Source organism: Melospiza georgiana, chromosome 21, assembly GCF_028018845.1.
Source record: "Melospiza georgiana isolate bMelGeo1 chromosome 21, bMelGeo1.pri, whole genome shotgun sequence".
NCBI lineage: Eukaryota > Metazoa > Chordata > Aves > Passeriformes > Passerellidae > Melospiza > Melospiza georgiana.
In genome coordinates, this window is record NC_080450.1 from 1,853,807 (window position 1) to 1,997,985 (window position 144,179).

Genomic DNA, 144,179 nt, shown 5'->3' on the forward strand with positions numbered 1-144,179 from the left:
CAGACTCTGCTATTTCATAAAAAATTGGTGGAAACATCCAAGTCCAATCCTTAAAGTTGGGCAGAAATCCGGAGCAAGGAGGGCACTTTTGGATGGACTGGTCCATGCTGGAGACAATTCCCTCCATCCAGCCCTGAAGGTGGCACCACTTTAAAGAATCCCACAGGGATAAATCACCAGACAAATCCATAAATCACTTTATCACCCTTAGAACATCTTTTATTCTTCTCCAGGAATGATTTCAAATTTCTGCCTGAGCAACCCTTGGGCATCTTATAAGAGATTTGGGAATATTCTGAATATTCAGGCTTCTTTCTTTTTTTTTTTTTTTTTAGCTGTTCTGCTACAAAGCCGATGGGATTTATATTTAGTCTGTGTTCCTGTCCCTATTTTATAAACAGAGGAATTCTGAGACAAAATAATAATAGTGTGAAAATGGACCAACCGCAGTGACGGCAGAGGCAGGGATGGACTCGGGAGTTTATAGTTACCCAGCAAATGTTTGGCTCCAACAGTGGGTCCCTCATGTAAGATTCACTTTTAATTACCCACTACACTCATATCTGAGTCAAAAAAAATAAACAGAGATAGGGAGAAGGATACGAAAGGCAGTGGGCATGAAATCATGGAGTGGAAACCCGAAATGATGTATTTGCTTAATTTAACCCAGGCAGCTCAGCCGTGGCTCTGCAGTGCCAGTGTGGGCAGCTGGGGATTTGTGCTTTTATCTGCCCAGAGAAGATTTCATGCCCTTGGTTTATTTGTGCAACTCTGCTCCATTTCTAACTGCAGCAGCACATGCTATTTACCCTTTTGAAAAAGGCTGTCAAAATTTGTAGATATCACACGAGTGCCTAAACGTAAGAAATAAAAAATATTTTCTTTTCCGTGTCCAGTAAATAATAAATATTTTAGATTTCATCCTTTAGCTGGTCATTTGACTTTTCCAGTTAGAAACATTGCTGCTGTACAAGTCAGGAGTCACTCTAGGAAAAGAGTGGATGTTAAATTACATTTTCAGCTATCTTGACAAGCAGTACTTGGCACAGTTTTCTCAGGGAACAAGCTGGTCTATAGATTTCTGAGAAATTAAAACCATATGGCAACACCTTGGAGGAAAAAAAGCAGCCCTTCTCTGGAAGCATCCTTGGAGTTTTCAAAATGTATGCGAATAAAATATAGTCCTGTTTATTTAGAAAGAATCTGCTCGGATTAGAGCTGGACTCTCATTCCCGCTCCAAGAATTAAATTGCCAATAAAGCCACAATGGGAGAGAGCCTCATGACTGCATTTCTGTTAATAAACTCAAGCTGAATTTTGGGTTCATTTTGGCTAAACTCTGCTTTTCTGCAGACATTTAAATTAGGGCATCAACTGGAGGATGAGGGGTTTCCTCTGATAATTGTGAAAATGTTGGCACTGGGAGCATATTCCACTCATCGCTGGCACTGCCAAGACTACAGAAGATGGCAGGCAAAGTTCAAAACTCCTGTCAGAGATAAACTGGAGCTCTGCAGAGCAGCACTGACCTGGCTCTGAGGACAGCTGGGGACAGGAGGGCTCACAGAGCTCCGGGGCACAAAGATCCTTCCAAAAACCCATTTGGGACGCAGGGCTGGGGAGATGGAGCCCAAGAATGCTGCTGGACACAAAACCATGTTCTTTAGCAAGTTAACCTGAAATGGTTTCTTATTAAAATGTAGAGTCCCATTTATTAAAATGTAGAGTCTCATTTATTAAAATGTAGAGTCTCATTTCTGCAGGGCAGTGAGGAGAAGCTGCCTCATGGCGCCTCCTCCTCCTCTTCCTCCTCCTCCTCCTCACGTGCTGCAGCTGGAAAAAGGTGCTGGAAAAAAAAGTCCCTTTCCTGCTGAATTATCTGGTGACATTACAAGCTTTGACAAGAAGAGAAATCTCCTCCAACTCCTCCCCAGACCAATATGTGGTCAAATATATGACTTCAGCGGAAAGCATTTGATTAGATGGATGTAGGGGATATAAAACCCTTCAATTGGGGACAGATCTTTTCATATAGGAAACATATTTTCAATGTTGGATTTTACGGCGGCGAGGAAGTGCGTAAAAAACTTTTCAGCAACATAATACCCCAAAAAAAAAAAAAAAAAAAAAAAAAAGCTGAAAGCCCTCAATTTTCCCCTGCCTCTGCTGCTGTAGACTTCTTGTATATTTGCACATTTGGATATGATGACAATTAGTTCTGTGCTGCGGGACTGGATTGATTTCGCTGCCTGGGCCCCGTCCAGCTCAAACCTCGCAGGTTCAAATACAGAAGCTTTTGGTTAATGAACTCCAGAAAGTGTAAAATCCTGAGGCCCTGCCGTTACACGATCGCCCTTCCCAACAGCAGCACTAATATCTAACAAGGCCAGCTACTGTTCTACCCCTTTAGAAGAAGCTCATAAAAAGGAGGTTTAATTTGTCTGGGAAAAATAGACTTTAAAATAAAATTAAAAGAAAAAAAAAAGAAAAAACACTGTGAGTTCCCTGGTGGAAAAACATGCCTTGTATTATGGAGCCTTCCCCATGAAATGTCTTGGAAATTAGGCAAAGTTAACATGTCCAGTTGGAGCCGAGCCAGGAAATGAACAGTGGATGTTCTCTTGTAAAAATCCTGAAAGCAGCGAGGAACCCATAAACAGTTTGCAGAGTGAGGCGAAATGGAGCACTTTATGTTCCCTAATGGAAATTCAGCTTATTTGTACGTGGATTCAAAGGGACAACGTGATGTCATCAAATGATTGAAGGTCAGCAGCACGGCAAGAGTCAATATTCAGTGGTGGATGGAAACATCCCATTCTTCCTGAGGTATTTTGGAGGAGCCACCAACAGTGGGGTTTGTCTTGGCCCTCTGGAGCTGGTACAGGAAAACCTCAGCAGCTCTATTCCTGGAATTGCAAGGTGGGAAGTTTACTGTTACCATCAGTCTAAGGAGGGCCTGCAGGAATATTGGGAAAAATTTGTGTTGGGTTCAGCAAACAGAGACATTTCCTAGAGAAAACCTCACCTTTGGTGATGTCTCAGGTTTGGACTTTTCTATTTTTCAGGTTCTATTCTGCTTTGGTGTGCAAGTCTAGGCTTCACATGAGGGGATGGTGAGCTCTGTGCACAGAGCAGGGAGACAAAACAATTCCTGCTCCAGCTGGGCACCAAGGACAAATGATCCAAATCTCAGCCCAGGAGCACAAACACTGTGGGCTGGAGAGAGAAAAACAAGCAGGGTGGGACTGGATGGGCTAAAGCTGGGATGGGACAATGAACTGCAAGGTGCAAATGGAGCAGAGCAGATCCAAGGGAGAGACCCCGTGCCCGGCCGTGCATTTTGGGGCCATTTTGGTTCATCTTGGGTTAATTTTGGGGCCATTTTGGTTCATCTTGGGTGCAGCCCTGGCTGGGCTCTTGTGCTGCCCAAGGTGGATCCATGGAGGAGATGCTTTGAATAAATCCCTGCTTTATTCTGTTACTCTGCCCAGCCTCTGCTCCAGCTCAGCCTTCTGAATGACTTTTGAGTAATTTCTGTTCCTTATCTGAGCAGTTTTGTTCATCACTTTCATTTTTATTGTATGAAAACATCCACATCATTTTGATAAGGGCTGTCTTGCACTGCACTCAGTTCTAAGCATTACCATCCATTTAGAAATTGAATAAAATCTGGTCTAACTCAATTTTTTAACTCAATTCAGAATTAATCTCTAATCAAGGATGAGTTTGCAAATCTTAACTGGTAATAGAATTCCACATCCTGGACTCAGTAGGAATATTAAAAACCTCATCAGGAATGGTCAGGCTGACAAGAGGGAATAAAGGAATAATAGAAATAATGAACATAAAATATTCAAATAACAGAACTGAAGATGCACAGAGCTCACCCAGGAATATCTCCAGGCTGTGGTGCTCTGTACAGACACAGCTGGATTTCCTTTACAGATGTTTTCCTGCAGGGTTTTTTGGAAGGGATCAGGAGGATCCTGATTTTTACAGAAATCCACAGGCACGGCAACAGGACATGAGACTCCTGAGGTCAGCTGGAGGCAAAGAGCAGAATACAGGAGATTTTTATTCCTTGACTTCTATCTCCTAAGCAATTTCTTATTCCATGGATTATGATCCATTCACTCTAAGATAATTTCTAGAATAAGGTGAGGGCTTGTGCCCTGAAAAAGATGGGAAATCCTCAACCACTGACTAAGAAATCAATGCTAATTTCTTAAAAATGAAAGCTCTTCTTTTCAGTTTCTTCCTTTTGAAGGAAAATTCTCAATCATTTGATTTTTGCCAGCACTCATTTGTCTCCCACCTTGGCAGGAGGTGAGTGCAGATTCAGTGGAACAAATCCCCATTTACATCCCCTTGCTGTATTTCATGGCAGCTGCCAATTTGGAGGTGGGAGAGATGGGCCAAAAACCAGGTGGTGGGCTCCAGGAGCAGATAATTTAGGAGTGACATTTATTTGTATAAAAAATAGTGCCTTCCCTTCCCTACCTGTAAGGCAGGGCCCTTTTCACGACTCTTGCCCACAGTTGTAAGAAAAGCAAATTGGAATCAAAGGAGATGCCAAGAACAGCACTTGCTGCTTGGGAACATTACTGGTTTATTATAGGAAAATACCTGTATCACACTCGTAAAGAAACTGTTAAAAATGTAGGTAGGCTCCCCTTTCTACCTCCTTCCACCTCCCCACACCTCCACACAAACCCTGCCTTTCTTCCCAGCCCTGATTCCAGCCAATTTCTTTCCCTGAGCATCAAGGAAATCCCAGACAAAGCACTGTTGGAGCAGGAGGAATCTCTCTACCCACTCTGATTTCAGAAGATTTCAATCCCAAACGTGCAGTTTGGGGTGCAGCAGGGATTTTACTCCCAAATTCTGCTTGGGAGTTGCAATACCAGGTTGGCGTCCCTTGTACTTATCCTGCCACAAGCTGATGGGATTCTGGAAGGTTGAGTTGGAGGCACCCCCAGATGTTGCTGGGAAGAGGAATTGAGGAGGAAAATGCCCAAATCTTTCCTCCTCAGCCTTCTGGGGGTGTTGTATTTGCAGTGATCCCTGTGGCAGGGAGGAATGATGAATCTGACTCCATGTTCCAAAGGCTAATTTATTATTTTATGAACTATATGATATTAAAGAATGCTATACTAAACTATACTAAAGAATACAGAAAGGATACTTACAGAAGGTTAAAAAGATAATGAAAACTAGTGACTCTCTCCTGAATTCTGACACAGCTTGACCTTGATTAGCCATTGAGTCAAAACGATTCACATGAAACTAATGGAACAATCACATGTGGGTAAACAATCTCCAAGCACATTCCAAAGCAGCAAAACACAGGAGAAGCAAATGAGATAAGAATTGTTTTCATTTTTCTCTGAGGCTTCTCAGCTTCCCAGAAGAAGAATCCTGGGTGAAGGGATTTTTCAGAGAATGTGAATGCCACACTGGGGAGCAGCCTGGGGCTGGAGCTGAGCAGAACCCCCTGGAAAAAGCAGAGAGTTTAAACGTTGTTTGCTGGCAAGTCGACTGAAACCAAGCCCTGATAACAGGGCCGAGTCCTTGTGGGAGCTGAGCCAAGCCTTGCACGCATTCCCTCAGGTAGGAAACTGCTGAGCAGCATTTCAAAGGCCAGTCCCTCCCAGCTTTTCCTAAAAGAGCTCTTTGGTGGCTCGCTGGGCTGTGGTTTCTGAGGCTCCTGGGCTGGTTCCCCACAGGACACGGGCATGGAGCCTCTCAGGGAGGGGTTTCCCTGCTGGACAGATCCATACCCCCACCCTGTGGCATGACCTGCAGCCCACAGAGCTCCAGCGTTCCTGCTGGGACACCCTCCTGCCTCCAAGCTTGGAAAAAAGAGGAGCAGGATGGATCAGAGGGGTGACAGAGAGAACGTGACTCCAAACTGCTGGAGGACAGCAAAACGCAGAGCTCAGATCTTCTCCAGGCACAGCAAAGAGCTGAAATCAAATTCACTGTATCAAGAAAGACCCTCTGGCTTCTCCTTCCACAGGGACAGCGGAATTTAACACCTGGAATGCAGCCAAAGGCTGAAAGATCTCATAACTGTAATGTCTGCACCACACTGTTTCATTGCTCTGCAACGTTTTCATTCCCAATCAGAACATCCACCCTCAAACCTTCTGTACAAAACTCTCCTCCAGCAGCCCCCACAGGGGGAGCACAGCAGTTTTTTTGGGGAATTATTATGGCTTCAGACAACCAGAGGTTCTCCACACCCAGAGCCCCAATTTCTGTTATGCCACTGTAAATCTACAAAACTCCAGTTTTTATTCCACTGGACTTGGGCTCTGGGGAAGCCAAAATAAACACAAAGGCTTGTAAAAGGAGTTATATCACATTGGCAGCCGTGGAAGTGAAAGCATAATTTGCACTATTTTTTAATAATATGGTGTCTTAGATCATTAGGAATGAGGTCCTGCATGCCCAGCCATGAGGAGCTTTCTTCATGGGAGCAGCTCCTGTGCTGGACATTCGTGTGAGGAGAGGGAACGTGCCAGATGTTGGGATTTGAGCACAATCCATCCTGACTGGCAGCAGCTGGAGCTCTGGTTTGCTGTGCTCAGACAGAAAAATATCTGCTGGATCAGGCCCTGCTGATAACAGCACCCTGGGAGGATAAAAATGATAGCTGGGGGACCTTGCAATAGGTTTCTGGTGGATTCTGTTGAGAAAATCTGGACACTTCGGGGTGGTAGGGCTTGTAAAAGCTGTAAAAATCAGCTTGGCTTTGTGTGACACTTTCAGAGGCAGGTGAGGGGTGGAACTTTTGGCTCTTCTGAATTATATGGCTTTAAAATCATGTGGAAGATGGGAAGGAAGTGACGATTCAGGAAGAAATTCCTCATGTTTGATCTCATCCCTCAGTGCTCCCTGTGAACCAGCAAATAAAGACAATTTATTGTCTCCTCCATGGATCCACCTTGGGCAGCACAGGAGCCCAGCCAGGGCTGCACCCAAGATGAACCAAAATGGTCCCAAATTCCTGTCACAGGCATGGCTTGAGCAGAGCCCAAATCCTCCCCAGCCATCCTGCAGGACCCCCCTTGAGATTTCATTTTGAAAGCTCCTTTCTTCAGCTTTTTTGAGGCACATTTTGCCTTGCTTAGAGTTTTAAATTAAAAACAAAAAGAACAAAGGACCAAAAATCAATTACCCACGGGTTTTTACGGAGTGGGGAGGAAGGTAACTCACCCTATTTGTCATAAATGGATTTCTGGAGGCACAAGGACCGGTAAATCCCAGTCCTTTGCCACAGTGCCCTGGTTGGAGCTCCCTGCAGGTCCCACGATGTGGGGCAGCCCCTGGGGTGCACAATTTGCAACAGAGGCTCCTCGCTGCAGAGCTGCCCTGCCACAGGGAGCAGAGATGTTTTCCTTGGCCAGAGGAACTGCAGGAAATAAATTATTCTGCAGCCAGAGCTGGGCATGGGGTACAGAGAGCTGGACACCTTCCCAGTGGCCTCTTGCCTGGAATTGGCTCTGAATCCACGGGGCTGAGCGGGATCTGCAGGAGGCAGATGTGGATTGATTCCCAATTCTGTGGATTAATTCCCAATTTGGGTTTATCTCGTCACGTCACGAAAGGACAAAGTGGTGCCTCAGCAGATCTCCCTCAGCAGGACCCAGTGTGGCGTCTCCTACCAGAGTTGAGAAATTCAAATTCAGCCCCACCTTGGCACATTGGGTGCTCAAACCTTGTTTTTTATCAGCTCTTTTACAGCTGGACAGAATGACTCTCAGGTAAACTCATTTCTGGCGTAACTCCATCAAAACCATGTGTGAAGCTCTCCTAAAATTGTGTGTTACTGTGAACCCCATGGCAATGGCAGTTGTTTAAAAAAGGGGGGAAAAACAATCAGAAAATGTTTTGCCATCAAATGTTTTGCCATCAAATCCGTTTCCATTTGAAGTAAAGAAAAAAATCCTCTCAGCTTTTGTTTTTAGTCATTAAAGGTCAGATTAAAACCAGCATTTTTGAGAATCACCTATGGAAAAAGGTGATGAAAAAATGAAATGAAAAAAAAATCCAATGGAAAAAACCCTGCAAGATGAATTTAAATGTGTTTTTCTTTCAAAAATAAGGTTGTGTGTGATCAGGTAAATAAATATCATGTTCTGTTATGGCTTATCTGGCTTGAGTCAAGTGCTTGTCCTCCTCTCCTTAGGATTTCACACCCTTTTACCTGTGTGTTTCCAAAATCCATATTTAATGCACATATTTAATATTTTCAAGCAAGGAAGACAAGGCAGGGCTTTAAAATCCTCTCAGTCCTCCCGAAGTGCTGGTGGGGTTTTGTCACAGACACATTTTATGAAAAATCCTTTCCTTAGGATCTTTTCTCCTGAGAAGCTGGGCAGCTTCAACTTCCCCATGTTCTGCTCCTTTGGAATGTGATTTGGAGAATTGTTTACCCAGCATGTGAAATTGTTTTTACTTGATGACCAATGACAGCAATCTGTGTCGAGGCTGTGAGCAGCCACAAGATTTTATTATCATTCCTTTCCTTTTCCTTTCCTTTCCTTTCCTTTCCTTTCCTTTCCTTTCCTTTCCTTTCCTTTCCTTTCCTTTCCTTTCCTTTCCTTTCCTTTCCTTTCCTTTCCTTTCCTTTCCTTTCCTTTCCTTTCCTTTCCTTTCCTTTCCTTTCCTTTCCTTTCCTTTCCTTTCCTTTCCTTTCCTTTCCTTTCCTTTCCTTTCCTTTCCTTTCCTTTCCTTTCCTTTCCTTTCCTTTCCTTTCCTTATGAAATCTTTTCTTCTATTCTTTTAGTATAGTTCCAATATATCATTTTCTTTTAATATAATATATATAATAAAATAATAAATCAGCATTCTGAAACATGGAGTCAGATTCTCATTTCTCTCCTCGTCCTGGGATTCCTGCAAACACCACCACAGGATTTCATGGAAGCTGCAGCAGCAGCTGCTGCTCGTGTTGAGGAGGCAGCCTGGGATCTCTCCTCAGAGCTGTTCTGCACATTTACTGGAAAAGGAACGAGGAAAGTGCTCTCAGATGGGAAAAATCACTTCCAGAAGCTGTTTCTGCAGCAGGTCACACAGTAGCTGCTGGGAAGGACCAACCCAAATCAGGGCAATGCAGGGTGGCAGCTCCAGGCTGACATTTGGCTCCATTGCCCGCTGAGATTTCCCTCCTGCCAATGTTTTACAACAACCCAATCCCACATTTTACCTGACAAAGTGGGGAATTTACTCCTTGCCAGCTTTATTTCCCCCATCTGAGAACTCCTGCAGCAGAAATCCATCCCATGTGATAAGGTAAATCCTGCATTATTAAAAGTGAGGGGAAGGGAATTCTTTTGCAGCGCTGGTGAATATTTGAGTGAGGTTTTTTTTTCAGGATGTCTGGCTGTTATTTCATCTCGCTCATCCACACAAAATAATTGGGAAGTCAAAGCACAGCAAATATCTCCTGGTGCTCGTTGGCCAGGACTGGGACATTATTGGGAGTTAAGTGGATAATGGTGTGAAATAAGCCTGTAAAAACCAACACACTTCACAGTTAATATTTTTGCAGGGTGCAGTTAAGTTACTGTGACACATCTGTCATAACTCTTCTGGGGAGCTTCAGGATGTGTCTGATCTTTCCCCCTCGGAGCTGAAATGGATCTCCTGAGCTTCAGGAAACCCAAACCCCCCAGGTCACTGGCAATAAGCTCTGCAGTGTCAATACAGGCTGTGCTTACAGTGGCAGCCTGCAAGAATCCAAGGCCTCGTCCTGGCCTGAGGAATCTTCATTTCCACCTGTGCACCCCCTCTGCCACTCATTTTCCAGAGTCTGGCTGGGATATTCTGGCCCCCATATCCTGGGGAAAGTTCCTGCACCAACCCTTCTACAATCTCTGAAAACTTCTGGATGAGGAGAATCACAGAATCCAGTGGTTGCTTTCCTGGTCTGGGATGGACACTGAGGCAAAAAAAAAAAAAACCCAAAATTAAAATTCTCCCTGATTCATCTGTTATGTTTGGGTTTTAATAATTCATTAAGAAAAGCATTTGGCACTAAGAATTTCTGTCTAGCTGAAAATTAATTTGGATGATTAAATTTTGTTATAAACTAATGGAAGCTCTAAAAAAAGTTGAGTAAAAAGTTCCACACATCAAATATAAATGTCATTGTAAGGCAAATATTCTGGGATGTTTGGAAAGCTGGAGCTCCTGGGCTGGGTTTATCTGAGCACTGATGATAAATTCCTCTTGAGGAATCACCTCCTCTTTATCACCCAGCAGTGACTCTTTCTAGAGTTTGTCTAAGCTAAAACCAACCTCATGCACTTTGGGAAGAGGCAATTTTCTGTCCCCAGGTGCTGTTTGTGCTCCCAAACCGAGCAGCAGAGAGGCAGAACCAGAGATTGCAGTGACCAGCTCCGCTCTGGGCCCCACACACCCAAAACTTTGGGATTTCTGTCCAATCCAACTTGGAAATCTCAGTTCTCACTCTGGGTCTGGGCTTTGCTGTTCCAGTCCATGTTAAAGGAGGAGAATGAAAAGGAACTGAAGTTATTAATGTATAAAAATGAAAATTTGTTGGATTCTTACACCCTTCAAGGACCATTTTGGGTACCTGGGATTAAATCCTGCCCTTTTAGGCCAAGCTCTCACAGACCCCATCCTCTGCTTTGTGTTAAGCTCTGATTTCCAGGATTTTGGCTGAGCTCAGCCAGGAGAGGGGATTCATTTCCAGAGGAACAGAGCAAGCTCTGGGTTCTGCTTTCAAAGAAACCTGAGGGTGTCTGGACTCAGAAAACATCTTCAAACCCAAACCATCCTCCCTGGCTTGGCCCAAACCCAAAACCCAACTGCAGCTTGCTCTGTTTGCAGGACAGAGGGGAAGGAACCGAGTGGAATCTCAGTTTCCAGCTGTGAAATATCTGCAGACATTGCCTTTTAGCAGGGATATTTAATGCCATCCCATGATTTGAGGGGGTATTAAATGAGGAGCAGATATTTAATCCTATGGCTATGGGGCAGTTTTGCAGCTCTGATATTGGACTCCTATCTCAGCACTAAAACAAGGAGCTCCAGGATTGGTGTATAAATGTTCTACAGAGCCCCAAGTTTATATATAAGGGGGTTAAGGGCTTAAAATAGAACAAAAATTGAGTGAAATAATATAAAATCTTCTATTCTGTGCTGATGCAGTGGTGCCAATGATTTGAGGGCAGATATTTAATCTAGGGCTGTGGGGCAATTTCGAAGCTCTGATATTGAGCTCCTCTCTCAGCACTAAAACAGGGAGCTCCAAGGAGATGGTTGGGGTGTAAAATGTTCTACAGACCCCAAGTTTAGATGTTAAGGGCTTAAAATGGAACAAAAATTGGGGAAATCAAATAGAATCCTCTATTCTGTGCTGATGCAGTGGTGCTAAAAGGTTAACTTCCCAAATGGGCCCCGCTCTGGAGCCGATCCTGTGGTGGCTCTGTGGTTTCCGCCTATATAAATTTGATAATATTTTACAAATGCAGTATATGAAATATATTCTTAACATGTGTTTAATACATTTACAATCTATTAAAATGAAAAACAGAATACGCTTCAAATACTGCTGGGGTATTTGCTTAATGCAGTATGTCTGGAACATGTTAAACATTATTTTAGAGGTAATTGAAACATTTCACACACATTCACCCCGCGTGCTGCGTGTGAGCACTGCGTGCACTGGGGGCACACAGGATGGGTAACCAGCCTGAGCATGGAGAGGTTCTGGCAGCACAAATTTCCCTGGAAGCACAAATCCCCCTGCACCTTCACCCCCAGAGCTGGTGTGGCTTCACTTGAAGCAAATAAATGAGATCCAAATTTACCCCGGGCAGGCAGTTCCCAAGTTGCAGGGTATTATTGCAGCTCGTTTCAGCACACAGCCTGTCAAAGCAGCCATTAAACCCTTCTCAGATGGATATTTCTGTAAATACACACGGGCAGGGAATATTCCTGGGTAAGTATTTGCTTAGTTTCACAACATGTTCCTCTCACTCATGCAATGTTCCCGAAAAGTGAACAAGGTGTGGGGAGTAATGATGGAGTGGAGTCCTCGTTCCTGCCCAAATAAATGGCCACAAAGGCTTGATTATAGTCTTTTTCTGTTAATTGCAGGCTTTTCCTCATTATCTCCATTTCAGGTTCCTGGACAAGGCAGGGTGATTAATAAATTAAATATCCCTCGTTAAGGTGATAGAGTGGCTATCAGTGCTCCTGGTTCGGTGGAGAGCAGTGAAAAACGGGGTTTATTTCCACGTGTCCCACACTTCTGCCTCCTCCCTGACATTTCCTCCTCCACTTTTGGGATGAGGAGCCCACACTTCACTTCCCACTGAGCTTCATTTTCCCCTTTTCCCAACTTAAAGCAGCAAATTGTGCCATAAATCCCGAGGGAGATGGGAGCTGCACTGCAGGCTCGCTGTCAGGAGAGCTGCACCTCATGCTGAGAGATCTGCAGCTTGGACAGAAGCCATTTGTGTCCCATTTATGCTCCAAAAAATCTGGTTTTTCTTTGCTCACACGGCGATGTTTTGTATTTGGGATCCAATCTCTTTGAGAGATAGGAAAGCAAATTTATTCAGGGAAAAAAAAACAACACGAGGGATGAAAAGGAAGAACGCAGTGCTCATGAAAATGAGATAAGAACGGAGCTTAGAGGGTTTCTGTCTGAGTTTGGGACAATGAGGACCTTGATGTCTCAACTCCTCGTTCCCAGTGGAGCCTTTCCTCCATCCACGGCCTCCTCCCAACTTTTTTAATCCTTCTGAAATCCTCTCCCTCTGCCAAGTAATGTGGGCAGCCATAAATTTGCCCTGGTGGTGGTGGACTGCAAACAATTCATCATTTCAGCCTTGCCTCGGACGCTCATTCAAGCTGGGAGCCATTAGAAGCAAAAATGCAATTAATCAAAGCTTTAAACAGACAGAATTAAGTCTCATTAGAGGGGTTTGGGCATGTTCAGTAATTTCTGTGTCATCCTTTCTCTGTAGTTCCTTCAGGAGTTGTCTTAGCACACAGGTAAAATGGAATTATTTGGAAATTATTTGATGTGAGGGAGCAGCTAATCATTTTCCAAGGGCAACTCCAGCAAAAAAACTTCATTTTTTATGTATCCTTTTACTATCCCTCTCTACATTTCATGGGTATCTCAGGCAAACAGAGACTGTACTTTATATTCCACTTATTTCAAGAGAAATAACTTTTTTTACCAATGGAAGCTTAGGCTGTGTGATTATTTTTAAAAATGAAAATGATTCTCCATTGTCTATTTATAATAATTATAAATCTAAAAATATATAATAATAAATATTGTATACAATATATAATAAATGTAATATACATAATATCTATAATATACATAATATATATATTAAATAATGGATTTATAAATTGCAAAAACCTTCTCTTTTTCCACTTGTATTAATGTTCTCCGTTCCTACAGATGCTTTAAGACATCTTGCAGACAAATAGGACAAACTTTGAAAGGGTTTTGCTAAAAATAAAGTGTTAATTTTAGCCAGAAATGTTCTGTGTTCCTCACCAAGGGCATCTCTGAATGATCCCTCAAAGCTCATTTTTAAAGATCTCTTTAAAGGTCATGGAGAGCTTAAATGTAAATACAAATTTAAATTTAAATATGTAAATTTAAATGTAAATGTGAATTTGCAGTGATTGTCTCTGCATTTTGTGCTGGTTTGAGCTGAGCTCTGAAATGCCCATCAGCTCCTTTCCAGAAAGTTCAGGAACCATTTCCAACCCCCTGGATAATTCCCATTATTTCCTCTGTCTGCCCGATTTTGTAATCCTTAATTCCGCAGAAAGTTTTCCTGAGGGGCAAAGACGCCCCAAAATCTCTCCAATTTCATTTGGTTCTCACTTTAAACCCTGGATTTTCCCACTCTGGGAAATGGAGGCACCACCAGCCCAGGAGTTTGGTTTCTGTGTGAACATTTTTGGCAAGGCAGGTTTGATTCCTCACCTCCTCCCTTTCCTTTCATCTCCTCCTCCTCCTCCATCCCACCCCATCCAAACCCCAGGTGCCCTTTCCAGCCCAGGAGCCCAAAGGAAACTTTGGAGATTACAAATTGGAATAAACTTCATTTCAACAGTAAACAAGCACAGAAACGACCACACTGGTGTCAGGTTCTTGATAAATATTGGGCCTGACGTAGGTTGGGGTTTTTCCTTGGATTTCTGCTGCCTCTTGGCATTCCAGGAATCTTTTTTTTTTTTTTTTTTTTTTTTTTTTTTTTTTATTTCATACTACATCTTTTTCTTTTTTTCTTTATTATTTTTTTTAATGAGCTGAAATCGTTTTCCAGCCCCTGACCATGGAGTTCATTGTGTTAATAATTTAGTGACATGGTCACAAGCAGAAAACTGTCTGAAATCATGTCTTGAACAGACAAATTTAGCTCCAGATATTTATTTTTCATGATATAAGAAGAGGTGTTAACCAAGGGCTGTGTTTGGTGGGTCATAGTGGCAGCTAATTTTACAGAGGAGAATCTACATGCTCATTAATTCAATTTAACTTAATCTAATTTCATTTGATTCTATTTAATTTTACTTTTTTCAACACTTGTCCTGTGGAGTCCTCAAACCCTAAACTTTGTACCTGAATAAAAACCCCACAGGCACCGACTTTGCAAAGCAATGAGGAAATTTCCACATGAAAAGTCCTGAAAGCTGCCAGGGCAGGAATTCTGTGGCTCAAGCAGAACTTATTAACCACAAGACATTGCTGAAATATCAACCAGATGCTTTGCCCCATCCTAGGCTGAGATTTAACTCTGTGTATGAATCAGCTCAGGCAATTTTTTAATCAAGGACTGGCAGAAAAGTGAAATCAGCGTGTGATAAAAACGGGAAAAAATTGATTTTCTATAAAATAAGAGACTCTGAGGAAATGAGAACTCTTCAAAAATGGGTGAGATGATGACAAATTGAACTTTCCAGGTCTAAGAAGCCTCGAGGTTTTTTTTTTTTCAGAGCAGTGTTTCAAATATAGGAGTGGCTGAACCGCAGAGAAATCCGACTGCCCACATTTTCCAGTGAGTGTCCCTTGGAAAACAGGTGACTTTGCTGGTGTGGAATGAGAGGTTTGAAAAATCTCTGCAGTGGATGAATCTAAAATAAAGTTTAATCAGGACATGGCAGCACTGAGTGCCTCCCTCTGCTCAAAGATTCGGAAATCTTTACACAATATATCGAATTTCAGCAGACCCTGAATAAAACCGTGATGGCAGAATCCAAATGAATTAGGATTTATGAGGGTGACTCTCCACATTCCAGTATTTGCTTGGGTCCCATCCACTGGAGAGATTCTGCCTCATGGGTCTTCCAGAGCTCACCCTAAAGTAGAAAATATTTTTAACTTGATGGGCAGAGGATCCATGTGGAGAAGGATTAAAGCCCTGAAAGGAGTAAAAGAAGAGCTGGGAATTCTCAGTTCTGTTGGAGCAGCAGTGTGGAATTTGGGGGATTTGGCAACACAATTCTGAGGAGAAGAACCACCCCTTCCACCCTGATACTCTACTGTGTTCTTTAAAAAATCCTGGGCAATTCCTGCTAGAGATGTGGATTTTCTGTTGGATTTTAGGGATCAAACAGTGATGAAGCTGATGGTGGATGTTCTGACAATCTTCAGGAGCTGCATTCATGGTGGTTCCCAGATTCCTGCTCTGATCAATTCCAGCATGTTGGATGAGCACTGCAGTCACACTGTCAGGCAAAAAACTCATTCCTTCCATCCCTGGCCAGCAAAACCAAGCTATTCTGAGTGTTAAACATCCTTAATTAACTCATCAAAAATAATGTGGACTTAATTAATCTGAAATATCTGCCTGCTGCTTCCATTTCCCCGTCCCTTCCCTGCATTATCTCTCAGGGCCCTGCAGCTGCCCCACCTCAGCCTGTGGCCTGGGCTGGGTTTGTTTATTTGTACTCAGGCTGGAAACCTCCAAAAATAAATGAAGGATCAGGTGTGGAGCAGCAATGCAGGGTGACTCAGAGGTGGCACCAGGCCCAGGAGTCACCACTGCACCCATGGCCTGGGTGAGGACACCACAGCTTCTGCCCAGGCCTCAACCAGGGCCTCAACCTTCCAGGTGGTAATTTTTAATCTAGAATCTTGTTTCCTCCACTTCTCTTTCTTTTCTCTTTTGTTCCACTTGTGAAAATGGAACAAAAACATCTGAGTTGCCTTTCACTGTGAGTTATTCAAAGCTTTGTCAGAGAGCCCAAGAACGTGGCAGTGCTGGGGTGCCTCCTGACCTACTTCCAGGAGACTTAAATCTTGGAATTTTCAGCCTGGATTGGCTTTTCCCTGATGAATAGCAGCAGGAATGGGCTCTGCTGAGTTTCCCTCACAGCATCCCAGCCTTTGCTGGTGGAAGGAACAGGAATCAGGGGTGGCGTCTGGCCCAGGAGTCACCACTGCACCCATAGCCTGGGTGAGGACACCGCAGCTTCTGCCTGGGTCTCAACCAGGGCCTCAACCTTGCAGATGGTAATTTTTAATCTAGAACCTTGTTTTCTCCACTTCTCTTTGTTTTTTCTTCTGTTCCACTTATGAAAATGGTGCAAAAAATACCTGAGTTGCCTTTCACTCAGTGTGAAGGTTACTCAAAGCTTTGTCAGAGAGCCCAAGAACGTGGCAGTGCTGGGGTGTCTCCTGGCCATCACCTACTTCCAGGCAGCCTTAAATCTTGGAATTTTCAGCCTGGATTGGCTTTTCCCTGATGAATAGCAGCAGGAATGGGCTCTGCTGAGTTTCCCTCCCAGCATCCCAGCCTTTGCTGGTGGAAGGAACAGGAGTCAGGGATGTTCTGCAGCTCCCAGGATGAGTCACGGCTCCTCCCGGGGTGTTTTTCCTACAAATATTGCTCAAACCAAACAAACAAAACAATTGGTGGCTGGAGCCTCCCTCGGGTGCCTCAGGGATGGAAGTGTCCTCTGGGTGGGTGGCCAGGGAGTGGCTGCAGCTGAGGCTGGGACAGGGACACTGACAGGGACACCGCAGGCTCTGTGTGGGGTCAGGTTTGGTACATCCAAACCCCAAAGGAATGTGGGGTGCAGAACGAGACAGCAGCTTCAGCTCTGGTGCTCCCACCCTTGGGTTTTAAATTTTTCTTTTCTGTTTTGATGCGCAGCTTTTAGCTTTATACTGAGTGTTACTGAGATCTTTTCACAGGGTGGGGAAGACAAATTTGAGCTGGATTCCAGCTGGAGACTCAAGGTCAATCTCTTCAAACTTCAGGCCCAAAAGCACAAACAATGTGGAAAGAGGAGGGTGGGCAAGCAACCAAGGGGGGATGAAACGTCATCATTTGAAGCTATTCATTGGGCAGTTGGCTCCTGTATGCAAATGGACTAAAACTTATAAAAATGTGACATCTCCTAACCAAGCCCTCTTTTGCTTCCATCTTGCAGCCATCTGCCAGGGTGTGGCCTTTGAAGGCTCTTCAATAAATCTCCACTTTATTCCTTTTAACTCTATCTAGCCTCTGTTTCAGCTCCTCAAGGCATCGGCCTCTCCAGGTGTTTGGTGACAGTCATGGGCTGTCCCTGCTGTCCCCAACCCCTCCCACAGGGACAGATCCTCCCTGAACCCACAGGTGTAGCTTTGCCGTGACAGAATTCCCACCCCCTGTGCTCATGGATCCAACTCAGTTGGTTGGTCCCTCATCCTTTCCAAGTTTCATGGCGAGTTAGCCCCATATTCCTCCCCAAAATTCTCTTATCTTTCCACTTTTAGAAAATATCCACTGCTCCTAAAGTTTCCAGCCTTTTTCCAAATGACTTACTCTTTTTTTTTTCCCTTATTTTTTTCTTTATTTCTTTTTTTCCCTCTGTAAGAAAGTGAAATCTGTGTGCTTGCTTATTAAGCCACTTTATTCTTGGCAGGCTTTGAAAAAAAGCCCTACTTCAGCAATTTAAGCTTTTCTTCCTGGAGGCACAATACTCAGACACGAGGAAAAGTAAGTCGAGAAGACAAAATAAACATATTTTTTTTTCAGGAAGACTCGAAGCCAAGTGGAACTTTCAATGAATGATTTGAGAGAGTTGCTGCTTTTGATATGCACAAATACATCCCAGCACTGCAGGCACACACCACATCCCTGGATTCTATGGAGCTGGACAAGGAGATGGGGGAAAACCAGAATAGATTTTGCAGTTTGTGCCTCACAATGGCTTTGAAATGCAAGCACAGCTCAGGAAAGGTTGTGTGAGTTCATAAATGATGAATTTGTGTTGCCCACACTAAAGGGAGGAAGGGAAAGATCCTCCATTTTTCACTCATCCCTAATATATTCCAGAATATTTAGGCATCTAGAATACAATATCCTAAAGCTTGTATTTTCTTTTTACTCTACATTTATTTGCTTAAATTAGAGGAGGTTATGATGACTGGATTTATATTTTGGTCTTACTCACACCAAATTTATTAAAAATTATGGCAGATTCATTGTTGGGATGAATTTCCATTCTCCCAGGAGGTTAAGGGTGCTGGCTGGACACCAACCAGATCCATAATATCCTGTACAATAATTAGGATTTTATCTGTAACTTTTAATTAGTATTTTCAGGATATTTAGTAGTGTATTTTACCCTCCTACCTTCCTTAAATGGAAGCATTTTTATCCAGCAAAAAGAGCCCAAGTGGGAAGACTGGGTGAACAAAAAAATGGTGGGAAATCAGTGGTGAAGTGATTCCCACAGATAAATACAGAAAATAATAGAATAAATAATTTCAGAGAGTTCTGGCCATGCAAGAAATTGCTGTCACAAAATGTCCTTGAGCTGAGGACACCCAGATCTGTCACATATCCTGGAGCTGGTTTGTAAAGGATTCAGGAATTTTCTCATGGAGCTTCTTGCTCCTCATTCCTTCTTTTATTGAGGACAAAGAGACAAAACCTCCCACACAGGAAGGAAAAAATGGATTTCACCTCAGCTCTGCCTGACTGCACGAGGTTTGTGCGTCTGCCACAACTTCAGGGCTTCACCTTCGAGGTGACCAGGGAGGACACTCTGGAAAATGGGGATTCTGGATCCTCTCCAGGCAACTTCAGCCTGGTTTTGTTCACAGTGATGAGGAAAAGCAGGGGATTAAATGAATTCCAAAGTCCTGCAACCTTAGGACCAACTCAATGCCAACAGTTCTTATCACCCCAGTTTGAGTCACAACAGAACCACAGTGGGCAAGAGCTGTGACAAGGTGGAATGGAACCTGTGCCATTGCAAACATCCCCTCAAATCTCACCTTTTGTGTGTTTAATGTCCTTGAAACTGATTCCACCATCAAGGGTTTAACATGGGACAGAGAATCCCAGTTCAAGCCCAGCTCCACAGAGCCCATGGCACCTTTTTCATTCCGATGGCCTCAGAAATGAACAGAGAAAAGCAAATGAGCAGAGAAAAAACACAAAGCTCTGCATCGCTCCAACTGAAATTGAATTTGAAATTTGGGTTATGCAACAACATGGCATTGTCTCCTTTTATTAAGGCCACCAGCTCCTGGAGGTCCTGGGCGTGTTATTGTTCTCAATTAACACACTTCTCCCCTTTCTTCTGGAATCCTTCCTGCTGGTTTGCATTGTAACAATACCTCCAACTCATGGGCTCCAAGCTGGATTTCAATTTGTGAGGCCACTTTCACTTCATAACCCACCACAGAACGTTCAGTCTCCATTCAAACACGTTGCATTAATTAAATTCCCAGAAACAAACAAATAAACAACAATTTCTTTGCTTTTTTTCTTATTAAGCTGCCTTGGTGTGAAGAATAAATCTTTACATTAAGAAAAAAAACCCTCAGCAAACGAAGCCAGACAGTAGCTGTGTCTTTTGGCAATGAGAATAATCTAATAAAACATCACCTTTCAAAGACAAAAAAGTTCCTCTGGACACTCAGTAACGTCACCTCGGCACGAAATATATTCCACTCTTGGTTTGTGTTTTTTGGACCAACGCAGCTTAGGATGGTTGTTATCCCAAGCCCATGCCACCAGAGTTGGAATTAATAATATAAACGGCGAGCCCAAGCCCTGATTGACAGCTCTGATTCTCTTAATACCTCCTAGTTGGGCTTCCACCACGGTCAGAAGTTAAAATTTATTTTGACAAGCTTTCTGCTGGTTATGGAGGCTGGGAGCTTTATACCGGGGTATCCAGTGATTAAATATCTGGCATAGATTATCAAAAAGCAGAGGGGGAAGGCAGGGAAGGCCTCTTGATGACAAACTGGATCCCGCGGCGCGGCCAACTTGGTTTTAATTAAGTTATTACCGCCCTTAATGGGAAGGGGCTGTTCCTTTGTTCTGTGGCAGGGCAGCAGACAGGGACGGAGTGGGGAATGTCAGCAACTCAATTAAGGCAGGGCTGCCTGGAGGATGCTCCCAGGGACACCGAGGTGGCCCCGGCAAGGAGCTGCCCGGGATTCCTGGGAGAGCAGGGATGGAGTCTCAAACCCCAGCAGGGTCAGCAGGAGCAAGTCAGGATTAAGGGGAGAGCTCCTGGCCTTAATCAGTGGGTTCAGGGTAATTAAAGGCAGAATTGCTGGGAGCCAGCCCCTTTGTTTCCCAGGGTTGGGGCAGGGTTGTCCCCGTGGTTCGTTTTCCAAAGTGCCTCAGTGCACTGGGTATTTCAAAGATGGTTTGTAAACCCGTTATTTATTATCTGATGGTTTGTAAACCCGTTATTTATTATCTTCTTGATCACCTGCACCAAACCCCTTCAATATCAATAACAGAATTCAAGAGAAGCCTGTTTTATTTTATTTCAAAACCCACAGCCTTATTTTTATTTTATTTAAAAACTCCAGCTCAGAACATCATGACTGGCTCCAATTCAGGTTTCACTGACAGCAATGTCAGCTCAGAGAAGTTTGGTAACACCGGCATGAAGAGGAAAAGCAGGCACAATAATTTTGTAAATTTAAAAAGTTGTAAAGCCTTAATTTTATAAAAATCATGGTTGTTGACCAAGGAAATATCTGAGGTGCTGCAAGTCAGGAGAGGACTGTGCATCATGCAGAGAAATTATCTAAAAATAACCCTTAAAAATGTTTTTTTTGCTCTTCTGCAGCACATAACCTGAGAATTAAGCATTCTTTGTGGAGTCATCCAGCGTCACCTCATAGAGCAACATGACTTGGTGTGGGGTAAGATGATAAAACCCACAGAATACCCTAAAAAAACTCCTGTGCAGAGCAATCCTTGTGGAAAAGCAAGCAGCAGCAACAAACACCCCATATCCCAGCCCACACCCCGCTGGGCAGCGTTTGTGCGGAGTGCAGTCAAGCAAGGATGCTCCATATGGTCACGAGAATCCCTGGGATAGAGGGAGTAGCCACCCAAAACCAGCTCAGACTATACACTTTACAAAGAGGCAATCCCCGTGAAGGGTTTAGGAGGGGAAAAAAAGAAACAGAGGTGAAAAAAAAGAGAAAAAACGGCATTTTCAAAGTCTAAACTTTGCTGCTCAGGGGTACGTGTGGAGCTGTGGGTTTTTCTTGCTGTGTGGGTGTGAAAGTACAACTGTTGCAGTGTTTAAATTGAGGATATTTATTGGTTTTAGTGGTAAAATTCATGTGGATGGCAAAGGGACAGGGAAGAATTGCACATTTCTGCCTGTGCACACACAGCTGAGGAAGGGCTGGCATCTCCCTGCAGATAAGAATTGATCCAGGGGGTCCAGAGGGGATCCCAGACAGAACTGGGAAAATTCCTAGAAGGTTAAGAGGAGGAAAAAATACACATTTTAATTGTTGAGAGGCAATGGGGATAACGAATACATTAAACCCATAATTTAAATAAAATGTTATCATGGCTATAATAACAATAATTATCATTGTTATTGTAGTTATTAAATTCCATTTTAGCAGCGCTAATCACTGTAAGAGCTGATATAGGCAAGATGAACAAAGTGCAAATATTTTCCTGTGCACAAACTGCTGAGAAGAAAGACATTCTGAAATCAGTGGATTTTAATCAGCGTCTGAAGGTTGAGGGTTTTTTTTTCAATGAAATTGTCAGAATTTTGGGCACCTGAACTGTTCAGTCCGAAATATTTTCACTCCGAAAGAAAATAAATATTTAGGAGCAGCAAGAGGCTCACCTGGAGGAGAAGTAAGAGAAAATCAGATCAGAGGGAGAGGATTTTGGGGAAGTGTCTGCAGGGCTGGGATCCCCATGGAATGTTTTAGTCAATAAAAGAGAAAGTTGGACAGTTGGCTCCTGTATGCAAATGGACTAAAACTTATAAAAATGGGAGATCTCCTGACCAAGCCCTCTTTTGCTTCCATCTTGGAGCCATCCGGGTACTGCCAGGGTGTGGCCTTTGAAGGCTCTTCAAAACATAAAATAAATTAAATTAATAAAATAAAGTAAATTCTTCCAAGCCATAAATGGAGAAGATAAGAGATATGGGAGATGTGATTGCATAAAAGATTGTCTGCACCTAAATCAGGGATGCTCTGGGACCGGACATGTGTCCAGCAGGAGCTTCCCAGAAGAATCTTCTTGCAGGCTCAAATTCCCCAGATCAGAGTTTTTCTGCTCAGTTTACTCTCCTCAGTGCTCTAGTTTCTCCCCAGATCCCACAAATCTTTTGGCTTTTACAGACAACATCCATGGAGAGAAACCTTTCATTGCTCACAGGTACAGAACCCTAGTGCAGGTAACATGAAGGGAAATTATTCTTTTTTACCTCTTTTTCAGACACTGCGCTTGATGTTTCACATGGAGCTGGTTGAGATCCATGTACAGAACTCAGTGCAGGTAACATGAAGTGAAATTTTTCTTTTTCCCTCTTTTTCAGGCACTGCACTTGATGTTTCACTTGATGGTTCAGATCCAGGTACAGAACTCCTAGTGCAAGTAACACGAAGTAAAATTATTCTTTTTTCCCCAGTTTCAGACACTGCACTTGATGTTTCACATGGAGCTGGTTCAGATCCATAACACAAAGTAAAATTATTCTTTTTTCCCCCTTTTTCAGACACTGCATCTGATGTTTCACTTGATGGTTCAGATCCAGATACAGAAGTCTCAGTGCAGATAACATGAAGTGAAAATATTCCTTTTTAGCCTACTTTCAGGCACTGTACCTGATGTTTCACATGGAGCAGGTACAGAACTCCTAGTGCAGGTAACATGAAGGGAAATTATTCTTTTCTACCTCTTTTTCAGGCACTGCACTTGATGTTTCACTTGGAGCTGGTTCAGACCCAGGCATCCTTTAGACAATTATGGAGCTTTTGTATAGGAAATGAACACCTAATCCCCAGATCCCACGAGACTCTGCACCCTTCTAGGGGGAATATGCTTTTTTAAGAAAATCCTTTGCCCTTTGCTTGAAGAAAATCCTCTGCCCTAAATCTCATAAAACAAAGCAGCTTAGGGATCCTTGCAATAGCAGAGCTGAACTAAACACGCTTTAACAAAGTTTCCCTTTGTCAACAGCATCTCGGTGAGCTCCCTCCTGCGGGATGAGTGTCAGGCTTCAGGCTAATCTCGGTAATTCTTTAACCAGAGATTTGCACGTTATTAAGTGGTCGTTTCTCGGTGGGTGGAAAGCGAGCAGGCAGGGGAAGGTTCCTCCCGACGCGGATTTCAAACGCTCCTTTCTTCCCTGAAAAGCCCAGCGAGGTGTGTCCGGCCTGAGGGACGTTCAGCGGTGAATAAAATCAGGATAAAACGCCTCTCGAGGGTTGTTCAGCAGCTCTGCCCACGGACAGGGGGTTCTGGGCGGCCCCAAGGTCTTTGCTAAGCCTGGCTTAGTCTCTGCAGGTAATTGCAGGTCCCAAAGCTCAGGGACGTCACCAGGGACCCTCCAGGTGACCCAGGGAGGACCTGGCCAAGCTCAGAGCCTCCAGCATCCTCAGCAAAGCCTCTCTTTTGCTGTCATTTCAGCTGAATCCTGATCCTCCTCTGCTGGGAGACATCACTTAACCTTTAAAATCCAGTAAATATAAAAATACAGTAAAGCTGGTTACACCAGAGATTTCTGAGGGTTTGGCAATACTGCCCTGTTAAAGAGAGTGAGAAAAAGAAATTTGATTTTTGCTGGGGGTACCAAACACTTCCAGGAGCAATCTCAGAGCCTCAGGTGTGACACAATCACTGCCTACAGCAAACCAGGGCTGGGCATGTCCAGCACTGCCCAGGACACTCGGGGCTGGGTCATCTCCACAGGTCCCTTCCAACCCTACAAATTCCTTGGTTCCACGATTCTGTGACGAGTGACAAACACAGGGAGTGGCTCGTGAAGCTGTGTGAGAATTTCCAAGGTGGGAGATCAGGAGGAAATTGGAAAACGGAATTCTCCATGGCGGGGGATCAGGAGGAAATTGGAAAACTGAATTCTCCATGGCTTGGTGGGGTTATTTTGGTGAATAACCCAAGGGACTCCTCAGGAACAATCCACCCCATTGCCATTTCTTTCCACATCCACCTTCACTTAACAAACACAGCCCCAAACTCCCCCAAGGGCTTTGCTGGGACCCTGTGCGGGCAAACCCCAGTTGGCACCGGAGGCTGATCCTCTCCTGAGCTTCACCTCGAAGCCATTTGCTGTGCGACATTTGCATGCTGGTGTCTGTGCCGCCCTAATGGTTCGATTTCAAAGCACATCTCCTTCCCTTTTATCTGCAGCTGAATGAGATGTCTCAATAAGCGCCAGATAAAGACGGAAGTCTTTTGTCTGGGAGCGGCCAGGCAGGGCCAGCTGTGAGCAGAGCTGGCTGAGGTTTCACAGGCTGCCTCCAAAAGTGGAGCTCCAGCTCCTTTCAGGCTGCAGGAGCAGGGCAGGGGGACAGGCCTGGCTTGCACACATGGCTGAGTGTCTTCCAGTGTTTATTTTTCCTTTCCCCGAGTTATTTTTGATAAAGGAGTGGCGGGGAGAGAAAGAGAAGAGATCAAGAGAGAAGAAAGAAAGGAAGAGAAAGAGGGTGGACGTAGTTAAAGGTCTGATTTGCATCCAGTGGGTTTTTGGATGGTGGATTAACTTTATATCAGCGTAGACCTTGGCATCTGAGCCTCTGGGCCAGACATTGTTCCGTGGTTGAACAGTGGGAGACTCCTGAGAAAGTGTTTGGCTCTGGTTTTAAAGGGACTTGCTTTTGTGCTCTTGGGTTCGGTGACCTGCTGAATAAAAACCAGCCTGGCACTGAGAAATAAAGGCTGTTTTCTCAGACAGTTCATAGTGAGCAAAATTGTGTCTATCTTAAAAAACCTGCCAGCCTTACAAAACTGCCAGCCTTAAAAAACTGCCAATCTTAAAAGTTTGTCAGTCTTAAAAGCCCTCAGTCTTTAAAATTTGTCAGTCTTAAAAAATTGCCAGTGTTAAAATATTGTCAGCCTTAATATTGTCTTAATATCTGTCTTAGAACTGTCTGCCTTAAAAAATTATCCTACTTAAAAAACTGCCAGCAGGCCTACAAGATGTAGTAATTAAGGAAGGATTATGACAAAATCAAGGAGTAATCAGCAAGTAGATAATTTTGAATAATGTCTTTCAGGGCTGTAAGAGCTCCACCAAGGATTAAACCTCCAGCACAGTGTTCCACACTGGTCACACCCTAAGTAGATTTGCACCTGAAATGCCCCCCAAAAAATCAAGCTGGGTTTGTTCCCCAACTGCTTTGTTCTGCAGGTAAAATGAGTTCAGAGATTTTCATGGAATTATTGGGATAAACGTTGAGTTTAAGCTTGAGATTTTCATGGAATTATTGGAATAAACATTGAATTTACACTTGAGAGGTCTCAGAGAAGAGTTTAAAGCCAGCAAGGCCATGATGTTGTCAGGATTAAAAACGATGCAGCTGAAGAGCAGCTGCTGATTTTGGTCCCAAACCAGCCCCGAGTGAGGTTTGTGCAGCACTTGGCTCTCCATAAAACGAAGACAGAGAACCACCAGCACATCCTCGACCACATTTCCCACCGAGACTTGGGTGTCACCTGCCCTCCACCACCACCCCATGGGGCTTCCAGAGACGAGGACAAGGACCTGGAGCCTCCCTGCAGGAGTTCCAAGGGGTTAAACTCCCAGGGAGAAAGTGGAGGCAGATGGGGGAGTCTCAACCAAGCCGCCCATCTGGGAAATGTCAAGTGCTCTCACAATGTTTTTCAGGGTTTGTAATGTGGCTGCTCGCTCGCATGCATGAAAACAGCATGGGAATGCAATATTTCCTCCTCCATGTGTGGTGGAGGCCTCCAGTCCAGCTGTATTTTGCTTGTCATGTTCCTGAATTCTGACACCACCTCGAACATGCCAGTTCCTACCAGAGAAAATGCATTTTCATTCTGTTCCCTGGGTGAAAAGCACGTTAAAGGCAGAAGAGAAAACCCAGCAGATCCTGGAGCTATCAAGCGTGGCCTCCTTTATTTATTTAATTTTAAAGAACATCTCATTTCATCAGAAGGGGGGGGAGCTTGAGTGGGTGGGGGTAAGACTGAGCTTGAAACCATCCCAAAAATGAGAACGTGGAAGCCTGGGCTTGATGCCACAGAGGAAGAGAGCAAACGATGACAACATTACTGTCACTATATTACCACAGGCTGTAAATTAAAGCAGTGGTAAGCAGTTTAAGCACTATTCCTGTCTGATTCATTACAAAAATACAGTAGCTCTGTGGGCACAACAGCCTGCTTCTCCGAGGGGCTGATATATGATTGGAAAGTCGCGTTTGGGCTGCCTGGGCCGTGTGTTTGCAGCGTCCCAAGTGGGGCAGCAGCTGTGTGGCCGTGCTGCCCCGTGGCCAGGCCCCCCGTGCCTGATGTGCTGGCTCTGTCTGAGCAGAATTGTTGTTGAAATATGGGAGCCAGATCCTGCCGAGGTGTAAACTGGCAAATCCCTATTAAAGTTAATGATTTACTGGTTTAGCCCAGCTGAGGTCTGGCGCTGGGCGGGCGAGTGTCAAGAAGAGGAACTATTTATTCCTCGGTGAACCATTAACTCTGGGTCCTTCTCTGTTCATCCCTGCAGTTAAAATTCCTCCTGTGCTCCTTCCAAAGGAAAAGGGGTGATCCATACATGACTCACATGTGCACACCCCATCAGCACAGGCTGTAATTAGCGCTGCTCAGCAGAGCCATAAGTAACTGGATTTTCCCTTCCCTGCCAAGCCAAGCACAGACCTTCAGCATGGGCTCATTACCGAAATATTTGGATGCAAATTGATACAGAAAAAGGTCCTTTTTGGGCATAACACAATGCTCAGCATCATCGTGTGTTGTAAGGAGAATTCCGAGAAGCTTTGGGAAGCACAGGTCACATCAAAGCGTTCAACTGTCAAATATCAAACCTAAGTTTTCTGAGCAAGCCAATGATTAATTAATCAAAGTCTAGGTGAGTATAATCAAGAAAAATCTCTAAACTTCACGTTTTTCAGCAAAATTACTTTGACCAGACCATTTTCACCCAGCTCCACTCCTTCCTGTGGAGGTTCTAGAAGCATTGTCTGCAGTGTTGGTGCTCCCGTGTCTGTCCCCTGCTCCATCCATCTATTCAGGGCTGCATTTGCAGACAGCCTGAAGGAAATCCAGCTCTGCTCACGACCACAAGGGCTCCCTTTGTGGGGCAGGGTGGGTTATCCACCCCACAGGTGGAGGGATGGGTGCTCTGCTCTCCCTGCAGACAACAGGACCCTGTCTGAGCCCCTGCCATTGCGTTTTCCTGCTGTTTTCCTAAACCTGGACCTGGCCTGTGTCTGTGTGAGTGCAGCCCAGAGGAGGAATGGAGCTGTTGAAAGGCAAAGAGCAACAGAGCTGAGAGCTGCTGGCTCAGCCCTGCTGCTGCTGCTGCTGCTCCTGGAATTTACGGTGCTGCTTCGCTTTTACCACGTGTGGAGCTCAGATAAAGAACTGGAAAGGAAAGCAAACCGTGGAAAACGTTGTGATTTTACTTGTTGGTTGATAAGAAACCCCCTCTGTTTGGTGGCAGCTTGGAGCTGTTTAATATTTCTTGTTCTGCTCAGAGGAGAAATCTCAGGTTGGGAAGTTTGGCTTTACCCTCCAAGGGAGAAGAAGCAGCAAAAATGGCCCAAAATGCAGGAAAATCCCTCCTTTTTGTGATGGATTGTGAGCCCCAGTGAGATGATAAAGAGCAGGTTTGTACTGGAGCAGATAATGAGCCCAGAATTTGTTTGAGGCTGAGATGGGCAATTAAAATTCACTCTCACACAATTCATTCCCTGCCAGCCTCACCCCCAACCTCTGCTCTGGGCTCAGACAGAACAAATCCAGCCTAAAGCGCCACCTCTTACTAATCCCACCACGGATTTGTGCAATCAGACACTTCCAAGAAACGGGACCATGTTTTCCTCAAGCGTCTCGGAGTTATCGCAGAGATTTTCCAGCTCTGGCTGGGAGATTGTTCCTGGTGGCTTCCAGTTCTTGGTGAGTCACCCTGAATGATCACGTCAGAACAATGGGGTTGGAACAGAGCTCAGTGGGACAACGTTTCTGGGGTTTTTTATGGTTTTTAATTGAATCTGAGAAGGTTTCTGTATGGAGAGAAGGCTCTGTGCTGATTCCAGTGGCAGAGAAGAAAATTAAAGTCTTTGCTCTTACCCTTATCAGTCCTAATGACTCAATAATGTGTGATTGCCTGAGCCAATATTATTGCCTAGAACTTTTGTCCAAAATGTCTCATTTTAGGTCAGCCTTGGATCCAGTCAGGGAGATAAAACATAATCAAAACCCATTTTTCTTGTCCCAATGCTTAAAAATGAAATAAACTTGAAAATGTTAGGAAAAACAGAGATTATTTTTCACCCTGGATAGTGGAGTCCCTCCTGTTTCAGTTTGGTGCATTTACTGCCTTGGTGCTCAGGAGCAGAACAGACTGAGCTGTAAAACAACCTCTGCACAAACTGGGAAACCTCCCCTCGCTTCACGCCCATTTCAACATTTCCAAACGTCAGAGACGTTCCAACCACCCCAAAACAAAAGGGAGATGGGAATTATGAAAAAGATTGCTCTTTATTTCTGGAGAGCTGCTGACTCTTTCCTATCCTGGGGATTAATTTTGTCCAGAGAAAACAAAGGCATTGTCACAAGATCACAAGATCTGATCTTTTCTCCTTTTAATGGGTGAGGACAATGATCCACACATGTCACAAACCCAACCCAGTGGCACAGCACTGAGCAGAACATTCTGGTGAAGCTAAAATTAGAAAATGATTATTCAAGCTCCAGCTTTTAAACCTGATTCTCCCCAGAACTGCTCCGTTACGAGCGCTCGGCCAGGATTAATAAATCAGCTATTTTTTCCCAGGATTTGCTTCCACCCAAAGCGCCACTTGCCAGGCTCCCGTGGAATGTTTAACATGACATTGCTCTTATCTGCCTGCCCAGCGTGGGGCTGCTCCCTGCAACGCTGGGATCCGTTTATTAAACCCCACAGAAGGTGGGGCCGGGGGGGCTGCAAGGCGAGGTCAGCCCTAATAACGTCTGTATTTAGATGGATGGGCTGCTCGGGGCTGCCCCACCTGCTGAAGGCTCTAACGAGCCAGCTGAGAGTTCCTGTCAGAGCAAACATGCCCTGCTCCCTCCAACCTGAGCAGGGCTGAGCTCCGGGAGCGGCGGGAGCCGGCGCTGGATGGCGATGAAAGAAATAAAAACAGGCCCGGGGGAGAACATTGAGGGGAAAAAGGAATCTGCCTGGCTATGGAGAAAGATGTAACAGCCCCGATTTATTTAGGCCTGGCTTAAAGCAGATTGGTGCTGAGTGAGAGGGGTTGTTGCTCCAGGAATGGGTGCTGAGAGTGAAACAGCCCCAGGTGCAGACACAGCCTTCCACATCATCCTCCTCCTCCTCCCAGCATGGGCAGCATATCCACTCCCTCCTGAGAGATGGGTACAGGCCTCAGGGAGGGAGAAACACCTTTCTGAAACACCTTTTGCAATTCTGAAGCATCTACTTCCATTCTGGAATACCTTCTGGTGTTCTGAAACACCTTTACCCACTCTGAAACACCTTCTGCCATTCTGTAACATATTTTCTCATTCTGAAACATCTTTTCCTATTCTGAACCACCTTCTCCCACCATATCCAAATCTCTGATTCCACCCCCCATGCTGCACCAACCTTTTCCTTTATATTATCCAGCCTTATCCTCCTCCTTGGCATGAAAGACTCACAAAGCTGAGAAGAACCTAAATTTCAGTGGTGATGGGACAGTTATTGAATAGAAATTCCTACTTTTACCTATAATACAGAAAAGGTGATCCCTGAATTAGCCTCATCTGTCTCACTGTCCTGTAAACATCCCTGGTCTCCATGTTTTTGGTCAATCCAAGAAGGCACAGCCGTTTTTTGCTGTATCTCCACAGTTCATTCAACTCTTCCTGAGGAGAGTAGCTCAAATTCATGGAGTTGTGGAATGGTTTGGGTTGGAAGGGACCTTAGAGATCATCTCATTCCAAAAGCCCTGTGGTGTTTTCAGCACAGAACACACGGGATGCACAGAATTCCCCATGGAATCTGGGAAGTGCCAGTCCAGCTGTTCCAGAGAAGCTGTCTGCCCTTAACGGGGTGAGACTGGGGCAGGAAATTCGGGATCCGTCCCTGTTACCCATGATGAGGACACGGCTGCTGCCAGAGGAGCTGTGTCACCACCACCAATAACAAAATTTCCATGTCCCTCAGGGAATGACAATGACAACCTCCCGATGGTGAAATACAGGCACAGCCTTTTCTAAAAGCAGAAAATCAGTGTCTGAGCTGTTTTGGGACAGGGCAATGCCCAGCAGCGTGGATACCCCCCTTACCCTCTCCCCTTCCTTACAGACGCCACTCCAGGCCGCCCGGAGCCTGCTTCGCTCCCTTCTTCCCTCAAATCGATGAAAATCGTTCCAAATTGAGCGAAAACTTGGTCATTTATGCAGAAAAAAGGTGAGCGGTTCCATGGTGCCACCTGCCGGGCACGGCTGGGAACTCAGCGGGGATGGGAAATGGGAAATGGGAAATGGGAAATGGGAAATGGGAAATGGGAAATGGGAAATGGGAAAGGAAAGGAAAGGAAAGGAAAGGAAAGGAAAGGAAAGGAAAGGAAAGGAAAGGAAAGGAAAGGAAAGGAAAGGAAAGGAAAGGAAAGGAAAGGAAAGGAAAGGAAAGGAAAGGAAAGGAAAGGAAAGGAAAGGAAAGGAAAGGAAAGGAAAGGAAAGGAAAGAGAAAAGGAAAGATGTTGGAACAGGGGCTGGAGGGACACTTGATGCCTTGAGAGCCACCCTGGCTGTGGTAAAGCAGCCCCTGCTTGCAGCTGTGTCCCTCAAAGTGCCCAATCGCCGTGGCTAGATGCAGATAGAACACAGAATTTATCTTAATTCTGCATTGTAGATTAAAATATTTCAGTGGGAAGGGAGCTAAAACAGCAATCTGGTCCAGCTGCAGGGCCTTGAGGTGCAGCAAGGCAGGCCAGAGTTAAACCCCAGAGCAATGACAATCAAAGGGTGACATTATTTGGGTGTGTGTGGCTTGTCCATCCCTCTGTGCCTCATCAGTCTGACCCCAGCAGTGGAAAAAGGCAAAAACTGGGGGAAAAATGAGCAAAATTCAGGGGAAGAAACAGAAATCATTCAAACAGCCCAGCTAAGGGAGAGTCTAGCTACAGACACAGCTTTTGGGTGTAGCATTTTTGCTCTTACCCAGGGTGAACGGTCCAGCCCCTTCCCTTTTCTGCTGTGCTGGGGACACCTGGATTGTCCTTTCCCACAGTCAGTGACATCCCTGCTCTGAGGGCAGGGACAGGATGGGTCAAAAGTACCTTAAAAAAATCAGTAAAATTCTGTGAATTTGAACTTTCTACCCAAACCAAGATTAGAGAAACGAGTCACCTATGAGCTGCTCTCTCCTCAGCATGCAGTCATCCCCAATCATCCCAACTTACACAAATAAAGCCAGGTATGATGTTTTGTCTTAGTGACAAGGCAGCTTTCCACTTCAGGCTCCTGAAAACCTCATAAAAAGAGCTGAATTCAGAAACCAAGCAGCATGAAGTCACCCTAAAGCAGACCTGCTTTATTTATTCCACCGGAGTGGCAACAAACACAAACTCCCCATGTGCTGGAGGTGGGTCAGGCCTAGCACAAAAGCCCAATTTTAGGCAAAGCCCTGCGAGTTTGGTGCCTTGGCTTTGCTGTTGTAAACCATCTGCTCAGCTTCACTCCCAAGCACCGGCGCTGGGAATCAATCACGGGGTTCCTTTCGGTTGATCCTTGTTTTGCTCCACTTCTCAGCTTTTAAGACTCCACGGCCGCGGGCTCAGAAGTGCGTGCCAAGAACTGCATCACATCGATAGCAGCGAAACCCTGGCAAAACCGGAGCTGGCCCTCGAAATCCATTAGTGCCCTCGGAAATCGGGGGGCCGGGAGCGTGGCGGTGGAAAAGGTAGGGCTTTGGTTTACATCTGTTGACATGAGGATCTCAGTTGCGCCCGTTCTGAGGGGAACCGCGCGCGGCGATGAGTGAGGGGGTGCTCCGAGGGGGAATGGAAAAATCAGAGCTGGACCCCGCGTGGGAGCAATGCGCCGAGGTGCTGACAGCTTAATGAATAACTTGACTGTTATGACAGTAGGACACCTTGCAGTTCCAAGAGCAAATATTTGAAATCGTATGCAATGCAGGAAATGTAGAAATGTATGGGGAGAATACGCGGCTCGCCCCTATCGCCAACAGATGGGCCGTGTTTTCACTTCAGAGCTTTTCTTCTCTGCAGTCCTGACTTACTGGGGGTGAGAGTGAATCCACGGCCTGCAACTGATGACATAAAATGGAGCAGTGTATTAAAATCCCCTTTTTATGGTGGCCATATGGCTCAGGGGTTTTGGTAACAGTTAATTAAGAGATTTGCCTCTAGGCCCCCCCCCCTAAAGCTCCCTCTCCTCCTACTGCTGCTCCAAGAGCTCTTGCCAGCCTATGTGGGAAAAATGGGGTTAAAGGACGGATCTTTATGGATTTAGCTGCACAAAAAAGAATTAAAATAGATATTCTGCTCTTCTACACACTCATCTGCATCTCCTGAAGCTTCAGTGGATTATGGAGGCAAAACCTTCTGTCTGAGTGTTTTGCCTAAAATAAATGTTAGGAATGACGTTAAAATGGGGAATTTGGGAGGATCTGGAAATTCCAGTTCATGCCATGTGTCAGTTTTGGGGACCTGGAGACTCCCTGTTCCAGTTTACTTATCCTGACCCCATAATTCCCCATCATCCCCTATCACAGGTAAAACCAGCAGCCCCTTCCTAAAGAAATTGACTTGATCCCATCCAGAGTAACTTTTATTCCCTCTTGAGAATGATTGGGAATTCTGAAAATCCACGGAGTTTGTGATTTTCCTGAATGGTCAGTGGGTGATTATTAACTTTTGCAGACAGCTCAGACTTTGAACACCATTTTCTCCTTTAAAAGCAACTTCTTGATATGCAAGGAACCTGTTGGGATGTTTTCATTATGGAATCAATCCCCTCTCCAGCATCCTGCCCGAGGAAATTCTGTTTATTTTTATTTTAGCCATTTGTAGGCTGCATAAGGAACATGATATTTGCTCTGTTTCCAGTAAACAGCTCCTCAGGAGAGCTTTGTTAATGTTATCTATTAAAAAAAAAACCAACCCCAACCAACCAAACCACGGAGTCTGGGAGCTGGAGGCAGCTGATTATTTAAAGCAGCTGAAAGAAAAGTCTGATTGACAGGAGGAAAGTGAAATGATGGAACTCCTCTGAAAGTTAGGGAATTAATGGGAAGAAACAAGAGCTGGTGATTGTAAACAAGTGCCGAAGGAATTTTGTGCTGATACAACTGAAGGGAATAATTTTGGGGAATGGATTTTCGTTATTGAGTGGAATTCTGAAAAAAATTGAAAATAAAAAATTGAAATAAATTAAGAATAAATAGAATCAAAGCAATAATAAATAGAATTAGTGCAGGAGGTTTGATTAAAGCAGATCTCTGCCTGGTTTAACTTTCATTTCCTGCCCATCTTTTGGAGCTCGGCTCTCCAGCCCCACACCCAGGATTTCCTTGGGGAAGGACTGGTGCAGCCCAAGCATTTCGGGGGAGCCTGGCAAGGTAATTGTGTGCTGCAGCTGTCAGGACTAATCACTCCATGGAAAGCAGGCCCCAGCAGTCGTGGTAGCCCCAGGGCAAGCAAAATATCAATTGGGCCACAAATCAAGAGAGCAGCATCCTCCTGGCCCATGAATCAGGGAAATGAGACGAGCAATTCAAGTGCTAAGTCAACATGGGCTGTGTAAACAGCACTTTGGAAAGGGGATTGCAGGGATTTGCTGCACAAAAGGCAGCTGGAGAGGAGAAGGAGAGCACATGGATGTTGGACAAATTAATTGGGGGGAAATAGCCACAGTTCTGATGCCTGTACAGGGATTCCAGCTCGGTGTTGGATTTATTTTGGTGTCAATTTTTTAATAAGAGCTTTCATGCTTCATTTTTGTTCATTTAGTCACAGATTTGAAGCAGAATATAATAGTCTAGGTTCCACTTGAACACAATTTTATTCAAACTTTGGTTGTCTTTGCATCCTTTGTCCATTTTGAGTGGGCTTCATCTACCCAAAATGTACCTGAAGGCCCTTCAATAAATAAAACTGCTTTTTATTCCCTTTTTTTTTTTTTTTCTGGCCTGTTTTTAGGTCACTCCAATGCCTCTAATCCTGTTTGACACCCTGAGGGGAATAAAAGTTGCAGTATTACTGAATATGACACTCCCAACACATCACAGACCCCTGTTGTGAGGGCTGCCCAGCCCTGGACACCAGTTTGGGCTCATCAGGTGGGGATTTAAATCATCCAAACATCCCCATCTTCCCAACCAAAGATGGAAATGAGGGATTTCTCCTGTCCCAAAATGATGGGAGAAATAAATGGGTTTTAGGATTGGACCTACTTGAGATGGAGAACAGGCTCAAAACTGAGCTTTAGTCTGGAATTAAAATAACTGGATGTTTATGGGAGAGAAGGGAAATATTGTGGCAACAAGATAATAAAAGTATTGACTGAGATCACTTTGGGAAGGATTCAAACTTTAATAGTCAGGGAAGCTTCAGAGATGACATTTTGTTGTCAGGGTGCCTAAAAATGGGCAACCCGGGCCAGGGCCTCACCACCCTCACAGGAAAAAAACAGAGAAAGTTTTTAATATGTGATGAAAATAAAAAATAATTCTTTGTCAGATTATACTTTTTTCTGACTCAGGGATGTAGCAGCTGAGAGGCATTTTAAAAACTTTGAAGAAAAGAAAATCCCATCATTCTTTTCTTTTCAGTGCAATTTTTTTTTTTTTTTTTTTTTTTTTTTTTTTTTTTTTTTAATTCAAGTTCTTTCTTTTGTTTTATTCCTTCATTACTCCGGTATTTTGCAGGGAGACACTCAAATTTACCAGAACTCCCAAGTGTTTGAAATGCACTTCCAAAACTGAGGATTTCATGTGGAAAAGAACATTCTGGTGCCATTTCTTTTGAGACTGGTTTACAAACATTTCTGCTGTGAGACAGGGGACACCTCAAAAATGAGAAAAGAAGGGAGACAATTCATGCTTGGACTGATGCTCACAAATCCCTGTGGAGACCCTGGAAACCCAAACATGGCATGAGTTGTCAGCCTCAGAGCAGGATGGAAGAAGATGTCAAGCAAATCTCAGCTGTACCAGAGGGGAGGGATCAGGAAGTTGTTGGAAAATCAATGAAATTAAAAAATTGCAAAAAATAAACTCCGTGTTGGTCAATGAATGGAAAGTGAATGGAACTGGGGACATGTGGGAATGAGGGGGGAAATGCAGTGAAAAAAAAATAAATTGGAGATGTGAAGATAAGAAACGAGATCCATTCCAGGATCTTCTCGCGGTCACTCCAAGCTCTGGGAAAGGCTCCAGCTATCCATGCCCCCTTCCCTCTCTCCTCCAACAGATCAATTATCTCTGCCAGTGTCTCTTGAGATGCCCACACACACTCCCCGTGGGGCAGAGAGGGGCACAACTCATTTTTGTCTGGGCAGGATCAGTTTGGGGCTTGTCTTATCTGCCCCAGGTCCCCATTAGGGCTCTCCCAGCAGAGCGCTGATAACGGGATCCAAGAATCTCCACTTTCACCCCTTTTCACTGATATCTGGTCATTAAAATAATTGAATAATTATTCAATTAACTGAATAATTAGCTCTGCAAAAAGGACATGGGAACTTATTGTTGTGGTGGATTGTGCAAGGCCTTGAGGTAACAGAGAGAAATCATTTGAAATATAAAGCAATCGATCTTAAGCATCCCCAAAGACACACACGGTATCTCTCTCAAGATGCCCACACACACTCCCCGTGGGGCAGAGGAGGGGCACAGCCCGTTTTTGTCTGGGCAGGTATCAGTTTGGGGCTTGTCTTATCTGCCACCCGCGCCAGGTCCCCGCGAGGGCTCTCCCGGCGGAGCGCTGATAACGGGATCCAAGAATCTCCGCTTTCACCCCTTTTCACTGATATCTGGTCATTAAAATAATTGAATAATTATTCAATTAATTGAATAATTAGCTCTGCAAAGAGGACATGGGAACTGTCTCATTGCTGTGGTGGATTGTGCAAGGCCTTGAGGTAAGAGAGAGAAATCTGTTGAAGTACAAAATAATCGATCTTAAGCATCCCCAAAGACACACACGGTATCTCTCTCAAGATGCCCACACACACTCCCCGTGGGGCAGAGGAGGGGCACAGCCCGTTTTTGTCTGGGCAGGTATCAGTTTGGGGCTTGTCTTATCTGCCACCCGCGCCAGGTCCCCGCGAGGGCTCTCCCGGCGGAGCGCTGATAACGGGATCCATGAATTGCCCTTTTCAGCCCCGCGCGCCGTGGGCAGCCAAGCTTTATCTGCGGCCTCAAGGAAGGAAAAGCAGAAACCAGCTAAAAGCCTTTCTTTCCCCCCGTTCTCTGATGTTCTGGAAGGCACTTGGGGAGATTAATATTGCGGCGGGGCCCTCCTCCTCCTTCCCCTATCCCCCAAAATCCCCGTTGCGACCGAGCGCGCTGATAAACTTCAAAATAAAAACAGATGTGGCAGGAAGAATGATTTATGGACTCCCCCATGTGCTCCTGTTTCTACGTAATGCCAGGGGTTTGGGGCTTTTTTTTTTTTTGGTTGATTGTCCACTTAGAATTATTCAATCTGTTCCTGCTTCTTAATATGGGCAGAAAGAGAGGTGGGAACAACAGCCAGAGCTAAAAACATGAGCGTGAGGAGAGTGGAGCACTGCAGAAATGGGGTGGCAAGTGCCAGAAATCCAAAGTGGTGGCTGCACATCACAGATGGGAAAAAACAGGGAAAGGAAGGAAGAAGAAGGGAAAAAAAATCAGGAAGTTGTTGGAAAAATCAAATTAATTTTAAAATTGCAAAAAATAAGCTCTGTGTTGGTCAATGAATGGCAAGTGAATGGAAATGGGACATGTGGGAGTGAGAGGAAAATGCAGTGAGAAAAAATCAATTTGAAATGTGAAGATAAGAACAAGGAAAGGAAGGAAGAGAAAGGGGGAAAAAACCCAGGAAGTAGTTGGACAATCATTAAATTTTTAAAATTGCTAAAAATAAGCTCTGTGTTGGTCAATGAACAGCAAGTGAATGGAGCTGGGACACGTGGGAGTGAGGGGAAAAATACAGTGAAAAAAAATAAATTGGAAATGTGAAGATAAGAAATTAAATCCATACCAGGATCTTCCAGCTCTTCCCTGTCACAGGTGAAGACATAAAAAGTGTGTTTGGAGAAACTTGGAACACAAACTGAGCAGGGAATTGAGGTTTGGGAGCATAAATTCATCTTTTTGAACAATCTTGGGATAGTTGCCATTTGGAAAGCTTCACTTCAGCTGCCTTAAATGGGAGCTGATAACACTAATTGCTGATATCTGGTGATTAAAATCTGCAATTAATAATTATGTCTGAAAAGAGGAGATGGGAATCGTCTTATTGTTGTGTTGGGTTGTGCAAGGCCTTGAGGTAGCAGAGAGAAATCAGTTAAAATATAAAATAATCGATATTAAGCATCCCCAAAGACACACATGGATATCTCCATCAGTGCCCAGGTAAATCATTAATAATTAAGTGTAAAAAAAGAGATTTTGGTGGAGAAGAGGGGCTTGAACTTGGAATAATGCTCATCCCGAGCTGCGCTTGTGGCGCTGGAGCAGCCCCCGTGCATTTCTGCCTTTCTAGCATTTCATGCCTGTTTTCACTCAAGTGTTTATTTCTATAAACAGACCTAACCTTAGAAAACAATATAATGACATCCTTCCTGGGGGAGCAGGGGGGGCAGGAGTTTCCTCCAATTCCTCCGGAGCGTTTCCGCCGGGTTTTGATTTTCAATAATCCGAGGGGTAAACGGCCGCTTTTGAACTCTGCCCTCTGCCCTTTTTATTTGGCAACCTGGGCAAAGATCAAGCCCAGAGTCAAAAGTGTCAGCAAAAATGGCTGGGATTTGGGAGTGCTTCCCTCTAGGAAAGGCCTCGTGATTATGTTTACAGAATTCATTACAAACTCGGGGCCCAGATTAAAAGCAAATGTCTAAGTGTCCTGTGGGGAATTGCGGGCTTGGGGAGGCAGCTTCTGAGGGATTTGTGGGATCTGGAGGGGTTTGGGAGCACCCCCAGGAAAGAAAGGGGTGCTGGAGGTGAGGTGGGGATGTGGGGTCATTGAATGCACTGGAGGTAATAGTGGGGAAAAAAAGAGGCAAACAAAGGGGTTTCGCTCTTTTAAAACCAAAACTAAGAATGCAGGGTGGAGCAGCTCAAAGGGGAGACACAGCTCTGGAAATGTCTGATCATGGAGCAATCCCTGGTGTGAAGGGAAACCAGTCCTGGTGTGAAACTGGGACAGTCCAAGGCAGAGAGATTTCACCAGAAAATGTTGAAACCAGCACTTTACCAAAATCTGCACTTCTAAACCAGACATTTCAGCAGAAAATGTTGAAACCAGCATGGTATCAAAATCTGTACCTCTAAAGACAGAGAAATTTCACCAGAACATGCTGAAAAAACAGCATTTCATCAAAATCTGCACTTGTACTCTCATTCTGAACACATGGAACAGCCATTTAGCAGCACCATCTGCACTAAAGGGCAAAGCAGCTCCCGAGTTTATCATTCCCCAATTCCTGCTGCTCCATCCCGAGCCCACAGATGAATTTTGCCATCCCACCTCCTGCTCCTGGTGCACCAAGGCCTCTGTGCCACAGAGCCACGGCTCAGACGATGCTCCATCCCCGTGGGCCATGGAACGGCATTTTCCATTCTGAAGGAGGATCTGGGAACACCAGAGAGACAAATAATTTAAACAGGTCCCTTTTTTTTTCTGCAAGAAGAAGGTAATTGCTGCTGACAGGGCTCCTCTGCAGCAGTGGGGGCTCAGGAAGGGCTGGAAACCATCTCAGAGCTGATTAGCACGAGGTGTTATCACAGGCAGCCCCTCTCCACATCCAGCAGCAGCCACAGGGAGCTCGTGGGCATTCACTGATTTGGGATGGGGTGAGGAGGAAGTGGGTGAAAAGCAAATTGTTTGAAGTTTGGTTCCTGAAATGGCTGGAGATAACTTGTAGGGTTTTTTTTTTTGGTTATTATTATTTTTTAGTTTTAACTATTTTTTTGTTTTAACTAATTTTTTTTGTTTTAACTATTTTCTGATTTTAACTATTTCAGTTCAGAGTCTTTTGTGACAACACTTGGGGAATTCAAAGATTTTTTAATTTTTTACTGAGGTTTCCAGGATGCCACTGGTGAATTCCCAGTGCTTGGAATCCTTTGGAGCAAAACTACTTTGGACATCCCTGACAAGCCTGACACAGGGAATGTCCTTAAAAACCTCTTGGAATTTCCTTAATTACTGATTAGCCTCTTGGAATTTCCTTAATTACTGGTATCAGTAATTGCCTTAATTACTGAGAACAGAGAACCACAGGTTTGGGTTGGAAAGGACCTTAAAACTCATCCCATCCCCTACCATGGTCAGGGGACACCTTCCACTATCTCAGGATGCTCCAAACCCACCCAGCCTGGCCTGGGACACTTCCAGGGATGGGACAACCACAGTGTCTAAGAAAAAAAAAAATCTAAATAAAAAATAATTCTACTTTCCATGTTTAAATTCTTCTGTACAGTTCCTAAGAACCCCTGGTCAACGTGGAGCTGAAGCATCACCTCCATCTGGATTTTTCTCCAATTTGTGCTAAAAATCTCTCCCCATTTCACTCAATTTAGCAACTTTAGCATTGCCTTGAATATTTTTTTATTTCATTTAAGCAAAATGGGCAACGGCAGAGCCCTGGGGGGCTCTTTAATGGGTCACTCATCCATCAGGCTCCTGGGCTGGGGCTGTTTGTGCTCTCCCCAGAGCTGCTGGGAAATGGCCAACAATTTCCAAGGACGTCTTTGGGTTTCACTCCGGCCTGGCTGTCAAACTCTGTGTATTTTTCCAACGTCAAGCAGGTTTTAAGATGGAGGAAGGAGATAATGGGGATGATAAAAAGGCTCGAGCAATTTAAAGGTAGCTTTTAAAACATTATGCACAGCGCAGGAGAATTGACTTTTCCCCCAAATTTGCAGCAGAACATGCATTCAGAGTGGGCCAGCAGCAGATTTTCATAAAGAAAATAAATGTGAGCATGTCCCAACTGCACACGAACAACACCCACCCCACCATGTGCTGCTGCATTTTAGCTGGTTTTATTTTTTTTTTTTTTTTTTTACTCTCTGAGGCGTATTTTCAACTTTCTTTTCCATCAGCTTGTAAAACATGATTTTTATTCTTCCTTTAATGGCCCGGGCTAATTACTCCTGCTGACCTTTGACCTCCAAGTGCCTTCATTTATGGTAGCACATTCCTTTCAACAGAAACATATTGGGTTTTTTTACAGGGTGCTGATGCCTGGCCGGGCAGCCCAAAGCTCCAAATCCAACAGCATCCACGGAACAGCCTCGTCTGGGAGCCAAAAGCATCCTCCAGCTTTCTCCTAAACATTGCCAAAGCTTCACCTGGGCACAAACACCCATTTTTTCATTCCATGTTAAGATTCTGATGTTCATTTGTGGGGGAAAATGGCTAAATTTGGAAAATTGGGAAGGCACGGCAATGGAGCAAAGATTACAAAAATCTGGTACAAAAATCCCTCGAGGTCTAAGACCAGTTTGGAGAATCCTGGAATAGTAGAAGTTGTCCCTGCCCATGGCAGGAGGTGGGAAAATGAGTTTTAAGCTCCTTTCCAGCCCAAAGCATTCCATGATTCCCTTGGTTTAATGCACCAAATTTCAGTGACACAACACATTCTAATCTCATTTAATGAGGGATCCCTGCGTTATTTCCGCTCATTATCACACTACAGGGAAGGCTTTGAGTGCTCATCCCTTCCCCAAACAGAATTCTGCTCCTGAGGATTTAAAATACAGGCAGAAAAAAAAAAATAAATTAAAAATTAGGGGAAAAAAATATATTTAAAAAAAAATCCAGGCATGGTCTGAGGTTAATTCCCAAACCTAGGATTCAGCAAGTTTATTCTGCTGGACACATCACAAAAAAGTTAAACAAAATTCATGGAAGTAAATAAAAATTACTTAAAAATCCAGAATCTTGAAGAATTGTGTACAAACAAGGAATTAGGGGTGGGCTCATGGCTGGGGAAGTTCGTTGGGTTGAAAGTTGTTCTTTCTGTCTTAACCTCTCTCTGATCTTGGACAAATTGCTCAAAATTTGCAGGTGGAAGTTGCTGAACCTTCTGGCCTAATTCAGAGAATCACAGGAGCCTCAGATTAACATAAAATTTAAATCTGTTCAGAAAGATTCTTGTGCACATGTCAGAGCTGAGGAGGAAGAGCTGAATTGGGGTTCCTGTCCCAGATTTTTTTATATGAAAACTTTGTGTGAGGAGGAGCAGGAAGATTGAATTCCTCAAAGCTGCTCCAATGCTGCTGCAAGCACAGGAAAACCCAACCAGGCACTTTCTAAGTGGACATGATGCAGTGCAAAAAGAGAAAATTATGCTTTGTCAATCACCATTTACCCTGAATCTGCAAAAAAACTCTCAAAAAATGTTTGGGCTTTTTTTTTTGTGTGTGTGGTTTTTTGGTTTGGTTTGGTTTTGGTTTTTTGTTTTGTTTTGGTTGGTTTTTTGTTCTTTTTTGAGGGGGGTTTTTGGTGTTTTTTTTTTTTTTGTGGTTTTTGTTTTGTTTTGTTTTTTTGGGGGTTTTTAAGGGTTTTTTTTTGGGGAGGGAATTTTGGTGGGGTTTTTTTGTTTTTTTTTTTTTTTTTTTTTGGTTTTTTTTTTGGTTTTTTTTGGGTTTTTTTGGGTTTTTTTTGTTTTTGTTTTTTTGGGGTTTTTTTTTTTTGGTTTTTTTTTTTTTTTTTTTGTTTTTGTTTTTTTGGGTTTTTTTTTTTTGTTTTGTTTTGTTTTTTCCCAGAGATGCCCTCAACTGAACACTGAGAAAAGAAGAGGAAGACTCCCCCAGAAAATGAATGTACTCCAAGGTGTTTTGCAGTAGTTACATCGTTCCCCTGATAAGCCTTTAAGCTTTTGGGTTATTTTTCTTGGGTCTTTTTTGGGTTTTCCCTCCCTCCCCTGCACTAACAGAGCCGCTCAGAGCGAGCCCATTTACTCGCTCCGTTGTCAACGCATCTGGACATCTTGTCAAAACAATATAATTTTACTTTGTAACTTTCTGACACTGGTATTTATTGCACCTGTCTCTGCTCATGATTTATGACTTGTCTGGTGAGTATTACTCCGCAGCCCCGAGTTTACAATAGCAGATAAGTGAAGCATTTGAAGTCCCGACTGGGCTGCAGATTTGGAGATGGAGATTTGCCTCCCCTCCTCCTCCAAAAATAATAAAAAAAAGGAAATTAAGATGAGCGCTTTCACCCGTTTTTCCGGGTGGTAAAAATCAAGAGTATCAAAAGTTCTTTGAAAAGAGGAAGGGGAGAAAAAAAGAGAATAATGGGGCTGTGCCTATTAGGAGTGAAATGATCTTTGCTTTGCAAAATATTGATATAATCAATATCTGATTATCTGGGCAGCGTTTTAACACCCAGGGCTGTGTTGGTGCTGAGGATATCAGCATTATGAAAATTCCAGCATTCAGACATTCTGAATTATTATTATTTTACTATTATTTATTTAATTATATATATATATATATATATATATATATATATATAATTATTTTTATTATAATTACTTTATTATTATTTATAACATTTCTTTTGGGATAAAATTCACTCCTACTTAACATTGAAACACTGAGGCCAAATATATAAAAACTAAACTTCACCTGCCTGAGCAACCCCAGTGAACAAAGTGGGTTTATTCACTCACAGGAGAGTGAAGGACAAGCTGTTGCAGGTATGACTTTAAATATTTGATAAAAGTCACAATTTTGCCTTGTAAACAACCCCATTTTGCTTTTCTCCTTTCCTTTTAGAAAACCTAAATTTGGAGCCTTAATAACTTGACAGTATCCCTGAAAATATGGCATTTTTGCAAGGGATTTATTATTTTATTGCTGTTAAAGAAGGACTTTCAGATTTCCCAGATTTTCAAAAAATATCTGGGCATCCTCCCTAGTCCAGGTCCTTTTCCAATCTGGTTTCATTGCAGAAGAAACACAAAAGCATTGGCAGTTTGGTTGTTTCCATGGAAGTTATGGAAGAATCCTTCCCATAAATCTTATCCAAGCCGAAGGAACCTGTAAAAATATGAATTCAGGGAATTCTCCCCTCACCAAAATTGCTGCTTTAAAACCCTGCAAAAATGTTCTGACACTTGTCCTCTCAGAGGACAGACTGTTTGTACATAAAGCTGATTAAATTCATATTTATTACATATTGATTTATGTATTTTTATCATCTGAGAGCCTTTTTTTGTGCCTGAAAGGGCTGAAATACAGAAGATTTCGACGAAGAAAATAGAAAAGGGGGAAGAGTTCCAAAATCTCTTAATCCAGCTGCTGCACACAGAATCATGCATTCATTTCTATTTGAATTTTCAGCAATTTGACTCAGTCTTTGAGGTCTTTTCCAACTAAATGATTCCATGATTTCTATTCACCTCTAGATATTTTTCCACTCACAATCAGCATTTTGTGGGACAGTTTATTGTGTTTGAGCTGATGTGAAGCTGTCCTTGCAAGTCAGAAGTGGCTATTTCAGGTTTAAAAGCAGAATTTTGGGGTTTCATGGCTGAATTTTCCTTTCAAGGGATGTGCACGGGACTATTGCATTTAGAAAGAAAAACTAACATTTGATTATCTTACAGAGCCCTGAAGGCAGAATGAAAATGATGTTAAAATAAGAAACTTCCAGATTGTTTACAGATTTCCATCCAATGAGAAATACATTTTCAGTCACTTAGAGCAATTAAATTACACATCCTGATAAACAAGCAGGAATTAAGTGAAATTTTATACAAAGTTTAAATGAAACTCAGATCTCTTCAAACCTGTCTGGGGACACTTGGTGAAACACCACCCACTAATGGTTCTTTATGTTCTGGAAATTAAAAATTCTCCTCTAGAAGTCAGAAAGAAGTTGGGTTTCTGTTTAATTATGGCAAAGATGGGATAAAAAAGCTGAATTTTTGTTCATTTTGTTGTTTCACCAAGCTCAGGTGGGTGATGGGAGGCACCATCCCCGAGCTTCAGGAAGGAAGAACATTTGGAATAAACACATTCCCAACAGGTCCGGGCGGTAACAACCAAGAGCTGAAAGGAAAAGAAAATTTCAACCTTCAGTCCTTAAGGGAGGCTGAGCTGTTCCATGGATGAGTTGTTCCAAGATTCTGCACCCTGTGGATGTCCTGAATCCTTATTTGAAACAAATGCCACCGGAAATGGATAAAACTCCTGGCAGATTTGCTTTGCTCCAGCTCACCCTGGGGTACCACTGGGATGGGGAAAGGATTCCAATCTGGAGTGCTCATGGTGTTCAAAATAGGGATGGAATAGGGAATATGGAATATGGGGTATGGAATTTTGGAATAGGGATATGGAATAGGGAATAAGGAATATGGAATATAGAAAATGGAGTATGGAATATGGAATAGGGGATATGGCATTTCAGAATATGGAATAGGGAGTATGGAATCTAGAATATGGAATAGGGAATATGGAATTTCAGAATATGGAATATGGAATATGGAATATGGAATATGGAATATGGAGTATGGAATATAGAATATGGAGTATGGAATCTAGAATATGGAATATGGAATTTCAGAATATGGAATATGGAATCTAGAATATGGAATATGGAATATGGAATATGGAATATGGAATAAGGAATATGGAATATGGAATATGGAAAATGAAATAGGGAATAGGGAATATGGAATAGGGAATATGGAATTTTGGAATGGGGAGTATGGAATAGGGAATATGGAATTTGGAATTTCAGAATATGGGATACGGAATATGGAATAGGGAATTTGGAATTTTGCTGTGATCCTCAGCAGGGCTGGACTCGATCCAGTGCACGAGGCCTGGTGGAGCTTTCACTGGAATTCCAGCAGAGCATCCAGGCCCCCATCTGGAGCTGGCAGCTGCTCCTGGACACATCTGGCAGGTCTGAGCCTCCTCACCAGGCTGGGCCAGCTAAATCCAGCTGCTCTGAGGGCCTGGGAGCTCAGGATGGGATCTGGGAGAAACAACATTGGGCAAGTCCAAGACGTTTTGTCTCCGCTCCCTTGATGGCCCTCAGTGGATTCTGGCTCCATTCACACCCTCCTCCAGGTAGGATAAATTATGCAAGCCCACAGCCCTTCCATTCCTCCTGCAGATAATGAGCACGAGTCAATTCCTTCCATAAAAACCGGGGAAAATCACATTGCTGCTCGTGCTTTACCAACCCAACCCTTGGGTTGCCAAGCCCGTGACATCATCACTGGCAGCATCCGAGGCTCCAGATTAGAAGTAGCCCAATGACATCACCCTGCCCGTGTCTATCTAACAGATGGTTTCTGTATATTGTGTAATTTTAGATCATTATTCATGCTTTGGGTCGGTATAATTCAGGAAGTGCAAAAATTGCCAAGAAAAATTGACCTGGAACTAGTTCAAAGCGACTCAATAATTTTATTGATTAGACTCCTTAGCTTTCATTTCACAGCAGAGCCATCATGAATCATCGATACACAACAATATCTGAATCACTTCTCCCCGAGCTGAACTAAGTGCTCCAAAACAAGGTAAGCTTTGAGGGCCCTCGAGCTGTTGGAAAACAAGATAGCCCAGATGATTTGCTGGCCAGCCCTGAAAGGGGGCCAGGAGCTATTTACTGAGGCAAGTGGTTTGTTTGAACTGGAGTTTTATTTATTTTCATATTTTACTTGTTGACTTCATCTCCGCCTTGGGCTCAAAGGCTCGGCAGGGACGTGTTTGAACCGAGGGGAACGCGGGCCAGAAGGAGCCTCCTGAGAGGCCTCAGCAGGCACTGAGATAAAGCCCCAAATCCTGGTGGAGGAAGGGGGGGAAAATAAAGGGGAAGGGGTAAAAAATAAAAGGAAAGGGGTAAAAAATGAAAGGAAAGGGGTAAAAAATGCTGGGGAGGGTTTTTATTCCAGAGGTTTAGGCGGAAGGGCAGCCGCGCAGAAAGGGATCCGCGGAGGGCAGCGGGAGGGAAGCTCTGCGTGGTTGGGCTCGGGTTAAACATGTCTGCCAGAGGCTCCTGAGCACTCAGAGGTACCTTTGGCATGGGCCACGGGGCAAAGGTTCCTTTGTGAGCCACCCCAAAATCAGCTTGAATTGGGGATTTGAGAAAAACTTGAAAATAGGGGTTTTTCTTAAGAGAAAACTTCAGGTAAAGCACGATTTTCTGTCAAGTTACTCCACCAACAACTCCCAGGTGTCTTCTGCCTCCAAAACACGTCCTGAGGGTCTCTCTGGGGATACTGGAACAGGTGCCCTGTGGTGAATCCCTAAATGCCTTTAGGAATGTCCCAAATCCACGTCACCAGAGTTGAACAGGACTAAAGCAGAACACGAGGATTTTGGATGGGAAGAGAGATCAAGTCTGGATCACAGGAGGAACTGGGAGCAGCTCAGCCCCTTCCTGGTTATTAGAGCACAACCAGATCCTGAACAAATCTCAGCCTTCCCTCAGAACATTTGAGGGAAACATCCCAGTCCTGGCAGTGATTTCCTGTCATGGATGTGCTGATCTCAATTAACTGGGCTTGGAAAGTGTTCTGGGAAGGAACAAAGAATTTAGAGAAACCAAAGGAGTTTGAACCTGGATCTGCAGCCTCCAGATTCATCCATGGACTGCTCCATGGTTTTATCCCAGAAAAATAAACCAGTCTTAGGGCCTTCTCTTTCCAAAAAAAGAGTAAAATCAGAGACTTTCTGAGACTTGCTTTCCCAGTTTCTCTGGGATCTGACTTGGTTTTCTGTCACAGCTTGCAATGAGAGTCCTGGTGCCAACTTGGGCTTGGAGGAAGTGCAAGATCAAACAATTGAAATAAAAAATCTGAGTTCAGTTTTTAGACCTTATTCCCCACCATAAGCAACACTTGAATAATGCTCCTTTACAAGTGTGCAGTCTTTTGGGAAATGAAAAGAAGATCCAACAAATGCCAGGTTTGTCATTTAGCTCCCTGGAATTTTCGTTTTTGTTGAACAGGATAAACCATTGGGTTGTAAACACGGTACCTTAACTGGCCTGTTTTCAAAATAAAATATTCAAAATCCTTGCTGATAGCAAGCTCTTCTATAAACTGGAGGTGTTTTTGCCTTAGATTTTTAGGAACACCAGGAAAACCTCTTACCCTAACCAAAAAATCTTTAACCTGTCCAATACCCACAATTTTCATGCCCCTGGTGATCTCATTTCATCATTTTCTTGATGCCCTCCTACCCAAATAGTCTGGCTTGAAATTCTAAATATTTAGGGAATACATCCTTGTTTAATTAAAACATTAATGGGGGAAAAATCTGGCCTTGGCTTTTCAGTCTGAGAGGATTCTATAATTCTACCAGCTCTCTTTATTCCTTCATTTTATGCTGGTTTTAAAACACTGAAGCCCATTTGTAGACAACATTAAGCTTATAAGCTCAAACATATTCTCCCGGTGATTTTCTTATCCAAATCTTTATGAAGATTAATCATAATAGCCATAAATGTGTCCTGAGAAAATATCCTGTCTCCAACAGGAGAAATAATGGAAATGTTCTCTAAGATTAATATTTTTATTGAGTTCATATTGGTTACTGAGAAAAGTTTCTAGTCTACTGGGTTTTTCTGGTTATCTGGTTATTTATTTTCTGTTATTTTTGCCAAAGTTCCCCAATAAGAAAACTCCATTCCTCCTTCCTGATTTCAACAGCCAAACAAGAAATCTGCGCTGATCACTCTGTAATTCTGTTTTCTTTCAAAGCTCCTGCATTAAGTACTTTCCCCTCAAGCACTTCCAGGCTGGATCACGTCCCTGTCTGAACATCCCACTTCAGGAAGTGGGGAAAGGGCTGCTGACATTTTCCTTATCAGTTTTGAGAGGATTTTTGCAGTATTTAACCCAGCGCACCGAGGAGACAGCCTGGATTTGGAGGAGGATGGCCACAGATAAGAAGCTTCCCTTGGCTCTCTTTGCCAAACCTCAGGATGATTTGCTTTATTTAACGTCACCTCTTCATTTCCCTGCTCTTAAAGGAGAAAATCTTGCTTGAAAAAACACTGTTATAGATATTTTACACATCCCTAAATTTGCTGTTCCTAAAGGAATTTTTGGCCAGCTGGAAGAGGGAAGGTGCTGTTGCCCCGTTCTCCAGCAGTGAGAATTACAGAATCCTTCAGGCTGGAAAAGCCCTCTCAGACTGGAAAGGCAAGGCCAGAATTTTCCCCCCATGAAGTTTTTAATTAAACGAGAATATCTTCCCTAAATATTTAGCATTTCAAGCCAGACTATTTGGGCAGGAGGGCATCAAGAAAATGATGAAATGAGATCTCTGCTCCCTCGCACTGGAGCAGAGATGAATTGGCTGGAGCAGGAGAGAGCACTTTGTCTCCCAAATCCCTGGGTGGAAGTTGGTTTTTCCTGCCATAGATTGAGTCATCACAGGTCACCGATGGCTGTGGGTAAATATTTCCTTGGAGGATGTCAGCCTTTGGAAAACAGCACAATAAATAATAAATCCCAGCCCTCTGGGCTCAGTCAAACCAAGCAGGAGCTCCCCAGGCCCAGCTGGGGTGACAGGAGGGTTTGTGGCACCCAAAATGACCCCAAATCTTGGAGATAAAAGCAAAACTTATCATTTTCAAATGTTCGTCTCCAAAGGCATTTGGAATTCTGGTTTCTTTTTCCCCTGGGATTTCCAAATCCCCACAAACTGCTCCTCAGTGCCTGAAACATTCCAGATTCACCTTCAGCTTTTCAGGAGGGTCAAGGTGGAGACCACCAACTTTGGACCTGGATTAATAAAGGGAATTAAAGATGGTCCCCAACCCTTGGCAATGACCTGCACCATCATCCTCATGCCTAATTAAAGGATTTGGCTGGAGACTGTCAGCATCCAGAACATTTCCTGCAGCATTCCCAGTGAAAATCCTCACAAAATGTAGAATCTATTTATTATGACTGAGGGAAATATTCTTTTGGAGGGAGTTGTCATTCATGGCTGGGCAGGAAGAAGTTTTGGAAGATGATTCTCCCTTTAATTCCTCTATAATTAACCCCAATATTCACTATCAGGGCTGGTTATGGAGTAAAAAATAAGATGAAATGTTGTTTTTCTAGGCCTATTTATTTTGCTGGTTAATGGATTAAAATAGTTGCCAGCTGTGCAAAGTTCTCATTATGCTCATTACTCATAATGCTCCTCACAATGAGATGATTAATTCCACACACTTGCAAGCCCTTCAGTGAATGCTGTTGATTAAGCAATTATGTTAATCCACTCGTGTTTGTTTTCTCATTGCTCTGGTGATGGTTGGGCCCAATTTCTTCACTGAATTATTCCATGTAGGCTCTCAAAGCTTTGCTGTAATTTGGAAAGGCCAAATCCACCCTCCACAAAAGATGTGAAGGTGAAAATTGCAGATTATTTTTCTGTGGTTCAGTTTGGATTGCTAAGAAAAGTACAGGACTTTTTGATTCCTTCTGTTTTAGCCAATTCCAGGACAGAAGTGACATCAATTTTTCTGCCTTAACCCTGAGAAATTCAGGTCTGATAGAATTGCATCTTTCCACTTAAATTCTATTTTCTTTTATTGATATTCAGTAGCTGATTTGATCTTTTACTTCCATGATTGGTAGCAAAATGAGTTTTGGAGGTGTCAAATAGATGGATATTCGAATTTGGTGCCTCAGAGTCAAAACCCTGACATTTGCAGGACAAATGGCAACAGCTCAACTTGAAAAACGGACAATTATTCCCCTGATTTTAAATTTAATCACTAATTTGATATAAAGCAGCAGCTGATTAGACAAGGGAAAGACATTCTTGTGATTTTAGGAGAAACATTTTCATGGGAAGGGAAGGGAAGGGAAGGGAAGGGAAGGGAAGGGAAGGGAAGGGAAGGGAAGGGAAGGGAAGGGAAGGGAAGGGAAGGAAAAGGAAAAGGAAAAGGAAAAGGAAAAGGAAAAGGAGAAGGAAAAGGAAAAGGAAAAGGAAAAGGAAAAGGAAAAGAAAAAGAAAAAGGAAAAGGATCCCTAAACACAACCCCACAGCACTGCCCAGTCCTTGCCAAAACTCAGGAGTAAAACACGTGGGAAACACCAACAGCCCCAGCAGAGTGACCAGACCCAAAGTGCAGAATATTAACAAAACCAAACCTGCTCAAAAGTTGCTGTCCCAAAAATCTCTGATGAATTTTGAGTCCCTCATAAATCAAAAATATGTTAAAGCAACTTATAAATACAGAAGAAATACATTTAATGATATCCTCCCAAAGCTTTCCTACTTTCACCATTTTGCACAGAATCCCAGAATATTCTGAGCTGATCCAAGTCCAAATCCTTTTGCCCTCAACTTCTGTATTTAAAGTTCACATTCACAGCAACCTCCCTGATATTTTGTGACCATCGGTGACCACAGCTTTTATTTTGGGGGGTCCATTTTGGGAGCAACAGCTCATAAAGGCCCCCAGATGAAGCTGAGCTCTCGGCAGCCCAGGTCGGTATTTTATACATCGGTCACTGCGCCGTGCTGACGGCTCGCCTGCAATGTGGCCTCTGTCTTTTTTATGATGTACATTCCTGGTGAGTGTTGGGCAGATTGATCCCCTTCTGAGCTCCAGATTGGAAAACAGATGTGTGGGAAAGAAAGGAGAAAAAAAAAAAATCTGCAGGAAAAAGGTGCAAAAAAAACTCCAGAGACCCTGAGAAAGAGCCTTGGAGAGGGACCTGTTTAGGATTGTCAGAAAGGGCTGAAACACCAAAAAAACATCACCAAAATTCCTTACAAAAGGAGAGCAGCAGCTGCTGAATGAGTCCAAATCCAGAAATGAAAAATCAGGGATATTAATAAATTTTTAAGGGAGCAGAAATTTCTCAAGGCCTCGTTGCCTTCAAGTCAAGAGCAGCTGTTTCAGCTAAATAGAGATTATTTCTCTTGATAAGAGGTTACAGAGTGGATTTTAATCTTCTTGATGTCAAACCACACAGCCAAGCATCACCTTCCAGGTTCAAATCTATCTATAAACACTTCTAAATAGATTTTATATTCATCTATCAAGAAAATGACACTGACTTTGTGGTTTCATTAAAAAGGAAAAGTTTTCCATATGATTGCATTGAGAAGAAGAATTTTTCTTCTTTTTTCCATAAATAATCCTGTTGGAAATTAAAAACAAATAAATTCCAATAAAGCCTAAAGGACTGTTGGCAGCCATAGGAAAATCTGTAACTTTGCTCTTTCCAGTTTCTCCTGAAAATGGCATTTTCTGGCCTTTTCCAATGGCACCCCAACTTAAAGGTAAAGAACAGACCAGAATCACTTGCCTGGCATCTAGTACCTTGATTTCCTTCATCTTTCCCCCCTCTCCATGGGATGAAGATCCTGGATTTGGGATTACATTGGGTTTTTTACAGCTGCTTCAAGGAACAGAAGGCACCGAGTGCTTTACAAGGCAGTTAAGCACAGTGTGGAATTTGCCTTAATATTCACCTACATGCTTGATGAATTCCCATATATGAAAAAATATTTTAAAGCCAGACTTGCTTCAATTCGCTCATGTCTTAAATCAAAACTTATTCCCACATTCTCTGTTTTTGGGAAGGCTGAGTCAAATCTCTTAAAAGAGATGAAAAGAGCTCAAAATTCTCTTTTTGTTCCTCCCAAAAATACATTCTAAATTTCTGGAGGCAGCTGTTCCTGCGAGCCCAAGCTGCCATCAAGTTCAAGGAGGAGGAGATTGCTGTAATGTAACTGAAGAAATCCTGGAAATCCCAGCGGGCACCCCAAGGTGTTGAAGGGGGGTCAGGGAGCACGGGAGACATGAAAAGACTTTTTTTTTTTTTTTTTTTTAATTTTTTTTTTCTTTTTTTTTTTTGCAGCTGGTTCCTTTCTCCTATCAACTGTACAAAGGCAGAGAGAGGGGGTTGGATTTTGAAAGGGCCACGCTTTTCCATCCATGTTCAGGAAACCAGGGAGACAAAAGGCACCAGCAGCAAAGAGCCGCCTTCCTCTGCCGCTCCCTCAGGAGCCCAGGATGCATCTCCCCGGTTGTTTTTCCAAGGAAATAATTAAAGATGTGTGTAAAAAAAAAATTAACAAAAGACTGACCCTTCCTTTTTTTTTTTTTTTTTTTTTTTTAACCCCTTTTTTTTTTTAAATCCTGCCTGCTCAGTGCAAGGGAATAATTTTCATCCCCCCTCTCCTTCCGCACAGCGCCGGGAGCAGGGATTGCTTTACATCCCAGTAGAAGGGAATGCTCTGGCAGTATTATGGATGGAAGTGCAAGGAGATGGTTTTATCAGGAGGCTTCAAGGCTATTATTGTCCAAATAAACACTTGGCTTTGCCAGACATGATCTACAGCTGCTGCACCGAGACCCCCGGCTTCCATCTGAATTTCAATCTCCCTGCCTCCATCTCCTCTTGGCCTTTCCCCACTTTTCTGCAGCCCTGAATAGCCCACTGTGCTGGATTACTTCACTTTTTCCATCTTAATAGGCTTCACCAGGCTCCTGACTTCCTGCCCACCGCCCTGCTCCCCACTTCAGCTGCCTTTAGGAAGCTTTAGCACCTTTGGGGGTTGGATATTTTATTTTTTTTCCACTTCCAGGGACAGGATGCTCCCCCAGATTTCACTATCGGGCTGCAGGATGTCACTGCTGCCCAGAGCAGGGATCCCATGGGATGCACATCTCATCTCCCTGCACAGGCACGTTGAGCGAAGCAAGAAGCAACACAGACAAACTTTTTGGAAAGTTGTTAAATCTTCTATCAATTTTTTTTTGCTTTCCTACACCCACATCGTTCTCCAGGCTCACAAACAGCCCCACAAGGGACAAAGCACAGGAAATATTCCAGAGGCATCACTCCAGGATCCTTTAAAAAACATGGACTGACAGAGCTGCACCAAACAACAAATCCTGGGGGTTTTTAAGGGTAGAACTGCAGGAGAACAGCAGAACAAGCATTTCTAGATAGATTTAGGTGATTTTAAATCCAAATTTTTATCCCTAGCACAAATTCAGAGATTTTTATTTCTGGGTTTTAATCTTGAGAGTAACCTCAATCTCTCTGCAATAATGAGTATCTATCTATGTGAAATATATCAATATATCCATGGGATAGTTAAAGTAAGGAGCAATTTTCCTCTTTTAAACCTGATTTAGATGGATATTCTCATTATTACATCTTTTGTTGTGTTATCTTGACTCTGTTTTATCCTCTTGCCTCTTCTCAGGCAATTTGGGAGTGGAACCATCTTGAAAACTTTGGGTTTGACCCGAAAACCTCAAGTTTGACCCAAAACCCTTGAGTTTGACCCAAAAACTGCGAGTTTGACCCAAACCCCTCAGCGAGCTCCATCAGATAAGGAGGCTCCGTGTACCTGTGTGGTCTGGTGGCACAGGGACAGCTTGGAAATGGCAAATCAGATGGAATTACACGATCCTTATCTTCTTCCCCTACAGAGGGCACGAGCTGCTGACTTAGAACTCGCTTGAAGTGCAGGGAAATGGGGGAAAAAGAGATTTTTTTAACGAGTTTTCAGGAGCTGGAGGAGATATTAGCAAGGAGCCCTAACCTGGTTATTAGCTATGCACAATTCTTGTTTATTTTTGCACAGGAACTAAAGGAGAAACCATCTCCGCTTATTTTTCTTGACTTAGCTTAAAGAAATTGTATAGCTTTTGCAAAGGGTTAAATAATTTCCTCCTTGCCTGCGCTCCTCAGGCCCTCCTTGCCCGTGTGGGAGCGTGCAGGAGGTTCCCCACTAACCACAGCTCTGCTTTCCAAAAGGAAATTAAAATGAAATACATCAGCCAGGCTGGGACTTCACACTTCAGAGACTTGTAAAGAACATCAGCTGCTGAAATTGATGGTCACTTTAACTGCCCACAGCTTCTCCTCCAGACAGCAGCTCAAGGTTTTACTGGGCTTAATGGGACAATATCTCCCTCCTGATGACTTCATTTGGGTCGTGCTGAAATTCCTATTAAAGCAGGGCCATTAATATTTCATTAAAATGCCTCTGATGGCAGCTCCTGCTAATCTACAGGGTGGATCCCACGTGGGATGGGGAAAAACCTGTGAGGAATTCCATGTTCTCCTCACTGCTGAGTCGTTTGTCTCTTTAAAGGGTGAAACTTGCTTGCTGATTCTTTGGTATTTATATTTATATTCATAGGTATATTTATATTTATATTTATATTTATATTTATATTTATATTTATATTTATATTTATATTTATATTTATATTTATATTTATATGAGCCTATAAATATCTATTTATATTATTTGTATATTTATATTTACATTCTTGATAATATTAATATTCTATCTATATTATTTACATTATAAATATAACATAAACATTATATTTATATTATTTATATATTTCTATCTGTATCTCTATTTGTATTTGTATTTATATTGTTATATAAATACATAAATATATATATACATATATGTTAATATATGTATGTATATATATGTATGTATATGTATGTATATATACATATTTTTATGCATATATATATATACAAAATATGTATGTATATATATATACATTTATATTTTTATGCATAATTTCCTATTTTTATGTATAATTTCCTATTTCTCAAAAGCTCAAAGCTCAGGAATCCCTCATCCATAACCTGCACTCAGTTTCTGAATTCGTGATTTTCTGAACAAATCATTCTGTTTGTAGAATTATTATTTTCAGCACAAGTCCTCACAGATTGTGGAAGAGATGGAAATTCCAATGTTTTAAATATTGTAAATGCTGCAAAAGAAAATATGTCTTGGGCCAGAGCAGGGAATGAAAATGTGGTCATTTCTACAGAGGATTTGCAGGAGGAAAATGGGCAGGGAAATATGAATCATGGATCCCAGGATGGTTGGGGCTGGAAAAGATCTCTGAGATGGTCAAGTCCAATCAAGTCCAATCACAGAGGATTTGCAGTTCCCCCTGGAATGAGGAGGCAAATGGGCAGGGAAATGGGAATAATTGAATCCCAGGATGGTTCAGGCTGGAAAAGATCTCTGAGATGATCAAGTCCAATCACCAACCCACTGCCACCACCACGTTCATCCCTGTCCCCAGGTGCCACATTCCCCCATTTTTTGAGCACTTCCAGGGATGGTGACTCCACACCACCCTAAGCAGCCTTTTCCATGCTTGACATCCCTTTCCATGCAGGAATTTCCCCTGATTTCCAATCCAAACCTCTCCTGGCCCACCTTGAGGCTGTTTTCCCTCATTCTGTCCCTGCTGAAGATCTGGAACCAGGGGCAGTGGTGACCTCAGCAGGTACAGAGCTCCCGCCTGCGACCGCTCCGGGGCACAGCCCCAGCCAGAGGGAGCCTTTGGAATTCCCTGGGTGCCACATCCAAGGAGCTCTGACATTGCCCAGCGCCGCAGGCTGCGCTTGCAGGGTTTATCTTTGGAATTAGGGAGCTCTCCTGGGTAAAAGGAGAGCCCTCATTACGAGCTTAGCAAATTAAAGTGTTTGTGTCTCCAGAAGGAAACGGCCCAGAGCCCGAACGCCTGGTGGGCGATCAGGTTCCACGGGGCTCTGGCACAGGCAAAAACCTGAACAGCCCATGGGTTCAGGGCATAATTTGGGTTGGAAAAGGCCTTAAAAGGTCACTGAGTGCAGCCATAAACCAAACAAGGCCGAGTGCCACCAAAGCATGGCCCTGTTGTCACAGGAACCTGAGCCAGGCTGGCAAAGCAAGGCTCCCGACTCCCAGGGATGGTATTTCTTAAAATCCTGTCTCATTCGTGGGAAACTTGGGTGAAAATAACTGGAAAACATCTGTAAATATATATAATATATATTTTAAAATTTATTTAATATATAGGTATAATATATAGATATATACATATATTTATAATGTTAGAAATATAATTAAAATATATGTAACGATAATGTTTATAAATATATCTATAATATATAATATATATATTTTTATATAAAAGAATTTATAATACATCTAATAGATAATATATATAATACATTTCTATAACATAACATAACATAACATAACATAACATAACATAACATAACATAACATATCTATTTATTATCTATATAATATTAATATATATTTATATATATTATATAATATGTAACATGTAATGTGTACTATGTAATATGTAATATATAACATATAATATACAGTATATAACATAATATACAATATATAATATATAATATATAATATATAACATATAGTATATAACATATAACAGGTAATATATAACATATAGTATATAATATATAATATATAATATATAATATATAATATATAATATATAATATATAATATATAATATATATTATATATTATATAATATATATTATATTATATAGTATATAGTATATAGTATATAGTATATAGTATATAGTATATAGTATATAATACATATAATATATTATACATAATATATAATATACAGTATATAATATATAACATATAACATATAACATATAACATATAACATATAACATATAACATATAACATATAACATATAACATATAGTATATTAATATAATATAATATAATATAATATAATATAATATAATATAATATAATATAATATAATATAATATAATATAATATATAATATAATGTTATATTATAATATATTATAGATATGATATGAATATATACATATACATACATATAGATATAATATATATATTTATTTATTACCTATATAGACATATGTAGATAAATATTTGTAATGTATTTTTAAGTGAATGCTGTCAGCACTCAGGCAGATCCAGGTGGAACAGGATGGGTTGAGGAGTTGCCACATCCCTGATGAGGGCTGGGATGCTCCTGGCACTCCCCCCTTGGGGAAATAAATATTTTTTAAAATAAAAGTTGGATGTGAGACACTCCAGGGACTCCCAACCCCCAGAAGGCTCAGCTGTGTTTTTGGGGAAGGATATTTAAGGATATTTAATGATATTTCAGGATATTTCCCAACGTTGGAGTTGTCAGCTTTCATTTCTGCCCAGGCCTTGACGCACAGGTTGTCTCAGGAATTTCTTTGACTGACAGATGTCCAAGGCAAAGGGAGCCCCATGGATCTCCCCAGCTGTGAGATCGTGAGCTCCTTGCACTGCTGCATGGCAAAAAATCCAAAATAAAATGAAATGAGGAAATTCCTTCCAAAAGTCTTGTAGCCAGCAACCCCCTGAATTTAACATGAAATATTTCATCCCTTAAAACTTGATTCTGTTGTGGTTCAGTCTAACTTTTGAGTCTAAATTTGTTTTCATTGCAGTATTAAAGTTGCAGTATTCAATTAATTATTAATAATATAATTAATATTATATTAAATATAAATCAGTTAGCTTCCCTTTTTCACAGAAATATCTGCACTCTTTTATTGTTTAAAATGGCAATAACAATAAAAATAATTTGCGGCAATATTGCAAATTTTATTGTCTCAGAGACTCATTCCAAAGTTTGACAGTGCAGTTTTTATCCTGCATTTTTTTTTCCTTCTTTATTTTTACTTTCTTTCTTTTTTTGCTTTCCTTCGTTTTTTCCTTTTCCTTCTTTTTTCCCTTCTTTTCCCCCTTCTTTTTTCCTTTCTTTTTTCCCTTCTTCTTTTTCCCCTTCTTCTTCTTTCCCCTTTTTTTCCCCTTATTTTTTCCCCTTCTTTTTTTCCCCTTCTTTTCTCCCTTCTTTTTTTCCTTCTTTTTTCCCGTTTTTTTCTTCCCTTCTTTCTTTCTTTCCATCTTCTTTTCTTTCTTTTCATTTCTCCCCTTCTTTTCTTTCTGTCCTTCTTTTTTTCTTTTCCTCCCTATTTTTCCTTTTTTTTCCCCTTCTTTTTTCCCTCTTTTTGCCCCTTCTTTTTTTGTTTCTTTTTTCAAAAGCGAGCAGGATAAAATACCAGCCTGTACCGAAGGCCTGGCTGCTATATTTAACTCAGACAAACACGTAACAAATCACTATTCTGCAGAAAGAAGGCACACCTCAGAGGCTGGATTTTTTTTTTTCCCTTTTTCTTTTTTTTTCTCTCTTCAGACCTGGACGTAGAGACCACAACCCTCTAAATAATCCTCCAGAAATAAACCAATGAAATGTTCCCTCTGACAACAGACACAGCATTATACCTGCAGCTGGTAAATGTTTCCACAGTCCAACCACCTTTCCTTCTCGTTTCCAGTAAAAATTTGCTCCCAGGGGGATGGAGGCAGCAGTTGGATTTTAATTACTTTTCTGCAATAACGTGGAATGGAGAGTTGCAATTTTTTTCTTTTTTTTTTTTTTTTTTTTTTTTTTTTTTTTATGCTGCTGACGGATTCTCATTTTTTTCCTTTTTTTTGGATGGGAAGGAGAGGAGGGTTGGCAGCAAAGCTGATGCCCTGTGGAAATCCATCCCTGGTGTGTCTCTGATGCCTTGAGAAGGCTGAGCTGGAGCAGAGGCTGGGCAGAGTTACAGAATAAAGCAGGGATTTATTCAAAGCATCTCCTCCATGGATCCACCTTGGGCAGCACAAGAGCCCAGCCAGGGCGGCACCCAAAGTGAACCAAAATGGTCACGAATTGAATCCAAGATGAACCAAAATGGCCCCAAAATGAACCCAAGATGAACCAAAATGGCCCCAAAATGAACCCAAGATGAACCAAAATGGTCACAAATTGAACCCAAAATGAACCAAAATGTTCCCAAAATGCACGACCAGGCACGGGGTCTCTGCCTGGGATCAGCTCTGCTCCATTTGCACCTTGCAGTTCATTGTCCCATTGCAGCTTTAGCCCATCCAGTCCCACCCTGCTTGTTTTTCTCTCTCCAGCCCACGGTGTTTGTGCTCCTGGGCTGAGATTTGGATCATTTGTCCTTGGTGCCCAGCTGGAGCAGGAATTGTTTTGTCTCCCTGCTCTGTGCACAGAGCTCAGCATGCCCTGATGTGAGCCCAGCCCCACACACTGAAGCAGCACAGAACCTGAAACATAGAAAAGCTCAAACCTGAGGCACCATCTCAATTCTTCATTTTTTGCAGCCCAGAGACACAGAACATTGGGAATTCAGTGAAGATTCCAGGGAATGTTGCAGCTCTGCTGGCTCAGCCCTCCAGGCCAAGCTCCCAGTGAAGCTCAGTGATTACAGCCCCTTCCTTCCCCAGAACTCCAAATCCAGGAAACCTGGGAATATTTCCCCCTTCCCCAGACGTGTCCAAGGCCAGGTTGGACATTGGGGCTTGGAGCACCCTGGTCCACTGAAGGTGTCCCTGCCCATGGAAGGGGCTGGGATGGGATGAAATTCAGCTCCTTTCCCACCTAAACCATTCCATGTCTCTGTGATTCCATGATTTCAGAACTGACCTCCAAGGTCTCTTTCAACCCAAACCATTCCATGGTTCCATGTGGGGAAAGCTGCCCAGCCCTGAGGTGGTTTTGGGGTGTAACTGGTGCAGAGCGGAATTCAGTTTTTGAGGGGAAAATCCTTGTTGTGTATCCCTGATTCCCACCTGGATTTCATGGATGAAAATGCATCTCCTTGGATTTCATGGAGAAAAACGCAGGGTACCCAACCAAGGGTGGCTTTTCCTGACAGAAGATCCTGTCCCAGCCCTGGTGCTGCTGCCTGAAGCTCTCAACATAAATCCTGATTTCCTGGGGCAAAGAAATCCCATCGGTGTTTGGTGCCATTGGCCGTGTTTTGAACCATTTGGCTCAAAAATTTGGTTTTTGGAGACAAATTTTGCTCTCCCCTAGTGCTCGAAGGTATTTTAAGAATGAAGCAACTCCAAAACTCAAAATTTTGCGGAATTTCCTTTCTCCCTCCTTGAACAGAGCTGGTTTTCTGCAGCTCCAGGTGGTCACTGCTGGATTTGATTGTGATTCCAAAGCTCCTTGGAAATCCCACATTAATTGCAATATCTCTGAAGGACACCCAGCACAGAAATTTGGTTTTTTTTCAACAAGATTGATTTGGTTGCCACCAGGGCTCAGCATTTTCCAAGGATTCCTTGGATTTTGCTGGAATTGCCCCCTTTTCCTGACTGCCAGAATTCCCAGAGGTTCTTCATTCTTTCTTCATTCTGTCCTTCATTCCAGAGCATTTTCCTGAAGGAATTTGGATTTCTATCATTCCATCCCCCTCACTCCTGCTTCTATTTAGATATAATTCCTGTATCAGGCTTTACATCCTCGTTTTATCCCTGCTTTGGGATGAAATACATTAAAAAAACCCCGCTGGCTTTGGGCAGGAGGATATTTATTTAAGCAAGCTGAGTTCCATATTTTGGTTGAATAATTACAGCCTTTTTCTCTTGCATCCATTTACTGAACCCTATTATTTTCTGCCACCGAAGCCCAAAAAAGTATTTACACAGCTCAGTGCTCCTCGGGCTAAACACGGATGGGATGCTCAATCATGGGAAGCAGTGCAAAAATCCCTGATTTTTCCTTTTCTCAATGATTTTGGAATCGAGACTAAATAGAGCTGGGCGGGCTGAGGGAAGCAGAGAGATGTTTCTCGTCCTTAATGTGCAGAAAGTTTGGATCTCTTCCTTAATCCAGGGGAAAGGACCAGAAGTGGGAACATACTTTGGTTTGCAGTTTATTTTTCTCTGCTTTCCCTTCCCTAATTCAAACAAACCCAACCTTTTCTTTGATTGGTGCTGCTCCATCCAGGGATGGGATTTCTCTGGAATCTCCTCTCTGGAAGCTCCTGCTGGGCTGGATGTGGGTGGTTCCCAGAAACATCAGGAGATGCTGGAGTGATACCAAATCTCTCATTTCTTAATCAGGCTTCTTAAACAAACAAAGCATCGGGGCTGAAAAGTGAAAATTTAATTATCTGTTCACCTCTGGAGCTGCTGTTGGATCCCCCAAAAATAGGGGGAAAATCATAAAATTAAATTTAAATAACAAATAATTTGGTGTTATCAATTAATTTTAGAAGTCTTCTCCACAGCTTTAGGTCAAATGCAATCCTCTCTTGGGGGTCACCGTTTCTCAGTACAGAAAGTTTTAAAATTCTCAGAATTTAGGATTTTATCAGGACTTTGGGGATCATCTCATCCCAACCCCTTCCACCATCCCAGGGCAGGATTTCTGCCCAAAATCTCCCTAAAATCTCCCCAAAATCTCCCCAAAATCCCATCTCCCCCCACCCTCTCCAAAGGGGAGTCCATTCCCTGTGTCCCACGTTCCCATCTCTGCACGCACTCCCACAAATCCACAAACACATAAATAAATATTGGCTTTGCCCAGCTCTTCAAAACGTCCTGCATCTGCTGCAAAAGCCACATTTCCCACCAGCTGGAGAGAAAACATTTTAATGTGACATCAAATATTTGCCCTGTCCAATGCAAGATGTAATTACACTCGCCCCAACGCTCTTTCTTGGGAAAGAAACCAGAATTAAGGGGAAAAAAATAAATTTTCAAAGGTGTTTTCATGTCTGTCCTGGGAGGGGGGGAAAAGTGTGTGAGGGGAATTTTCCCTAAATAGAATGATCTGGTTCTTTTTATGAAACAGAGCTGAGTTTTCTGATGCCACAACTCCAATAAATCCTGTAATTACAAAGCGGAGTTGACGAAGTTTTTCACCTTGGGTTGGTGGAGCAGCGTTTTCGCTCGGGATTGAGAAAGTTTTTTAGAGAAAACACACAGAAATAGAGGAGTGGAGATTCTGGCTGCTCTGTGATCCCTGGCAGACCCCACCTTGGGGTTGGGTTTGTTCCCAAATAATTTTAATAATTTTAGGGGGATGGACCTGGCTGAGGGCAGGGTGGGGGCTCCATCCTGGAAATGTCAGGATGGATGCACAGGGAGGCAGGAGGTGAAAGAAAATTGGTAAAAAATTGCCATTATTGCTTTTTTGGGGCAGTTTCCAAAGCTGCTTAAACTCAAGTTTAGTCTGAGCACCTGTGTGGGGTTTCAGTGCTGATAAAATTTCCATCAGGCTAAAAATTAGGCTGATAGAATTTCCAATTTTTCAAAATTAAGCTGATAAAATTTCCACCTTTCAAAAAATTAAGCTGATAAAATTCCCAACTTGTCAAAAAATTAAGGTGATAAAATTTTCCAGCTTTCAACAATTAAGGTGATATATTTTCCAACTTGCCAAAAATTAAGCTGATAAATTTTCCAACATTGCAAAAATTAAGCTGATAAAATTTCCAACACTCAAAAAATTAGGCTGATAAATTTTCCATCTTGACAAAAAAAAAGCTGATAAAATTTCCAATTTGCCAAATCTTAGGCTGATAAATTTTCAGTTTTCCAAAAATTAAGCTGATAACATTTTCTGCTTTCCAAAAGTTAAGATGATAAGTTTTCCAACTTTTAAAAAATTAAGATGATAAAATTCCTTCTTACCAAAAATTAAGCTGATAAAATTTCTAGTTTTCCAAAAATTAGGCTGATAAATTTTCCAGCTTTTCAAAAACTAAGCTGATAAAATTTCCAACTTTCCAAAAATAAGGCTGATAACATTTCCAACACTCCAAAAATTAGGATGATAAAATTTCCCATACTCCAAAAATTAGGCTGATAAATTTTCCAACTTTCAAAAAATTAAGCTGATAAAATTTTCCAACATTCCAAAGATTAAGCTGATAAAATTTCCAATTTGCCAAAAATTAATCTCATGTTTAATCACATTCCTGGGCTGAAGCTGAGACAGGTGAGATGAAAAGAGAAAATACAGATACAGCAGAAAGAAAGAGCAGAAAAAACAAGAATTTCCCTTTCTGCGTGATTTATTCCCTCCCCATCTCTGCCCTCAGCATTCCTGTTTGATCTCTGCTATCGAGCAGCAACAGGAAAGGTTTTGATTTTCCAACCTTTTTTGTTTTTGAGCCAAATTTTGCCACCTTAAAAGCTCCAATTTCGTGTAACTTTGTTCCAAACGCAGGAGATTCGGATCAGGACTCAAATTTGATCAGGACTCAATCTGTCCCTGAAGATTCAGATAAATTTCAGACGAGCCTTGGAGATGTGTAACTCAATATTTTGAAAAAATGAATAATTTATTAATTTTTTAAAAAAACTGATTTTCTTTCAGCTTAAAGAAATGATTGGACTTGCAGAATTACCCCGGATATTTTTTATATTTCTGATCCTGGTGGAAGCTCCAGGATTTCAATAGAAAGGGGAATAAAGCCTGGGAATTTTCACTGATTTTTAACTTCTGTTGTTTAAAACCAGTTAAAACCAGTCCTAAAATTGTCCTAAAATTGGACTGAACTCCCTCTGCATGCTTAATCCATGGCTGTGAGGGACATTAAATGTCACACCTTGGGGACAAAACCAGGCCAGTGAGTTGGGTTAACAACACCCACAGCCTGAGATGGGGCTTGAACGAGCTCAGAGAGGAAGAGCCCATTCACAAAGTCAATTCTCCCATTTTTATCTTAGTTTTGGCTTTAATTTATTTGTTTTAAGCCATCCTTCAGTGGACTGAAAAGCTTTTTTAGAGGAAATTTCATTCCCCTTATCTGTGATGGCAGAACAGGTGGCCTCACCTGCGCTGGCTTTAATCTCTCTACTCTGGTTGAAAGGATAAATCAGAAATCTGCCACTGATTCCAACCTTCATCCACCCACACTGAATTTTGGAGCCTGACTTTATTGTGATATAATCAATTTCTGTTTGGCGAATCACAGAAATTCAACCCCTGACATTTTTTTCTTTCCTGAGTTTCAGATCTTCTGATTAGATCCCCGTTTCATTTCTCAACTTTTATAACTCTCTAACTCAGCTTTCAGGACATTCGATATCCCAATGAGAGCAGAGCATCCTCCGTGGATTTTGGAGATTTCTAAATCTCTATCATGCCCTGCCAAAATGTGATTAGTTCAAAAAAAACCCTCTCAACAAGAAGGGACAATAAAATATTTGGGTTTGGCAGGAGGTTTGTGATGTTCCCCAATTCCAGATTAGAAATTCAGGGAGGTTTCATGATTCTGCTTTAATTGTACCCTGATTAAAATTTCCATTTTTCAGCTCTTTTTTTTTAATGGTGAAAGAAACTAATCTCTTTTTCTGAGGAGAGAAAATCTGGATTCTTACTTTGAGACACTGAAAAATCACCCAGACAGAAAGTGTTTGACCTTTGGAGACGATTAAACGAAGACTGTTCAGATTTTCTCTCTTGATTCATTCATAGATAAATTTACTTTAAACACTTCTTCCTTTCCCTCCCTCCCCTCCCAGCTTTGCAAGGCCTCACTCATTCATTTTGAAAAACATTTATTCACAGAAGCCAGGCTCTCTCTTCACTCTGAGCTGGCCTTTTGCTCATTTTCTCACTTGGTAATTTTCGCAGCCCTAACGTGAGGTACATTTTTACACCAAAATCCCCTCATTCCCCGAAGCTCCATCTGCCTTGCCAGGCTTTCCAGATTTTCCCTCTCCCCCCGAGATAAAAAGTTCATTTCTGTTGGATTGGTCTCTTTTCTGACCCAGAGATGGGGTAAATGAGAGGTGCTTTAAAAACTTTCATTCCATTTTCAGTCTCATGTAAAAGGTGAGACAATACAGAAGTTATAATTCATTCCATCACAATTAAAAGCTATTTCTTATTACAATATATTATAAGCATTTATTATACACTTATTATGCATTGTAATACAATAAACTCATTTGCATTGCACTTATACACCAATCATATAAAATTTATTTTCTTTCCAAGCTCCTGTTCTCGTGTCCCTCTGGGGAATTTTTTGCCTTTTCCATTGTTGGATTTCTGACCCAATTCAGCCTCTCTGGAATTTCTGCCCTTGTGGGTTTCTCCCTGTCCCTCCTGTCCCCAACTCTTCTCCAACCCTTCCAACCATTCCTGAACTTCTGGAGGACTTTTACCCAAAATTTTAGATGGAGATTTTTAACTTTAAAGCATAAACAAAGTTTGATATTTATAACTCTCTTATTTCTTTAATTCTCATGTGGCTCGAGTTGAGATGTGCCCAGACCCGTGAAAAATCTGCAAGCTGAGATTTCCAAGGCTGATAACCCCTGCAGGCCAAAATCCTTTATTTGTTTTTTGTTTGCTTTTGCCTTTTCCTTATTTAACTTCTCTGACTTTTCCTTCCATGCTCCCATCAAGATTCCAAGTACATTGAGCCCAAAATCACTCCAGAACGCCAACCTGAATTTTGGGTAACCCTGACTCAGTCAAATCCCTCACTTCTCCTTCATTTTGAGTGCAAGAATGGGGAAAATCTCATTCTAGGGGATCACCCACCTTAAATAACCTTTTGGGTGGTGAACACAAACCAAACATGTCTTGTTCCTTGAGGAGAAACACAAAGCAAAATGAAATTGGGATTTTGTTTTCTGGAGTGCATCAGCACAGTCCCTTCTGCTCCGTTTGGGATTTGGTTTTGGAGGTGTTTTTGTGATAAGAAAAGCTTTACCTGGGTCCCAAATCACATAGACTCCTCCCAGTCTCAGCTTTGCCTGGATGATCTGCCTGGAATTTTGATTTATTGCACAAATGGGTCCCTGCTCTGCACCCCAGCAAGGTGGAGATGAAGGCTGGGGATCCCATGGGCTTTTCCATCCTGGCAGAAAATCCAAATTATTTTCCACAATGAGCCACATCTGAGGGAGACGCTGACAGAGCAGGGAGGGTTTGGGCTGATGACCCTCAAATCCAGCAGGATGCCATTCCCAAATCTGCCCTTTCCTCCAGCCCTTTGGCTCTCCTTCCCCTGGCCTGATGCTCTGACTTTTCCCACTGCTGGCATTTGTTCTGGAGCTGCAATTTGGAGCTGGAGAGCCTTGAAACCATTTAACTGGTGGAAGTAAATTGCTTGGAGCACTGTGAAAATATCGCTGAGACCATGTGGTTTTTAAACTCCTTCTCACTGCGCTGCGCTCCTGAATTATTTCCAGCTGCTTCCAGATGCTCCTCCTCGCCTTGCAGTAGGAAATGTGCAGATCCTGCCCCGGCCAGGTGCTGATTGTGGGCTTGGAGATAAGAACGGAGCTCCCCAAGCTCTGCTGTGAGCTGTTATTGGTGGTATTGCTTGAATTAATAATAATTTTTTGTCAGGAGATGGGCTTGTCTGAGGTTTATCTCAGAAAGCTGTGTCAGAGCACAAATAAAGTTTGGGGTTTTTTCTGCTTTATCTGTGCATCAGGGCAGGATAAAGTTTTTATTTTTGCTTTATCTGTGAATTAGGGGAGGATAAAGTTTTTATTTTTGCTTTATCTGTGAATCAGGGGAGGTCTCCAGGTGATTTTTAGGCTTCTCCCATGCAACACAGAGAATTCTGCTGGAAGTTCCCATGGAACAGAAGCTGCATTTGGGGCTGATGCAAATTCCAGAGCTCTCAGAGCTGGGGATGCTCCATCCCTTCAGGAAATGCTGCCCCAAACGTGAATCCTGCCCTGCCCTGGCTGCTGACAAAGCCGAGCACAGAGCCATGGAAAAGAATAAAATCCCTGGAAAAGAATGAAATCCCTGGAAAAGAATGAAATCCCTCTGCTGACAGAGACCTGGGAGCAGCCACAGAAACCCAACCTTGCCTTGGCTGCCCCCAGCCAAACCCAGAGAGGGTTTGGGCTCTGCCTTGGAGTATTTTAAGCTTAGCACAGATTTTGTTTTGATGTATTTCGGTGATAACCTGAAGGGAAAAACACGATGAGCTGAGGGTGTGAAGTGAGCAGGGCTAAATCACTTTGCTGCATGTCAGATCACCCTTTCCCCCATCCAAATCTTCTCTGTGTGAATTTTTATTCCCAGAAAACTCCTGTCAGTAAAAGTACGACGAGAACTCACCAGCTCTCCTCTGCTTTTGCTGTATTACCTCCAAAAATAGATTGTTTTTCACTTTTATAAGGGTTGAACTTGTCCTGGCTGGATGAGAAGGAGATGCCAATGATAATAGGGAAAGGTCTGCTAATTGATTTTAAATTCTGGTGGTCTTGAGTGGTGCCAGAATTAATGACAATGATGGGAGATTTCTGCAGCCCAGAGCTCCTCACAGAGCAACTTCCAAATTATTGCAGGGCAAGAGCAGCCAAAGCTGGGCTGAAATATGGCAGGATGGTTTTCCAACTGCAACAGCAGCAGGAATATTGGGAGAAGGGATTACTGCAGCTGGAATTTGGCCAGATTCCTCGGATTTACACACTTTTACAGCATTTTCTGGACTTTTAACCGCAGATAACCATCTGCAGCGCCTGTCTGCTGCTCTGCTCCGAGCTGAGTGTCAAAAATAGCCTGCCCAGGGCGATATTTTAGCCTGCAGGGTATAAATGGATGCTGGAAGGCTCTGCTCTCTCCAAACCACTGAGGACAGCCCCGCAGCTTCAGGAGTTTTCAAGTGGTTGGAGTCCTCAGCACCGGTTTGTGCCATGGGAATTCTCAAACAGCCCTCAAAGACAGGCTCAGCCCCTTGGCCATCTCTTCCATTTGCTTCAAAATATGGAAAAAGGAAAGATGGCAGAGCTGGTGTTTGCTTCAGGGTTTCTCGGCGTTTCCCCGGGGAATTGTTATCCAGGGAATTCGGTTTGTGCAAACCTGGGTGTGAGGCGTTTGCAGGGACACGCTGAGGGGGCTCAGCTCCATTTTCCTGCCCCTGTTGTCCCGCTGCTCTGGATTTGTCTGCAGGGATTTCCCTGCCTTCCCCCGCACTGAGAATTCCAGATTGCTGATCCCCAAAGGATGATTTTTCCTGAGCTAATGGGGGAATTTTTTTGCATTTATGATGAATTTTTTGCCTTTTTCTCTGCCAAAATTGGGATTAAATGTGCTGGAGGATATTTCTTTTTGGACTCAGATGTTTATCAGTTCTTATCTATGTCACAGTCTCACAAAGTGCTGTAGAACTTCACTCTTATATCATATTTGATATTCAGTAGTCGGGAAAAATTCCCATATATGATATTCAGTGGAGAGTGATTATCCACTGAATATCAAACCTGATATTGATGTCACATCACTGAATATCAAACCTGATATTGATGCCATAGACCTGCTCACATCCCACCTCTTCTAAAGATATCTTCATTAAATCCTTCTTTTTTTTTCTGAGTTTTCCTCATTGGATTTGAAAAAATCCCATATTTGGTGTTCGGTGAATGGGAAAAATTCCTATATATGATATTCAGTGGAGAGTGAATATCCACTGAATATCAAACCTGATATTGATGTCATATCACTGATTATCAAACCTGATATTGATGTCATATCACTGAATATCAAATCTGATATTGATGTCACATCACTGAACATCACAGCACTGCTCTGTGACAGGGGAAAACCTGTGGAATTCCACCAGGGCAGGTTTTTAACTGGTGCAAAAAGTCAGAATTCTCTTGGTTTTTCTGCTCAGACTCCCCAGTTCTGCATTCCAGCCACACAATTTCCTTCCAAAATAAAAATATAAAAGTTCCAGTAAGCACGAGGCTCTTCCAAAGGGACTGATCCTGCTCCTGTGTGTGTGGATATTCCCTTATCTCCCTGCCAGGACCTCACTGTTAAATCTAAAAAACTTTTAAATCTAAAAATAAAATTTGAAATCCTAAATAAAATTCCCTGTGGCCCAGGATGTCAAGGGTTTGAAATCCTAAATCAAAATGTTAAATTCTGTGCGGCCCAGGATGTTAAGAGTTTGAAATCCTAAATCAAAATAATAAATTGTGTGTGCCCCAGGATGCTGAGGGTTTAAAATCCTAAATAAAAATATTAAATTCTGTGCACCTCAGAATGTTAAGGGTTTAAAATCTTAAAATAAAAATGTTAAATTCTGTGTGGCCCAGGATGCTGAGGGTTTAAAATCCTAAATCAAAATGTTAAATTCTGTGTGGTGCAGGGTACTGAAGGTTTAAAATCCTAAATTAAAATGTTTAATTCTGTGTGGCCCAGGATGTTAAGGGTTTGAAATCCTAAATAAAAAAATAAAATTCTGATCAGGATGCCCTGATCTTGTTCCTTGTGTTGGACCTGAAGGATTGCACTCTAAATTAGGGATCCTCAGTGAGAGGGATAAATCTGGGCACAAAACTCAAGATTTGAGCAAATTCTCTCTGTTCCAACTGAGATTCCTTTGTGAATTACAGATGAAATTCTCTGCAGGAGCAGGAATTATTCTGTGTGCAACTTTTATGGAAACAGCTCTCCTGCAAACCCAAACCAACAACTCCCAGCACCCCAAAATGGGCAGATCACTGAATTATTCTGTGAATAAATGTGAAGAATGGCTCCAGGAGGGTTAACACACAGAGCTGGGCTGATCCCCCGGGCTGAAATATGGACCTGAGAGGCAGAAATGAGGCTGGGGGAAAGCAGGGCTGTGTTTGGAGAGCCCTGTTTGCCCCCCTGGCCCAGCTCTGCTGTCATTAATAAACCCAAAAAGTGAGAGGAGGGGGCTACATGTGGTGTCAATACACTTTAATTAAGTGTAATAATTCCCCTTTTCCTGAGGTGGACGTGCTAAGACAGATTTCTCTGCTGAGATTTATGCCTGGCCGAGGATTTCTGAGCTGTCCCCTTTGCTGTGCAGAGCATCAGTGCCCTCTTTGGGAACGCCGGGATTCTGCAGGGATCTGCCACATCCACCTCTGCAATATTCACATTTTCTCTGAGCAGAGAGGGACACGGTTCTGCCAGGAAAACCCTGGGAAGCTGAGAGAAACTGTGAGAAACTCAGAGAGAAAAATTCAAACAATTATTATCTCTCTTTCTGGAACCGTTGTTTAGAGATAAGGTTCTCCAGAGTGTGCTATTCATAATTCAATAGCGTGAGAGAAGATTCAATATTCGATATTCAATTCACCAATAGTGTGAGAGAAGATTCAAAGCCAATCAAGCCTTAAGTCCACCGTTGTTTCTGTAAGAGCTATAGATTTCTAATAATAATTTTGTTTTTCACACCTTCTAATGATAAAGTCTCTCTATCACCTTTACCTGTCCCCAGTACCCCTACAGCAATTCACTTCCCAGAAGATTTGGTAATTTTGCTCCCCCTGGAAAAAAGATCCTTTTTAGTTTGAGCTCATTTACCCCAAAAAATGTAGGAAAGCTTTACCTGGGTTCTCTGAGAATCCACAATTGGATCAATATTTAAACCACTTCATTGTATATAGTAGTAGTAGTAGTAGTGATAATAATAATAATAATAATAATAATAATAATAATAATAATAATAATAATAATAATAATAATAATAATAATAATAATAATAATAATAATAATAATAATTTTGTTGTGGTTTTGTCTTTTTTCTTTTTGGGTTAGGATTGGGATTGAAAGTGTTTGAGACTGTATTTTGTGTTTAGATTTAGATCTAAACAGAAATTATTGTTTTTTATCTGTATTTCTCTATGTATCTATATCTATATCTATATCTATATCTATATCTATTCTTGGTATTATTTTATGTTGGAAACTCTTTCTGCCTTATCAAGGCCTGTCTGACAAATCAGAAAATCCTTTTCCAGCTGCCTCAGCCACCAAATGACATCAGAGCACGAGGTGAGTTCTCTGTGCCATGAAACAACAACAGAATTACAACACCAGCAACAGGATTTTAGTTTGGGGTTTTGTGGGAGGACCCAAATCTAATTTTCTAGCACTCAGTGTGTTTAATACAAATACAAATATAAATACAAATACAAATACAAATTACAATTGCAAATACAAATACAAATGCAAACAAATACAAATAAAAATGCCAACAAATACAAATACAAACACAAACACAAATACAAATAAAAATGCAAACAAATACAAATACAAACAAAACCACAAATACAAATAAATACAAATACAAATACAAATACAAATACAAATACAAATACAAATACAAATACAAATACAAATACAAATACAAAAACTGGGCTGCCTTTAATACAAATATTGGCTGATCTGTTCCATGAACAGTTGTTTGCCATTGGATTTGAGAATTTTTGTAGGTTTTTTTTTTTTATCTTGGACAAAGCACACATTGGATTTTCTTCATTAAGAAAATGAAGATGTTCTCCTGGTCAACAGAGCCCTGCTGAGATTAAAGCTCTGGAGCAGAAACATGGGAAGCATCCATTGCCATAAAATTGTGAGGAGGATGATTCCATCATGCACCTGGTGCTGTCCATGGAATGGTGAATGCTGGAATGTTGGAATTCCTGTGTTCCACCTTCTGGGACATCTCTGAGCACAGGGTGCTGCATCCTCAAAGCATCCCCAGGGTAATTAGGTGTTAAATTAATATTTTTATGTGTGCTGGAAACATCTCTCCTTTTAGGAACGCTGGGAAAATTTAACAGAGCAAAAAGACAACTAAAAAAAAAGAAAGACATGGAAAACTCCATGGAAAACTTGCTGTAGACTTTCTGTTCTTAAAGAGGGTTTATATAAAAATGAGGGAAAACTTTTAGAAGGGCCTAAGACAAGGAGGAATGGCTTTAAACTAAAGTGGGATAGATTTAGACTGGATATAGGGAAGAATAGTTTAAAATGGGAGAGGTAAAACATCTCAGAGAGGTGGTGGAGGCTCCATCCCTGGGAATGTTCATGGTCGGGGTGGATGGAGCTTTGAGAGATGTGGTTTAGTGAGAGATGTTCTTGGGATTGGACTAGGTGGCCTTTAAAGGTCACTTCCAACCAAATTTTCATGAATGCAGGAAAATTCTACTGCAGGAGATCTTCTCTCAGTGTCTTTCCATTTTATTTTGGGCATACTTTTGTCTTGGGGCTCTGAAGAACCCATCCATCAGCTCTGAGTAGAGAGATGTTTGTTTTCTGTCTCTCCACCAGCTACACAAAACCCAGCTCTGCTTTTCTTAGTGCTTTTTAGCTTTTCCTATTCCCACAGAAATTGCCACCAAACCATAAATCCGCCATTCCAAACCCATTTTGTACCGAGGCAAAAAGAGCAAAGCGAGAGATTTCCAGCTTATTCCTGTCCCGGGCAATGTGGGGAAGATCAAATTGTAGAAGTTGCTGCAGGAAATTCTGGCAGCTGACTTTTGGGAGCTGCACTGGGAGCTCCATCAGTCATGTTCAGCCTCCTGCGGGTGCATTTTTCAATTGATATCCCTTAAATAACCTTAATTACGTGTACGTTCGAGTGCCTCATCCAGCAGGGAAAATTGAGGAAGACACTTATTAAAAAGAGGCACCAGCACATGTGGTATTATTTTTACAGCCATCCCGTGTGTTGATATAAAGTATTACATTTGAGTCAAACCTCATTTGGGTGAGCAGTTGAAGTGAAAGTCGAGCTGCTCCGCGTCGTGGCCGCCCAATTAGCGCGGTGATTAGCCCGGGCTAATATCAACAGAGCCAGGTCTGGGGCAATGTGACAGTTACATCACCACAGGCTCCCGGCCGCTCCTGAGGCTTCCTGCCTCCAGCCCTGGAGAGCTGCAGCCTCCAGAGGATCCCTGAGGAAAAGGAGGAATTGCGTGGCAGGAAAAGCCAGCGAGTGTTGGCCCGCGGAGGCCGAATATTCGTAATGGCATTTTCCAATGTTTCTTCCCGATTTTCCAACTTTTGTCCCCAGTTTTCCAACATTTTTTCCTGCACATCCATCAGCTACCCCTGCTGGAAAGGCTGATGAGGAATTGCTTGTGTTCACAGAGGTTTTGCTTGACCATGACCAAGCTACTGAATAGCGGTTCATGCTGATAAAAGCTGACATTTCTCCTCAATTTTCCAATGTTTCTTCCCCAATTTTCCAACATTTTCCCCCAATTTTCTAGCAGTTTTTCTGCATATCCAATATGTTGTTCTCACCTACTTCTGCTGGAAAGGCTGATGAGAAATTGTTTGTTTTCACTGAGGTTTGCTTGACCATGAATGTGAGGGATTTCTCGAGCTATTGAATAGCAGTTTATGCTGAAAAAGGATGAAATTTCTTCCTGATTTTCCAATGTTTCTTCGTGATTTTCCAATTTTTTTCCCCAATTTTCTAGCACTTTTCCTGCACATCCAATCTGTTGTTCTCAGCTACTCCTGCTGGAAAGGCTGATGAGAAATTGTTTGTTTTCACTGAGGTTTTGCTTGACCATGAATGCGAGGCATTTCTCGAGCTACTGACTAGTGGTTTATGCTGATAAAAGCAGCCTTGAAGGTGCACAGGGTTATTTATTTGTTTTATTTCTCCAGAAAAAAAAGCTGTTTAAATTCCCAGTCATTAGCAGAACACGCTTGTTGCTTCCGTGGAGGGTTTACAAATAAATAAGTTCTTTTCAGAATCCCTGTCCTAGTTGATCGTCTGTGGTTTGGGACTTCTCTCCCTTTCCCCTCTCAAGTATTGCCAGGAAACCAAAGCTGGCTCTGTCTTTATCTACCCCTGGACAAGAAAGCTTATTTTCTTTATTTTTTTATGCTTTGCTGTAAGTTGATATTAGTTTTGAATATTTTCACCCTCTCCTTCCATCCTCTTTTGAACTTTTTTACGCAGCATCCATGGCTGCCCTTCCAGTGGGTTTATAAATCCACGGGATCTTCCAAAGTTTTTTGGCTTAAAAAGAGAAAGAGGGAAGAATTGTGATTCAGATGTGTTTAAACATAGCTAGAAAAGCCTGATTTTAGAAAATTTGGAGAGTCTGCTTTTGGAAAAATAGGTGTTTTGAAGGGAATTCCAGCTGTGTGTCTGAAAGGGGGAGCATTACCATTCCCCTTTTTATTTTCTTATATATTTGACTCAGTTCATGTACAAAGACTCAAATATATATATGAGAGAGTTGCATCTTTAACTCATATATAGGGAAGAATTCCATATATAGATTTATGGAAATTTTTCATGGGAGGAGGCTGTAGTAGCCTATAATAATTTGCTCCAAATTATTCAGTGTTCTGAACTTTTTTTTTGATTGTGTTTTGAAATTATCCTTGAAAGCAGGGTGGGTTTGAAGAGGAATTGATCACTGTCCTGTCCCAGGAATAAACCCCTGGGAAATGTGGGAAATTGCTCCCAATGAGCAATTCCACAGGGATCTGAGCATGTTCTGTTGGAACATTCAGGAAGCACAGCCACTTCCTTTTGGATTTCTAACACCTGGAGGATGATGGGCACGTCCAAATTGAGGATGGCCCAGCCCTGACACCAGGGTGAAATTTGGAAGTGGCGAATTTGGGCTGGCACCAACCACGGTGAGCCATAAATGCGTTTTGGAATAACTCTGGCACCAGGGTGGGGGATCTGCTCCAGATTAGCATTAATGCTGCCGTGGGTGTCCGGAATTTATTTTCCATGTTTTTTTTTCCTTTCCAGGTTCCCTACCCAGATCCATCTTGGACTCTGTAATTATTTTAGAAAAAACTTTACACTATTATTTTTTAAATAATTTCTTATTTTTGCAATTAATTTAATCCTAAATTTTTGGGATTCTTTTCCACAACACAGACCTGCATTTGATCCACTTCCTTTTGTGGTTTTTCCATTTGCATTTATCTTTGGGATGCAGGGTGAAGCCAGAAATACATTGAAATATAGACTCAGAAAAGCACTCAGAGAAGGAGCTCAGGTACTAATGACAAAATAATTTTAAAAATTAATTGACTTTAATAATTTTAATTTGTACAGATAACTAATTAATTGAATTTAATAATTTGCGTTTTCTACATGTGTTTTAGTCAGTGTTTTTATGGACCCCCATCTGCATCACTCGCAGTGGAACGTTTCCTCTTTCCCCCATCTACAAACACCTTTTTAAACACAGAATAAATTTAATTCAAGAAGAAATTCTTCCTTTTCTCCACCCCCAGAGGCCTCCTCTGCGGGATATCCTTTGGTGAGACAGGAAGGCAGGAACTCAGCCTGGATCCATGGTATGGAATGGCCAAAAATCACTTGAAACCCACCAAATAATTTTGTTTAGAGAGTTGCTGAGTGTGTTTTATTGCCAGGCATCATTCCCCATTATCCTGGAAATGCCCAGGAGTGGATTTTCCCCCCTCCCTGCCCCAAGCTGACATTGACTGAAACCCTTCCATGAGGGGAGTTTATAGCAAGAGCAACGAGGTTGTTGCTCTCCGCTCGAACACATCCCCCTTCATTTCCTCTAATTTTATGCAATGTAAATAAATCCTCCGTGGGGCTGGGAGGCTACTGGAAAGCTTGGAATGCTGCTCATGTGTTCTAAATAAGGCACTCCCAAAAAAAGCCATGCCTGGGGGCTGAGGAAGGGAATTGTCAGTGCTGGGGGAGAAAGGTCGAGGGGTGCAAGTGGGCTTTTTCCTGGACTTTGTCCGAGGGGACAAACAGCAGGGCAAGAAATGCTCTGCTCAAATAAAACAAAGCAAAAAAGGGGCAGGAAAATCCATGGCTGTGCTGGGGGATGGCAGATTTGGTTAAACCCAACTGCTGCCTGAAGATGAAGGGCTTGGCTTAATGAGAAAGGGGAATTTCTCTGCTCTTCCTGGTCCTGCTGCCCTCCACCAGCACCAAGCTGTGGCCTGAAGAGATTTGTTGCCCACATCAACTTGGAAATGCTTGAAAATAAAGCTAGAAATAGAAAAAATAAAAGCAAGCTCCTTTCTCAGGATTAATCCTGTTCCTTCTACTCCTAAGTGGTTGGAAAACCTCCCTAAGAACAAGAATAGGCAGTTAAAGTGTTTTATTGCAACCACAATAAAAATCAACTACAGTCAACACAGCAGAGAAGTTTTCATTCAATCTGATGCCTTTCAAGTCCAAAATTCAGCCCATGGAGTCTCCCTTTGACCATAAAACTGGTTCAGGCACCCACATTTGAGGGCATGGAATACGTGTCAGTTTTCCTCAGTTATAATCTGGTCTCCAGTTGAAGGGCAAAACAAGGATAAATACATCCCTAGAAACTGGAGAGAAGTTACTCACAGGAATATTTCCACCATCACAAATAAGCCTTCCCCTCATGAGCTCAAACTGGCAAAATTAAGCTCGAAAAGATTAAAAGTATTTAAAGATGTCAAACAAAAAGTTTAACCCAGCAGAACGGTGTCTCTTGTCTACTCCCAAATTGTTTAATGTAAGGCACAGCCTGCCTTTAATTTTAGTTTTTTTGGCCGGCTGCAAGAATTTTAAAGAGATCCTAATGATCCCTAAATCACAGATAACTGGAGCTCCAAAGGCCCAGCTCTGCTCTCCTCATAATGTCATCCCTTGCCAGCTCTCTGTCGGGAGTGATTTTCAGTCAATTTGATCTTCAATAAATAACAGTCTGGGTAAACAGGTGAACTCACAGCAGAATAATCCTCCCAGCCCTGCCCCAAGCCTCCCAGCCCCAGGGCCAGCAGGAGGGACACTTATGGGATTGGCAGCCCCTCCAACGGGGTCCTCTGCACTTTTCCAAGGGCTTAAATAGCCCTCAAGTGTGATTTTATCCTCTAAAATATGACCACATCCTAAATGCATTAAAGATTGTTCCAGGGCCCCTGTGGTTAAATGGAAGAACCAATATCCTCGAGTAGCTCTACAAATAGGAAAAGAAAACGACATCAGATGGATGTGCTGGTGAATAAAGGGGTTGGGATATTTTACTTGGGGTGGAGGGAAGAATAGGGGATGTTTTGCCAATATTCAGGTTAATTTCTTGCTGCGGTTTGGGGCAGAAAAAGGATAATGAGGGCTGATCAAAATGAGCCAGAAAGGATCATGCAGTGCCTTAATTCCTGAGGCTCTTGAGGAGCAGCTCAGACAGATAAACAGGCAGGCTCCTGCACCCTGAAGGCTTCTCTTTGTCAAATTTACACCGAGCTTTTTATCTGATGAGAGCTTAAATTGTCCTTAAATTTTCCCTCGCTGCAGATTCCACCCTGAGGAACATTTGCTGTGATTTCCTTGGAGTACCCCGCTGAAATAACTCATTTTTCCCTAATAGCTCTGCTAACTCCAGGTCCATCCTGTAACACGTCAGAGTTTCAGAGAACTTCTGGGGGAGAGAAAAGATTAATAGAGGCAGCTGATGCTTTCAGACAGGTTCAGCTGACTTAAAATCAGATACAGAGAGAAGGTTTTATAGGCCCATTCTTTTCTCTGGATATCCCTTCAGCGCAAATACATTTCACCTCGTTTTCAACTTAATGTCACTGTGTTCCACTTAATGTCATTGCATGTGACGTGAAGAGCTGTTTCTAATTAGGGCTTTATGAAACTAATCAGGGCAGCCAGGTAAAACCCAGTCCAAAGGAACAAACTGGGCCTGTCTGTCTGGAGGACTCTCTGGGCTCTCTGCTCTGTCAAACCCTATAGGATGTCAAACCCTCCGGAGCAGCTGAGTGAAACCAGATGTGCCCAGCCCTTGTCCAGCGCTGCCTTCCACGTGGATGGAGCAGGTGTTTGGTGATTATCAGGGCTCAGGCTGGAAAACCTGGCCTGGTTTTTGCCTTCTCAGAGGCTTCCAGACAATGTGGCTGAAGGAGAGAACGAGGCTGGTTCCCCACTCAGCGCTTGAGGGCTGTAGGCCTCACTTCACTCTCCTTCCCACCTCATATTCCTTTCAGGATTTTTTTCCCCCCTTTTTTTGGGCTGAGGCCCAGCAATTTGCTGAGCAAGGCATCCAACGCAGCAGTGGGACACAATCCAGTGCAGTGGGTGGCTGCAGAGTGCTGGGGAGAAATTTGAACCGGCCTCGTTAATAGAAGATTCCTAAAGCCAGCTATAAAATCCTTCTTTTTTTTGCGTTTTAAAATTCCTTCCCTAATTTTGTCTGAAATTCTGAAATTTGCTCCTAAGGTTGAATTTGCTGGTCTCACCGTGTGAGTTGAAAATTTGGTTTATGAAGTTCTTTTTGATCCGCCCTCTAATTGCCATTCCTGAGCTGTGCAGCACATCTGAACTCCCTGGAATCCCTTTTGGGCAGAGAACCAGAAGATTTGACATCCATTGGAAAAAGAAATTAGTTATTTCTCAAGTTTATCCTGGGCTGGAATTGTTCAACAGGAGAAAATCAGAAAGTTAACAAAGGTAAAATAACTGTAACAGCAATAATTCATCCCTGGATCATGAATTCAGTTTTAAACCACAGTCCTTTAAACAACTTTGTAAAAATTTGACTGACTTCAACTCTTTCTAGGAGTTTATTTGCAGTGTATTGCTGTGTTTAATACTGGAATGCATTTGAAGGAGTGGTTAGTGAGGGAAAATATGGTGCTGAATATCAAATACATGACAGAAAATTAATATATAGCATAATTCAAACTAGACTGACAAAAGAATAAATTGATTTCTTTATATTTACTTGCTCTTTTAAACCTGAGGCATTGATTTTCCCGTCGGTTCCATCGGACATTAATGTAAAGGAGATAATTTTCTACTAGAAATAATCAGGGATTTAGAAACCTCATTAAAACTTACTCACCACTGAGAGGTGGCTTTTCCATAAAGGAAAAAAAACCTCTCTTTTTTGCTCTTCTTTTACAGCGAGGCATCTCCTTTTCTGACTTTAAAATTGACTGTTCTGCAAATGTAGAGCTCTGGCACTTTTCTGCCAGAGGAAATGACTCTGGTCAGATTTCCATCCCTGAACGAATCTCAGATTAATTCATCCTGAGATGCCACAGCTTGCAGGAAGAAGGAGCGGGAAGAGGAGCAGGTTTGGTTCCCAGCAGAGCATCCTCCCTTCCCTTTCATCCCTGGATTCCTTCCACCAGCCCTGCATGGCTGTTTGTGGCCAGGGAATGGATTTCAAAATCAGAATAGGGAGGGATATTACTATGATATTTTATAAAATTTCCCTTCACTAGGATTTCTTCTCCTGGGAAGCTGGGAAGCTTCATCTTCTCCTTGTTTTGCTGCTTTGCAATGTGATTTGGAGAATTTTTTACCCAGCATGTGAATTGTTTTAATTTAATGACCAATCCCAGTCCAGCTGTGTCGGACTCTCTGGTCAGTCACAGGTTTTTATTACTCATTCTTTTCTAGCTTGCTGATGTAAACTTTCTATTTCTTGAGTGCAGTTTTAATATATGATATGATGTAATGTAGTATAATATAGTATAATATAGTATAATGTAGTATAATGTAGTATAATATAATGTAATATAATGTAATATAATGTAATGTAACGTAATGTAATATAATATAATATAATATAATATAATATAATATAATATAATATAATATAATATAATATAATATAATATAATATAATATAATATAATATAATATAATATAATATAATATAATATAATATAATATAATATAATATAATATAATATAATATAATATCAGCCTTCTGAGAACAAGGAGTCAAATTCTCATCTCTCACCTCGTCCTCTGGACCCCCACAGCACCACAACTTTTGCTAATAAAGATTTAGGGGCTCATCAGATTTGCTCCCAAAGCTGAGGTGAAAGTTTCATTTTTCTCCTTGGTGGGCAGGGTTGGTATTCATTTCCTGCTCATTCAAAAATACTTCCACCACTTTGCTGGAAGTAAAAAGGGAGAAAAATGTAATTTAAAAATGTAATTTAAAAATGTAATTTTAAAATGCAATTTTAAAATGCAATTTAAAAATGTAATTTAAAAATGCTAAAGCATCGCCCTCCCCTCAGGCATTTGCCAATATTTGCCCCTCAAATGAAAGTTTAGGAGGATTTGGAGGAAATGAAACATTCAGGAGAATTGGCCAAAAGTCTCCCTCCTCCTAAGTCACAAATCCTGCTTGTGGAAGGGTCTCCCAGCCAAATTTGGAGCCACTGGATCCCACCTATTTTTGACTAATTTTGCTAGCAGCTACAACTCCACAATTCTTGGTGATCCAGCTACAAACTGGGGTGGTTTTTTTGGGTTTTTTTTTTTAATAGAGTCTGCCTGAAAATTCCTTCTTTGCCACTCTGGATTTGCAGCAGCTCTTTGATTTGCTGCCCTGCTGCTCATTCCTCTCCTCAATTCCTGATTCTCCTCCTCCCTGCTGCAATAATCTGCTCATCTGACTGATGGGAGCCTTCCAAAACCCTGAGCTTTCCTCCTTCCCTTCCAAAAGACTTCAACAATCTCCTCTCTTTTTTTCTTTTTTCTTTTTTTCCCCTTTATTTCTTCTCTTTTCCTTACATCATCCTCGTGGCTCACATCCTCTCCCTCCTGATTCATTATGTAACCATGAATCTCTCTTCAAACACATCTGGGGATGGAGGGAGAAGGGGCTAATGGCTCTAACATCTGGCAGGATTATTTTGGTATTATCATTGCAGCTTCCTTCTATTTCTCCCGCTTCCCTTTTGGCACTGGGGCTGACAGGGAAATGTTTCCTTCCAGCTCTCTCCAGAGGATTAAAATGAGGATTTTTCCAGTGGGTAAAATGGAGAGGCCACGACAGAGGGAGTGAAACGCACAAAAATATCAGTGATGCCGTAATTTTTGGTGTTGATATCCTGGAATTCTGGGAGTTTGAAATGCACAAAATATCAAGTGATGCTGTAATTTTTGGCGTTGATGTCCTGGAATTCCCTGCCCTGTGCTCCCTAGAGGAAAAGAAAAGAGGTGTTCCAGTGCCATCAGCACTGCTTGGAGCCACCACCACGGAGCCAAATCCACCAGGATCAGGTCCAGGGAAATATCATTTCATAAATGAGAGAATGCTGAGATGGAAAATCCCCCAACCCCAAACTCCTGGAGTGTTTGGGGGTTGGATTCTGTCCTGTAAGAACAGGAGCACTCCAGGTGTTCTGCATGGATCCCTCCTTGCCAAAACCATGGAAAATTTTCTGGATCAATCCTGAGGATGACTCGGATTTGGTGTCACAGCAAATAAACTTTGCTACCTAAGGAATTCTCACTGCTGACATCCAATAATTTTTCTGCCAGTGGGATCTGAGAAGTTCCTTAATTCAACCCCCAAAATCTGGGTATGAGCCTGGTGTCCAATGGCCCTGGGGATTATTTGGCAATCAGAGATCACACCCAGCAGCCCAGCAGGAGAAAGGGAAAGGAGTAAATTCAGCAGTTCCATCCTGGGCTTGCAGGGAATTCTCTGTGCTCCAGTAAATGGTGTTGGGGATTGTTGTAATTTAATTAAAACAATGTGTTTTAATTAATTAATGGTGTTAGGGATGGTGGAGAGTTATTTACGCACACCAGGATGGACAGGCATGAAATCCTGCTCTGCAGCAGCATTCATGCTCTTCAAGATTCATAGTTCACAATTAATTATCTCTTATTCACTATTTTCATCTTATAAATTGCCGGGAAATTTATTTGGAGTTTTCTGTGATACAAATATGCAAAAGAAGCACTAAATGCACAGAATTTCTCCTTTTTCTGTTTTCCCATTGGTACCTTTGTTATTTATCATGGACATTTGCCATAAAACCAGTGGTTACTCCCCCTCAGGGCCCCATCTTCTCCTCCCACCGTGCTTGATCCCACTGCAGGGATGAGTCTTTTGAATTTACGAGGCTGGAATCATTTTGGGAAGAGCCCAGAGTGGTGTCACCAACCCAAATTCCAGGTGGGGCAGGAAAGAGTCGGTGAGTGAGAATCTTCTCCTCATGCTCCACACTCAAAGGGAAGCAAAGCAGATTGAGACCCTGAGTATCCCTGGAATCCATGTCTACACCCCCTTTTTCCCACAAAAACAGGGACTAAATGCCACAAGACACGAAGCCCAGTGAATAATTCACGCAGAAATTCACATTAAAGGAGTTGTCTGAGTTCTTGTTCATGAATTACCCATGAGCAGATGCTGATTCCCTCAATGAGCTCATTACTAGAGAGAATTAATTAGCTAATTCCTGCAAATTCTTTGGCTTTCTCCTTGTTTGGAGCTCAGGTTCCTGTTAGCATCTAACATCAAAAATTCAACTATTTTGACTTTGTGTAGAAATGGTGATTTCTGTTTGGAAGTTTTCAGTCTCCAGGAACAATATTTAATAAACATGGATCTAAATTTTCAACAAAAGGATTGAATGGATGATTTCCTGTCTTATTTGCATCCATGAGATGTTTCAATACCCATCCTAGATCCCTTTGCTGATACACCTCTGTCTCCTGTCTCACAGTGGGTTCTACTCTGAATTAAACTCAACCTGTAGCTGTTATTGGAAGGGAAATTCCATTCCATTCCATTCCATTCCATTCCATTCCATTCCATTCCATTCCATTCCATTCCATCCCATCCCATCCCATCCCATCTCAGTCCTGCAAACCAAGTGCCAAGGCAGCTCAAAACAAAAGCACCATTCTAAATTTTAATCCCATTCAAAGTAAATAAATTTAAAAGACCATTCAAAAGGTTCTTTTTAAACAAACTCCCACAGAATGTCCATGAGCTCGACAGCTGGGTGGAAACCATTCCCATCTTTCAGGAAAGTTCCAGGGTTTATCCAAGAGGGAAGAGATCCTGCCAGCCTCTGTTGGAAAAACTGCAAATAAAATGATTGCATTTCTTTATTTCAAATTTCAGTATTTGAAAAGAAGATTTGCTTCATTTTGTTGTGCCTGAAACAGCTATGAATGGTTTATGGGGAAGATATTAATCAGGGGTTGTAACAATGGGATTTTGGCCTGGTTGAGATCACAGAACTTGACCAACCAGGACTTTTTGGCCTCACTGGATAATTAATTTGCCACATGGCTCAGAAAACAACAAGCAGGGCTGCTCCTCTCCCTGCAGATCATGGCTTAGGGAGCCTCTGTGAAGTTCTTTCAGGATGGGCAGCTAAAGGTTGACAGAAGAGCAAATTTGAGTGCAAAATGATTCCAAAATGAAACCTCAAATCATCCACGGCGTTCCCTGCAGGCAGCACTGCTCTCCTTGCAAAGTCTCATAAACAGGAATGCAGCAAAGCAAGAGGCTGATAAATTAGCCAGAGATCCACGAGGAGAAAGGCAGCCAGAGCCCAAGCCCTCCAAGACATATGTCTTTATTTACCCAAACATAAATCAAACCCAACAGGAACTCGTGCGAGTAAATCGGATCCCGTTTGTATGTTTTTCCTGACACATAAATCTGGCTGGAGCAGAATGGCATGAAAAATAGAGGAACCAAACTCCCACAGGGACTCATCCTTCATGGAAATCTGGACTGATCTCTTACCCTGCTGGGCTGGGCCCTGGTGCTCCAGGGAATCCCGGGATCGCTGGAGGCAGCGGGATGAGCGTTTGAGGGGGGCCAAGAGGGCTGGGTGTGGGTTCTGTGCGCTACTGTGCATCCAGCCTTCAGGGATGGGATTTCCTACTGATATTCTGCCCCTTCCAAGGCTCTGAAGGAAAAGCCAGCAGCTGTTCAGGTGTCAAACAGCGAAACACAAGGCAGGGGGTGCAAGGAGAGCGAAGCCAACGGGTGAATCAATCACCCAACGAGGCCAAGGAGCCTGGTGGGTCAAGTTCCATGACCTCAACAAAGAAAATAAACCACTTGCAGGTGGGTCCGTGCATGAATCTCCCTGTGCTGCAGCCTGCAAGGACCCAGCCATCCTCCAAGAGGTGGGAGAACATCCCTTGGGATGGGACAGGAGTGGCTGCAGTCTCCTGGTTGCCAGTTCCAGCATTTCCCACCATTCCTGCTGATGGAGTTCTCCCAGGGAGCTGGGAGAGGCTGAGGAGGATCTTTGTGGGAGGATCAGTTCTTTGGGAGCAGTGCAGGAGTCTCCCTCGTGCTGCATCCCCAAGAAATATTAACCACGGAATGTTTCGCAGCCAGATCCACCAGGAGGCATTTCCAGGAGGGAAAAATTCCCTCTTTTTTAGCCTTGTTTTGCCATCCAAGCCGCTGAGGCTGCAAATTTCACCATCCTGGAACTTGAAGAGACCTTAGGTGAATCCAGCCTCGCTCTCAGGAATGTTATCTTTTCAATTTTGGCAAACACGGGGTATTTTCATAGAGATTCCTCTTGCTTGTGCTAAAAGGTGGAGAAAGGTGGAACATGAGAGAGTGTTTTGCTCAAAGTCTGCTTTGAATAAAAAAAATATGGATCATGCAAAATATTATTAATGATCAAACCCACAGTTTTCCCTAAGCCAGGACATTACTCAAGGTCCGTGCCCTGAAATCTCCTTTGACTGATGGAGTGGTTCCTCCCAGTTTAAACGCAGTCACAGTACCATCCCTAATGGCCACTGGCAGCAGGCATGTTTTTGCAGTTGGTGCAGGGGAAGCATTCCCAAGAGTTTTACACATTACTCTCCACCATGGAAAAACAAATTCCACCCATCACCCCCCAGCTCCACTCACCTTTCCCAAACAGCACATTCAGGAGGAAATCCTGGTGATGTTAAAGCTGCTTGTGCTAGAAGCCTGGCCGCCTTTATTGGTGCTGTTCCCTTGATAGGAGGCGTTTCCTAGGTCAGGGTTTTCCATTAATCCTCTCTCCAGCAAAGCCTTCGTGGTGCTGCATCAAAATTATTAAACCTCCCTTGGAGGGAAGGGAAAATCAGGAGAAAATCCATGGAAAATCAGAAAACAAGAGGTTCCTTGGGGTGTTTTAAGGAGCACCTGAACAGCCTGGAAGGGGCTGGGAGTGGAGGATGGATTTAAAGTCAGGAGCAGCGGCTTGGCAGAGTTACCTGGAATGATGACACACATGAATTGTGTTGGTGATAATAAAATAAATAAAAACCTCAGGGAGTTTTCTGCATGGCCCAGGATCCTGCAGGTGCCTGCTGCACACCCACCCAAACTCCTGGTGCTGCTCTGCAGGAAAATTTGGCATCTGTCAGGAGATAAATATATATATATATATATATATATATATATATATATATATATATATATATTTGTGATAATGATAATTATATATATAGAAAAAATATAGTTAAAAATATATTTATGGAAAAAGATATATTTCTATATAACACATTCTAAAATTGTCTATTATATATTTATCGATTATTTAATAATTATTATTTATATAATAAATAATATATAAGACAATTATAATTATATTCATAGAAAAAACTATATATATACTTATATATATAAAATATATAAATATATTATATTCATTTAAACATATATATTATATTTCTATATATATTATATAATTGTGTATTATATATTTATTATTATTTAATAAATATTATTTGTATATTATATATTATATATAAGATAATGATGATTATACTTATAAAAGTACAATATATATAATTATATATAAAATATATAAATATATTGTATTTATACAGAAATACATATTATAGTTCTATATAATATATGGTATAATTATTTGTTATGTATTTATTAATTATTTAATAATAATTGTTACTTATATCATAATATATATATAAGCCAATTATAAATATATAAAAATAACCTAAATTCACCCATGGCTGCCAAGGACTTTCCATATTTCCCTGTCTGCTTATCTCTGTTCCCTCAGATAAATCAGGTCAAGCAGGGAATGTGGCCCATGTGCTAAAACCATCAGGGGATGATGTCATGGCCCAAACGAGTCCTCTTTGAGCACTTTCAAAGGTAATTGAAAGGTTATTTTTTTTACAAGTTCACTGCATTTTTTTTTTCTAATGGGAAGTAAATGAGATTCAGGTCATATTCAGGCAAGCTCGGGGTGAAGTCATAGGGTGAGGAGAGGGAAGATGGAGTTGAAGATTAATTTGATTAGGATTTCTTAAGATAATATTTGATTTTATGAGGGGGTTTAAAAGCAGCAAGGTCCATTTACTAAATCTGAGCTGTTCATCAATTTTTTTTTCAGGCTGCACAGAAAGGTGCAGAGCTTTGCTTGGTCACAAGTGGAGAAAAATTAACACCAGGTACAATGAGGGTCTGGAAACTGTTAACAGAGAAATTGGATGTGATTAAAGGCAGAGTTGAAGATTCTCTGATTTCCCAGTGAATTTTTGTAACACACAAACTTTTACCTCAGGTGAACACTGTGTTTTAATTCTATTGCAACAAATAAATTGAAAAATCCACAGGGAGGAAACAATTCCTTGTCATACTCCTGGTTTCCAGAAAAAAACTACTGAAGGCAGAGATTTATCTCTTGATGCTCACAAATAAACTTAAAACTTTGACTGAAATAGGAAATAATTTGGATTCTGAGGACAAAATCTCAGAGTGAACAGACAGAAATTCCTTCAGGAGTAACATCCAAGGATAAGATCCAGCATCCAAGCCCTGAGTGAGGGTGTAGGACATTGGAAACCTTGTGCAAAAGGGAATTCTGAAATACACAAATCCAGCTGGCTTCTTAGAGAAGAATTGTTTGGATTCTGAGGACACAGAATTCTGCAGGCTGCCCTAGCTCTGGGCAATCCATCAGTGTCACCTAAATTTAAGGATGAAGAAAAAAGGAAGGGGAAAAGAAAAAAACCTCTATTTTTCTGTTTGCAGTCTCTCAGTGCATCCCCAAGGGTGGCAGGACCATTAAATACCCATGACACCATCCCAGAAACCCAGGAATGGGTTTGAGCAGGAATCTGGAGAGTCACAACACCTCCCCTGGGGTCTGGCAGGGAGTCCTGGGTGCCTGGAGTGGGGATTTTCTGTGATCCTCCTTCCTCTGCAGGAACAAAACCTGATCCTGGCTCCAATTGGTGCAAATTCTCCCTCACCCATGGCACTGAGGAGCACCTCAATGTGGAGAGAACAGCGCTTTTCTCTCAGGAGCAGGTAAGAAAAATCTCCTAAAAACCATATTTTTCTTCAATCCACGATGGTCCAAGTAGGCTTGGTCCTAATTTCTCTTAGGGTTGGGAAGGGAGTTCAGGAAAACATCTGGAACTCTCCAGATTAAACATGGGTGGAAGTCTGTGCAATGAATTGAGTTGGCCCTGGGATGGTTTTGCTCATCCTTGCTTCTGAGAAAATATTTGCAGTGTGACTCTGGGGCCAAGTGAGCACTGCCTGTGTTTGTCAAGGACCACGAGGAATGTTTGGGGGAGAATTTTGGAAAAGGGCTCTGCATGATGTGGATTAGTGTCATTGCAGCCTTGCCATAATTAAATACCAGCAGCAATTAGCAAACAACAACCAGAGAGTGAACTTGGATTAAAAAAATGCCTTTAGAGAAAATCCAGCTACCACAAGGATTTCTAACATGGGGAAAGTGCAAATCACACTGAGGGCTTTTATCTCTTTTCCTCCACCTCCAAAGGCCTGGAAAGCTCCCTGGGCTCGCAGAATTTCTCCTGCAGCAGCCTTTGGTGGAAGGTGGGATTGAACAGCTCTGAAATTCTGCTTAAGCAACCTGAATCCCATATTTATGTACTCTAAAATTCTGTTTTAGCAACCTGAGAGGAGAAAGGGAAGGGAAGGGAAGGGAAGGGAAGGGAAGGGAAGGGAAGGGAAGGGAAGGGAAGGGAAGGGAAGGGAAGGGAAAGGGAAAGGGAAAGGGAAAGGGAAAAGGAAAAGGAAAAGGAAAAGGAAAAGGAAAAGGAAAAGGAAAAGGAAAAGGAAAAGGAAAAGGAAAAGGAAAAGGAAAAGGAAAAGGAAAAGGAAAAGGAAAAGGAAAAGGAAAAGGAAAAAGGGAAAAGGAAAAGGAAAAAGGGAAATGGAAAAAGAAAAGGGAAAGGGAAAGGAAAGGGAAAAGGAAAGTCTCTGAGAGAAAAGAGCGCCTTCAAACATGAAATATTCCCACATGATTTTTGGGACTGCCTGCTGTGCCACAAACCTTTGTCTGGAGCCTTTTCCAGTAGCCCATCCAATCCCCCCTCTGCTGGCTCCAGAGCAGGAGCTCACCCCATCCATCTCAGCACCTGTCCCATTGTCCCTTTTCCATGGACCACCCAGCCAAGAGCGCCCTGGAATCCCAAAGTTTGCCACATTTCTACATTGTTTGGTATTTGGGTTTGTGTTGGGTTTTTTTTCTGATACAAATAAACTGTGACAGGCTCACATGAGGAGTGATTGAGTCAAATTAAACCCATTTTCATGTTCCAGTATAATTTGGCTGGACTCGTTTACACTAATTAGAACTAATTATGTGCCTGCTAAACTGGTAGGTTTGATTGTGGGAGGTGCAGGCACTGAATCACTTCATGCTTTTCACTTGGAGAATGCTTTAAATCTGATTTATCAGCAAGGCAAAAAGACCCGAAAATGATAAAATCTCCATGAGCTCAGACCTTGCAGGTGGGGAAAATCAGCTCAGCTTCATTCCAACTTCATAAAATTTGGTTCAGTGTTTTGATTTTCAGTGTTTTGGTGCTCGGAGGGGTCTGCAAATCCATGTGGAGCAGGACACAATGAGGAGGATGACAATGAAAGGATGACAATCAGCAGGGAGGGCTGGGGAGGGACGCCAGGGCCGTGTTTTGGGAGTGCTGGAGCAGCTCCATGGGGAGCTGGGACATTCAGCCAGGACAAGTCATTAAGGGGACACTTTTGTTCTGCCCCGGGCTGGATCCTCCACGGATGGAAGGGGGGCAACGTGCAAAGAGCCTCGTGGGACAGCTGCTCCCAGCACAGCTCCTGCCTGGGATTGCCATGGGCTCCAGAGCCCTCCAGACACACAAAATCCAAGAGTTCCCCTGTGGCAGTCACATTCTCTGGAAAATCCCCTCACCCAGGACTTTTCTCCTGGGAAGCCGAGGAGCCTCAGAGAAAAGGGAAACAATTCTGATGTCATTTGCTTCTCCTGTGTTGTGCTGATGTGGGATGTGTTTGGAGATTGTTTACCCACAGGTGATTGTTCCATTGGTTCCATGTGAATTGTTTTCACTCTTTGGCCAATCAGAGAGAGAGTCACGAGTTTTCATTATTATCTTTTTAGCCTTCTGTAAGTATCCTTTCTGTATTCTTTAGTATAGTTTAATATAGCATTCTTTAATATATAATACAGTATCATAAAATAATAAATTAGCCTTCTGAACATGGAGTCAGATCCAGCCCAATGTTGCTGATGAGACTTGGATGGTTTCATCCAGATTTACACCAAAACACAAATTTTTTTAAAAAATATCAGTTGGAAGGGGAAAATAAAACCCGATTTCAAGCTTAAAACCAGGATAAAATATTGCAGTCTGGAATGTGAGTTATCCCCAGGAACCACAGATCCTCTCAGCTAACAAAAAGAGATGCAGCTGAGCTAATAAAAATACTCAGACAGCAAAAAAACCCTAAAGTTCCAGTGAGCACGAGCCAAACAATGGGGATTTCACTGAAATCCTGCTCTGACATCATCCTGCAGAGAGCCTGGAGGAGCTGGAGAGCCCAAAGTGCTGAGCTGGGAATGCAGGGAGAGCTGGAGATGCATCCTGAGAGCTCAGAGCCACTGCAGGAGCCACAGGAAAGGAAAGGAAAAGGGAAAGGGAAAGGAAAAGGAAAAGGAAAAGGAAAAGGAAAAGGAAAAGGAAAAGGAAAAGGAAAAGGAAAAGGAAAAGGAAAAGGAAAAGGAAAAGGAAAAGGAAAAGGAAAAGGAAAAGGAAAAGGAAAAGGAAAAGGAAAAGGAAAAGGAAAAGGACTGGCCAGACATGCAGGAGCTCAGTTCAAACAATTCCTGAGATATCGGTGCCTGCAGCCTCTCTATCTGCAATTAATTTGGGGAATTGAAAGATTTGGATAATTAAATGCCCTCAGCAGTGCAAGGAGTGAGAAGGGATCTGGCCAAGCTGAGAGAAATCAAATTCTTTTAATTCACAAATCTTCACCTTCCTGAGGTGTTTCCATGGCTCTCTCTGGGCTTTTTTTGCACCCTGTGGTATTTTTTGGGTCCACACTTCAGGCTCAAAGGTTCCCAGTGAAACCATAGCAGGGAAATTATAAAGTGATTATTAAGTTATTATTAGGGCTGTGTTTTCCAGAATAGAAACTGCAGGGAAAACAACCCCATTGCAGCCCTGGCCGTGTAATTAGGCAGCAGACAGAGCTCTCAGCCACGCTGGATTTCTGATCAGGACACCCAGGGCAAACAGGATGACTGTGCAGATTCCTGCAGAGGAGCCTGCATGGAATAAATCCTGAATATCCCTTGCTGATTGAAGATGCGGAGTTTGCCCATAATCCTGGGTTCAATCTGAAAACAATCTCAGGTCCTGACGAGGAATTTCAGATGTGCATTTCTTGGAGGGTTTGAGCTGACTCGTGCAAAGCTCTGAAATCCAATTTTTAATCAGCAGTTTCTCTCTCAGGCTGGGAATCTCATCAGAACAGGATTTCTTGTGAGATTTCCAAATCCTGATGGCAGAAAATGCCACAAGAAAGGAGCAGCTTCATCCCAGCCAAACCCAGACGTTTCAGGGCCGTGCAAAACCAAACATGAAACACAGGGAAGGTTTTTTTGGGGGTTCCTGTTAACATGACCAGATCTCTTTGTGGTCCCTCTGCTTCAGCCACAGCAGCCTGATGAGAAAATCCCATTTCTCAGCGGCTCAGGCTGATTTCTCACTGGGAGAAGGAGATTTCTTTGTGCTGAGCAGATCCTGTCTTGCTGGGCGAGGGCTGCACACAACTCCCCAAGAAAGAAACCCCAAATGCAAACAGAGCCCGGCTCACTCTGTTATTAGTGGTTAAAAGGGGAGCAGCTGCAACATCAGAGCCTGATGTGGTCCCACTTGCTGCTGAACAGGGTTAATTTTATTTTATTTTTTTTTAAATATTGAAGCGTAAAAAGCAACTCTTCTGGCTGAGAAATCCCAAAGATCTTTAGTGCCCTCTACAGCCCCTCTGGATCCATTCTCACCCTCAAGACTCCTCTCAGTTTTTGTGTCCCTGCTCTTCTCCCCGTTTCTGGAGCGAGCTGCAATGTGCAGCCCTTCAGAGGAGCTTTCAGCACTGCATTAATCACCGGCCCTAATGGGCAATCCCAGCTCCTTTCCTGCTCCTATATTTGCACGCTCTTTACGTAAGAGAATGCTCCAAGGTACAGCCTGTGCAGCTGCAGAATCGCAGCTCGTTCCATCCCCACCCCAGCTATGCACAGTGTGGTTTGTATCTCCCCCCAAAAAAAATGGAACAGAAGGCTCAGTTTTGCTCCCTGTGCACTCACACCTCATCCCTTGTGCCTGCAGCCAGCAGAGAACTCATGGAAAAGTCCTGAAATGCCCAAATTGCTCTGCAGGATCAGGGATGCACAAAGCAGAGTCAGGGATGGGCTGGGTTGGGGAGAGCTGGAGGATCAGCTTGTTCCAAATTGGGGCAAGGGATGGTTTAAACAACAAAAATGAGAGCGTGGAGCACTTTCCATGGCCAAAGGGCTGAAAGCTCCTTGCAGACTGCAAAGCTGGTAAAGCTCTTGGATCAGGGAAAATCGAGATAGAGCTGTGGTGGGAGGTGGGATAATGCTGAGCTGCCAGAACCAAATAATAATTTCAGACAAGTTCTCCTGGCCTATCATAGCTAAAATATCATTTCAGCCATCTTCCCCTGAGATTTCCAGAGCTGAAACAGAATTTCAGCCACATTTTCCTGACCTGCCATAGCTGAAACATCGTTTCCCCCAGCATTTCATCCCCATTCTCCTGAACTTGTCATAGCTAAAACATCATTTCCGACACCTTCTCCCAAGCTTTTCAGAGCTGAAACTTGATTTCATCCAGCATTTCTTCCCCCTTCTCCTGAGATTTTCAGATCTGACACTTCATTTCATCCACATCCTCCTGACCTGCCATAGCTAAAATATCATTTCATCCACCTTCTCCTGAGATTTCCAGAGCTGAAACTTGATTTCATCCCCATTTTCCTGAACTTGCCATACTTAAAGCACCATTTCAGCCCCATTCTCCCGAGATTTCCAGAGCTAAAATATCATTTTGTCCTCATTCTCCTGAGTTTTCCAGAGCTGAAACATCATTTCATCCACCTTCTTCTGAGATTTCTAGAGCTAAAATACAATTTCATCCCCATTTTCCTGACCTGCCATAGCTAAAACATCATTTTAGCCATCTTCACCTGGGTTTTCCAGAGCTAAAATATAATTTCATCCCCATTCTCCCAAGATTTCCAGAGCTAAAATACAACTTCATCCACCTTTTCCTGAGAATTCCAGTGCTAATTCATGCCCATTTTCCTGACTATCCATAGTTAAAATATCTTTTTTTTTTCTCATTCCAGGAACCGCTGGATTAAGGGGGAATTTTCCATTTGTTGACAGAGGAACATCATCCTTGGACTGCTCTGCTGCTGGAACAAAATCCCCAAAATATCCCATGGAAGAGAAATTGAGATAGGAGCTGAGCTACGTCAGCAGAAACTCCATGGGCTGAGGGGCTGCTAAACCCCTAAATAATAACAAATATTTTATTTACAGCTGGAAAATAACCCCCAGATGGTTGGGAGCAGCCCCTTCCTCAGCAGATGAATGAAAAAGGCAGAAATAATCCTGAGAAAAATCCAGGTATTTCAGCAAACCCTGGTGCTCCAAAACCCCTTTTGTTCCATTACGCTTCACTCTCTGTTCTCACTTTTACAGTTTCCTGGAAAACCAAATTATTTATTTATAGGAGGAGTTGGAGGCAAAAAAATAAAAATTTTCAATTGAAAATATTTTTTTCCCTGTGGTGTTTTCATTTCAAAACCCAGTTTGATTTTGAGTGTGTGTGCGGATATGAAATAAAGCCTTGAAATGAAAACTTGTGTTTCATTTTGAAATGTCAGCCTGGGCAACATTTTCAGTGCAGAGATGAGACTTTATTCCTGTCTTTAAAAATATTAAAATAAGATTTCCCTGCTTCATTTAAGCATTTCAATTTTTCATCACCTTGTTTCCCTCATTGCTGACTCTGCCCTCCTCCTCCTCTCCCCTCTGCTCATTCTTTTCTTTGCAGAAAAAGGCACAAAACCAGCAAAAATGTGGTAAAAATAATTCCCATCTCCAATTCATTTTTTTTCCAGACAGCATCATATTGAATATTTTTTCCATTTATAAAAGAGTGACAAGTGGGGAAAAGGGAATAATTTAACTTTCCTCATGTTTTCTCACTTTTTCCCTTTCACAGAATGATGAACTTTGCACTGATAAAATGAAAGGGGTGAGGGAGGTATTCCTAAAATCAGGATGTTTCCAGTTGGGATCTGAATATAACCAGTTCCTATTGCCAGGTTTACCCCAGGAAATTTCCAGTTTGGAACTGGAATATATCCAGTCCCTATTCCCAGGTTTCACAAGGATATTTCCAGGATATTTCCAGTTGGGATCTAAACATAACCAGTCCCTATTCCCAGGTTTAATCCAGGATATTTCCAGTTTGAAACTGGACTATAACCAGCGCCTATTCCCAACTTTACTCCAGGTTTACTCCAGGATATTTCCAGTTGGGAATATGAACATAACCAGTCCTTATTCCCAGGTTTTCACAAGGATATTTCCAGGAAATTTCCAGTTTGGAACTGGAACATAACCAATCCCTATTTCCATCTTTACTCCAAAATATTTCCAGCATATTTCCAGTTGGGATCTGAACATAACTGGTCCCTATTCCCAGGTTTACTCCAGGTTTATTCCAGGATATTTCCAGTTTAGAACTGGAACATAACCAGTCCCTATTCCCAGGTTTATTTCAGGGTATTTCCAGTTGGAATCTGAACAGAGCCAATCCTGACTCCCAGGCTTCCACCCCACACACAAATTGTGATGGAGGACACAATATGGGGGAACTGGTGACAATAAACTGGATTAAACTGGAGCCTTGTCTTCAGTTCCTGATGGAAAAGGAAAATCTCCTGGAGGACAAGGGAAATCCAGCTGGGAAATGTTTCAGGGTACCAAAAAAAGGAGAATAGACCCCAAACCTCTGAGAGGGGACAGAGCCACTTTATCATGGAGGGATGAGGGGCAGAGTCTCTGTTTCTGTTATCTCATGCGGCCCCTGAAAGCCAGAGGCAAATCCAGCATGATTTGGGAAGAGAGAGAGTTGGGACAGAAGGAATTTCAGACTCCACCTTGGTTTTCTGACCCATGAATTCATCCCTTCCATGCTCCTGTCCCTTGTTCAGCCCCTGCTCACAGGAATAAAGAGCTCTTTGCTCCTGGTGGGGCTGATTTTCCAGCCACCTCCTAGAAAACAAACAGATTTTCTATTTTGCATAATTGATCTGCTGGGTCAGGAGCTGGTTTGGCACCACAGGAGCAGCTGGCTCGGGGCTCACTTTGGGGTTTGCACAGGGATTAAACCCAGCTCCAGGCTGTGCCCAACCCCTGGCAGTGCCCAAGCTGGGCTGGATGGGGCTTGGAGCAGCCTGGGACAGTGGAAAGTGTTGGGGGGAACAGGAGGAGTTTAAGGCTCCAAAGTCATGATTCCATGACTTTGGAGAACAAAACTCCTTCACTCCTTGAGATCAGTCCCTGCATGTAGGCAGCAACATTCCCAAACCCCATCCAAGCCATGGAGAAAGCCAACAAAACCTCCAAACCCAACAAAGCACCTCCAGAGAGGAGAAATGGAGAATTATCCCAAAGATTCCATGATTCCATGACTTTGTGAGTACAAAACTCCTTCACTCCTCGAGATCAGTCAGTGCTCCTAGGAAGCAACATTCCCAAACCCCATCCAAGCCATGGGGAAAGCCAACAAAGCCTCCAGACCCAACAAAGCATCTCCGGAGCTGAGGAGAAATGGGGAATTCCAGGACAGGCTCAGGGACAGAATTTTCTGTGGAAAAACAGGGAAAGAAAATGAAAGGAGGAACTCCAAGCTCTGAACTGGATGAAGCAGGGAGTGTTTCTGTTTTAATAATCATTAGTCCATGTGCAGATAGGGCAGTTCAGAATCCATTTGTTTTGGGATTTGCCCCAGCCCAGGGTTCTGTCTGTCCTTCTGCCTGGGCTTTTCTGTGGCTGCTGACTGGGTTTCACCAACCTTGGCACTTAAAGGCCAAAAATCAATCTTCCGAGGACAAGATGGCCAAGATTACTAAATTATGGGCTCTTCATTATCTTGAGGTACCTGCTCAGGACAGATGGATTGCCTTAAAGTCAGGGCAGAAAATCCTCCAGGGAGCAAGCAAAGAATGATGTGCAAATACTGCCTGAATGTGCACCAAAGGAAAAAAACATCCCATTGCTTTCTTCCCCCCACTCACTCTGCTTCCTTTATGTTCAGTTGCTGCAAGATGGAGACATTTATTAATTCTCCATGCAGGAAAGCAAACAGAGATCTCCATCCTCTGGGATTTGGAGTCTGCTCTCAGCTGTCCCTGAGGAATCCTCCTGCCCTGCCTAATGGGCTCTGACCACAGCAGATCCATCCAGGGGGGACCATATCATTTTCTAAAGCCTCATTTAGGCTCATACACAAAGAAAACACGGCCCTGTCACGATGAAGAGATTTCAACTCCTTCAAGCTCCTTTCCCTTTATTTTCTCGCGGCTGATTTAAAATGCAGGGCTGGATTTAAGAAGGGAGAGGAGAGGGAAAGGAAGGAAGGAAAGGAAATAGCACAGGAGCTGATTTGCCAGAGCTGCATGAAATGATGGATTTTAAAAGTCCATTTTAAAGAAAGTGGGGGAGCTTTTTTAGAACAAGTGCCTGCCATAAAAGAGGGAGAAGGGAAAAAGACATTATCTGGTCTGGTAGTTTTCAGGAAGTTGTGGTCCCAATTCCCTAAAAATAAAATTCCTTTATGATCATCACTTTGCTTATTACTTCTCTTGGACTAGCACCCTGAAAACATCAGCAGAATTTGGGATCCTATTGTAAAACCAGATTGCCCAGACCTGGTGATTGACTAAATCTGCAACAGGGTGTGAACACCAAAAATTCCCTCCAGAACAGGCTCAGGAGCTCAGAACTTGGTTTTAATCTCAGTTTCAGCTGAAAAATGCAAATGTGAGCATTATTTTTGAACCCAACTGTTGGATTATGCAACTGAGAGGCATTTTAAAAAACTTTTATTCTATTTTCAGTCTCATGGGAAGGGTGAGACAATACAGATGTTATAACTCATGCCATTACAATCAGAATTCTCTATCAATCAATTTCCCACACCCAAGTGTATCAGAAAGATTTGTTCTGATTTTATGGAAGAGTTCAGCTGTGAAAAGAGATAAATTTGGGGTTTTTTTAAGGTTTAACCTTTCTCATCTCCAACTCCACGTTGGATTGGAGATGATGGCAGAACAAAAGCAGCCAGGAATGATTTGACAGAAGCAAGGAGAGCCCGTGACCCATCCTGGTGAACACGGAAGGGAATTTCCAGGTGGGAAATTTCCCTGGATGAAACTTCTCAGCCCAATCCAGTCCTGGTGGAAACCACCACCAGCCAGAGGAGGCTGCAGTGGAAGCTCATAAAATAAGAGGAGATTAAAGAGCATCTCAACAGCAGAATGAGATCTCCTCCCTCCTTATTCATGGAGGAGTTTCATGTTTAATATCCATGGATTTATTCCCGAGTTCCCTGTCCAGGACACCTCCCAGCTGCCAGCCTGGGCAGGAAAATCAGCCCATCTTTCTAGTAAAAGGCTGATTTTCTGGTAATGCCATTAAAGAGGAGATTTTGGAACAATAACTAATCTGTTCTCTGGGATATTTGCACACTGGAATTCCTTTTCCCTTCCCTGATTTGTTTTTTTTTTCATAAGGAAGAAAACTGAATTGCTGTAGATAATCTAAAGCTGACCTGGCTGATTTATGGTAGATAAAATGATTGGTGTGGAGCCCATCTCAGGGAGTTTTATCTTTTCTGGGGCAAAACTTTTACAGGGAAAATTTAGTGCAGCTCTGAAATCAGCAGAGCAAAGACCTGGTCCTATAAATTTAAGGACACTGAAATATTCCACAATATTTCAAACCCTTTTGGAGCCTCCAGCAGAAAGGGATGGAGCTGATTTGGGGGCCTCTCTGAAATGATGGAATGACCCCAATTTGGGCTCATCAGAGATCAGAATCAGGAATTATTTCCTTGAGCAGAGGAAGGAGATCTCTGCTGTAGGATCTGCCCGGGATGGGACATCAGGAATGAGGTGTCCCAAATCCTTTTCTGCCATCCCAAAGTGGGTGAACAAAATCCCATCATTCCAGTGACCTCTCTTGTGAAAAATACAACTTTTCACCCAAATTTCAGGAGCTCTGAGTGCCACATCACAAAGAGGATCTGTGGGGGTGATGAAATGTTGCCTGCTCACCCCAATATCCTGTCAGAGAGAGGAGATCCTTAAATTCAGCCTTAAATCCTCTGGATTTTATCAGGGATTTATTTTGTCCTCTGAAGAAAATGGAAAGCTGGAGGAACTTTGATCTGTGCGTTCTTGTGACAAAAGGGAGCAGCTGAAATCAGAGTTTGGGCAGTAAAGGGAGGTAAAAATGAGCTGGATGAGCAGTGTCAGAGGTGGATGGTGCACCCTGACTGCTGCCTGGATTGCAAGAAAATGTGTGTGTTCAGTTTCCATCTGTCAGAGGTGGGGCAGTTATTTTCTGTTCATTGGGCAGTTTTCGTTATCTCTTCACAACCAATCCTCCCTCTAGGAGATCTCTGCTGCTCATGGGCCATTGATTATTAATTATCTTCTGTTAATGGGCCATTCATTATTAATTATCTTCTGTCCATGGCCAGCGAGTGTCCCTGCATGGCTGATCCAATCCCACCATCCCATGGGGAGATGCTCCGCCCAGGGGAGGAGCCAAGCATTCCTACCTGGATCCAATCTGAGCTTTGGGACACCCCAGCAGCCTCTGCCCCCTGCATTGCCAGAGGAGCAGCTTTCTGCTGGCCTGCATGGCCAGAGGGAGCCCAGGCCCATCTGCAGCAGCCCTGGAGCTGCAGAGGAAAACTCCCCCCTTGTGCAGGATCCCTGCTGCAGCAGAGCCACAGCTGGCACTGCAGGAGGGCTGAGCCCCCATGGCATGGGCTGGGACACCACCCGGACACACAGGGGCCAGGGCATGGTCTGACTCTGACAGTGTGGGTTTGATTTAAATTTTATTTTTATTTTTATTTTTTATTTTAATTTTTAAATTTTTTCCTAATAAAGAACTGTTATTCCTAGTCCCATATCTTTGCCTGAGTCCCCCTTAATTTCAAAATTACAATAATTTGGAAGGAAGAAGTTTAGATATTCCACTTTAAGGGAGCTCCTGCCTTCCTTAGCACATACCTGGCTTTTCACACCAAGACACTTCTGAAGATTGCCTGTGGATAAAAAAGAAATCGAGGTGTTGAGCTGGCTCTGATTCAGTGCCCAGCAGCAGCTGCTGACAGCCAGGCAGGCAGGGCCACTGCACGGGGTGTTTTTCATGGCTGAGATCTCCTGTCGCAGCTTTTGCAAAAGTGGAATTAAAAATCGTCCCTGCTTTGTGGTGAGGACAGACAGATGCTTTCCTGCTTTAATTCCTGAGTGGCCAGAACATGTTCGTTGACATTTCAGCTTGATGTTTTAATTGGCTGATTTGAATAAAACTCAGACAGGTTGTGTTGCTGCGTTTGATTTCGTGTCTCCCAACCCAGCAGCCAACAAAAAGAAGACAGCGAGACAAGGAGGGGCACTGACTTTTCACCTCTCTGATTCTCTCCCTGTTTTGTTGAGCTCTTAATATATTTAAATTCATGCCTCATTAAATTAGCCCTGTGTCCTGCAGGGGCTGAAGCTGCACGCAGAAATCTGAAAAGAGAGCGCCCAACATTGCTGCTAATTGTCCAGGAAACTTTGCTTTCAGGATTTTAATTTTATTTTTTGACTATTCTAATTTTATTTTTTGATTATTTTAATTTTGATTTTGATTACTGTAATTTTTTTATTATTTTAAATTCATTTTTGGTTATTTTAATTTAAATTTTTGATTATTTTAGATTTATTTTTATGATTTTACTTTTATTTTTTTAGTCTGAACTCAGAATCTGGGCTGTAACTGTGCAAAAAGGAGAAAAATTCCTGTGAATCTCAGATATTTCCTAGGCATGTCCATAAGAAATGAGTCCTTCCTTCCCATCAATCATCTGTCAAAATAAATTATATCAGAGTTCCAAGACTGAGCTGCTGGAATACTGAAAATACTTTTTGAAATTCTAAATTAAAGAGCAGCTGAAATGAAAGAGCACCCAGCAGTCAGGAGAAATTCTGGCTTAGGGAATTTGTCAGTCCTGGGTATTAATTGTTATTTTCACCTGGGAATTTTCATCCTGGGCTGGGCTGGAGCTGATGTCCCTGCTGGAATGGGACACCCTTGGAGGGAGGAGTGGCCCTGGAAGGGAATTTCTTCTCTCTGGGATGGTTTGGGAGGAATTCAACCTCAAAATGAGCTGGTGCTCCTCATCTTCCAGCTGAGTCCTTCCAGGATCCATCCCTGTGGATGGAAGGACTGGTGGTCCAAGGGGGTTGGCCCAAAACCCAACTAAAATAACATTTTTCACTTAAAACACAACCAAAGCTGTGATATTAAAAACTGCCAGTGCTAAACTTCATGATAAATTTTATTTTTGGGGTGGATCTTATCTAGAAACCATTCCTTTGCTCCCATTCAATTAAAAATTCACCCAGACAGGTAAAAATCCTACTGATTTTTGGGGAGAAATCTCCATGTGTGTCCAGGGCCAGAACTGGACTCTGTGTGCTGTTATTTAACAAGAAAGAGAGAATTCTTTTCTCCACGTAGCAGAAAGGAAATTGTGCTTTACTGCATTGTTTACCCTTCCCAATACTTTAATTTTCCCTTTGTTTAATATTTCAGTAGAAGCCATTTATCTTCCTGGATGATCAAATAAACTGGGTGGTAAAAGAACGGATATTTAATTCATTTTAGGGGGGAAAAATGAAATTAAAGGTAGACCAAAAGGATCTGATTTGGAAATAGAGTCATGTGGGATTTGCTGCCTCACACTTGCCTCAGTGCCTGAGGGGGAAAATAAAAAGGGGGGATTTTTTCTCATCCCAAAGAAAGATTTGGGATATTCTTTGCCAGCCCTGCAGTGCAGGGGTTGCAGCTCTGAAAGCTGATGTTGGGCTGCTGGAAAAGGGCCAAAAAAAAGAGATCAGGGGTGTCAGGATGGGAATTTCAGGGGTATCACAATGGGAATTAAGGGTTATAAGGTTTAAGAGATAAGGGGTATCAGAATGGGAATTTCGGGGGTTATCAGGGATTTGGAGAGAAGAGTATCAGCATGGGAATTTAGAGGTAATCAGGATTTGGAGATCAGGGGTATCAGGATGGAAATTTCAGGGGTATCAGGATGGTAATTTAGGGGTTATCAAGATTTGGAGATAAGGAATACCAGGATGGGAATTTCAGGGATATAAGGCTGAGAATTCAGGTGATATTATAATTTGGAGATCGGGGTATCGATATTTGGAGATCAGAGGGTTTCAGGATGGCAATTTCAGGGGTTATCAAGATTTGGAGATCGGGGATATCAGGATGTGAATTTCAGGGGTTATCAAGATTTGGAGATCGGGGATATCAGAATGGGAATTTCAGAGTTATCAGGATGGGAATTAAGGGGTATCAGGATAGGAATTTCAGGGGTATAAGGCTGAGAATTCAGGTTTTATCAGGATTTGGAGATCATGGGTATCAAGATTTGGAGATAAGGAATATCAGGATGGGAATTTCAGGGGATATCAGGATGAGAATTTCAGGGTTATCAAGATTTGGAGATCAGGGGTATTACGATGGGAATTTCAGAGTTTTCAGGATGGGAATTAAGGGGTATCAAGATTTGGAGATGAAAGGGTTTCAGGATGGGAATTTCAGGAATTATCAGGATTTGGGAAGCACGAGGAGCTTGTTCGGACAGAATGGGTGAGGTTCAAGTGCTCAGAGGTTCCAGCAAAAGGTGCTGCCTGAAAAAGGGAAATTTTCCTTCAGCCCATCACAGTCTTGATCCCAGTTTTTCCATGGCTTCAGAGGGATTTTCTGGCTGAACCTCACCCCCACCATGGCTCTGTGCCTGATGAGCTTCTCTACCAGTTTAAAGCAGGAGCAGGTCTAACAGGACTTAAAAACCTCCTGGAAATGGGAAATTTTAGAGGATTTTTTCCCTTTTAAGCTTTTTTTTTTTGGCAGACAGAAAAGCAGGATTCACTTCTCTCCCCACCAAGCAGCTCATGGGGTGCAAATACTTCCCTTTTTCCACTTTTTATTTCCCTACTCAGCCTTTTTCTGAGAGTTACTTAAAGAGAAGGTGCTAATTTTCCCTGTAACAGCATAAATTTGTGTCAGGGTGTTCATCATCCTCCCTCTCATCATTTCCCCCTGTTTTTTTTAGAGGAAAAATGGAAATTTAATACATAAGTGGCACCTCTTTGATTACAAACACATATAAAAACCGAAACTTCATCCCTTTCAAATCTGTTCCTTCTCCCAGTTTTGATGGAGAGGCTTTGCCAGGCAGACACAGAATCTGTGCAGCACCAACACCAGGAAAAGAGATAAATTATAAAGATGAAAGCCCTTATTTCATCCCCATCTCTTTCTGCAGCAAATTGTTAAAATAAAACTCATCAAGAAATCTGCTGTGGGTATCAAAGCTCCTTTTAAAACACTTTTTCTTTTGCTCTGATCTGAATTTTTGGAGTTTGAGGAAGGATTAAGCAAATTAAGAACAGGAAAGTGTAACGACACCAGGCCTTTGAGGACCAGCCTTAATTTTTCCAGCATATCTCACCTAACCACAGGAATATTTTTTCCTGTGAAGGAGCATTTAAATATTTATTTGAAAATGGTGAAGTGCCTTCCTACAAAGACACAAATCATTGTTTGAGTTGGCAGGCCCCAGAGCGAATAAAATACCTAAACGTGGTTCAGATATTGCCATTTATTATTTTTTATGAGAAAAAAATGTACCCTGAAAGAAGCCCTCAAAATACTTGATTATTTTTGGGAGCAGGCTGTGGGTATAAAACCACTGTTGCTATATCAAGTTTTAGAGAATAAGAGATAAACTTGACCAGAATTCATGGATCTGTGTAGGTTCAGTGCTGGATAATGAAGGTTTTAATTTTTTTTTTTACATTTCATAGACTCAGAGTCTGGTGTTTCTTATGTTACAATTTTAGTGGTTGAAGTTTTGAGGTTTCATTCAATCATTGTTGTGCTTTGAGCTTAGAAAATCTGATTTTCTGTGTGAAATCTCTGGAGTTTAATAAGGAACTTGTGCTCCCATCATCATCTCGATGAAGGTTTTCTGGTCAGGATCTGCTCTGAAATAAATGATGCCCACCCAGGGTCATTGTGCCATGAACCTTTAATTAAAAAAATTTCATGAAACTATAAAAATCTGTTTGGGAATAAAAAAGGAAAAAATTTTACAGGCACATTAGAGGCCACAATTTGATAATTTTAATGCCTGATGTGGAAATAAAACGTGATCTCCACAGTGACTACAAGGATTGGGACAGGAAAAAGAAGGAAAAAGAATCCTGGCCATGATTGATGAGGGAGAATTTGTTGATTTGAGCTGGTTCTGCTCAGAGGGGAGGGGGCAAACTGAGGAATTTCTAACCCAAAGCTTTAAAGCAGGACATTCAAACAGACACTGGCTGCAAATATACAACACACACACATAAATAATTAAAAATAAAATGGTTAATTTGTTTTCATCTGCTGGTTGCAGTCCAAGAGGTGAAGTTTGTTTTTCCTTCCTGCAGCAGTGCAGGAGGAGATACGGCCCATGTGCCACCGGCTCTGCTGCCAGATGTTTCACAGAGGGTTTTCCCTTCCCATCCCTGTTCCCATTCCCATTCTTGTTCCTGTTTCCATCCCCATTGCCATTGCCATTGCCATTGGCATTATTCCCATGATTCCCATGATTCCCATGATTCCCATGATTCCCATGATTCCCATGATTCCCATTCCCATCCCCATTCCCATTTGCATTCCCATTCCTATTCCCATTATTTCCATTATTCCCATTCCAATTATTCCCATCCCCATCCCCATTCCCATTATCCCCATTATTCCCATTATTCCCATCCCCATTCCCATTCCCATTCCCATTATTCCCATTATTCCCATCCTCATCCCCATTCCCATTATTCAGAGCCTCCCAATGCCGTGGGCAGGGGCAGCCCCAGCAGCCCAGGCTGCTCCCAGTCAATCCCAGTTCAGTCCCAGTCAATCCCAGTTCAATCCCAGTCAATCCCAGTTCAATCCCAGCTCAATCCCAGTCAATCCCAGTCAATCCCAGCTCAATCCCAGTTCAATCCCAGTCAATCCCAGTCAATCCCAGTTCAATCCCAGTTCAATCCCAGTCAATCCCAGTCAATCCCAGTTCAATCCCAGCTCAATCCCAGTTCAATCCCAGTTCAATCCCAGCTCAATCCCAGTCAATCCCAGCTCAATCCCAGTCAATCCCAGTCAATCCCAGTCAATCCCAGTTCAATCCCAGTCAATCCCAGCTCAGCCCCAGGGGCTGGGGTGTCCTGGAGGGGCCGGGTGGCCCCAGAGGGACCCAGCTCTGCTCAGGACAATGGTGCAAAGCCCAGCCTGGCCCTGGCCGGGCCTGGCTCTGTCACTCCCTATTAGTCCCTCTGTCCAATTGCTCCACTGCCCCTTGATTGCTTTGTGTTTTCTCATAATTCCCAGTCTTAATTCCACCAATAGCCAGAAAACTTCCTATCATGCCAGTCACAGAGACAATTATATAAGAACCTTTTATTTTTTTTTCCCTTTTTTTCTTTTTTTTTTTTTTTTTTTTTTTGTTCTCCCCCTCTTTTTATTTCAGTTTAGAGAAAACAAAGAGCCCCATTCATTCAATTTGCAGCTGAGTCTCTCAGGTTATGTAAATTGTTAAATCATCCATGCTCTTTCTTTTTAGCCATATTGCAAGCAGGGAATTTCCATACCCAGTTGAAACCCCACAATTGATCTATCCCGACAAACACAGCCATCAAGAGTTTCATCTTTTCTCTTTTTTTTTTCTTTTGGCTTCCTTTCTCCTGGTTGACCAACATGTTATACTCCCATGGAGAATAATAAAAAGAAATCAGGAGTCTTTCATGAAAATTTAAGTGGAATAAAACCTTGTGATGTAATTAGGAGATGCCTGTGGACTTCACTTGAGCTTTATTCGTTTCCATCAAGGCAGAATTTAGTGCAGAAGCCCAGCCAAGCCTCCATTTGCTTTCTCTTGATTTTTATTTCTTTTTTAATTCTTACTATTTTTACATTACAGCTTCAATGAACCAGGAGCTCCTTGGGAGGGCAGCTTTCCTCAGCTCAGTTATTGATTTAGGATTGTTGTAGGATTTCTCTGCTGTAGGAAATGACAGCAATTTTACAGCTACTTAATGATGCCTGTTAATAGGAGAATTTTGATTTGCTTTGAGCTCATCTCACTTTCCCTGCCCCTTTCTGGGCTCAGTTTAAAAAAGGGAAAATGACATTACAAAACCTGGCTTAGGCTTGGCCAACTGGGGACACTCAGAGGGAGGGTTTGGCCAGTGAGTGTCACAATTTGCACAGGGTGGACGAATTCTCCTGTCTTTGCAGAAAATCAAGTTCCCTGCATGGCTGTCACTGCTGAAGGGACATTCCCTGTTTTGCCAGGGCTTGGCCAAGGAGCTCTGCTCAGAGATCTCCCTCCAAAAAAGTGTGTCTACCTTGTTTGGGTAATAAAAGAATATTTTATACACTCAGAGCCTGCTGTTTCTTCTGTTATAATCACAGTGGTTGAAGTTTTGGAGTTTCACTCAATCACTGTTGTACTTTCAATGTAGAAAATCTGATTTTCTGTGTGAAATCCCTGTTCTATCCCTGTAATTAGTAAACTCCAGCCCAAAGTCATCCTTGGTAGATCAAGGTTTGCAGATTCCTTCCAAAATTATCTTTGCCAGGATTTGTTTATTTGTTTGTTATGCAAAATAAACATCACTGACAGCCCTCAGTTCTGCTGGTGTTACCCAGAAATTCCTTGTGCTTAAGAAAACTTTGTCCACCCAGATATTTTCAATGGCCTTAAGGTAAAGGAGAGGAGTTTTAGATGGGATTTGGGGGAAAATTGTTCCTTGTGAGGGTGGGGAGGCCCTGGCACAGAATTCCCAGAGAAGCTGTGGATCCCTGGAGGTGTCCAAGGCCAGCTTGGAGCACCTGGGACAGTGGGAGGTGGCCCTGCCCGTGGCCTTCTTAATGTTAATATCATCTTCAAGGGCTTTCCTAATCTGGAAGGACAATCTGGAAGGATAATCAGGAAGGACAATCCGGAAGGACAATCTGGAAGGACAATCCGGAAGGACAATCCGGAAGGACAGTCCAGAAGGACAATCTGGAAGGATAATCAGGAAGGATAATCAGGAAGGACAATCTGGAAGGATAATCTGGAAGGACAATCCGGAAGGACAATCTGGAAGGACAATCCGGAAGGACAATCCGGAAGGACAATCTGGAAGGATAATCTGGAAGGATAATCAGGAAGGACAATCTGGAAGGATAATCTGGAAGGACAATCCGGAAGGATAATCTGGAAGGACAATCTGGAAAGTTTTTCCAGCCCAACCCGTGCCATGGTTCTCTACAGCCCTGAAAAATTCAACAACAGAATAACAAACCAAGACATGAACACCTGGACTAAAACCCAGACTAGCAAAGATCACCCAGCAAATTTATGAACACCTAGACTAAAAACGAGACTGGCAAAGCTTCCCTGGTGAGTTTATGAACACCTAGACCAAAGCCTAGACTAGCAAAGCTCCTCCAGTGAGTTTATGAACACCTGGACTAAAACCCAGACTAGAAAAACTCCCCTGGTGAGTTTATGGACACCTAGACTAAAACCCAGACTAGAAAAACTCCCCTGGTGAGTTTATGGACACCTAGATTAAAACCCAGACTGGCAAACTCCTCCAGTGAGTTTATGAACACCTAGACTGGCGAGTTCGTGCACACCTAGACCAAAACCCAGCCCAGCAGAGCCCCCACAGCAGTTTCACCTCTGCAGGACAGGGGAACAAGGCCTGACCATGCCCAGGCCGGGCTCTGGCCCTGGGTGGGCTCCCAGGTCTGGGATCCATTAGAGCCCAACATTGTCCCAAAGCCAGGGATGAATTCTCCTGCAGGAACCTGAGCAAGGCAGGAGCAGCACAAAGTTAATCAAGCACTGATCCTCCCAATCCACTTAATCACAGCCAGCTGCTGCTTAAAGCCTCAGAAGAGCAACATCCCCAGGGCAGCCCTTTTGGAGGAGGGGAGAAGCCCCTCAGAGCAGCCTGCATGGGAGAAGGGCATGAAAAAGTTAATAAAATAAAAGTTAATTCCCTCAATCAAGGAGGGAGGGAATAGTTCTGGGAAGTTCTAAAGCTTCCAATATTAATTTCTTCCCGCCTCCCCAGCTGCTGATCCCTGGAAGGCATTTGATTTGTACTAAAATATTTGCTCAGAACCCAAGTTTCCTCCTGCAGTGTACACAGGCCTGAGACTTGGCTGTGGCATTTTTCCCTCTTTCATTCCAAGTGTCTCTAAAAATCCTAAAAACCTCGACCACGCCACTCCAGTTTACGTTGGCTGGGTAATCTTGTCCTCATTTTTTATTTCTCTTTCTTTTTTTTTTTTAATTTTTGAGGGGTGTATGGTCTCTTGGCCATGTCATCCTCTCAGCACAAAATGGGGCCTCTTTTAACAAATGTGTTATTCCCCATTTGAACTTTATTGGGCTGGAACGATTGGAGGGGTTCTGACAGGATTTGAGGTGTTTCAGCTTCCACGGAGGAAATCCCTAAGTACATCACAGGGGCCTCTTTGCAAAACACTTCATGGGATGGAGGAGAACACTTCTGTTCCTGAATTCTGCCTGGGCAAGCTGAGATCCTGATGGATGGAGTGACTTGATAAAGTCACTTTTAGACTGGGGAGGCTGTGACAGAGCTGAAGTTTAAATCTGATTTAAATCCAAGGTGAATTTGCATTCCCAGTGCTGGAGTCACTGTGTGGATGAGGCGTTATGGGGTTCAGAGAGGATCTGCTGGGACAACATTTAATTATTTATCATTTAACATTTTAACATTTAATTATTAATCTCAACTGCATTGAGACATCAACTTGCTCACTCAGGAGTTTAGGAAGGGTCTGAAAGCAGCATTTGGGAATAATCTGATTGTGAGTGGTGTGATTGGGATGGAGTAAAAATCTGCAGGCTCTGACAGTGAAATCCGATTTCAGTGGGTGTCCCTTGGTCCCCAGTGTGGCATTCTCATTCTCTGAAAAATCCTTTTGCCCAGGATTTTTCTCCTGGGAAGCTGAGAAGCCTCAGAGAAAAAGGAAAACAATTCTTATCTCATTTGCTTCTCCTGTGTTTTGCTGCTGTGGAATGTGGTTGGAGACTGTTTACCCACAGGTGATTGTTCCATTAATTTCTGCTCTGGGTTATTTTCACTCATTGGCCAATCAGTGCCAAGTTGTGTTGGGACTCTGGAAAGAGTCACAAGTTTTTATTATTATCTTTTTAGTAGCCTGTCTGTATTCTTTAGTATAGTTTAGTTTACTATTCTTTAATATAATATAGTGTCATAAAATAATAAATTAACCTCCTGAAAATATGGAGTCGGATTCATCACTCCTTCCTTCATCTGAGGAAAACCCAAATATAATAAAAATACAAATACAAAACTCAAATACAAATACAAACCAAATACAAATACAAAATCCAAATACAAATACAAAACCCAAATACAAATCCAGCAGCACCCTCAGAGCACCCCAGCAGATCTGGCCTGGATTCCCATGGGGATGAAGATTGTGGTCCAGCCTGGAGCAGATTTCCCATAGTTTCAGTTTTAGATTTAGATTTTCCCATAGATTTATTTTCTGATTTCCCATTTCAGTTCCCATATTATAAAACAAAACTCCAGCTTTAACTCCACAAGCAGCTGGGTTTTTTTAAAGGAAAGAAAGTTGTCATCAGAGCAGCTCCCTTTCCTTCTGCTGCATTCCCACTTTTCCATGAATCTGCAAACATTTTTAAAATGCAAAGCACAGCTCAGCAGTTTCCCATTGCTGCTTTTCCCCTTGCCATGGCAAACACATTCCACAATCCTTCCCCTAATATTTGGTTTTCTGCAAAGTTTTCCACCAGAGAAATATTCCTGCATATTAAAAAAACAGTTTTGGACATACCACAGACTTCTAGTTTTTTTTCTTAGAACAGAAAATATCAACATTTTAAATCAATATTGATGTTTTTATACTTACACACCCACACCTGCATCCTGATGCGTTCTCAAAGTACCACGATATGGAAAAACACCCTGGAATCATCAGAATTCTGCTAAAAACTCGTGGCTCTTTTGAAGGTGCCTTGTAAAAATCAGCTGGGCTCTATTTGGTATTCTATTTTAAAGGAATTTGCAACATTTCAGGAGTTTTTTGTGGCAAAAAATGCCCCTTTCCTCCTGACAAAACACCTGAACTGAAGCAGGATTTGGGGGGGTTTGACCAAATTTTTACAAATTCCTATAAGATTTCAGGGTGGAATTTGGGGAGGATTTGGGGGTGAAATTTGAGAGGGGTTGGGGGATTTTGGGGGGGGGGGGTTGGAAATTCGTGGGGGGAATTTGGGGGGAGAATTTGAGAGATTTGGCGGGATTTGGGGGTGGAATTTGGGGGGAGAATTTGGGAGATTTGGGGGGATTTGGGGGTGGAATTTGGGAGGAGAATTTGGGAGATTTGGTGGGATTTGGGGGTGGAATTTGGGGGGAGAATTTGGGAGATTTGGGAGTATTTGGGGATGGAATTTGGGGGGATTTGGGGGTGGAATTTGGGGGGGAGATTTTTGGGGATTTAAGGATGGAATTTTTCATGTGACTGCAGGCAAATCTGATTACAGCTGGGATTTTTTTATTTCCATTTTTGTATTTCCACATTTTCTAAGAACTGCTCCCTAATTAATGAGCAGGGAGGGCATGGCTGCCTCTCCAGCTGTGCTCTGCAGTGCAGATGTGGCTGAGAATCTCCCCAAACCCCTTCCCACAGGGATTTATTTCCAGTGGAAACGTCCTTGGTGAGTGACAGCGCGGTGAAAAGCCAGGCTGGGCTGCTGGGGACAAGTCCTGTCATCAGTCACCAGCCACCAGCATGGCCCCAGTCATTCCAAACCAAATGGGAGAGAACGGTTTCAAGGAGCTGAATTTATTTTCCATCCATCATGAAAGAGTTGATTTAGGTGGGGGGACATTAAGGAGATGGAGTGATGCTCAGGAGAGAGCTGGAGCTGCAGCTCCGCTCAAAATTCCCTTTCTAAAGCCATTTAAAAAGTGATTTATTCTCACCACACACCTGAAAATCTGCAAGGCTTGGCCTTGCTGCAGCCAGATCCAGGAAGGGCAGGAAACATGTGCTCAAATAAACTCAGCAAGGCTGTGCTGCTGAACCATCTGAGCTGGGGACTTGCTGAGTCCAGCTTAATTTAAACTCTCTCACCCAGCTTATTTTAAGCTCTGTTTTCTTATTTGAAACTTGTTTTAAACTGTTTTTTTCTTATTTTAAACTGTGTTTTCTTATTTTAAATTGTGTTTTCGTCTTTTAAACTGCGTTTTCTTATTGTAAATTATGTTTTTTCATTTTAAATTGTATTTTCTTATTTTAAACTGTGTTTTCTGTGGCCAAAATCACTGCAGGCCTCACGTTTTCCATCTCTATTTCCCACCTGCTGGGTATCTCTCTAATTAGTAAATAATTTATAATTACTCTGTAATTAGTAAATAATTTCAGCCCAAGGTGATCCTCGACAGATCAAAGTTTGCAGAATCCTTTCAAAATGAGTTTGGGAGATTTGGGGGTGGAATTTGGGGGAGGGTTGGGGGATTTGTGTTGGGGGGGATTTTTGGATGATTTTTGAGGATTTGGGGGTGGAATTTAGGGGGGAGTTTTGGGAGATTGGGTGGGAGTTTTGGTGATTTGGGGGGGGAGAGTTTCGGGGATTTGGGTGTGGAATTTGGGGGGAATTTTGGGAGATTTTTGAGAGTATTTCTTTGAGAGCATTTCTTGTATTATAGAGAAGCTGTGGCTGCCCCTGGACCCCTGGAATGTCCAAGGCCAGGTTGGACAGGGCTTGGAGCAGCCTGGGACAGTGGAAGGTGTCCCTGCCCATGGCAGGGGTGGGACAGGATGATCTTTAGGGTCCCTTCCACCCCAAACCATCCCACATTCAGCGTCTGTGGTACTGAAATCAGTGATTGTTGGAATGAGCTTAGCACACAAACGTGGAGAACTTCTGGAGGCCTTTGCACAGAGTTGGGTTCAGATGGTTTCTAAAATGATACTCAGGGATGGGATTTGGGGGGGAAATGACACTCAGGGATGGGATTTGGGGGAAATGACAGTCAGGGATGGGATTCGGGGGAAATGACAGTCAGGGATGGGATTTGGAGGGAAATGAGAGGGATTGGATTTAGGGGAGAAATTACAGTCAGAGATGGGATTTGGGGGGAATGACACTCAGGGATGGAATCTGCGGGAATGACAGTCAGGGATGGGTTCTGGGGGAAGTGACAGTCAAGGGTGGGATTTGGGTGGGAAATGACAGTCAGGGATGGGATCTGGGTGGGAATGACAGGATAGGATTTGGAGGGAAATGGGAGGAATTTGATTTAGGGGAGAAATGACAGTCAGGAATGGGATCTGGGGGAAGTGACAGTCAAGGATGGGATTTGAGGGGCAATGACACACAGGAATGGGATCTGATGGGGAAAATGACAGTCGTGGATGGGATCTGGGGGAAAATGAAACTCAGGGATGGGATTTGGTGGGAAATGACAGCCAGGGCTGGGATCTGTGAGGAAATGACACTCAGAGAACTCCTCTGACTGCTGGGAATTCTCCTGGCCAAGTTTCCCCTCCACCTGGGCATGGGGGAGAAGCAGCACAATAATAAATTTGCCCTTTCCACGGTGAACTCAATCTCTGCCAAGCCCCTGCTCCTGAGCACGCCTGGTGCTCACTGAAGGAGCAGCAAACACGGATTTGGGCCCTGGAATTCGCACCCCACCAGGGACAGAGGGCAACCCCATCCCTGGCAGGGCTGGGAGAGCTCCCTGAGATCACATGGAAAAGTTTAACACTACCCCTGCAAGCTTTTAGTGCACGAGGGCTGGAAAAAAAACCCCGCAGAACATCCTTAAAATGTAAAACATCTTGGTCTTTTAATAATCCCATGCGGTATGTTTTCACTTTAGCAATAATTGTATTTTCTTTTTGCGTATTTTATTTAACAACATTTCAGGGCCTGGCTAATCTGTTCCATCTGGAGAGGGAGTGAACAATGTGCTGAGCACAGGAACAACTGCCCGGATCAGGCAGGGCTGCTGGGCAGCAGCAATCCAACACCCGGCAGAATTCCCGGCAGGAATTGTGCCCCCACCTCCCCTGGGCACCTCCGGGCTGCCCTCAGCAGGTGGCAGGAAGGGGCACAGGGAGCTTGGTGTTGAGTTTTGTCAATGAATTTTAGTGCTGAATTATGTCAGAGGGTTTTAGTGTTGAATTTTGTCGGTGGGTTTTATTGCTGAATTTTTTCAGTGGGTTTTAGTGTTGAACTTTGTCAGTGGATTTTGATGTAGAATTATATATATAAGTGGATTTAATTGTTGAATTTTGTCAGTGGATTTTAGTGTTGGTTTTTGTCAGTGGATTTTAGTATTGAATTGTATCAGTGGATTTTAGCGATTAATTTTGTCAGTGGATTTTATTGTTGAATTATATCAGTGGGTTTTAGTGTTGAATTTTGTCCATGGATTTTGTTGCTGAATTTTGTCAGTGGATTTTGATGTGGAATTATAGAAACGCATTTAATTGTTGAATTTTGTCAGTGGATTTTAGTATTGAATTACATCAGTGGATTTTAATGTTTAATTTATATCAGTGGATTTTATTGCTGAATTTTGTCAGGGGATTTTAGTGTTGAATTTTGTCAGTAGATTTTAGTATTGAATTATATCAGTTGGTTTTGGTGTTGAATTTTGTCGGTGGATTTTAGTGTTGGGTTTTACTGTTGAATTTTATCAGCGAATTGTGATGTTGAATGATATCAGTGGATTTTATTGTTGAATTTTGTCAGTGGATTTTGGTATTGAATTTTGTCAGTGGGTTTTATTGCTGAATGATGTCTGTGTGTTTGACAGTAACTGAGGGGAGATAAAGGTGGGAATCCCTGTGGAAGGCAGCACCTCGTGGAGAGGATCACCCTGCTGGTCACTGAGCAGTGATACTGGGCTCAGACAAAAATGTGTGGGGGAATTGGGAGAGCCAGCCAGGCAGGAAAGGTGCGTCTGCCCCGCCTGGCTGAGGCTTCCTCCTGCTCCCTGGGGGAATGCTCAGGCTGGCAGTGATGCAGAAATTAAACTGGTGAACACCTTAGGTGAACCCGGGGCTGGAAAAGGAGCAGGGAATTCAAACATTTCCAGGAGAAAGGAGGCAACTTTTATAGTAGCTACTCGATTTTGAGCCATCCAGCTGCTGGAATCCACAGGGCAGGGAGGACTATCCCTGCAAATCCCAGGAGAGGGGAGGTGGGAGATGCTGGGGAGGCAATTGTTTGGGATGATCTAATTGATGATGTCACTTGGCAGTTTATTCCTGGGATATCTCATCGCACAAATCCTGCTCTTCTGCTTCCCCACCACATCCAAAGCATGGCGTTCAATTTCCTGTTCTTTATCATTTCTGCATTACTGCAGAAATCCCACACTCCCCATCAGGAACAGCTTGAATAAAAAAATCCAGGGGAAGGAAAAGAAAACAGCCACGCTCGGAGGCACAGAGGAGTTCCTGCTCCCTGCTGACGCCCACGGAGCTGCACACATTTATTGCAAGTGAGGACACACTGCATGGAGGGCAGTGTTTGTTTCTCCACCAAAATCCTCTCTGATATTCCTGGGGGCACCATCTGGAGCAGGGAGGTGGTGACACAGCCAGAGAGAGACCAGAAACTCGGATTTTTGCACGGGAAAGAGGAGGCCACCCCTAACCCACAAATATTCCATGGGGGACTGTGATTCCCCAGAGGATGGGCTGTCATTGTTTTGTGAGGCAGATCAAGAGGAATGCCAATTCCTCACATTTATAAATAGCTTTCATCCAAAAAACAAAGTGAGAATGAGCAAAGTGTGGCTTGCTTGAAGCAAACATGAAGAATCCATTCCTGGGTGACAAAACCCACTCCTCCCTCCCAAACCAGCCCCCCCCAAGAGTAGAAATTGATTTCATATCACATTTCACAGTTCATTTCTCCTGCCTCCCCCGCAGCCAGGCCCCCTCCCAGCACACAAAGGCAGCACAGCTTTATTTACTGCCCTCTCCTCTGGCTTTGTGCGCGGGGAGGCGCAGGCCAGCGGCCCAGTGTGGGAACCCCGAGGGTTGAGATTGCTCACTGAAGCTTGCCCGGGGGCTGCAGCCCCACTAAATCACGCCTGACAGACCATTGTTGCCAGGGGGGCTTTTGTGGGGTTGGTTTTTTGGGGAGTGGTGTTGGTTTTTCCCTGCCATGGCTTTGTAGTCGTGAGGGCTGGGAGAGGGGCAGGAGGGGGGCCTGGCGCTGGGCCACTGCGCCACAGAGTGCTTTCAATGGCCACATTCCCCATTTTGTTTTCCTTCCCTGATTATCCCGGGGTTTAAATATGCTAATGAGCTTGGCATCTCCCTCGGGTTCCCGGGTTTCCAGCTTACCTGGGGTTTTCCCTGCTGGGGCATCCCAAGGCTCCTCCATCCCTGTTCGTCCCCCTCCCTTCATGGCCATGTCGGTTTGGGCTAAATTTGGACCTCGTGCTTCGCCCTTTGGAAGATCTGGGCTTGGCTTTTCCTGCTGACTGATCCATCACCTCAGCAAGGAAAGGAATTGTCCCGGAGAGCCACGCTCTGGGGAACTGTTGGATATTTGGGAAGAGAGGGATTGGAATGCTGCTTGGTGTGTGCCAGGTCTCCCTGAAATGATGCAGTGACAACGGAGAATAATAAATAAATAAATAAAAAATATAAAATATATTATTATCTAACAATAATTAAAATAATAATTAAATAATCAATATTGCCAAAATAAAGCAAATCAAGAGCATCTTGTGATGTCATCAGAGGCCTCGGACATGATTGTACCCCGCAGATTTCACAGGTGGCTCACACATATGGAATTTCAAATATCAAACAGCATAACCATCAGTTCCACATGCTGCTGATAAAACCATAATAACAATTCAAATGATAAATAAAAATAATAAATAAGTAATCAATATTGCCAAAATAAAGAAACTCAAGAGCATCTCGGGATGTCATCAGGACCATTTGTACCCTGCAGATCTCACACACATGAGCATTGTCCACACACATGTGGAATTTCAAATATCAAACAGTTTTAAGCAGCAGAACCATCAGTTCCAGGTGCTGCTGATAAAACCACAATGATGCCATTTAGCCTCTTTGGCCTGAAAAGAAGGGGGCTGTCACTGCAGGCGTGGCAGAGGTGACACCGCCAGGCAGTGAACACGATTTTTGTGCATTGCAGGTCTGGGCTTCCCTTTCTCTGCAGAGCCTCCGTGTGCTCCCCAGGCAGGAGGAATTTTCCTTTCCTGCCTCTCTGTGTTTCAGCTGTGTGTCCTTCCTCCAGGACGGATGCCAAAGTCCCAGATGTGCGAGATGGGAGAGGAACACCAGGACACAGAGGAGCCTGGGCTTGGATTTCTCAACAAGCACTCGACATCCCCATGGTGCTGTTTATTTCCCTAAAATCCCACCTGTGCACTGGAGGGTTTCCAGCCAAGCCCAGCTGGGAGTGAGGCCAAGGATGAGGAGATCCATGGAGGATTCTACACCTTTAAAGGGCTGCCCTGAAACTGCAGCTTGAGATAAACCAAGGCTTTTCTTTTTCCTTTCCTTTTCCCTTTCCTTTTCCCTTTCCTTTTCCCTTTCCTTTTCCCTTTCCTTTTCCCTTTCCTTTCCTTTCCTTTCCTTTCCTTTCCTTTCCTTTCCTTTCCTTTCCTTTCCTTTCCTTTCCTTTCCTTTCCTTTCCTTTCCTTTCCTTTCCTTTCCTTTCCTTTCCTTTCCTTTCCTTTCCTTTCCTTTCCTTTCCTTTCCTTTCCTTTCCTTTCCTTTCCTTTCTTTCCCCTTCCCCTTCCCCTTCCCCTTTTCCTTCTCCCAGAGACATTCACAAGTAATTTGAAGTTGACATGGAGTAAAAAGGATGTTTCAGTTCAGGGAAGCTAAAAAAGAGCCCAGGAGATGAACATCCTTCCAAGAAAGGCCAAAATTAACTTTAAAATGTAGGAAAAGTGAAAATTTCTGGAGTAATTCAGGAACAGAGACAAGTAATTTGTTGGAATAAACCAAAGATAAAAAGAAAAGAAGCCCAAAACATTTCCAACTTCTCCTTTCTTAAGAAAAAACTGGGTTTCAATTGGCTGAAAAGATTTTTTGATATTTCTGTGTTAAATTTTGCTTTTTTCCTTTTCTTTTCCTCCCTTTACAAAACTAAGAAAAAAATACAGCAAGCAAAAGAAAAACCACTCACAATCTGTTACTTCTGTAAGGAGAGATGCAGCTCGGTGACATTGATAATTTCTTGGGGAAAAACAAAAAAGGAGGAAAGCAAAATATTCTGAGCAGCTTTGGCAGGAGCCGGCGGAGCCCACGCTCGGATTCGTGCTGTGGGAACGACAGCCTTGGCCAGGCTGGGTCTGTGTGCAGCCATCAGTGTCCTCCCTGTCAAAACAAATGTGTTTATCTCCTTCGAAACACTCTGCAGAAGAAACTTTCTCCAGAAGGCTGAAATCCTACAAATTTCATCACTTTTGCTGGAAGGGAAAAGATGGGAAAAAATCGACATTAAAAATAAGAAGCCCAACCCAAGCTTTTGTTGAGCTGGGCTTTGGGAGGCAGGAGCAAAGCAAAGCATTTGGTAGCAATTAATATGCCCTGTCCATTTGCAGTTTTAATTCCTGTGCAGATGCAGAGTGTTGTTATTCTAATAACTTCCTGTGGAGCTCCCTTTTTCTGCAAAGCTCAACGCCAATTAAAATGTGATCCATCACCCAGTGCTGCTGAAACAAAGGGGAATGTCCAGCTCCCTGCTACAGCCATGAAAAATCCCAGTCACTCAAAAGAAGACTCAGGAGAAAGGAGAAAAAACAAAACAAAACAACAACAACAAAAAAAGCATTCAAGTCTTCCCATTTCTGGAAGAAAGGGCAGAAGAAAATGTTCTTTTGTGTGAGTCGTGTAACAGGAACAGAGTGAGGGGTTGGGACGATGTCAGGAGGGAGCAGCCAGGCTTGCACTCAGCAGAAAGGTGGGTTCATCTGTGGATCCATGGCAGAATAAATGGATCCAGGGAAAAATAAATGGATCCATGACAAAATAAATGGATCCAGGGAAAAATAAATGGATCCATGACAAAATAAATGGATCCATGGCAAAGTGAGGATGTCTCCCCTCGGGGGTTGGCTGGGAGGGGCAGATGCACCTCAGCTCAGGCCAGGAGCTGCCAGGAGCAGGGAATTCCTGCCTGGCATTGGGCACCATTGGGATGGTGCTGCCCTGCCCAGCCCTGCTGCCAGGAAAGCCAAGGTGGGCACTGCTGGTGGCTCAGCAGCTCATTGAAAACCTGACTGGCTTCATCTTCCTTGGAGCTGGTGGAATCCTGGATGCTGAAAATTCCAGACTTTCTGTGCTGGCAGGCACTGACCCCCAAGAGAACACTGCATTGACCTCAGACTGTGGAGAAGCTTCCAAAATTGAATGATAGAATCTTTTTCCTTCCCTTTTCCCTTTTCCCTTTTCCCTTTCCCTTCCCTTCCCTTCCCTTCCCTTCCCTTCCCTTCCCTTCCCTTCCCTTCCCTTCCCTTCCCTTCCCTTCCCTTCCCTTCCCTTCCCTTCCCTTCCCTTCCCTTCCCTTCCCTTCCCTTCCCTTCCCTTCCCTTCCCTTCCCTTCCCTTCCCTTCCCTTCCCTTCCCTTCCCTTCCCTTCCCTTCCCTTCCCTCCCCTCCCCTCCCCCCCTTCCCTTCTTTAAATAAAAGTGAAAAATATCACATAGTAGAAAACTTAAGAGTTTAAGGGTTTAGAATATAGCAATAGATATAAATCAGGATGGAGGTTTTAGGGCAGAGACCTTCTTCTTCTTCTTCTCCATGGGTTTGGGTGGTTTTGTGTAATTGGACAGAAAAGTCTGCATTGTGGACCTTGAGTGATCAGTTATTGGGTTAAAAGTGGAAATAATTTAGGTGTTATTCCTTAATTGGACAGTTTGGCCTTAAAAGACCTTGTAGCAAATGATTTTTGGCCATTTTGTGTCGTGTTGGTGAAGAGCTGCAGAACTCACTGCAGTGAGACTGTAACAGATGAGAAATAATAAACACCTGAGTCAGAACACAAACTATTGTCCCCATTGCCTTCAATCCCGACCTTGACAGAGGCAGAAAAAGAAGCTGAAAATCAGCATTTAATGGCGCCATGTGTGAGGACACCTGGATCTACTCCATGGGCCCAGCCCCTCCCAGGGAATGGCTTTTCCTGGGAATTGTGGACACATTTCTTGCCAAAGATGTTCCAGAAATGGACTTAGTGGTTGACAATATGGTGTTCATCCAGAGGTTGGGCTTGATGGTCTCAGAGGTCTTTCCCAGCCCAAATTATCCTGGGATTCTCTGACTTCTGCTGTCCTCGGACCAATGAGGCACCATCTGCTGAAGGATCTCAGCACCTTGAGAGACACTTGGTGTTCTCCAGGTTCTCCCTGGCTGCTGTATCACTGCTGGCATTGCAGAGTGTGGAGTTTCCTGAGCTCAGCTTTAAGGGAGATCAGCTGGAAAAATATGATGTTGATTTTCCAAGAAGATTCTCAGCAATTCCAGAGATCAGGGTGGGGAGAGCTCTCTCCAAAGCCTCTGTGTCCCCAACTGCCCATTTCGATTGTATTTACTGCCATGAGGAGACACTGGGGTGATGGGAGGGGTGGATTTAGACCTGTGGCATTTCTGGAGTGCAAAATCAGTGGTTAATAAATTAAATAAATTAATTACAAACTGTTCAGACCACATCGTCATTCACACCTAAGGTCTGCATCTCAATCCTGAGACTTTAAATCAGAGTAGAGATAAAATGAGCATCTTGTCCCCTTTGCAGTTTGCTGAGGACAAACTCTGCTGCTCAGAGAGAAACCAGAAATAAAGCCAAGCAGCAGCTTTGCCTTTTCCAGCACCAAAATCAACCCCACAAACCAATTTTCAACGGAGCAGCCACATGTGTGCTCTGGAGGTGGGTCAGGAGGGCAGGGCAGGGACTGCAGGGGAGGAAGGAGGGTTTGTTTTTGTTTGTTTATTTATTTCTCCCCTCTCCAGGGCTGTTTTCTGCAGGCAGGAGCCCTTGCCAAGTCTATTTACAAAGTTCAGCCCTGGGATCGTGAGAATTGCAGCTCGAGGCAGCTCTGCCTCGGGGGCTCAGTGCTCGCCCCACCACAGATGGTCCTTCCTCCTCCTCCTCCTCCTCCTCCTGCCTTCCCTCCTGCCCTGGGGGAGGAAAACACAAACTGGAGAAAATACAGGCAGGGAAAAGTAAAGACTTTGTGTCTTCATTGCTACCTGCATTTGTTGTCATAGAATATTCCTTAATTATTTCATGTGGGACTGTTCATATCATTTCCAGAGATGAAGAGTAGATTCTTTCTGGGGGCCCTAAGCACCAATCTAGGTGAAGATTTTGCCTGGAAAAAGCCCCAGGATACCCATTCCCACATTTCACTGGCATCCTGCTGGCATCAAACTTTAGTTCATGGAGCACAGCTGGAAGCAACATAAAATTATGAAGCTCTGAGAAGCTCACAATAAATACACAATCCCATCCTTAAATCTGCCCAATTCCTGCCCATAACCTCGTTGATCAGGAGTGTGAGGAGCCTCAACTACATCCCAGGAAAGCCTTGGAAATTAAAGGTTTTATTTTACTGTAATCCATGGCAAATTCAAGGAAAAGCAGGTTGAGAAACACCTTCCTTCTCCTTTATGATGTAAATTTGTATTTTTTATTGGGGAAGTTAATCTAGGGACAACAGTGGTGTCACATCATCAGCCCAAAGTGTTTGGATATTCCTTTCTTAGTTTTTCCCTTGAGGGAGATCCTGGGCTGCTTGTTAATGGTACTGACTTTGATTTATCTGATAAATCTTAAATGCATCAACAATTTTCCCAACCTGAGGGATGATTTAAGTGCCTAAATATGCCCACAACTAAGTGTAAATTAAGAAGTGTTCCATGTTAATTATGATGTCTATTTTCAATATTTAATATCATTGAGTGAATATATTTTTAATATTTTTACATTCTGGTTGCTACTGGTAAAAAATTTACCCATGAATTTGGGTAAATAATCTCCATATTGCATTCTACTTTCCTTTCTCTGAGGTTCAGAGAATGTGAAATATTCTTGGGAGGAATTGTGCCTTGATTTTCTCTGTGAAGAGAAAATTGGCGACTCTTGGGTGGTTCAGGAGGCGAATCAGAGATTCCCTTCTCACGCACACCTGGCCCTGACAGGCCAAGGAAACAAAACCCCATGAATCTGGGTAAACAATCTCCATATTGCATTCTACTTTCCTTTCTCTGAGGTTCAGAGAATGTGAACCCAGAAATATTCTTGGGAAGAATTGTGCCTTGGGAAGAATTGTGCCTTGGGAAGAATTGTGCCGTTTCTCTGTGAAACGTGCCGACTCTCAGGAGGTTCAGGAGGAGAATCAGAAATTCCCTTCACTGATAGTCCAAGGAAACAAAACACCATGAATCTGGGTAAACAATCTCCGTATTGCATTCTGCTTCCCTTTCTCTGAGGTTCAGAGAACGTGAATTATTCTTGGGAAGGATTGTGCCTTGGGAAGGATTGTGCCGTTTCTCCGCGAAGAGAAACATGGCGACTCTCCGGTGGTTCGGGAGGAGAATCAGAGGTTCCCTTTGGGCAGGGATGGCTGCTGGGGCTTCTCCTGTGAGCAGGAGCAGGGCCACGTGCTGCCCAGCCCGGGGAGGCTCAGTGACCCTGAACACTCCCACATCTGGCTGCAGCTGGCCTTTGTTTGCTTTTGCCTCTCCCCAGCGCCGACCACCCCAGCGAGCATGGGCACCGACCCCGGGGGCTCCGTGGGGAGGGGAAAAAGCTCCAGCCTGGGGGGGTTTTGGCTCCAAACCAAAGGAGAACCAGCCCAGGAATGCTCCTGTCCAAGCTCGTCCCCCTGTCCCATCCGGGGGTTACTCAAAGAGTCTTCTGAGATAGCCAGATCTTCAGAAATCAGGATTTTCTGGGGATAAATGGGCTGGAATTAAGTTTTTGTTTTGCTTTGGGAGGGTGCTGCTCTGCCTGCCTCATTTCAGGAATAATCCTGCTTCTGGCTTTGGATGAGGATTGGGATGAGCTCTGGAAAGCCAGAAGCCAGAAGAGAATGGGGAGAGTGGAAAGAAAAATATCCCAAACAAGTCAAAATTAGACACCAAAACACCAGGCACCTCTAGCAAGTAGCCTCTATTGCTCTGATGCTGTTGTTTTTCTCTCCTCTCAGTATTCACTTTAATAAACTCCCATTGTTTGGTGCCTTTTATATTATAAAGAGACTAAAAAGGATGTTGGATTTTTTTTTTTATAATTTATAAATTTACAGCTGTGAGCAAAGAGCCAACCCAGAAAGCTGCACTAATAACCTTGAAGATGAAGCCTGACCTTCGCAGCACCAACAAAGACTCACCCAGGGCCTTTTCCACCTTCCCTTTATGCCCAAATATTTGAGAATTAATAATTTTTTATTAAATAAGTGAAGGGGAAAAACACTTTCACAGGCCACAGCATAAACCTTCTTCAAGTATGAGCCAGCAGCAGATTTACAAATCTGTACAAGGCAGTATCTATCAAAAAACTGGATTTTATCTCCTCTAAACCTGTATTAGTCGGTTCTAAGAAACTCCTCTGCTCCAGCAAACTTGGGAATACTTGGATCAGCAGAGCTGTGATTGTGCCTTTGATTATTCCCAATAAATTCTGTGAATTTAAGCACGAACAACACTAAAATATGAATTTTTGGTGCTTCCCATTGTGTTTTTCCATTTAATTCTGGGCAGTGAGGAGTGTTCATGGCAATCTCAAGATTTTAGGCTCTTTCTATTCGTGTTCACTGAGCTCCCTCTTGTGGGTCAAGCCTCCCTTACCTCTCTGAGCTCTAACCAGGCTTTCCCTGCTCTTCTTCCTGTGATTTTCCCCAAAATGAGCTCACTGATTTAAAAAAAACCCCCACTAATTGAATTAATTATTTACCTACAGGCCATTTTAATAGATTATTACATTATATGTTTATATATTTTAATCCTTCATCCTTCAGGTCACTTTTGGAACTAAAATTTACCTGTTGAGATTTCAATTCATCCTTTTTTGGTACGGGACAAAAAAAAAAAAAAAAAAAAAAAAAAAACAAATCACATTTATGGATGAAAAGGGAACTATTCATGGATTCAGATTATTTTGGGATAGAACTCAGTTCCCTGCCAGAAATTATTTGTGTTAAAGTTGTAAAGGCACATAACAATTGAAATTAAAAATGGATTTAAATCCCTTGGGGGTGGAGCATGTCAAAAAGAATAAAAACAGCTGGAATCCAGGGGTAAGGAGAAAATGGAGCACTTGGAAATCATGACATTCAGCAGGAGAATTACAGAGGCTCCGGGGAGGAGAAATCTGCATTCCCTGTGAAATCTGCCAGCAAAAAAAAACCCCGGAGATTTCAGGTGTTCCAAGTGCTGGTTTGACACATGGTGGCAGCAAGGGACCGGCTCTGGAGGGCTGGGATGGGATCTGGAGGGTTGGGATGAGATCTACTGGGGCTGGGATGTGCTGTGGATGGGTTGGGATGAGATCTGGAAGGGCTGGGATGGGCTCTGGGAAGTTTGAGATGAGCTCTGCAGGGTTGGGATGAGATCTCGAGGGCTGGGATGAGATCTGGGATGTTTGAGATGAGCTCTGCAGGGTTGGGATGAGATCTCAAGGGCTGGGATGAGATCTGGGAAGTTTGAGATGAGCTCTGCAGGGTTGGGATGAGATCTGGGAAGTTTGAGATGAGCTCTGCAGGGTTGGGATGAGATCTCGAGGGCTGGGATGAGATTTGGGAAGTTTGAGATGAGCTCTGCAGGGTTGGGGTGAGATCTCGAGGGCTGGGATGGGCTCTGGAAGGTGTCCCTGCCCATGGCTGTTGTGGCACTGGTCACCTTTGAAGATCCCTTCCAGCCCTGCCCATTCCATGATCCTTTCTGTGGAGCTTTCCCTCCTTTGCATGAGCACACAAATCCCATAAATCTGGATTAATTACAGCAACTTCATTAATGAAACTCCTCATGGGTGCAGCATCAGCAGCAGCATCCCTGCACTGGAGGAAGGATGCAGAAACCAAAACAAACTTAACCCACTGGATTTTTTTTAAAGAAAAAAGCAGAAATGAACACTAAGGGGAAAGGTGTGAGACCTCCCCAGGGCAAGTGTTTAAATCCTCCATTTTTATCAGCATTTCCCACATTTTTATCAGCATTTCCCGCATATTTTCACCTTTGTCCTCATTTTTATCACAATTTTCCCCATTTTTTCAGCGTTTCCCTCATTTTTATCACTATTCTCCCCATTTTTATCAGCATTTCCCCATGGCTCCTCAGCGTGGTGCTGTGGGATGCTCTGCTGGAGAAAAGGAATCCCACACCGGAGGTGGCACCTCCAAACACGCTGTGGTGGCATCAAATTCCCTGTGCCCACCTCCAGCAGGTTCAGCCAGAGGCTGCTCCCCTTTGATGCAGGAATTTATCTATAAATACTTAATTCCTTTAACTTCTTCTCACAGACAGGATCAGCCGAGTCAAGCAGTTAAGTCAATCCCTCACGTTGTGCTCCAAATCCTGGGGCAGGAAATTCCCTTTGTTTTCCAATCCCAGCCTGAGCACGTCAGTTTTAACCAGTATTTTTATATTATTATTAAAATATATAATATTTTAATAATATAATAGATAAAATAGATATTTTATATTTTATTTAAAATAATAAAGATATAATATATATATATTTTAGTATTAATAAGTCCTGAGCACTTCAGCTTTAACTAGTATTTTTATATTAATATTAAAAATTATATAATATACTATATATAGAAATATTTTATATATTTTTAGTATTAATAAGGCCTGAGCACATCAGCTTTAACCAGTATTTTTATATTATTATAAAAATATATATAATATATTACATATAAAAATATTTTATATAGATATTTTTAACATTAATAAGTCCTGAGCATGTCAGCTTTAACCAGAATTTCTATATTAATATATATATTAATATATTTTATATATTTTAATATGAATAAGTCCTGAGCATGTCAGCTTTTACCAGTATTTCTATATTAATATATATTCATATATTTTATATCTTTTAATAGTAATAGGTCCTGAGCACATCAGCTTTAACCAGTATTTTTATATTACTAAATATATTTTTAAAAATATTTTAATATTAATAAGTCATTTCCTTTTATAATTGCTAATTAGCAGCATAAAATACTTTCTTCAGCTAATAATAATGCACTTAGCTCCCCTTTAACCACAGAGGAAAAATCCCCAGTTTTTCTGCACTTCTGCCTTTTTCTCACCTGTTTGTTTTCCACAGGGTATGGACACACTTCTCCCCAAAATCACCAACTGCATTTTAGTGCCCTGACAATAATTAAGAGGCAATTCCAGTTGGCTGGGAAGGCCAAACCTTCTCTCAAATCTCACAGTGGGGGCTGAAATGTCTGTGCTCAGGTGTGTCTGTCAGATCGCTCAAACCAAGGCTCATTTGAGACCACAGCTGCTGAGTTTTGGTGAAGATTTTGGGGAAAAGCCCACTCTGTGACCCAACAGCAGCAGCAAACCACCCTCCATCCCCAGCTCAGCCCCACAGAATAAATCCCCAATAATATTATTTTCTCTTTATTCACCTGGGATTTAAGCAGTTTGATCTATCCAAGCTCATTTTAACTGTTATTATCTCTTTATTCACCTGGGATTTGAGCTATCCCAGCTCTTTTTAACTGCCACAGACCATGGGTGCTCGGCCAAAAGGGTGAAGAGGACACAGAACCTCTGAGGATGGAGGACAGGAGGGACACAACAGAGAGGACACAGCAAACAGAGCCCACATCTCTCTCACGTGGGATTAAAGTTCCCAAATCCCCTTTCAGCCACCAAAACCCCAACTCCACATCCTGCCTGCCCTCTGAGTGTTCTTAGTGAAGGAACAATTGCAGAAAGGCCACGTTCAGCCAACAAAGGGTCCTTGGAATTCTCCAGAGTGTCATTCACAAGAAAACCTCTCATTCTTGGAGATTACTCCATGACCTTAGAACAATTAACGAGGTCAACGAGGAAATCCACTTCAACATGGGTTTCCCTCTCTTTCAATGATCCTGACATTGGTTCTGAGATGTATTTTTGTGGCCTAATTGCCTGATTTGTTATCTCCCACTCTCAACATTTCCATGCAAGATTTCTTGTATTTTTGATGTAGAAACTTCCAGTCCTGCCTTGTGGACTTCTGTGACTGCACTGTCATGAGCTTCTCCTATTTCTTAATGTCCGTATTTCTTTCTGACACCACATCCTGAGGCTGCAGTGTTGTCCCCTATCAGCTGTCACCGAAGACAACTCAGCTAAAGGTCACTCCAGAAATAAGATTTTCTGAGCCCTCTCCAGGACACCTTTGGAGGTCACTGCTTTGGCATCTGCTCGCTCAGTCCTGCAGGAGTTGGGTTACCCAGGGCTCCTGTTGCTCCTCCAAGGTGCTGCCAGCCTGGAGGGGCTCCTTGGGGCCATGATGGGCCAGGCAGGTGACAGTGACAGGCCCTGATGGAGCAGGCAGGTGACAGTGACAGCACACAGCAAGGCCAGCACATTTCAGCGCCTTTTCAGGATGGTTAACAAGCACCTGCCCCTCTCACATCACCAATCTACAGCCATAAAAACTCTCCAAATCCTTCCTTTTCCCTGTCCTAGGAAGGCCTGGCCTGGTGCCACGCAGGGAGGTGGCCGTAGTACAGGGGATGAGGGGGACAAAATTTGTCCCACACGGTTCCCTTGCACATTTCAGCTCCTTTTCAGGACAGTTGACAAGCACCTGCCCCTATCACATCACCAATCTACGTGAAAACTCTCCAAATCCTTCCTTTTCCATGTCCTAGCGATGGCCTGCTGTCACCCTGGGAAGTGACTGCAGTTCAGGGGACAAGGGGGACAAATTTTTGTCCCACACAGTTCCCTTGTGTAAAGCTGGGCACGAGGAACTGATATCTGATTGGAACTGATATCTGATTGACACCCTCGCCACCATGCCTCAGGATTTAGCTGTTATATTTTTCAGATCCTTCCAGGGGAGGTACAGGAGGAGAAGCTGAGTAATTCCATTCTGTGATGGACGATTGTGGAAGGTGCTGATGCCTCAGGATTTTAGCTTTTATATTTTTCATCTATTTGTAACCCTGCAGTTCTGCAGTGTGTAACTCTAAACTCCATGTACAGTGGGAGCTGCTGCTTCCCCATTTGGGGCAGACACAACAATTCCTCTCCAGGCCTGGCAGTCAAGGACACCTCAGTGCCTCAGGCCCTGAGATGGAAACAAAAGTGAATTTGGGGAGAAAATGTGGAGTAAATGACTTCATTACCTATAACTGGATGATTAACCCCTGATATGTCAATGGACCAAATTTATAATTGTCTAAAAAACTCGTGCCATTGTCCACCTTGGGTGTACTCCTCAGAGGCTTCTGGCTGCCCAAGGTGTATTTATTGAAAGTCTGCAATAAATACCCATTTTTATTCTATTAATTTTGTTTAGTCTCTGGTTTAGGCAGCCGCTCCAAGGCTCAATGAGCTCCCAGAGAGCCCAGCCCAGAGCCAGGCAGGTTTAAACCCTGCCCAGCGCCATCTGTGACCTCCTGCAGCTCAGGTGCCACCTGCCAGGGCAAAGAACACGACCTGAGATTTGTCCCCTGGTGTCACCTGGCATGAAATGGGCCAGTTCTGGGTCAGGGTGGGCTTCTTGGAGGGAATTAAGGCACAACCAGTCCTGGAATAAATCTCCATGGCAGCAGCTCCTGCCCCACAATGGTTTCCAGCAAGCTGGGAAGTCACGTGGTGATTCAGATTTGTCACCCCAAGACAGAAATAATGATCCCAATAATGACCTGAGTGAACTGATCTTTTTTTTTTTTTTGTGTTGTTTTTATAGTCAGAGCCTCCCAAACCTTGCATTTCAAGGCCTTGTTTACAGGAGTATTTCAGGCACAACATCTGTTCCTCACGCTAAGCATGGCCCTGCACATGTATTGCCATTTTAGGGCAGCAGAAAGATCTATCTGAAATTAAAAAGCCATATTTAGCTCCAACTGAATCAAGCAGCCAGCTAATATTTTGTATATTTATGGAAGAAAACTGGGAAATTGGGGTAAAGATTATTTCAGATGCAAACAAACAAGTAAACAACGATCCTAGAGCCAGACAAGAACATTTCTTTCCTGCATCATGACATTATTTTTATGTCATTTTGGTTTAATGAGGCTGATATTTTATTAAATCCTTTTAATGGCTGCCTATTATGGGCTGTATTGAGGGCCTTCCTCCCTGCCCTGCACATCCACAGGAGGAAAACCTGGAGTGAGGTATCAGTCAGGATTTGGTAATTTCACAAAAGAAGGAATTTCAGCAGCTCATCCATGGAGCAATTTTTTGGTATCTGGTGGCAGCTGGAAACTTTTCCAGCCCCCAAATAAAAGGAGTTTGTAAGAAAGAATCAATTCTGTGCTCATTCATTCCCACAAGGTGCACAGGGAAAAACTCCCAGCATGTTCTGCACACACATTTATCCAACAGCTTCCCAAAGCCTCTGGAGGGATTTTCCGTCCTCAAAATCCACTAAATCAGGGCCTTTCCTGAGGGAAATGGGGTCACTTAAATCCTGAAAACACTGCACCAAGACCCATCTCTCCACAGAGCACCGCAGGCTGTGCTCCTGGGAGCGGAATTAATAGAAATTAACCCCATGCAGGTGATAATTAATGAGAGAATGAACATTCGGTGCTGAGCAAATGAGGCAGAGTGAACCCAGGTGTTTCTGGTGGTCCCAAAAAAATCTCTTCACCCCAAATTGTTCATCATCCTTGGAGGTCCAGGTGCCCAGCACTCCTGAGCTGGGCACTCTGAGCTGCCTGGGGATCAAACTCTTCAGTTCCTGCAGCTTTCCTGGGATAAAAAGCAGCCAAAAGCTCTCAGGCTCCTGGGCCACAGGTTCCTGGTGTTTCCATCCCTAATAAAAGCTCTCCTCCCCCTGCTCTGCAAACAGCTCTGAGCTTTTTATTGTTCTGCAGAACCAGAACCGTGCCATAAAGCCCGGGGAGGCTGGGGATCAATTTCCTCCTATTGATTTTGGAAGAAAAGAATTGTTCCTTTCATATTTTGGCTTGATTTGCAGCCCAGAAGAAATGGGATGCCCATGACTCAGCCCCATTCTTCAGCAAGAATCCTCATTAGATAATTCACTAAGAATTACAGCTGCTGAGGCTTAATTAGGATTAATTTCTGCCCTCCCCTCGAGTGGATTAAATTGAATATTTGCAAGTGTTTTAATCCTTTTGAGATGAAACAACTGGGAAGTGTCTGGAGTGTGGATCTGTGGTGAATTAGGGGGGAAATAAGTCTGTTTTTATTGAGGCGATGTTGTTAATGACAGGCAAAGATTACTGTCAAGTCAAAGATTAACATTTCATATCCTATGGAGGGAGATGGAAAAATTCCTGGAAAAAAGTCAACAGCAGCACTTTTAAAAGGGAAAATCAGGATCATGACAGCGAGTCTGCAGCCAAACTTGGGTATTTTTATTGTAGATTTTTTTATATATTTAGGTAATATTAGATCTATTTTTATTGTATGAAAGATCCCCCTTAGGGAGGTCAATTAGTCCTGTCTTAATTAAATCCTGAATGAGGTTTGGAGTCCCACCAGTGCCTGGTGTTAATGAAAACCCCTTGGGGGGACAAGAAGGCTCAGCAGAACCTCAGGTAGCTGAAATCCAGCTTTAATTCCAAATCTCCCTTCAGCCCTGCTGCCTTTGGGGCTGAATTGAGAGCCAGGAACTGGAGAAATTCTCAGGGATTGCTGCAGAGGTGGGCTGAGAGTAAAAAATGACGAGCAAGGTTTGTACTTTGGAAAATCACTTTGTTTGTGCATTTTCCAGCTGAGTTTCACGTGGCAAACACCTCTCTGGGTGAATATCTGCAAAATAAATATCAGAATATCAACAGTTCTCCTCCTGCCTCTGCTGTGCAAAATGCTGCTAAAATTGCTCAAATTTTGGAGAAGAGAGCTGCTATAAAATATAATTCAAACAGGTATTTTTAAAAGTCAGTCCAGTATAAAAACACTGGAGACAGAGCCTGCATTTTATCACATTTATTGCAGAATGAGACAAACCAGCACAATATTTATCACAGTTCCATTGATAATAAATCCCATCAATGACCTGAGGGGGTCAATCACAAACCCAAAGTTTCCCTCCCCTCCTGGGCTGGCAGAGCTCAGCTAAAATCACTCCCAAAATCACAGGAGGCCTTTGCACCATCGGGGGATTCGGGGGTTCCTCAGGGGGTCCCGAGGCCCATCCCAAACTCTGTTTGGGGTCAGGTGGAATTTATGGGCACTGAGGCTGCAGTTTGGGGGCTCTGGGAGGCAGGAATGCCACCCTGGAGAGGGGACAGCCATGGGAGATGTTACATGGGAATGTCACCTTGAATGGGGGGCACCTGTGGGAGATGTCACCATGGAGGGGAGGGACACCCATGGGAGATGTCACAAGGGGGAATTCCATTGAAAATAAATAATGGAAGAGGGGACATCCATGGGAGATGTCACCAGGGACCAGGGGGGACACCTCATGAGAGATGTCACCCTGAAGAGAAGACACCCATGGGAGATGCCATGGAGGAAAGTCAGCCTGGAAAGGAGACACCCATGGGAGATATCACAGGGGAATGTCACCCTGGACAGGGATACCCATGGAAGATGTCACCATGGACCAAGGGGGACACTCATGGGAGATTTCACAGAGGAATGTCACCTTGAATGGGGGGCATCTGGGGGACATGTCACCATGGAGGGGAGGGACACCCATGGGAGATGTCACAGTTGGAATGTCACCTCGAAGAGGGGACACCCATGGGAGATGTCATGGGGGAAAGTCAACATGGAAAGGGGACACTCATGGGAGATGTCACCCTAGAAGAGGACACCCATGGGAGATGTCACAGGAGGAATGTCACCTTGGACAGGGACACCCATGGGAGATGTCACAGGGGGAATTCCATTGATAATAAATAATGGAAAGGGGGACCTTGAAGGGGGGACACCCATGGGAGATGTCACCATGGACCAGGGGGGACACCCGTGGGAGATGTCACCCTGGCGAGGTGACATGGGAGATGTCACCATGGATCAGGGGAGACACCCATGGGAGATGTCACAGGAGGAATGTCACCCTGGACAGGGACACCCATGGGAGATGTCACCATGGACCAGGGGGGACACCCGTGGGAGATGTCACAGGGGAACTGCACAAGGTTTTAGCTCTTCTGTTTCATTATTTTGTGTCAAGAAAACCCAAAATTGTCCCCAAAGCTGAGCTGTAGCAAAAAGCTGTTAAAATAATTAAAATAAACAAGAGTGCTGGGGCAGGGTGGAAGTTTTATAGGGCCAAGGGGAGAAAGACAAAGAGGTCAAGTTAAAAAATAACGTGGAGGAGAGTTGGGAGTGAGCCCTGAATGGACACAAGGCCATAAGCCCAGAATTGAAAATAGCAGATATTTATATATATTTATATATATTTATTTATATTTATGTATATTTTAAATATATTTATATATATATAGCCCTATTTATCCCTGGCTGCCTGGTTATATATTGGAACTCTCTACTTACAGCAAAAAAATAAAATAATTTGTATTTGAGGCTCTCAGGTTCCCAAATCCTTCTCCTCCCAACCCAGCTGGCAGCTGCCTTCAAAACTAAAATCCTGCTGTCAGCTCAGGAGCACAGCTAAACCTGTGGAAACTCCTTTATTTTTCAGTTCCAAGGGGTAAAATCCCAATTTTTTGGCACTACCATACCTCCAGTAATGCAGAAAATGCTTTACAGCCTCTAAAATACTTAATCAGCATGAATAACTTCATTAATAGACATTATTTTTCTCTTCTTGGAGGGATTTGAAGTGAGAATTTCTGTTGGAACAACAAAAATAAAGTTTTGAGGGTTGTTCCCCTCTGTCCTGGTGTGTTCCAACACATAAAGGTGCCCAGGAAATTGGAAATATTCCAGAATATTGGAAATATTCCTAATTCTGGAAGAGATGATGTAGAAAAGACTCCTCTGGAAAAGATTTCTCCAAATGTTCAATCAGAACAAATTTTTCTTCAGTCATCAAGAAGCACGATACTAAATATTAATGTTCTACTGCGATAGGAAAATTAAAGCAAAATATTTACTGGCTCCAAATTAAATATTTGACTCTTGCTGAGGAGAAGAAATTGAAACAATCCAGCCGAACACTGCAGCGGGGACAAAACTGCTTTTTCTCCTGGGGTTTTGCTGTCCAAACATTGGGAGCAGCTCTAATAAACATCTGCATAATGAGTATAAACATGTGAGCGGGGCAGAAATTCCGCGTCAAACATCGCGGCGGATTTGGGGGTTGTTTGTGCGCGTGAGGGGCTGAGCGTGCGCAGCAGCTGCTCAACTTCTCGCCACCTCAACCCCCTTTTTTATTATTTTTTTTGCAGGGAAAATCTGGTTGTGTTCAGTCCTGAGGGGATTTAGGGTCCTTGTGGGGTGTGGGGTGGTGGAGAGCCCAAAATTTCGATATCGAGTTTTATTCGCCTGCAGGGATTCCGTCCCTCCGTTCAGGAGGTGAATAAAATGAGGATGTTTTTGGCTGCAGCCCTTTCAAACCCTCAGAAAATGCAAAACCTCCAGGAAAATGATCCCTCAGCCCTTTTTCAGCAAGGACTTTCCAGCAGTAGCTCTAAAGCAAATGTTTGCCCGTGGAGAGGTTCTGTTTGCTCAGGGCAAATAAAGAATAAATCAGGGGCTTTGTTGGGAATAACTCACGGGGCTGACGCTCAGGGCCTGGTTCACTCCATGGAAAAATCTTGTCAGGGTCCCTGTCCCCTCCTGGGGGACACAAACTGTCTCTGTTTTTAGACCTGGCCCTAAATCAGGGATGGAAGGAAGAAAAACAAGAGGAGTAAAATGAGGATGTGAAGTGAATTGCCCACGCTTTGTGTAAGAGGCAAGAGGAGAAATCACAATTGGGAAATCAAGAAGAGGCATTTTCCTTGGGATGCCAGGCTCAGCAGGTTGGGAATGACATCAACCCCTGGAAAAGTCCAATTTTCGTTTATTTGAGCCAAAATCCATTGGTAAAAGGTTCTCAAATAAAAGGTTTTAAGGTTCTCAGATAAAAGGTTCTCAGGTTCTCCAAAAGGGACTCTGCCTGCTGCTTCATGAAATATTTAAAGGTTTAAAAGCGGATTGGAGCTTTGAAAACCAAAATCATGGAAACACCACGGTGTGGCAGAATTCTGCAGCATCTGGAAAGGAAGGACCTGCAACACCTTCCACATCATCTACAGATCCTGGAATGGTTTGGGTTGGAAAGGACCTGCAACATCTTCAACACCTCCCTCTACAGATCATGGAATGGTTTGGGTTGGAAAGGATCTGGAAAATCTTCCACATCTCCCTCTACAGATCCTGGAAGGGTTGGGTTGGAAAGGACCCTAGAACTCATCTCATCCCTCCATCCATGGGCAGGGGACCTTCCAGAGACCCCCTTTCTCCAGGGATGGAACAAGGATCTCTTGCTCCTCCCTTATTTGAGGTTCTCTCTGTTGTCATTCCCCAAAAATTGGTTCTGTCCAAAGACGCTCACGTTCACCCTGCTTTTAACCACTGATTTTGAAGGTTTTGGCATTAAGTGGATTTATGGAGCCCAGGCCAGGACAATGAGAACCCGATGTTCCTGGAACACTGCTGGTTCTCACTGTGATTTTCTGGCCTGGCCACTAAGAGCTGGATCCATTTGCACAAACGATATAAAATAAAAATGCTGAGGAGTGACTAACACTTCATGTAATTAGCAGGATTAAAGGAACTGACCATCAATTTGGATTTGTCCCAGTTGCAGAAAAATTACTGCAGTGATTTTCATCCTCTCCTGTGTGGAGACCTCAGCTCAGCATGGAGAGAGATTCTACAGCTGCTTCTGCAACTCAGAGTTTCCCTTTTTCTGAATTTTCTCCAGAATTATCACATGCACTGAGAGCAATGTTCTCTAACTCTGGAGCAAATTAATAATTAGGGATATTTTCAGTGGATTTTGTGTATAAGAACCTTGAAGAATCAAAAATCTGATCCCAAACAGGGTTTTTCCCCCAGTTCCTTTGCCAGCATCAATTCAATGCACTCAAAACCTTGGCATATTAGGGTAGAGAGAATGTAATGCACTGCTGGAGGAATGTCTTGCAGATCAATGCAAATTTTCAATGCAGGGTGGTCTTAAGATGTTTATTTTCGAGTGCAACCATGATAAATAAATCTTTGGGGTTGGTTTTCGTTGAAGGATTTTTCTTTGGGGTTGATCTTCATTGACGGTTTTTTATCTTCGGGGTTCATTTTCCTTGAAGGTTTTTATCTTTGGGGCTCATTTTCATTGAAGGTTTTTATATTTGGGGTTCATTTTCATTGATGATTTTTATATTTGGGGTTGGTTTTCATTGAAGGTTTTTATCTTTGGTGTTCATTTTCATTGATGGTTTTTATATTTGGGGTTGGTTTTCATTGAAGGATTTATCTTTAGATAAAAACCTTTCATTTCTGTGCCAGAAATTAATGCAGCTCTGTTTAATTTAATTAATTAATGTAACTAATGCAGCATTTTGCAGCTCTGTTCATTTCTGTCCATGTTCTTTGAGCACACTGAAATGTTTTTATTTTATTTTTCATGTTGATTATTTTTTTCTCTCCTTTCCTTTTCCCCCCTTTCAGCCCATCCACCCCCCAAAGCCGCTTCATGATGGATTTTGGCCCCAGGTAATGCAACGCTGCCCTCAAAATCAGTTTGTTTTTCTTTAACCCTTTCCTGGTGCTCTGCCAGGGCACAGAGAGGTGTCAGGTGTGGGATGTGTGACAAGAACACCCTGTTCAGCTCTTGGGGTATTTAAAGAGCTCTTCATGCAGAGAACACGGTGATTAACAGGGGATAGAGTTACAGGTGAAGGAAATTCTGCCGCAGATAAAGGAAAGCTTTTATCCATTTAATGGGGGAACATGAGCAGCTCTCATTAAACCTCTTCAAAATAACAACACTTAACTCCCCACAGCCACTTTAATGCTCTCAGTGCATTAAGGCTGCAAAAACTTCAAGATAATTTGACTTTTTCAAGTCCTATTCCTAATTATTATTATTATTATTTTTTTGTGGTCAACCATTTCAATTCCCAGCCAGCTCTTGGCCTCTCCAGAGGGTGAGGAGAACGAGATATCAGCTTTGAATTAATTTGCACCACTGGTGTGCAAATTATTAAGGGGTGTTGAGGAGAAAAGAAGGCAAAATGTGCTGCTTTAAGAAGGGAAAAGTGGAAATAAAATCATAGCAGGCAGCACAAAAATATTTGGGAAAGGGTAAATGGATGCAGAGAGTTGGAACCTAATTTTTATTTGGATGAGTTGTGTTGGTGACTCCATAATGAATAATTGTGGAATAATTAATGATTTCCCAAATTATTAATTAATTAATTAAAGATAAATGTAAATAATAATTAATTAATTAATAATTTAATAATTTTGTCCTGATTTGTCTCAGAACCAGGAATGTCTTCAGGAATGGCTGGGAGATGGGAGAGGCTCTGCAGAGTTGGGCTGGGCCTGGAAAATTTGGGATTGGGGGAAAACCCCCAGATTTTAGTAATAACTGTGGCTATTATCCTGGGAAAACTGCTCCAAAAATGGAGATTGGGGGAAAAAATGAGATTTTTCGTACAGGTTTGAATTTTCCTGAAGACATCAGGAAATTTTTGATCTATAAAGGGATGCTGCAATTTCCTGGACTTGGATTTTGATCCTTTGGTCCCTTCCAGCTCAGAATATGATTCTGTGGATTGAAGAGTTCCTCAAATTTTCCTGGTGTTGTTAAATTTCACCACCATGAGGAATCTCGTGTGGATCTGTCAGCTCCAGAATGAATTTTATTACCTGCTCAAACTGAAGCATCTTTATCTTAACCCTGACATGCAAAACTCCAGCTGAAAATGCCAAATATGATTTCAGGTTATTTTAATGGTACCAAATTTCTCTGCTTGCTGCCTAAACTGATTTTCTTTTTAGGTCAGAAGAGGTCAGGGTGGGACTGGGGAGTGCTGGGCTCTGAGCCTGGCCTAGGGCTGTGCCCAAGAGGAGAAATGAACCCCCGGCAGGAAATATTCACCTTGGAAGAGGAAGGTTTGCTTTAAATCCAAAGTCATCAGCAGTTTCTGTGAAATCCAGAAAAAATATGAATTTATATTCATATAAAATATGAATATTTTTGGGACTTTCTTTCTCTTCTCGCTCTGGTCTTGATGCTTTCCTTACCAAGCCAGTGTGAGGAGTGAGATCTGTTTTAAATTCTCCAGAAATCTTCAGCTTGCCAAAACCTGCTTTGGTTTCCACTCAGAATTTCCAACAGAAATGCCACTGGGAGACTTCTTTGGGATTAAAAACCCCGAGAATATTGAGATGCAATCCTGCAGATTTTGCATTCCCTGAAAACATCTCTGCCTTGTGCTGTTCTGAGGATTCCATCCCACGTTGTCCAGGGGTTTTATGGCAGGGAAAATTCAGGTTAAACTGATAAAAAAGTGTCAATACCCACAGAGATCAGAAATGTCATTGCAGTAGCAGATTTTATGAATTTTTTGGCATTTCCCATGTAAGTTGAAGGTCTAAAATCCAAGGAATTTGGGGTGTTAGAGCACAGGGTGTGGCTGTGGGCGGCTCTGAGCTGGGGACAGCTCCTGCTGGCTCATGCACAGGGCTCAAACCAAATGAACCTCCCCGGAGCTGAGGTGACATCCAGTGAATGTGACATTAATCAGGATTTTAATCAGCATTTCTGCTCCCAGCACGTGCAGGCCCTTTCCCTCTGTGCAGACGTGGAAATGCACTCTGGGCACTGCTGGCAGGAGCCAAAGGTTGGTTTCTAATTTATGAACAAATGCTTGGCGAAGATGTTCCCTGAGAGGGTGACAGGCTTTGGTTCCCATTCCTGTGCAAAGCAGAGCTCTGGGAGCAGCAGCACTCCTTGCCTTGCAACCAACTGTAAAACAAGAAATAAATCTCAATAAACCTCTTTATGGTGCTTTCTAAAATATTTATGGTGTCACAATTAATTGGTTGCAAGAGGAGCTGAGTGTGGGGACTTCTTCCAAATGTCACTGCAGTTTTTGGAGAACTGAATTCCAAGAGAAATATTAATTTAGTGATGCTGCAGACGAGTCCTCCGTGATGTATGTGGGGGATTTTATTTCATAACAAAAGTTTTGTCAGATCAAAGAAATAAATGAGTTTTCCAGCATTAACAGAGCTCTTTAAACACCTTTCTGTGCACATTAACTTAAGCCACTTCTTAAACTTAGATTTAAGGCCAGTAGAGCATAACTTCTTCTTTGCTGTCTCTTATAAGAATGACAGGCAGAAACTGCTGAACTATGTTTCCATATCCTTTAAAAATCATATAAATTACAATTTTTATATCATAAAGATCCAGTTCAATCACAACACAACTTCTGTCAGCAGCTGAGCCTTGATCCTTCAGATTGCCTTCCAACCTGGGATCCTCTATGACTGTATTCACCGTTAACTATTCAATTAACATTATTATTAATAACAATTTACTGCAATAATTATCAGTGCCCAGACATCATCAGAGTAAGAGGGATTCTGAGGGAGGGGTTTGCATTTTTCATTTCAAGAGAGGCTCCTGCCTTCCTTAGCAGACACCTCAAACCTCAACACCGGCCATTATTAAATAGCCCAACAACATTGTATATATTCATTTGTATATAGAAATAATGTGTATGTATACAGAATATAATAAAATATAATATTGTAATATAATTTAATGCAATATAATTTAATATAATGCAATATGATTTAACGCAATATAATTTAATATAATGTAATATACTATTATGTGATGTAATGTAATGCAATATATCTAATATAATGCAATGTAATATAATATAATATAATATAATATAATATAATATAATATAATATCATGGAATTTATAATATAATGCCATGTCATGTAATAGAATGTAATGCAATATAATATAATAAAATATAATAATATAATATAATATAATATAATATAATATAATATAATATAATATAATATAATATAATATAATATTATATTATATTGTATTATATTATATTATATTATATTATATTATATTATATTATATTATATTATATTATATTATATTATATTATATTATATTATATTATATTATATTATACTATATTATATTATATATTGCAATACAATGCAATATAATGTAATGCAATGTCATGTACTATAATGTAATGCAATATAATATAATAATATTATAATAAAATATAGTGGAATATATAATGGAATGGAATGGAATGGAATGGAATGGAATGGAATAGAATAGAATAGAATAGAATAGAATAGAATAGAATAGAATAGAATAGATTTTAATGTATAAATAATATAAATATTCATCTGTAAATCAATTGTATTTATTTCCTGGGACAGAGCTGCTCTGGCTCCTGCGGGCGATTCCCTTCCTGCCCCTCCTGGGTGCAATGTGGGCACGGCGGTGTCCCCATGCCAGGCTGAGGTGTGTGGCACAAAGTGACCTTGCTGTCGCTGCTCGGGGAGGCTTTGGGCTCTCAGCGTCCCTTTAATCTGGGGCAGTGACGTCAAGGCTGGTGGCACCGGGCAGTGTTTCAGCACAGCCTCTCCTTAAGGCTGTGAAAATAACCCGGGCATTAGTGCCAGCCTCGGTGCCAAACCCGCCTTGGCATGCAAGGAAAAGCTGTCTCTTCAAAATCTCCTCAAAATCTCTTCGAAATCTATTTAAAATCTCTTCGAAATCTATTTAAAATCTGTGGCCTTGACTTCCCCTCCTTGAGGGCATTTATTGCTGCAGGGTGTAAATCCAGCCTTGCTCAGCAAGGATCACGTTCCTGCCCTGCCATGGAGAAAACAAAATGGATCTGTGAGAAATAATCAGCATAAAACTGATTAAAATACTAATTTTCTAGGGTCTGGTTCGTTCCTTGATCCCAAATTTTGGATGTTGCTGACCCTGAGTTCAGAGCACAGGGAAAGATCTGGAGGATTCTCCTGGACACAAGGACATGCCTTGGGCTGGAATTGCAGCTTTTATTTTTTTAGAATTTTCTAGAGCTGCAGCTTTCCCATGGGTGGCAGAAATTTGGAAAACCATGAAAAGCTGTCTCTTCAAAATCTCTTCGAAATCTATTTTAAATCTGTGGTCTTGACTTCCCCTCCTTGAGGGTATTTATTGCTGCAGGGTACAAATCCAGCCTTGCTCAGCAAGGATCACGTTCCTGCCCTGCCATGGAGAAAACAAAATGGATCTGTGAGAAATAATCGGCATAAATTTGATATGAAATATTATTTTTCTAGAGTCTGGTTTGTTCCTTGATCCCAGATTTTGGATGTTGCTGGCCCTGAGTTCAGAGCTCAGGGAAAGATCTGGAGGATTCTTCTGGACACCAGGATGTGTCTTGGACTGGAACTGCAGCTTTTATTTTTCTAGAATTTTCTAGAAAATTTTCCCATGGGTGGCAGAAATTTGGAAAACCATGAAAGGCTGAGAGGAGAACATTCCTGTCCAGCAGGGACATCTGGAATAACACAGCTTGCCAGAGAGAGCTGCTGTACAACATAAATGTTATTTTTTTTAAATACCTGTGGGCCAAAACCATTAATTGAATCATTTTTTGTGTGAAAATTCAAAGGGATTTTCTTTCATTTTTTGTGCCTCTTTATTCTTCTTTCATTTTTTGTGTCTCTTTTTGCTTCAAATGAATTTTCTTTCATTTTTTTGTGTCTCTTTTTGCTCCAATCAAATTTTTCTTTCATTTTTTGATAGAAGGCAGAGATTCCATGTTATATTATGAATATGGATCGGTGGCCAGCAGCTATGTGGAAAAATCAATATATTCCCAGTTGACTCCCAGGTGTTTTATTGCTAAAGGGGTCGGGCAGAGCCAGGAATGGATCCTGCTTAAAAGGGAGCAGGGAAAAATGGCTGGAAATGGCTTCAAATTGAGGAAAAAAATTGGTTTCTAGATTGCAGGAATTAAGTTGAAGTTAAATAAAGATGAACTGGAATGGGAGTGGGAATCATTTTCAGAGTGTAAATACCAATTAATTAAAATATGATTATTTTCAGCTTTATTGGGCTGACCAAGCAGGAGGTTCTCCCTCTAAAATATTTCTGCTCCTGGTTAAAATATTCCATTTTCCCTGTGTAATTCTCATTGTTACAAACCTTTAGCAAATCCCATGAATAAAATCAGACAATTTCTGTGACAGAAAAGGGGAAAATATCCCGGGTCATGCCCAGCTCCTTGTCTGCCACAATGCAAAACAGGAGAAATTTATTCCATGAAGAGGCAACACAAATGGAGAGATCAAAGTGTGGAACAGAGCAGAGAAAACCTTCAGAGCTCTGCCCAAAAATTCCCTTTAAATACAAAAAATATTTAAAAAAAAGAAGAAAATCAGAGCTAATTTTTCTCTGCAGTGAATCAGATTTCATTTGGGATATTTCCCTGGGATTCTGAGCCAGGGGATCTTTGGATTGCAAAGCTCCTGAAAGGGGCTGGAACTTTCCTGGGCACCTTGGGAAACATTCCAGCCCCTCAGTTAATTAGCAGATGACAAATTAAATATTTGCTGAGTGAAACTGGAGCTGCATTTGGGACCTGCCCAGAGATAATTTGGGTTCTGGTGCATCAGCAGGGCTGGACATTTACAATTCCCATTGCCTGGGGGTGGAAAAAATGTGAATATTTCATTTTTTTATTGACAAAAAGATTTCATCCAAGTGCCAGTGGCATCAAGAGGATCCCATCAGTCAAAGTTGAGGCTGAAATTCCATTTTGGAAATTCCATTCCACTTTGGGAATTCCATTCTGTTCCACTTTGGGAATTCCATTCCATTCCATTCCACTTTGGGAATTCCATTCAGTTCCCCAATTTTAATTGGCATGGAATCAAAATTGGAGTATGGAATTCCCAAAAATTTTAATTTTGGAAAATTAAAATTAAATTAATTTTAATTTAATTATTTAATTAAAATAAAATTAAATGAATGGAGGGAGTTGTGGGATTGATGATTGTTGTCACCTGGCCCTGAAGATTTTGTTATTTTATTTTATTTTATTTTATTTTATTTTATTTTATTTTATTTTATTTTATTTTGCTGTTGGGCAGGTGAAGATATCTGATCTCACTCTCTCTTTTCCTTGAATAAATCAAATGGCAAAGAACTGAAACAATGGGAAAAAATAGAGACTAAAGCAGAGAATATGGGCAAGCCCCAAAAGCTCCTTCTTTCCTTTAAAACCACTTTATAAGAGTTCTTGAAATGAATAAAAAGGGCCTTAAATAAATAAATTTGGCTTTTAATAGCAGCCTATAAGAGGGTGGGGTTTGGCCTTTAAAATCAGCTTTTATTGACTGAGATCTGCGGTGATGCTTGGGATGATGAAAATTTGGTGAACAGATTTTCTGCATTAATAAATATTAACAATTATCATAAATATTCATTATTATTTATAATAAATTATTGCTTTATTATAAAGTATTTTTATTGTTAATAATTATTAATTACCATTATTAGTTATAAAGTACTCAACAAGCCTTGAACTTTGTCCTGGTTTTTTCTGGCTTTATTTTGTTGTTTCGTTGTTTCGGGAATTTTAATTTTATTTTTTCCAGGACCCTGCAAGCCCTAAAGCCCAGAGCAATGTCCCCGAGCAGAGGTCACAGCTCTGCCATCAGGGATTGGCATCTCCTCCCAGATTTACGGCATGGCCAGCCCCAAAATAACACAAAAAACCCCCAAAATAACCCAAAAAACCCCAAACTCTGGGAAAAACTCCGACAGCAGCACCCAGCTGAAGGCAAAGAGCCGCTCTGAGTGCTGAGTTGGGCCAAAGTTTGGTTTCACTTTTTCTTTTTCCCAAGGAAAGGAAGGAATAAAAAATAAGTTTTAAAAAATCCGGCAGTGTTTTCAACCCTTGTGTGATCCCACAAAAGGCACTGGGGGGTTGGGGACAGGAGGAAAAACTTTTCCCTGAGTTTTTTCCAGGGCAATTCCAGAATTTCCTTCCCTTTGGAAAAGTAAAGGAGCAGAACATTCCTCTATATTTAATTTTTCTTTATTTCTGTTTCTCTCTGTTCCTACAAAGGGGAAATTCCAGAGAGCTGGCTGAGTAGCAGCTGCATGAGATGTCTGGAATGATTCTATTGGAGATTATTTGAATATGTTTGCTAGTATTATATATATAGATAATATATTTGAATTATTTGATAACAATCACTGATTATATCACCAGTTGAGATTATAATCACAGATTTATCGGTGATATTGAGATAAAAAATCTGTTAAAATTCTCTCTTCCTGCCATTCCAGAGGCTGCTTCAAGCCCCCAAGCTGCTCTGCCACCCTGGCAGGAAAAGCTGCTGCAAGGAAAATCTCAGAACCCTTTTCTGGGTGTTCAATTAATAAATGTACAATCAGAAGGAGCAATTAGTGCAATTAGTGCAGCTTGGGATGGGGGGAGGGAGCTGCTCCTGCCCCTGGCTCCGCTGCCAGCCCTTGGTGCCATCTCATCATTTCCTGAATGAGGCAGCGACTCTGCCCCATCAAATATTGATGATGGATGGTTCCTGCTTTATTGGGATTTATTGCTCTGCGAGGGAGAAAACAAAACTTGGTCCAGAGTGTTAAAAATGAGCTAATTTGGGTCACTTAGGCATTTTCAGCTTTTAGTTTCCTCCTCATACCAACACCCATTTGCTGATTCCCAATCTTGAATTTTCTCCAGGGAATGAACCCGGGACTGACTTCCAAAAAGTAATCAAGTTATTTATAAATGTAGTACATTTATCAGTGTATTTATTTATAAAATTATTAAATATTACATAGTGTTAAAAATGAGCTAATTTGGATCATTTAGGCACTTTCAGCTCTTTTTCCTTCCCTCCTCATACCAACACCCATTTACTGATTCCCAATCTTGAATTTCTTCCAGTGAATGAACCTGGGACTGAACCTCACCTTTTACCACTAGGGAATGTATTATATTTATTATTATATTTATTAATAAAATTATTAAATATTCCATATTCATAGTGTGAAAAATGAGCTAATTTGGGTCATTTAGGCACTTTCAGCTTTTATTTTCCTCTTCATACCAACACCCATTTGCTGATTCTCAATCTGGAATTTTCTCCAGTGAATGAACCTGGGACTGACTTCCAACAATCAATAAATTTATATTTTATTTATAAATGTATTTAATTATTATTATATTTACTGTTAAAATTAGTAAATATTCCATATTCATAGTGTTAAAAATGAGCTAATTGGGAATCACCCATTTGCTGATTCCCAATCTTGAATTTTTCCCAGTGCATGAACCTGGGACTGAGCCTCCCCTTTTCCCACGAGGGAATGTATTATATTTATTATATTTATTAATAAAATTATTAAACATTCCATATTCACAGTGTTAAAAATGAGCTAATTTGGGTCATTTAGGCATTTTCACCTCCTTTTTCTTCCTCCTCATACCAACACCCATTTGCTGATTCCCAATCTTGAATTTTCTCCAGTGAATGAACCTGGGACTGACTTCCAACAATCAATAAATTTATATTTTATTTATAAATGTATTTAATTATTATTATATTTACTCTTAAAATTAGTAAATATTCCATATTCATAGTGTTAAAAATGAGCTAATTTTTCACTTCAAGAAGTGCCCATGTGAGTGGCAAACAGGGGAGATGAAATAAAACCCCCAAAATTTCTCAGAGTTCACCTTTCCCTTGTTTTTCCCATTTTTTACCCCAATTCCAGCACCCAGAGCTTTATCCCAGCTCCTGTTTTCCCAAGCTGGAATTCTTTCAGTTCCTTATCTGCTGCCGCCTTTTCCCCTCATCCTCACAATCTTGTTTTTGTCTCCTTTTTCTGTTGTCTTTGCTGTCTCTTCTACACAATCTTGTCATCCTTGGCTTGTCTTCATTCCAAAATAAAAAACAAGGGAAAAATTGCTTTCTCACTTGGGCAGAGTAAATGAGTTTTTGCTGACATCTGGGATTCTCTTCCAAAGATTTCATCACTTTGGGCAGCACTGGCTCAATTCAGCTTCCTCTGCCTTTTATTTTATTAGTTGGATTTTTTAATAAAAAAGAAAGATAAATAGGAATGCAGCCATGGATCTCTAAAAGCAGAGCTTTTATTTTGCTGAGATTTCAGTTCAGCACCGAGCAGGATTCCAACTTTTGGCAACATTAATCCTGAAATGGCCAAAAATTCTGGCTCTGCACAGGACCTGAGTCATCTTTGGAGAGGGGAATTATTTTAACTAGTGGGGAATATTTTAATTTATTGCTAATAATAATTATTTTAGTGGGGAATATTTTCATTTAGTGTAAATGAACTATCATTTTAGTGGGGAATATTTTAATTTCTTGTTAATAAATAATTATTTTAATTAGGGGGATCATTTTCACCCCCACTTTGGGCTCCTCAGGGCAGAGCTGCCCAAAGGCAGTGACTGTCCCCGAGAATGACACACACAAGGCAAAAATGTTGTTTCTTTTCCTTATTTCCTTCTCTTCTCCCAATAATCCCCATTTTCTCTCTATCACCAAAAGTTAAAATGTGTTATCAAGGCCGAAATTACAGCAAAATTCAGGTGCATTTATGATTAAGGATTTTTGGTTTTTTTGGGTTTTTTTGCTTTTCCATTGTGGATTTCCTCCAGGATTTTTGGTTGGGTTTCATTTTGGAGAGGGAGAAATTCTCCAGTCAGGCCCAGTGGGGTTGTGCAGGAATGAACTGAAAAATAAATTAAAAAAGGGAATTTTGCAAGGAAACACCTGCCAGGCAGATGGGAGGGGATTTTCCTCCTGGCATCTCTCCCTGGGATTGAACTCCTTCCTCAGCTTTAACTGGACCTATTTTTTTTTGGTAGTCCATTTTTTTTTTTAATTGGAAAACCAATTTCCTGTTGGAGAAAAGCAAAGGCCCCAATGCAGCAAGGAGAGAAATCTCAGCTTTGGCCACCCCCAGTGCCAGGATTGGGATGGGAAATATGGGAAATAAAGGGAATTCTCCCACTGCCATCCTCCAGTCTGTAGCTAAAATATAGAGATGAGAATAAAAGAATAACATAATAATTTCATTATTAAAAATTACTATTTTTAAGAATTCTATAATTTCATCATTATTTATTATTTTATTTGTATTTATTATTTTATTATTATTTTATTTTAATGTTATATATTTTATTTAAATTTTGATATTATTTTATTTAAATTTTGTTATTTACTAATACTTATTATTATTTATTTGTTATTTATTAAGAATAAAGTATAGATATAAGAATAAAAGAATAAAATATTAGTAATAAAATATAAATTTTATTATTAAGAATTATTATTTAATTTTTATT